Genomic DNA, 144,179 nt, shown 5'->3' with positions numbered 1-144,179 from the left:
CATACCTGCCCCTAACATGGTCTTCCACTGTTTTCTTGAACTGTGATTTACTAGACATGTACCCACTATTCTGAACTGCTAACTGGTGAAACCACTCAGGTATGTTAGATCTATTATCCGTCAACGGCATGTCTGCAAAGTCCTGTCCCGCCTTGATGCATGCACTCCCCACCAGAAGTGACAGCTAAACCATAACACATTTATTTTTAAATGACTTGCAGGCCTCTTCAAAATGTTTGTGTAGTTTGCTCTATACAGTGCTTGCAGGACAGGATTTGACACAGTCAAATACCAGATCAAACTCTCAGTCAACTTCCAGATCTCTCACAGATTAATTGAGATAATTCAGAGACTCAATCTAATGGGATCTCCTAAAAGAAGTTTGATGTTCTATATAAGGGCAAGTTCACTTCCAGTTTTGCATTGGTTTTTTGTAGGGTGTGAGGAAAGTAATAAACAGGAAAGGGCATTTTGAGGATGTTTCCAGTGATTTGAACAGAATTTTTAAGGGTTTTATAGAGATTTGGGAGTTAGGTGTGGTTTTGTCTAATTATTTCATCCCTGGTTTGTTTGTGTTGTTGGGCTGGTGTGTGTTCAGTGTGTTGTTACCTTGTTGTTATTTCCCCATATCATAAAAAAAGAAAACACAATTTCCCATTCCACTTGTGCCTTTTACCTTTTGATTCATCTGATTAAAACTTAAACAAGCCAAAAATCCTTCCCAGTTTCTAGTTCTGTGCTTCAGTCCCCCAGAAAACACACCAAAGAAAAGGATGTATCCATGATCATTTACCCCTGCAAATATGCTGTTGTTGCCACCTCGTCTGACCACTTGATATTCTCTACGTAGTATTGCTTTGCTGTGTGGTGTTGTTTGTCTTGTTGACCGGAGTTGACTTGTTCTCTGGGCTTTCTCCTGGGTTCTGATGGGTGATTTCACGGTTTTAGTGACTAAAGGTGTGTTTGATTTCTCCCTGTTGTGTTAGTTTGGGGTTGACACATGGCTTGCCTGCAACACTGGGAGGGGAATATATTGGGAGGAATGGAGGAGGAAGAGCTACATTTCACTTCCCAGGAGGACATGGGGGTATTTATCCTATCCATGTGAGCAATGAGGTGGGGTGAATCTCATGATTTTTGTCTCAATAACTTTTGTTGACCAACTCAGGCAACACGCCTTGCCAGTTCTCTAATTTAGCAGGCAAGCCTGAGGCATGGAGAGGCCTCAGGAGAAGAAAGGGGTAATGAGGTAGGGCTAGTGCCATTGGTGTTGTCCTCAATACGTACAGTTACAATGTAGGCAGCACCTTAGGTGGAGGTTCCTGTGGAGACCTTGTAGGTGGGTCTTGTAGAGGACAGCCCTGTGTAGGCAAGAGAGCCAGGACTTTATTATGGATGCCCCCACTGAACCATGCCCAGTTTAGAGGCAGGAGTACATGTTGATAATGTAGGGGGTGGCCGCATCAAACAAGGTGGAGGAAGAGTATGTCATGTGTCCTGTCTGGGTTGGAGCCACTGAAGAGGAAGTGGGCTCCATGCAGCAGGTTGAGGATGCCAGGGATGATTCATCTCAAGGAATCTGCAGCAGAAGCACCATTTTATGGGGATGCTACATTAGGTGGTGGCCTTACATGAGGTGAAGGTGGGGATGAGAAGGTGGTGAAGGAAGAGCCTTGCCTTGTCTCAGCTGTAGCAAAGGTAGAAAGCCAGGTACATCAATAGAATCAAGAGGAGGCAAACTATACCTACATAAACAGCAAAAATGGTCTTGGGCGATAGGGTGTTTCGCCCTGTTACTGGGGAGCGATTGGGAGTCATCAGGGGCAGTTATTTGTTGTCTTTCTCGTGGTATATGACTGTGAGGTGAGGGTGAAGCAGATCATAAATGAAAGGGAAAGGGCCATGTCCTGGGAATGAAAGTCTTGATGAACCACATACACTGGTTGAAAAATAGATTTGCCAAGACAATGTGTCCCCTACCTACGCAAACCCACCAGTGACTTTTCTGCCACAATCACCCCTCTATGATGATTGTGATCAGGGAGAGGGTATAATTCAGTGTCAGGGTGTAGAATGGCAGAAGCATCACTTATGCTGTGCCATAAAACTTGCACTTTTTCAGCCTGCTCAATTAGTGCCAGTGGCACAGCAACTGAAGACAGAGGCAAGCCCCTGCTGCCAGAACCACCCCACTAAATCGTTGGGCGTGTGCCACACTAGATGTGCCTACATTTGTCCTGCCCTCTTTAGACCATGTAATAAGTCAAACAGGAACCTACTTTTTGCTTTGCATGATAATTGTAAGTTGGAGAACTGGACTACACTGTGGTGCGAGACAGCATGTAGAGGCACGTGCAGCATGGCCATAATTCTGTATATCTCTCTGCAGGGAGAAGGAATAAAATGATTTTGGCATAAAGAGTGGCCTCTCATGGAGGATGCCAGCATGTGAGAGTAATGGCTGATGTGGCAGAGCTGCACCCTTGAAAGAGCACAAGAACTCCAATAGGTAACTCTGCTCGAGGCAAGGGCGTGCAAACAATATTGATCGGCTTTAACCTGCGAGACACCCAAGATGTTCAGTAGGCTGCTTTGCTCTGTGAGAGAGCCTGACATATTTAGTTTGGCAGATCCACCTTCTGAAAAAATCCCAAAACTATTATTGGGAAACTGAACCCTGTCAGAGATTCTGAGAATTTTAGTTGGCATCTGTGCCATGTGATAAATCATGATCATTATAGTGGGTTACAGTGCCCTAGGAGAGAATCTGCAACATTATTGGGTGGCTTTGGTCTGGGAAAGAGCCCATAATGTTTAGTGGTCTGCTGCGCCCTGTGAGAAGCCTGACAAATTTAGAGAGCAGCTGCACCATGGAGTAGATCCCAAGAACATGTTCTGCAACACTGTAATACTTGACACAGTCCTTATAGTGCCTCCGTTGCATAGGTATCCTCAATATTGGAAGGACAATACAAACCCATAGTGGCCAAGGTTCATGGTAAAAAGTAATGTGTCAATTCTCAAACGGGTCACTGAGCATACTAGCTGACTAGACATATCTCTTGATCAACCAAGGAATGTGACTATGCGAGCAGCTGCTTCCAAAAACGGAGTGACATGAGCAAGGTGCAAGAAGATGCAGGAACACAGACTCTAAAATGGAAAACCAGACAGACCTCTGCATGGAAGCTACTACTGGGTGACGGGCATTAGTCACACACCATTTACATCAAACCAGACAAAAAAGGTGAGGCAAAAGGATACCATAGCTCACAAAGGCCCCGGGAGTAATTTCAGTTGTTGACGAACTACAAAGGACAGCAGCAGATGAAATGTCAAACTTTGCCACCATGTTACAATTCGCCTTCGTCACTGGTCCAAGGCCTTACAGGCCTCTGCAGTGGTAGTGTGCTGCATGAGGGGCAGACTACACAAATCTTACTTTCTGCTGCTGTTGGGTGTCCTGACCCACGTTTAAGCTATCCTGCTACAACATTTGGTGCTGTGGGCTTAGGAAATTCAAGATGGCGGAAAACCCACATGTGCGCCGAAATCCAGGAAAGCTGCGCAGTTTGTGCGCCCACCAAAATGGTTGCCTCACTTGCCACCCACCAGTGCGAGAATGAAAGGCCGGGTTGCCATGAGGGAAAGGGGTTGCCAAAGGAAAAACAGTAGCGCCGGTTAGCTTCAAAGCGCTTTAAAACCACCATTGGACTACCCGCACAGTAGTCTGAAACCATTGGGAATGGCAATGCTGATTGCCAAATGCAACCTAGAAGTGTGGGGAATTCATTTCTTAAATCCCAAAAATGGGTGCAGTACCAGTACTCACCACTATCCAAAAGCCGGCGTTTTAAAACCCACTGTGTGTTTTTCTGAAGGCAAGTCAAAATGCCTATTTTCAAACATCGCAATATGTGCAAAATATTTACTGAACACCAGCAGACATTTGGCAGAATGGAGTTTTGTGTGCCTACAAAATCTGGGAAATGAAGAGCCCAAAAACAATGCTTATAACAAAAATGCTATGGAGTCAGCAGCTTAAGCCTAACTGAAACTGGATTTAAAACCACCAAAATCGAAAATGTTAAATTAAATGAGTGACCTATGTTTGGTGTCACATGCCTTTGTAACTGTTGAAATGTCATAGTTTTGCACTTAGAATCAGCATTCTAGCTGCATGTGTAAAATTACAAGTTATTTTAAAAGCAACAAAAAGTTAGCTGAAGGTCTGGCTTAAGGAACTTGATTCTGCCTGGCAACTACCCCATCAGCAGTGAAACTTGAGTCACCACGGTGTTCCCAGGCCAACCTTCCTTTTGCTGCCCCCACTAAGGATATGCCATCTATCTGATAATTGAATTTCCTGTGCTCTGCCAGAGAGTGAACAAAGCCCTCTCCACTCAGGCAAAGGTTTTTTATTACAGACGTCGTAAAAAGTGGCTTCCTCCTGGAGAAGCTGGGAGGAGCACTGCCTGTGAGAAGCAAGCTGGCTTGGCAGAAACTGGAAAGACTGGTTTCTGTACCATGTGACCTGAAAAGACACACCCCTGCAGCAAGGATATGGTTTTATAAAAAGGGGGATAATTCATAGTGCGGACATGTGAAAATTTTATAAATGATACCATAATTCTTGTGATTTTTCTGCCCACAGTTTAAGACGTGGTAGGAACCGGTGGTATGTTCAGGGGGGTTTTAGCGGAAAAGTGGATATTACTCTAAATGTGTGCATGTTAAAAATCTGAAACTTCATCAGTTAATGTCCCTACCCCCTGCACACATGTATGTAAAGTTGGGTCCATGTCGGAAATTGAAAAAGCAGTTAAAAAGTCAATTATGTACACTCTTTGAATGCAAGCTCCGAGAATGAGCAGATTTGGACATAGACATGGCTAAATTCAGCCACACCATGTATATGTAATTTTAAACAAATGTGTACCTGTGCAAATATGTTTTTAGGTCAGATATAGATTGTGTGTAAAGTTGACAGGGGTGGGTTCTCTGTATCATAAACAGACCTCATCATGATGACACTTCATTTCATTCCCCCAATCAAGTAAGGGATGAAAGCTGGACCAATGACGATTGAGAGGGGCGAGTCTAGTGATGTAACACACACACCCATTCTCAAGAAACAGATAAAAGCAGAGAGTCAGGACACATAGACAGATTCAATTTCATCTGCCGCTGGAAGCCCTGCCGGAAAAATCCATACTTACCTCCATCAAACTCCAGAAAGCCAAACTAGAGACTTCAATCTATCCAGAGCAGAGAGACCCAAAGAACCGGTGCCTAGCAGAGACCAGACCCCTGTGAGCAGTTCCAGAGGCCAGGCGCTGTGAGCAGAACCCGGAAAGACCTGACCAGACTGAAGTCCGTGACCAAGTCGCTTTCCTGTTCAAAATCTCTTGTGAGTACTTAGCAAAACTCAGAACACATCTCTTAGTTTAAATTCATCTAATTCAATCTATTTAACCTAAGTAGAACTGCCTCCTAGCTGTCACCTGTCATTTCTAGTAAAATTTGTCACTTGTCAAAGTGTGCGTTTAAAATTGGCAAAACCAAAAACGACCTTTACTAAATCGCGCATATCTCCGCGACCGTTTGAGCTAGAGACTTGCAGTAACTTTCCTCTGATAGCTTAGAATCGTGGCTTTCCTAGGAACCTAGAACCGCATTCCTACCTCTTATAGTTTTACCGCAATCGCGGAACACGCATCCGCGAATTTTACCGCGATTTGCAATTTCTTCACATGTAAAAACTGATGCTGCTTGCCTTCCATTTGCCAGAAATTCGTTTAACCTGTTAACTATCCCTGCATCATTGCTAGTGTGAGCCTGGACTAATATTAACTAGATACCACTTACCCTGAACCTCTGAAAAGGGAATTAAAAGCATTTCCAGCATATTTCTCATCCATTGCTAGCACATATCAAAGCATTTGGGCCTGTGTTTTCAAAACTCCTATCTGTTTTCTGTTGTCTAAGCTTGCTGGATTGAACTGATTACATTGATTGCATTTCTGAGAACTGTGTGTGTTTCCTCCCATTTCCTTGCATTGCATAAAGAGGGGGGAGTGAATAGCCAGAGAAAAGTGATTACATTGTTTGGTTGAAATCATATTGAGTATTTTCTGTACTGCATTCATTGAATATTGCATCCATCTGAGCTTACATAAATCATCCTCTACCACATTATACTTTTGTTCCTAATTACCAGTGTGCTACCTTATCCATTTCATCTCAACTCCTTAGTAATTATAAAGAAGTGTGCTAGTGCCAGATTCTCCGTTGTTGATCTTTATCATATCAGATTAAGTGTGCTATTCAATTATTAATTTATTAAAGAGTGTGATATATATTTTAATTTATCAAATAAACCTTTTAAACTTGCAAAACAGAATTACTTCTTGGCTCAGTGGGGTCAGGGGGATTCCAAGAGAGGGGTGTTATACAAGGGTAGTCATCCAGAACGCATGAACTGGACCTAAAGATATATCAATAAGGGTTTTCATTCAGTATTATAGACTAGGCGTTGACTTAGCTGTAGTGTTGAATTGAATCCTCTTACAAAGTGGGGGCTCGAGCCGAGACGTTGGGTTAGATTTACCATTTGTGCAGATTAATACAGTGTGCTAACTGACGGGATACATACATCCAGTCGGATCACCACGCTGCATTACGCTGTGAAGCATTCCTCAAAAGGGACACTCCAAGAAAAGTTCTGTTCTGCAAAAATAAAATACAAACTTCTGTAAGTCAGGACAGAGACCAATCTCTAGAATGACGACCTTAGTAGACATGAAAATAGCCAGAGAGCACCTCTTGCATAAGCTATTTGTGAGAGGTGAATGGACCGAACAGGGCCAGGATGTGTGGTTGCAGGCCATCACACAACAGGTCACTGAAACAGGGTCAGATATATATAGAGATCAGGGTCCCTTACATGTGGCCCTGAGTGAACTATATATGGCTCCTAAAGCCAAAGAGGAACACAATAAGATTGCCAGGATAGCAGCATACCTGTACCTATACGTTGGAGACATGCAGGATAGATGTGCGGAAAGCCAAAATCTGGCAAATAGGCAACAGATGGCATTACAGAAGGCCCAATCTGATCTGGACTCTTCTGAGCAGAGGCTGCAGAGGAGCCAGGAGTCAGAAAATGACAGCAGACGGTACATCACTAAAATAAAGGAGGATATGGATGTGCTGCAAAAGGAAAAGTCAGAACAGGATACCAGATTTCTGGCCCTACAGAAGGAGCACCAAGACAGTTTGGACTCCTTACTGCAGAGCCAGAAAAAGCTGGAGCAACAATTAGACTTTAACAGGGCATGCACGGAGCAGGTAGCCACCCTGCAAAGTCATCTAGATAGAGTGAAGGTAGAGAGCAACAAGCTGATCTTGAAAGACCTGGATACCCAGGCAGAGTTTGATGAGGAGCGCCAAAAAGCTGGTGCCCTTCAACGGCAAAGGGACGACCTGGCGGCACAAATGCAGGCTCTTAGTCAGGAAAGAGACGCCTTAGGCCAGGAAGTCTGCCATTTAAAAAGGAAAATGGAAGAAAATCACCTGGCCCACCAGGGGCTGGGTGACCTCCAAAAAGAAAACCAGAACTTGGTAGAGCACACCAGAAGGGTGGAGGATGCTCTAGCAAGAAAGGAGCAGGCCAATAGGGACACAGCTCAGGAGGTAACCCTCCTGCAGCAAAGACTGGCCCAGTTCTCCAGGACCAACCAGGAAGCACAGAGGGAAAATGAGGCCCTCTGTCAACACAATGATAGGCTCCAACAGCAGGTAGCGGTGCAGGAGAAACTGATAGAGTCGAGTAAGGCCTTAACAGAGGAACTGAAAGCACAAATGCAGGCTCTTGCATTGCAACAGGGAGCAGGGGCGGATAGAGATGAGGTCCGCTGGGAAAGAGAGACTCCTGACCATAACCGCAGGAGCCCTAACACCAGGGGCCTTCATCTTCCCCAGTCCCTGGACTCTACCACCCCCGTGTCCCCTGGCGCACATGAGCACAGGGCCACAGGGATGGCAGATTACTATCCAGCTAAGAGTATGGGGCTCATAGGCCAGTACCATCCAGGAATGGAGGGGTGGGCATCCGGGTATGGGCACCCAAGTACAATACAGTTCAGTGGGGAACCCCAGGAGAGTAGGCCCATTAAGGGCATCCTGAAAACCTCTGCCCAGTTAGGTCAGTGGAGGGGGTACCCATCAAATCCTGACAGCAAGGAGGAATCTGAAGACTCCTCTGAACTGCGCAGGACACAGGAGACCAGGTCCCCACATTCTGCCAGCCATTCCCAGGCTCGCAGAATCCGGGAAAACCTGGAAGAACAGACGGGAACCTCTGGGAGCAGTGCCTCTGAGTCCGACGAAGAATGGACAAGGGTTACCCGAACCAAAAAGGCCAATAAGGCAAAAAGGGCCTTGCTCAAGGACCCCTTAAAGCAGATTAAGGCGATCAGGAGCGTCATCACGCCTTACCATAAGAACGCTAAGTATTCTGTTTGGGAGCACTTAGAGTTGTTTGAACAAATGATGGAGACTTTCCATTTGAAGGACAGCCAAAGCTGCATTCAATATGTAAAGTGGACCTTCTCCCCGGAATACTCCAGTTTCTTTGCGGGGCTGGAGGACCAAAATCATTTAAGATGGTCCACCTATAAGGCGGCCATCCTGAAACATTTTTCTGTTCACAGAAATCCTCAAGAGGCTCGCAAGGCAGCCTACAATTTGCAATGTGGGGAGGATCAGGCCCCACAAGAATTTGTGCAGGAGTTAAAGCGGGCTTTTGCACAGACCACAAGAAGGGTGCGCACGGATAGCCGTGAATTTATAAACACGTTTTTCCATGCCTTGCCCAAATATATCATGACCCAGCTCGTGAGGGATTTTCACGAGAAAAGATCTTTAGACTGGGTCATTGAACAGGCTACCCGCATCTATGAGGTGCAGAAGCCCATAGAAAATAAAAGCAATGCCCAGAAAAACCCCAAAGCCAACAGCACCCCTGCTGCTGCCAAGGTGGCAGAGGTAAAGGTCACCCCCGTTTTGGATTTGGAGATGGGGGGGCCTAAAAACCTACCTGCACCTAATAATGCTAGGCCCAGAAGGTCCTCGGGCCAGTCGCAGACAGGGAGCCAGGGAGGCAGCCCCACAAATGGGGTCCCTCGCTCTCCTGACTATGTAAGTCCTCGCTACAAAGGTAATCGACCCATCCTGGGTTATGTGTGGACTCCTCCAGCCCAAGGGGGGGGATCCAGACAAGCACCTAACCCAGGGAACTTCCCTCCAAACTTCCCACAGGAGGGCAGAAATTTACCAAACCCTGGGCAGAACTTTTTCCCCAGATATCCACCCGACTTCCAACCCCAAAATCATCCATCCTTCTTTCCTCAATTCCCTGAGTCCAGACCACTGAATCCGGGAGAGGGGAGGCCAAGGGTGGAGGGGTACCAAAATCTTCCCAACCAGGGGTACTACCAGAGGAGGGACAGCTACCCTTCCCGGGATCAGCCCAGGGGAGAAAACAGGGCCCCGTATCAGCCTGAGCGGGTTTCCCAGTTAGAGCGCCAGGTTCAAAACATGGCGCGGGATATGGGTCATATACTGAGGGCACAGCAGAACCCTCAGATCAGCATGCCGGCGCAGAACGCACCCAACTCTGGACCTGGTGCTCCAGAACAATGACGGGGGCAGCACCCCGATAAATCACCGGTTCCCAGGGAGGAGGCACAAAGGGAAGGGGGGTGTAAAGCCTTGGAGGAAGCTTCCTTCCTCACTTGTAAACAGCCCCTGGAAACCCAGGAACCGGAAACAAAATCTCTTGCCCCTGAAAGTCTGCCTCCTAAGGAGCAGAGGGGGGGTAGGAGAAACAAAAGACCCAAACAGACTCAGTTTGAGGAGGAGGTACAGATCTTCCAATTTGAGGGAGAGGGATCCTCAGAGGATCCTGGGAAAAGGATCTTCTCCTTCAGAGAGGGGGGAACTCCTCCCAAAGAAAAATGGGTCCCTAGGGATGCAAATCCAGACTGGGGAGATGTGGAGACTGAGCTACCGCCGCCCACCATCTCATCCCAGAACCAACAGCAAGAAAATCCCCTGGTTCAAACCCATACTGGGGACTGCCTCCAAAAAGGGGGGGGCGGCCCAGAACTGGAGCCAGGGGAACCCACAATGGCTCTGATCTCCAGTTGCAAATTTTTTCTTTCAGATTCCCAAGACTCTCCACAGAATTCTGCCCAAATCTCCTCGCTAGCGATGTCCAAAACCAGAAAATTAGCCCACCAGTTATCCAAAAATGTACATTATCTGTGCCCCCTTGAGGAGAAGGAGGGAAGATATTATGCCCCGGTACAAATACAGGGGCAGGGTACAATCTCAGCGCTGGTGGACACTGGATCTCAAGCTACCCTTCTGTCCAGAAGGGCCTTTGACGAACTGAATGCAGGAAGGGGAGAGAATTACCAAATTCCTCTCACCTCTCTTCCTGGACAACTGCAGAACTTTGACGGGAAGGAAATTCCCGTCGAGGGGACGGCAGACTTGGACATTAAGATCGGGCGACATAAGTTGAAACACCCGGTCATAGTGGTGACCCCAGAGGGCACCCCTTGTTTACTAGGGAATGACCTCCTGAGAAGGTTGTCACCCCTAATAGATTGCGTAAACAAGGTCCTCTGGACTCAGACTAGCCGACCCATAAAATTAAAACAGAGTGTCAACCATGTTAGTTTAAACGGCACATGCCACATGGTTGAACAAAAATCTGACCAAGTAGAATTTCACTTCCAGAATAGCCAAATTCCAGACGTGACAGTAATAGCAGTAGGACAAGAGACTGGTGATGGGGGGTCCTCTCTATTTCTGAAAATCAACCTTCCTTCCAGTCTAAAGTGGTATTCCACGCTGGAAGGAAACACTTTGAAATTCTATACCAATCCACAATCTGAAACTCCCACTCCTATAGTCCAGAAAGATGTGAAATCAGCTCAAAGCCTGGCTGATATTCAGCAAATTGGAGAGCAGTTGTTCATCCCTGTTCAGTTAAATGATGGGAAGGACTCTGTTCTCGCTCGAGTGTGTGTGAACAACGGTAAGAGCTTCATCAGCGAAGCCATGTTCCGCCAACTCCCAAAAGATCCAGCCATTCCCACCTTCAAACTGATAGACAAATGGGAAATGGACCTGGAAGTACCTAATTCCAAACATCTCCTGCCAAGCAGGTGTATGCTCAAAATCTCCATTGGCAACAAGAGCATAGTCCATAATTGTTGGGTCGTGCGAGACGTCCCTGCCGCCGTTTACTTAGGCAGTGACATTCTCAATCGCTTTGCCATTAGTTTGGACCTAATAAACTTCAAAGCTTGGTCCCGATTAGCGGATAATCCCATGGGCTTTGATGATCCAGAAAAAGCATTTAGGTCAGCTCAATTGCTACCTTATGCAGTTGAAATTCAGGTTAAAGAGGAAGTCACCATCCCAGAAAGGACCCGACAATTCTCCCTGGAAGTGAAAGTTAAAAGGGGACAAGAGTTGAAAAACCCTGATGCTTACATACATCTAAATGCTTCTCTCCAACAGCAAGGGTTGGGGGTAAACCCGACTCCATTAGTCAACATAGAACATGACCCCATTCTAATAGAGGTGGATAACAGCGACTTAAAGAGTATTACTCTAGCCGCAGGCACCATTATTGGAATGGCGGTTGATGACCGACATTTCTCCATTGATCTTGTAAATGAACTGTTAGGACCCATCCCCAAGGACTGTTTTGACAGTGACAGTGATGACAACGCAACACCAGACAGGATTTTTACCCGGCATGGGGGGAACTTCCTGGTGTACACTTCCTGCCCCTATGGTAAGGAAGATGTGACCTGTGACTTCAGGAGGGATGAGGTGATTTTCCAGGTCCATGAGGGCTGCCTTTCCCACCTGAAGCCTCCGGTCCAAATCAGCACTCTGACCAGGGACTTCTCCACCCAGCTGGAGGAGGCCGCGGAGATAGCCAAACCAGAAGTCTTTCCAGGCTTCAGGCAGATGGTGGAAGAGAGAGTCAACCTAGCTGATGCCTGTGTGACTCTGGAACAAAAGCAAAAGTTGAAACAAGTTTTCTTGGATTTCCAAGATCTCTTTGCGGTAGACTCATATGACTGTGGTCGCACCGACATCCACACCACAACAATCCCCACGGACCCTGGCATGACTCCAGTGTTTGTGAAGCAATATCGCTTGCCTCTCGCATCAATGGAGTCCCTTACTGAAATAATTAAGAACCTTGAGTCCCGGGGAATAATCCGTCCCGTCCACAGCACTTTCAATAATCCGGTGCTGGGAATATTGAAGCCAAACGGCCAGTGGAGACTCTGTGCCGACCTCAGGGAGCTCAACAAACGGGTCCATACTTCCCGATGGCCTCTGCCCTACATTGACCAAGGGCTGGCCCAGATCCAGGGGTCACAGGTATTCACTGCAATAGACCTGACCAATGGATACTGGACCGTGCCTGTCAGTAGGGAGGACCAATACAAGCTGGCTTTTACCTTTGGGGGCCAGCAGTACACCTGGACCCGGACTCCCTTCGGATACCTCAACTCCGGCAATGAATTCAACATTTTTCTACACAAGGCTATGCCCGACTTGGGTGCAAGGGGTAACCTGGCTTATGTAGATGATGTCCTCATCAAAAGTTCCTCTGTGGAGGAACACATAGCGGAGATCCGTTATGTTCTGACGCAGTTGAGGGCCGCCGGAGCAAAACTTTCCTTTCAGAAAGCACAGTGGTGTAGAACCCGTGTTAATTTCTTGGGGCATGAGATTACTCCTCAGGGTCTCTGTCCCCAGGAAAAGAAAGTGGAAGCACTTCAGAAACTGAAAGACCCCACAACTCTGCGGGAACTAAGGAGCCTCCTTGGACTGACTAACTACAGCAGAAAGTTCATTGAGGGCTACGCAGAGATCACCAGACCCCTGATTCATCTCCTGAAGGGGGGGGTCAAGTGGGAATGGGGTCCAGAACAAGCCGAGGCAGTAAAACAACTCAAAAGAAGCCTCTCACAAGCGCCTTGCCTAGCTTACCCTGTCAGAAACAAGGAGTTCTTCCTGGAGACGGGGTTCTCTAATACGTGCTTGACGGCAGTATTATATCAAAAGCATGACAAGGTCAATAAAGTAATCTCCTATGCGAGCAAAACTTTATCCTCTGTGGAGGAAAAATTCAACGATTGTGAGAAGGCACTCCTGGCAACGGTGTGGGCATTGAAGAATTACCGCCCGTTTATCCAGGGGGAACACATCATATTGGAGACTCCACACCAGCCTCTGCAATATCTCCAAAGTGACAGAATCCGGGCCGGAAATGTGAGTAATTCCCGAATTACTTCCTGGATTCTGTCAATGCAAGGCTTTCCTGTGGAGGTCAGATATGGCCAAAACAAGAAGAGTCCCCTCGCGCAAGGTCTGGCTGACTTGCATGATTGTGCCAGAGAAAACTGTCTCGAGGACGAAAGTCTAAAAATAAAGGACAACATGGAGGCATACCTTAATTCCCCCCACAAAGTCTTTGAAGAAGACAAGTGTGAGGGAATGCCCACTGTCTATGTGGATGGATGCTCTTACCATGTTGACAACAACGGGGAGAAAGAACTAGTGGCCGGCGTAGGGAATGCATGGGTGAATGAGTCCCCAGAACCCTCCGCCGGATTCAAAATTGGTCCCCGAAGTAGTCAGGTGGCAGAATTGATGGCTGTGCATCAGGCCATCCTCACTGCTGTCCAACATCAACTCCACGAACTGGTCATAATCACAGATTCGGATTATGTACGGAACGGGTTCGTGGAGCACCTGGTTAATTGGAAAACCAGAGGCATGTTATGTGCTAACAACAAACCCTTGAAACATGGGAAGTTGATCCAAAACATTGATGATCTGGTCACCTCGAATGGGATGACCATCTATTGGAAGAAGATCAAGGGTCATTCCAAAGTAGAGGGACCAGACAAAACTGGAAATGACTTAGCTGATCAGCTGGCCAAAACCGGGGCCATCCAAGGGGATCTAATTGAGATTGAGTCCCTGTTGGGGGAAATCCAGGTCACTGCAATCACTAGGTCCCAGACAAATGCTCACAACGACCTTTCAATTGCACAATGGAGTAAGGAGACCCCTGATGCTGATTTGATTACCGCTCAGAAGGGGGATCCAATAATTGGTAAATTTTACCAGCACCTTGAGGACCCTGAGAACTTTCCCCTGACGGATACCGATTACACTGGGAAAGAGGACCTAAGAGTGTTGATGAAATGTCCAAAAATGTTCAGAATCCAAGACGGTTTGTTGGTAAGGAAATCCAAAGCTGGCCACGATCAGTGGGTGGTTCCTACCTCATTCCGAAGCCTGATGTTAAGTCACGCCCATGATGCGGCCACTGCCGGTCACAGGGGGTTTCACACAACATTGGAAATCTTAAGAGAGGTTGCATACTGGCCACACATGGGGCAGGACCTCGACCAGTACCTGAAGGGTTGCCTTGTGTGTGCACAATTTCAGCCATCATCCCTCACACACCGGGCGCCTTTACAAAAGAGGGGAATGACACTGCCATGGTCAGATTTACAAATCGACTTTGTAGGCCCTGTGATTCGCTCGGCTAGGGGGAATAAGTACATGTTGACGGTGACATGCTTGTTTACCAAGTGGGTGGAATGTCTCCCAGCCCCAAATTGCAAGGCAGAAACTGCAGCTGCCTTGATGATTAACCACATCTTTTCCCGTTTTGGTCTACCTCAAAGGATTGAGTCAGACAGAGGTAGCCACTTCACCAGTGAAGTAATGACAAAGATGTGGGAGATACTGGGGGTCAAGAGAAAGCTGCATATTGCTTATAGACCAGCTTCTTCTGGGGCAGTAGAGAGATATAACCGGACAATTGTGAGCATATTAAAGAAGTTTGTGGCAGATTCTGGGCCAAGTTGGGATATCCGATTACCTCTGGTCCTAATGGCCATCAGATCTACCCCTTCATCTGCAACCAAAATGTCACCATTTGAGTTGATGACTGGACGCAAGATGGTGCTTCCGCAGCATTTGCTCTACAGGACCCAAGAGCAGACACTGATAAATGCCTCCACTACTCATGAGTATGTAGAGAATTTAAGGAAACACCTCCAACATGCTTTTGCTTATGCTCAGCGGAATCTAGAAAGATCGACTGATAGCATGAAGACCCATTATGACCTGAAAACTTCCAGGAAGGAATATCAGGTGGGAGACCGGGTCTATCTATACAACTTCCAAAGGAACCAGGCCAAGCAGCGCAAATTTTTGCCTACATGGAAGGGACCCTTTGAGATCGTCGATAAGATCTCCCCTGTGGCCTACAAGATCCGCATCCCCAAAGGTGGTTCGGCAGAGGGGGAAGACAAGTGGGTCCACATAAACCAGTTGAAATGTTGCCATCCCAGGCACACTCTGCAACAACTGGAGGAATCCTCTGGAATCCTAGCGGGTACTGTATCAGACTAATTCAGTTCCAATCATAAAACCTACCACATCTAGTCTCTAACATACTGTGATTTGTATGAAACTGTCTCTTAGTTATGCTGTTTTTTTTTTCAAAATAAGAATGTAATATTTCGTTACGATGAAATGCATATGCTGCCCCACTATCTCAACAGTGGTGGAAAAAAAAAAAATCGTCTATGAGTAGATATTGCCGCTCTTCCTTTATCATCCTAGGAGAGATGAAACCATGAAGGATGACCAAGAAGGACGATCCGGAGACCGGGAGCAAAGACACAACGGGCCCGGGGTACCGCCCAATCTTCCCATCAGGACCGGCGAGGAGAACCGATCGATCAGTACCGGATGGAGAAGAAGATGCTGAACTGTGCCATCTACAGAAGAGGAAGAAGATTATGCGGACAGACCGGTGCATGGGTCAAAACCCTTGTGCACGCGACTCCCCATCGACTCAAATTCAAAGTGCAGTCGCGTGGGGGGGACTTGTTGGGTGTCCTGACCCACGTTTAAGCTATCCTGCTACAACATTTGGTGCTGTGGGCTTAGGAAATTCAAGATGGCGGAAAACCCACATGTGCGCCGAAATCCAGGAAAGCTGCGCAGTTTGTGCGCCCACCAAAATGGTTGCCTCACTTGCCACCCACCAGTGCGAGAATGAAAGGCCGGGTTGCCATGAGGGAAAGGGGTTGCCAAAGGAAAAACAGTAGCGCCGGTTAGCTTCAAAGCGCTTTAAAACCACCATTGGACTACCCGCACAGTAGTCTGAAACCATTGGGAATGGCAATGCTGATTGCCAAATGCAACCTAGAAGTGTGGGGAATTCATTTCTTAAATCCCAAAAATGGGTGCAGTACCAGTACTCACCACTATCCAAAAGCCGGCGTTTTAAAACCCACTGTGTGTTTTTCTGAAGGCAAGTCAAAATGCCTATTTTCAAACATCGCAATATGTGCAAAATATTTACTGAACACCAGCAGACATTTGGCAGAATGGAGTTTTGTGTGCCTACAAAATCTGGGAAATGAAGAGCCCAAAAACAATGCTTATAACAAAAATGCTATGGAGTCAGCAGCTTAAGCCTAACTGAAACTGGATTTAAAACCACCAAAATCGAAAATGTTAAATTAAATGAGTGACCTATGTTTGGTGTCACATGCCTTTGTAACTGTTGAAATGTCATAGTTTTGCACTTAGAATCAGCATTCTAGCTGCATGTGTAAAATTACAAGTTATTTTAAAAGCAACAAAAAGTTAGCTGAAGGTCTGGCTTAAGGAACTTGATTCTGCCTGGCAACTACCCCATCAGCAGTGAAACTTGAGTCACCACTGTGTTCCCAGGCCAACCTTCCTTTTGCTGCCCCCACTAAGGATATGCCATCTATCTGATAATTGAATTTCCTGTGCTCTGCCAGAGAGTGAACAAAGCCCTCTCCACTCAGGCAAAGGTTTTTTATTACAGACGTCGTAAAAAGTGGCTTCCTCCTGGAGAAGCTGGGAGGAGCACTGCCTGTGAGAAGCAAGCTGGCTTGGCAGAAACTGGAAAGACTGGTTTCTGTACCATGTGACCTGAAAAGACACACCCCTGCAGCAAGGATATGGTTTTATAAAAAGGGGGATAATTCATAGTGCGGACATGTGAAAATTTTATAAATGATACCATAATTCTTGTGATTTTTCTGCCCACAGTTTAAGACGTGGTAGGAACCGGTGGTATGTTCAGGGGGGTTTTAGCGGAAAAGTGGATATTACTCTAAATGTGTACATGTTAAAAATCTGAAACTTCATCAGTTAATGTCCCTACCCCCTGCACACATGTATGTAAAGTTGGGTCCATGTCGGAAATTGAAAAAGCAGTTAAAAAGTCAATTATGTACACTCTTTGAATGCAAGCTCCGAGAATGAGCAGATTTGGACATAGACATGGCTAAATTCAGCCACACCATGTATATGTAATTTTAAACAAATGTGTACCTGTGCAAATATGTTTTTAGGTCAGATATAGATTGTGTGTAAAGTTGACAGGGGTGGGTTCTCTGTATCATAAACAGACCTCATCATGATGACACTTCATTTCATTCCCCCAATCAAGTAAGGGATGAAAGCTGGACCAATGACGATTGAGAGGGGCGAGTCTAGTGATGTAACACACACACCCATTCTCAAGAAACAGATAAAAGCAGAGAGTCAGGACACATAGACAGATTCAATTTCATCTGCCGCTGGAAGCCCTGCCGGAAAAATCCATACTTACCTCCATCAAACTCCAGAAAGCCAAACTAGAGACTTCAATCTATCCAGAGCAGAGAGACCCAAAGAACCGGTGCCTAGCAGAGACCAGACCCCTGTGAGCAGTTCCAGAGGCCAGGCGCTGTGAGCAGAACCCGGAAAGACCTGACCAGACTGAAGTCCGTGACCAAGTCGCTTTCCTGTTCAAAATCTCTTGTGAGTACTTAGCAAAACTCAGAACACATCTCTTAGTTTAAATTCATCTAATTCAATCTATTTAACCTAAGTAGAACTGCCTCCTAGCTGTCACCTGTCATTTCTAGTAAAATTTGTCACTTGTCAAAGTGTGCGTTTAAAATTGGCAAAACCAAAAACGACCTTTACTAAATCGCGCATATCTCCGCGACCGTTTGAGCTAGAGACTTGCAGTAACTTTCCTCTGATAGCTTAGAATCGTGGCTTTCCTAGGAACCTAGAACCGCATTCCTACCTCTTATAGTTTTACCGCAATCGCGGAACACGCATCCGCGAATTTTACCGCGATTTGCAATTTCTTCACATGTAAAAACTGATGCTGCTTGCCTTCCATTTGCCAGAAATTCGTTTAACCTGTTAACTATCCCTGCATCATTGCTAGTGTGAGCCTGGACTAATATTAACTAGATACCACTTACCCTGAACCTCTGAAAAGGGAATTAAAAGCATTTCCAGCATATTTCTCATCCATTGCTAGCACATATCAAAGCATTTGGGCCTGTGTTTTCAAAACTCCTATCTGTTTTCTGTTGTCTAAGCTTGCTGGATTGAACTGATTACATTGATTGCATTTCTGAGAACTGTGTGTGTTTCCTCCCATTTCCTTGCATTGCATAAAGAGGGGGGAGTGAATAGCCAGAGAAAAGTGATTACATTGTTTGGTTGAAATCATATTGAGTATTTTCTGTACTGCATTCATTGAATATTGCATCCATCTGAGCTTACATAAATCATCCTCTACCACATTATACTTTTGTTCCTAATTACCAGTGTGCTACCTTATCCATTTCATCTCAACTCCTTAGTAATTATAAAGAAGTGTGCTAGTGCCAGATTCTCCGTTGTTGATCTTTATCATATCAGATTAAGTGTGCTATTCAATTATTAATTTATTAAAGAGTGTGATATATATTTTAATTTATCAAATAAACCTTTTAAACTTGCAAAACAGAATTACTTCTTGGCTCAGTGGGGTCAGGGGGATTCCAAGAGAGGGGTGTTATACAAGGGTAGTCATCCAGAACGCATGAACTGGACCTAAAGATATATCAATAAGGGTTTTCATTCAGTATTATAGACTAGGCGTTGACTTAGCTGTAGTGTTGAATTGAATCCTCTTACACTGCAAGATCTTGGCACTGAATCGGATTGGGTTTCCAAATGTCAGCACTTTGTTTCACTTCACTCGCTTCGCTGGGCAAGATGATTTAGGCTCTCAGTGATGGATGTGTCAGCATAAATAGTGTGTGTACGTCGCCTTCTGCCCTCCACCATTGCACTTCACTATGCAAAGAGATTAAACACTGCCTGCTATGAGCGCATGCCAGACAGCGTTTACTTTTAATTTCACACGCTGCCTGCCATACAAGCATGCTAGCCTTCCAGGCAATATCTACAATTACAATTACATGTCAGGTAGCATTTCACTTTATTTGTGAATGCTGTTTGCTGTGTGTGCATGGTAAGCAATGTTCACAGGTATTAATTGCAATTGTACACTCTGCCTGCCCTGCCAGCATGGCAGGCAATGTGTAAATGGATCTGTTTGGATCTGGTGCAAAAAACAGAAGACCCCACATGGATCTCCAGCATTTGACCCAGCATAAAAACCCATGTCGGCGCAAAAGCTAGTTCATTTGTATGGCAGAGCTGAAGGAAGGTGGTGGAAAGGCAAGTTGTGGTCCGCCCCGCCTCTCCGCCATACAAATGTTTGAAAATGTTGCGTTGCATGAATTCAAGTTGTTAAAGCTTTACTCAAGGCTTTTAAGCCTTCCAGTCATGTTCACCATAATGGAGCATGAGCTCCATTATAATAAGTTTCTAGGGAGTGGGCCACAAGATGATATAGCTACAGTGGTAGCTACTAAAAGACTTCCATTAATTGATCAATCTTTATAACACGCTTAATACCAGAGACAGTCTCTAAGAACAGGACCACAATTCCAATCTGTGTTTTTCTGCATTGTCTTACTTCTAAGACAAACGCATTGCCCCTGAGCTATAGGACCAGCCCATTACTGTTTCATCCGCAACTGGTGCAGGGCCATGGCAACACCATATTTTAACTACATTGTGTTGACCTCCCCGTTAGCTAAACATTCACACTGTCGGACACAATACATATCTTCTCTCCCACATTGACCTGCATCCGTCACTCGATGTCAAAATCAATTTTTAATATTGACTATTCACTTGTAAACTCAGATAAAACGTTTTATAAACACATTTCAATTGAACAAATACAAAATTCCTTGACTTGAGAGAAAAATCGCATGCCATCTTCAACCTCCAAATAATATGTCTGGCTCTGGAAAACAAAGTTCAATAGTCCATTTTGCTCATTTCGTTTTGATGGGAAGTCAGGGTGGAAATAGAGCTTCTTGCACTGCACCTGTACTTCCTCACAATAACAGAGTCATTGCTTGTCTGTGTGGGCATACTGCTGGCCTTGGCAATAATATTCTTCAAAGTTTGTTAGGGAGTTAGGGATATTAACAATTTGCACCACTACGAAAAACAAGGTACCCCTCCTGGTACAATCTTAAAGGGGTCCTTTGATGAAATCCCAGACATAAACCAGGAAACGTGTCCACTCAGGGAGAAAAAAGGAGCCATCAGGACATTGAAATCAGACAGAGCTACAGGCATTATATTATATGTCATCAAAGAAAAAAAGGCATACGTCTGTCATAGGGATGGCTGAGACACCAAAACATGCCAAGGCCATATTCAAATAGGATATTCCAGAATATCCAAAATAAAATGATTAGGATGTTCTTCTTCATTTATCTGAGATTCTCCCCCTTTAAGAGTGTCCCACAAGGCCCTCCCTTGTTCGTGGGGCTGTTGCAGCCCTCTTGAATGTCTCTCCCAGTCCTTATAGTTCTGGGTTTTTTGTCAAACATTTCCAATTCTCTAAGAGTTGCAGGCTTTAGGGTTTCCAAAATATTTCTTCAGATGACTGTCTGGTTGAAGTCCTTCTCTGTGCAATACCCAAGACTCTACTTGGATGCTTATTCTTGCCAGTAGTGGGGACAGTGGAAGTAGCCAGCAGGGAGAGTGCTAAATAGGCATCGCTTGATGTCTGCCCTTTCAAGGTGCCTCCTGATTCTTTCTATGCTCAATGCTCTTATCTAAACATTACCTCCCTGGCACACTCTTGTTTCTCATCCCAAGATCTGGACCTTTCTAATGCTGACCTGGTCTGCATGAAACGTCCTTTCCTGTCTGACTAGTGAACTCTCCACATTCTCTTTAGTGCCACCTCCATAAACTGATCTTTACACAACCTGCTCTTCTACATTGCCTTGACTTTCTGATGTTGCCCTGTCCTTCTATTCTCTTGATATCACAATCTGGCCTTTGACACCATCAACGACTGATGTTACAACCTCTAAACCACTTTTTCTTCTTGGCAAAAATCTCATCCAGGCTATCAACTAACTCTTGACATTACCACTTCCACTGTCTCTATATCACCCTTGCCATGCTGATGTTTCCACAACCACCTCCTTGGTATCATTTTCGTTGTGTGATTTTATCACCTCTAATGTATTACCTCTTGCCCCTGATGGTAAACCTCTACTTCTACCTTTGGTTTTACTGTCTCCTCCAGACAGCCACCCTCTCCTCCTGATGTTGCCAACCTACTCCTGCAGCTTTGTCTTTTCACATTCTCCTTCAAACTCTTATTTTTACCACCTCCTCCAACCTCCAAGTCTCTTCAGATTCCACATTCTCCAACACTCTCCAATCTCCGCACACCACCAGACTTTAGCCTCCTACTCCTCCAATCAATCCTGGATAATTTGTATCCCTTTGTTTTATAGTGCACTTCACAGTTTTGGTTTTGAGTGATTGTCTGCTCCTGTGACTGGCAATTGAGACAGATTTGGATTGGTTGCTACACCTAAATGTGGCTTCACTTTGAGCCCATGAGGCCAGGACAACCCTTTATTTGTCCTGTATATTGTCTTGGAGTTTAATTCTCCCTCTCTGCCACTATCAAGGTCTCCCTGTACAGGTGTCAGGTCTACTGCTGCTGTTGTGTGTGGATGTATAGGAATAGACCGGCCAGATGGGCACACCTCTTCACTCAACATGACTTTTTCTTCACATATATAGCTGGGTCTACTAACATCCTGGCAAATGCCCTCGATAGGAAAAGCATTGACATTGACACCGACACTGATAACCAATCATCACAGACGGAATACAAGAAATGTGTCTTTAATATGTTTTGTGCATTTATTTTGTCTTACTAAAGCACTTAAACCCTAGCACTGAACAACATTATAGTGGTACAATAAACAATGATGATTAAGAAACTAGAACAATATTTAAATACATTAGGCAAGAGAGGAAAGAAGGCAAGACTTTAGATGAGGTCAAAATAGAGGGAGAAGAGCGAATAGAGAGAGGGAGCGGGTTCCATTATTTTGGGATGAGAAGTGAGAAGGAATGAATGTCAGACTGCTCAGGGGGCTTTAGGCATAGCAAGCAAGAAGAGCGATCGGGAGCAAAGGGGGCAAAGTGGGGAGTAGAATGAGATGAGTGAAGAAAAATAGGGTGGAGCAACACCATAGAAACATTTATAGACCAGGAAAAGAAAATACAAAAGGAGACAGGATTTGAAGGAAAGCCAGGATAAGGAATGAAGAGCAGAAGAAATGGATGAGTGAGAAGGAACAGAGAAGAAAACACACATTGATAATTTGTAGATAGAAGAAAGAAGAGCTAGCTGGTAATCAGGAAGACCACTAAGCAGGGACAATAGTAGAAAATGTGTGAAAAGACAAAAGCAGACATACAAAGTTAGTGGCAGAAAGAAAGAGCAGGGGTCTAATTTCACCGAAATCAACAGCTGTGAGAATAATTAATGTATGGGAGGAAAAGGGGAGAGAGGAGTCAAAGATTACTCCAAGATTACGAGGGGTATCTGAAAGGGTGGTAAAAGGGTGAAGGAGACAGAGAGGATATGAGCAGCGGAAGAGTTGGAAGATGATTGCAAGAAAAGAACTACAGTTTTGTGAGGTGTTCAGATAAAGGCAGCAAGAGTGCATCCACTGTTGGACTTCAAGAAGACAGGCAGATAGAGAGGCGTGAATATTATCCAATACGTTTGAAAAGGACAGAAAGGTTTGTGAATTTTCCCAGTAGCAGTGGAATGAGAATCCCCATTCGGCTATGAGAGGAGCTGTATAGAGTGTGAAGAGGAGGAGGACAAGAGGCGAGCTTTGGGGAACACCAAATTGCAGAAGAAATGGAGAAAAACAAGTGCCAACCTGGGAAACAGAGAAAACGTGATCAGAGAGATAAGAGGAGAACCAATGAAAAATGGTGCTAGGGAAACCCATAGCAAAGAGTATAGTAAGAATTGAGTGGTTATCTAGAGTGTATAAAGCAGCAGATAGGTTAAAAAAAAACTAAAAGATGAATGCTTTAGATGGTGAGCACTATAGAGTTGGAGACACAGAATAGTGCACCGAAGGTTGAGTGCATTGAAAGCCAGATTGGTGGAAAGGAAAGTGTTGGTTAAGGTTATCAAAGAACTCAGACTAGACCACAAGTTGGAGGGCCATTTATAGAAAAAGTAGAATGAAATGGGGAGATAATTAGAGGCAAGAGATGAGTTGTGAAAATGTGTTTTATAATAAAGATGATAGTTGAACGTTTGAAAGAAGAGGAAATACAGCAGAAGAGGGGGGGGTAAAAGCACAGTGAACGGACGAGGAAATACAAATATTTTAAGTACTAGAGAAGAGGGTCATCAGGAGAAAAAGTAGGGTGAAGTTAAGAAAGGCAGAGGTATCAGAATCAGAAAGAAGAAGGAAGGATGATAATGTCTATGTTTGGTAGGGAAGTGCAGGGCTTGCAAGAACGGGGGAAGGACGAAGGGAAAAAAGAGAGGAACTTAGTTTAAGAACTTTGATAGCAAAGGTGGTAGAGGAGAGAGGGGAAAGCCCGAGTAGAGAAGAAATGGTTCCCAAACTTAAAGTGTGGAGAAGGATGCGGGAAGTAGGGTCGGATACGGTCAGAGAATTAAGGTTTTTTGGTGACTATCTTCTTACAACAAGTATTCCAAGAGACGTATTTTTTTAAAGGATTCAATGAAACATGGACAGTGTCAAAATGGGGCCTGGCTGTCCAAGAAGGACAGTTATTTAATGGGAAACTACTATTTGTAACTTCCACATCACTTTGAGAATTAGTACTACAATTAAATCATCACAAGTCTGTCAGAACACACCTTTTGGCTACCCAGAAATGATTTTAAAAAATATGCTTATAGAAGGAGTGAAGATTTAGATTTCATGTTGAGTGAACATGTGTGGCTTTCATTTACAAATCTATCTAGACATATTGTTGCATTGAAGAGTGCACCTGGATGTGTTGGTACTTTCCATATTTTGCAGAGGACAAACCCAGTGGCCTATACATAAGCTATAGTTGCTGGATGAAGGGTCCATCCTGTATTTCATTTGTCCTTTTTCTCTGGGAAACAAGCTGGGTATTTTCAATTGCAATGCAAATACCATCCACACTATGTGATGGTTGATCGCTCACCAGAGAATACAGACACTGCAAAATGTGACTCAAAATTATCCCATGGCATTGCTCCAAAGTGTTACTTCTCTTGTGATCAAATGTGGGAGCCAGCTCACAACATCCATACTCCCAAGCTCTCACCACAGAGCCAAAGTTAACCAGGTTGTCCTGGCCTGGGGAAGGGGCATGCTCTCATGCTTCTACCAAAATGGTTGTTTCTTTGGCATAGTGGAATTACTATACAAGTATTCGGAACCAGTGTCTGGTGGTCTAAATTATTTTCAAGATGGTGGTCTCTATTCAGACCTACCGATATGACTGGCATTGTTTCGGTTACCCACAGAATAAAGGCATTCTTTAAAAAACAGAAGATTGCTGCAGATCACATCACAGCAGTTCAGATAAGGTTGCCAATGGTAGGATGTTGTTCACTTTGGTGGTCTGGCATCTCCTTGTTCCTTGTTCTCTGATTTTTCCCATTTCATTTCATACTGTCCTTCGGTCTATTGCCCTCTCTGCCTTGCTGTTGTTGTTGTCTTTTTCTGAGCTGTTTATAATCTGCCTAGAACTCTTTAATTCTGCCAATAAGCCCTCTATTCCTCGGATAAACCAGAGGCTTCCCTTCATTATATTGGACTTGTAGACTCTGCCAGGAACCTCTATTTACTATCCATCCTTGCAATGACCTATTTCACACTCTATGAAGCTTCTCACCTATCTTGTTAGCTTGAAAAACACCTGATGGAATGGGGACGTGAAGTGTTTCCCTTCAAGCAGAATCCTCTGTTAGCAGTCAACTAGTTACCCCATGGGTGAGCTCAATGGGCAGCAGGCTGGCTTTGAGAAGGGAAAGGCCTTACCACTTCATTGCTTGTGGATGCAAATCCATAACAGTAAGGCATGTTGCTGACAATCTGTAGCCTATGTTTCACATCTTGGTGTATAGCAGGAACAGTACTGGCACCTCTGTTGCTTATTTAACATGTGAAATCATAAGCATCTGAACTGACCTTAGCCACAAATGTTATGTCTCATATGGGCAGTTGGTATATAACTGTCAATGTTCTTCTTTTTGATCACATCCCTATGGCATTTCAAACATTAATGAATACATGTTATGTGTACATGAGAATGTGGCAATTGGTGGGCAATCATACCAAATCGTTTGTGGTGTCATTGGAGAACTTTAAAATGAAAGCAAGTTGAGAAATGACCATCCGGAAGGAGGTGTTGGAATGAGTCAAAAAGTTCCAATATTTGGAAGTAACAACCAGACATTCTTCCAAATGGATACAGCATATAGATGCCCAGACAAATAGTTTTTTTCACAAACAAATGGGGTGATTGTGCATTATAATTATGGAGCAGGAGAGCTGACACGATTTGATAAGAGATGCCACTTGTTGTTAAGGCTACAACCCGTTCAGTTCCATATTTTGCTGAGGAGGTACATGGTTATCCCCTTGCTGCAACCCTTCAAAGTAAAGGGAATATCCTTTGAGGCAGATACTTAATGTACCTCAGAAAGCCCCAGCATATCCCAAACATTTGACAGTGGGACAGAAATATATGGAAGGTGAAATCAGGATTGCTGCTCTTTTGCTGTGGCAAGGGTGTGGGCTAACTCCGCAATAGTCTTGAACAGAATGATTAACTTTGGTGCATTATAATGTGACCTCATACACAAATCTCCTCAGTTAACATATATCAAACACAAATTGGTCACTCGTGAATTTACTTGACTCTTGCATCACTTGTGGGATTCGCCAATAATTGTTCCTCCCCTGATGCTCTTCGATTTTTTCATGACTCCCTTCTCCATCAAAACCAATAGTTCCTCTTTTAGTTTGGTATTTATACAGATGACACAACCCCCTCTTGAAATTGAAAGGACGTGACAGTGATCACCAGCGTTTGGTAAGCTATTGGTTATTCACGGGTCATGGCGATCAACCGGCTTTTATTCAGCACATCTAAATCTTGCTTTTCAGTTTACTAGACAAAGCATTATTGCTCTTCAAATATATGCGTGGTATCGGTCAGATCTAACACCTGGGTGCTGCCTACGATGCAAAAGCGGGTGACCAGACTCACCAGTTCTGCAGTACACCACCTCCACTTCAATGTAGGTATTAATAAAGGAATGTGATTATGAATCCGTGATGGCACTTAACCTTGCAATGGAACATTGACACTTTACGAGCAACTTTCTAATTAATGCAGAAATACAATTATGAATGTGTCATTGCACATAAAATGGGAATTTGCACTTTAAGAGAACACATATGAATTTTAGGATGTGTTGTTTTCATTTTGAGTAGGTAACCCCATAGCAACCACTGAGAAAGAGTTGGCAGCAAGATAAAAATGCAGGCGCTGCCTCACTCTGGCCCTAATTCACAGAAGCGTTTCAAAATGGCAAAACCCCTTTAGAAAACGTTCTCGTAATGTGGCCCTCTGTGTCTTATTGAGTAATTTAAAATAAAATAGGATAATCATTACGAGAAAGAAGATGTTCTTTTGTGCAATTAAAACCTTCTTCGTGGAGTGTGGTCCTGCTGAGTGCAACTCGAAATATTTTCCCTGTGTCAGCGGTTTTAGTGCAAACATTGTGTACACTTCGACCAAGACATGAACAGGCAAGAGCTGTACGGTCAGTGAGTGAAGAGGCAGACTTTCTACAAGTTGTGCACTGGAGTTGGTGTGTGGGGGAGTGGTGGGGATGTGGCTGGCCCTCAGAACATCCGTGCTGTCCTGTACTTGCAATTTTAACTAAAAAGCTCGTGGCTAGGGTGGCATTCACCCCATCCCCTTAAATTAGATCACCATGGACGATATAGTGTTCCAGAGCAGTTATTGTAGGGCTCATGACATGTACATAGTACTCAAACCCGACATCCTAGCTGGGTGATGATAACCTAAAATTGAATTCCATTGGCAGTGTTTTGCACCACAACAATTTGAAAACCACCAATATATATTTGGAGGTGTGATGGGGTAATTTTGACTCCCGGAGAACAATATTTGCACATAGCAGTGCATTTTAATGTATTTGGACGATCACCTCCTCCTCTGCCAACTTAGCGTCTTCATGCATCCATGGTTGTAATATAAAGATTGAATACAGGTATGAAGAACCAAAAAACATTGCAACATCAAACATGTGTTTAACACTAGGCTTGTCAGCATTGACTAGTGCAGTCTGAAACAACAGGTTCTTCTGCCTTCCTTATTCTCGCCTCTCCTTGAAATTATATACAATTCCTAGGTCCTATATTGCTGCTAATGTTGTTTGTTGGAGTGTATATCTGTTTGGTTATTACTCAGATCAATCCCCATAATGACAGCTGCCAGAGCCATTAGGAAGAGTAGTATCTGTTCTTTAGCTGAATTACCCGATATTTACTATTTTAAATCAGGATACAATATGACTCTTACTGGTGGTTTGGTGCAACAGTATTCATTGTATTTATTTTATATAGACCGGTGTTCTCCATTGTGTATACCTTTGGTGTTTGAGCAACACAGGAGATCTCTGTATTGATGGGAATAAGATTATGCACTAGTCACTTTAGAGTGGATATGCTTACATTGATCATGCATTAGCTAGCTCTAGCTTAGAGTAGGCGTTCATTACATACTCAGCCTTGCTCGAGGTATATTTGAACCATTATGATCATGTGTTGTCTGCAAGAATATGGTTAGGCTCCTGACAGTTTTTATTATATGCATTTTGCAATGATTTTTAACTACTCATCAGAATGTCTCGAGCACAGACAGTTCCATAACGTGAACTGCTGGGTTTGTGTTCTTATTACAATGCACTTGCCACGTTATCTTGTATTACTTTGCACTAGTCATTTTGTCTTGAATGACAATGTTTACAATCTGTACTATCCAAGCACCTTATGACTATTTGCCATTCATGGTATTATATATGTGGTTGATATGAATTGGTAACCAATGGTGCTTTGCATTGCACGGTTCACTTTTTCAATTTTGCTTCTTTCAACATATATGTACTTCAAGCACTGTGGCATATTTCATTTATTCAGGCTGATTTTCGGCTGCTTTGTGGCTCATTTGCCATGCACTTAGCAGTCATATTTTAACCTGAATCTATAAGTGGCATAGATTTTTTTTATGCAGGGTAATATTCTTGATAACTGCAAATGCTATCGCAGATTGGTTGTGATAATAAGCAGTTTTTTAACTGCATATTCAAAGCTTACCAGATGCCCATTAGATGAGCACGAATCATACATGGCTTTCTATGCTAGGAGAAACAGGATATGATGGCCGAAATGGTTGCATAGTTGTGAAAGGTATCGGTGCTTGAAGTCCTATGGGACCCAATCATGTGATCAGGCTAGCATGATTTCAAGCTTTTAAACTGTTTTGCTACATTTTAGACACACTCATTGTGTGATCAAGCGCTGTGTGAGGCACGAAACGCGTTGCTTTGGTGTTTCCTTTTGCTTCCTGTAGCCTGAATGCAAATGTCATGTCTTAAATAAAATTACACAGCATTTTCATATTTTTTACATGTGCTGGGACTGCCTTATATGTCTTGCTGTGGAGTGCTGCCTCTGTGCCTTTGTGTGCACGTCTATGTTTAAATCAACTAGATTTACATATGTATATTGAGAAGGAATAGCCAACAAAGGCACATGGCTACTGCAGATTCCCTTTAAAGACAATACAAATGAAATGATCTTATTTTTCAATCGGTGATAATAGTGTTGGATTGTGTCCTTGTTATACTAAACAAAAGATGTCGTATTCCTCTAAATATTCCTCTAATATGCTCTTATTTGAAATTGCCTCCTAAATCCCGGTGAAGGCATCTAGTTATTTTGATCTCTGCCCTTCATTGCTCTTTTCTATGGTACCTTTATAGTTCCCTTGGAGCTCAGCCCCCATTTATATTTGATAAAAACAAATAATCAGAGGAGAAACTTGACAACGTATAAAACATGTTTATTTTTTATTATACAACACATGTCCTCATATAAAATTAAAACGTACAAATATTACATTTATTCTGATCAAAATACATTGAAAGCTTCCTGATATTGACAAAGGTACAAAAATATATGCATTATTTCTGCATTGTGCACACGCATTTTTAACTCATAGGTGTTACAAATGTGCATGTGCGCATAAAGCGATCCCTGTGCTGAACCATGTAAATTGGTGTTCATTTTTGGCACACTGGTGTCCCAACAACATAGGTAAAAGTTAAGAAGGCACACAGAGGTAATACGATCATTTACAGTGTATCTTACATGTAGACATTTGATAGTAGCACTCATTTGAATGCACACGTGAGAGTGACCTTGAGCACCCATTCTATTTTAGCAAGTCAAACAACGACTTATATTTACAAATAATTGTGTGATTTTGGTTTCTGTTTTATCAGTTCAAGGAACACGATTGACCACACATGTGTTCTCTCCCTTAGACAAGGGAGGGCTGCACCTAGTTACAGCACTAAAGCAATAGCACAAACAAAGGCTTGTGTGATGTATTGTAAGTCCAAATATTTCCTAGTTTGTTATTTTCCTGTTATACATCACTAGACACACAAACAACTGGTATGTATCGAAGGTATGGTGCTGCTTATAGTTCATAAGAGTACCATACCTAGAAGAGTTGCTGTAGAAGCTTGTTAACTTTCAGAGAAGTGCCCACGAAAGTTCTGAGAGGAAATTCCCAAAATTGTAAGATATCATATTGGATGTTCTTGCTGTCCAACATGATAACATCAGCTCTCTCTGAACACTGAGAAAGGCCCTTTTCTATGTGTCTATGTTCTCTTTAAACACATTTGCATATGTGATCTTACTCAGTTAGACATTCACCAAATACAATATAGCAATCATTACCACTGACCTTTCTTCAGGAGGTGCAACATTGTGTAAATTTTCCAGCAATATCAAAATAGCAAACTCCTCCTTACTACTCAACTACAGTGCAGTATCATTAATGATACTCGCGGGTGGCATGAGCCATATATGTATCCTTATAGCACAGATGTCTTTACAGTGCTATGACAGGATCATCTAAGAAGTGTCAAGATGTTATCAAGAAATATATGCTGTGTTGTCATATCCTGAGATGGTTGGTATTTCTAGGCCTTGCTTGGGTTTCTTGGGATCTTGATCCAGACGATGTTGATATCGCTCCCCGTAATGCTGTTCAAGTGCCGGTCCCCACGTAGGATGAGGCCTGCAAATACTCATGAAGCGCTGTAGAAAAATAAATGCATTTATGTTGGATAAGAATATAGTGTTTTGTCTTTCTTTTATACACACACTTGTGGTGCTGATTACGGCATTGACAGCTGATTTGGGTGATCAGTAAATGAGTCAGCAGGCACAATTATTTGCCAGCCCAACTATATAAATAAAGTTAGATTCATGTTGCGGTTGCCGCCATATTCACTCCATGGAAATGGTAATTTACCGCCAGTCATTTATATCGAAACCTGTCTTGGGAACAGTTTATTTTAAGATTCCAAACTCATCACACAAGTTTGGACAACTCACTTCTGTTGTCGGATTCACATTTTGCTTACATTGTGCCAAGTTGGTCAAGTAGTGATTCCTCCATGTCTGATGCAGATTATATTGCTAATTACTGGAAGTGATATTGTCTGCTAACCTGCACATATTCTATGTATTTATGGGAAACTCATTTGAGGGAAACTCAAACAACTATAATTTTGGATGTATGTAGTTCTGTCTAACCTTTGAAACTTTTCAGAACTCGTTCCTAAATGTTTGGCCTTTACACATAATTGCGGCCATGAAAGGGTCCTACAACATTCATCCCAGTGCTGCTGGGGTTTGATAACTCAATGCCAAAGTTTAAGTATGAAAACCTTATGAGTGAGTTCTCAGCCCAAAAATGTGTTCTTTTCCATAAGTAGCGCAGGTGGTTACGCTTGCACTAGAAATGTAAAAATAAAAATGTTGTTTGGCGCTGGAGGATGCTGCAAAAAGCTACATTTCTGTTGGAGAGGAAATAACACAACAGGTGTTGGGAGATAAAAAGTGGCCCATGACGTTAATCTGAGTAAGGATGGGACAAGACTATCCAGGTGTTAATGTTGACCAAACACCCACATATGCTGGCCAAGTAAATTAATGTGTGGGTAATGTATACAGTAATGTATTCATTACCTAATAGATAGTTACACTTTGAAACGTGTTAATAATTCCGAATTTATGCATCTGAATATTGTATCTTTTTCCAGGTATAAGTGATTTGTGAACTAGCAAAAAATCTCTGACCTAGCCCAAACAGATACCTATTACTTAAAGAACACTAAGGGGCTTGCTTTTGATTAACCATAATTAGGTAGCGGTTACCTGTTCTGTTTACAATTCTGAGTTAACAGATCCTTTCCATGCAATTTCCTCATATATACAGTGGAGTGAAAACTGGGAGTGTAAAATGGTGGCGTAATCGCTTCATACTACCGTTTTGCAATCCGCCCTGCAAAATGAGTAAACATGGCAGGCAGAATTTCCAATGGATTCCTATGGAATCCACCTGCTTTTTGCTGATGTGAAAAGCAGGGGATTCTTTGCTCCCCAGAGGGAATACATGCTGGCACAAATGCTGGAGTATTTGTATGGTGGAGAGAAAGTGAAAGGCAGAATCATAATTTATGATCTTTGCTTCCTCTACGCCATATAAATGGGTGAAAATGAGCCGTGAAGTAAATTTAATGTGTGAAAGTCTTACGCAAGACTATTACACATAAGATTTATGGCTTAACATAAACATTTGATATAGTGTGCATACTCAATTTTACATGAAATGTTGTCGGAGGACTTACCTCTGCTAACGTTCCTTTGGCTTTGATCATTTTCACCACTGCAAGTATAGGAATCCAAATGAGGCAGAACAGGATCATACACCAGCCAATGGCCACAGCCCAGGCTGGATACTCAATGCTACCATGCATAGGTGTTTTGAATGTCACGAGGGACCAGATTAATATTGCCTATTAGAAAAAAGGAACAACAAAAGAAACATAATTTCAGGATTTTTCGTCACACCCAAAAGAAATAACTTTGTTAAAAAGGCAGGTGTCTCTTTCCATATAATATATGCCTCTATAACAAGAATCCCTTTCAACCTACCCCTCTCTCAAGCTTATTTAGCCGCCAACCCATAGAGGAAATGTATGTTGTTTGGCTATTGGGTGGCAATTAAATATCACCTACAAGCTGAAACTGTTACTGCTGTTAGATGTCATGGGAATAGGGAGACACAGCATGTGAGTATTGTTTATTTATTTGCCCACCCATTGACTGCCAATGCCTGCCTTTTCATGAAACAAAAACCTCCTGGGATCTCGTTGAGGTCCTGTGAGGAACCAGGAATGAAACACAGACACAGAGAATTATGATTTTGACCATAAACAGTTATTAAAATAAAAGGGGGGGGTGGAAAATGCTTCTCTGTCCCTGCTCCAAGAGGTCTTCCCCTACCAGAAAAAAAAGATAAGGGTCTATCCATGTCAGAATGTCCAAAGCAAAACGTCCTGTGTCCAAAGTATTATTCTGGCCCTCACATTCTAACAAAATTAGTTTTAAGTTGAAAAAGAGAAAATGTCTTTGGCCTTTAGTAGTGTACAAAAGGAAATGCGTAACTACAACACAAATGTTCCAAAAGGATAGAGTTCCTTGTTCCACAGGGTGATTCCCTTTCCCTGGATTTCGCTTCACTCTGTTTTTATTCAAAAATATCAGTTCCTTTTAGTTTCTCTTGATCAACAACACAACTGATATATAAAATAACTTGACTGTTAGTTTGCATAAAGTTCTTTGCTCCAGTGGGTGGTTCCCTTCACCTGGATTTCTCCTCATGCTTTTCACTCTGTTGTATATGCAAGAATATAAGTTCCTTAAGTTTCTCTTGATCAAAAACACAATTGGTATAAAACATAACTTGGCTGTTAGTCTGTATAGAGTTAGGATACCTGACATGCTCTGCTGCCAGGTTGTCTCTCCTCTTCAATATGTTTCCAATGCCTTTTGGTAGTTCTGATGTATCCTTATCAATAATTTCTTGCATACTGTATATTATACACTTTTCAATTTGATGATGCCTGGTGTCCTTTCATGCCAGGGCTTTTTAACATGTATATTCTTGCAACTTGTATCTGCCTGGTGTACTCTCCTGCCCGAACATTTCTTATATCAACATGCTTTCAACTTGCATCTGTCTGGTATACTCTCCTGCCAGGATTCTGCACACACTTCCACTCTTTCTCATATAGATTTGTGCACCTTTAATCTGCCCGGTATACTCTCCTGCCAGGACTTCTCTTATACATTTACTGCAGACACTCACAAACTTGACAGTCTCTTATTCTCATTCTACTTTGCCTCTTCAGGAAATGTTCACTTATTCTATCCCTCTCATATACCTCAATCACATTGTCAGTGCTGCCAATATACCCCAGTGTCCCCTCTTCCCTCAGGTGGACTCACCAGCTCTTGCTGGCATATGTTGATTCTCTTGTGGCAAGCTGGCGGCAGTCTCTCAGGGTGTTTCTCCCTCTCACCTTGTCTGCTTCTCTACTTATATGTCTAATGTGGCTTCTGCGCTTCCCTCAGGGTTTCAGTGGCTTGGAGGCTGCCTTCAAGTACTTGTGAATATCCAGGAGCCTTCTGCTTGCTTCTGGCATTCTCGCAGCATACTCCCTCTTGCAGTCGACTACATTTTTCCTTGTCGGCAAGTCAGTTGGTTCCACGGACACCGCTCCAGACCTGTGGTTCCTCAGTCAGCACACAGTGAAGCAGCATTATCCAGCCAGCATCTGTCTGTCAGTTGGTCTGCCAGATTAAATCTTGTGGCATCAGACTTGTTCCTGAAACAACTAGAGTGCAGCATGCGCTCCTGGCTTCCAGTAATCTTCATTACTCTGCTCATCTTCTTAGTCACAGTATGTTCGTTTTTAGGGCAATGGTAGTCTGTTTCTGATATCTTGCATGCAAAGTCTGAAACCATGTGATCAGAAGTCATGAAAGGTAAGTCCTATTTTAAGGATATGTACACAGAGTCTGGAAAGGTGTTTACAGGTGTCTTGAAAGGCAGGTCTGATTTGAAGGACTTGCATACAGATCCTGTGAAAGTGTTTCCAGTACTTTTCCAAGGTGGGTGAGGGGAGGTATGACAATATGCCATTAAGGCATGGGGTATGGTGGAGTATCCTCAAAAGAAAATGAGGGATACCATGTCTCATTGATGATGTCAGGACAACCTCCTGAGGGTTGCCTCCCCCCATGTGTTCCTCCCTCACATAGCCATCCTCAGGTCCAAGATCAGATAGCGGCTGCCGTTCCCTGGTCACGATAAAGCCAACAGTTGTGGCTTCTGTATAGGTATTAGTTAGGCATTTGCGAGGCACTGCTATCATATGCCTGAGTAATGATACAATTTCCAACCTGTTGCTCTCTTATGGTCAGGTAGTACATTATGGCAGTGACTGGCAAATGCTTAATCTATCTCCATAGTAGATCCAACCCTTTTAGCTTTGTCAACGTATATTTTAATTAGTGTCCAATTGTATCTGTACCACATGCTGCTAACATGCAAGTCACTTTTTTCTGTTGAATTAGCTAACAAATGTATTCCCATCTTTTTTCTAACAATGAAAATCTTTTCATGATAAATCATGTCATAATAAGTTAGAAGTCATTAAAAGGATAATACATCCGGCCATTCTGGCAGATTCAGGAGAGATTATGGAGACAGAAACCAAATAAACAACAAATGACCACGTTTACCTTTGAAAAGGAGCATAGAGTCTCATACAGACACAAGAGTGGATGTACACTGCATAAAATAGTTATTGTTGAGATAAACATGTTGTGTGTCATGATAGTTACTGTGTATGTGTGATTCATTCCCATAAACACACAATGAAGTGGCATGTAAAAGTATTACAACTTAAAAAATTCAAGTGAAAAGTAATTTTCTACAAAGTGCTCAAAACATCATAACATTTTGGTTGGGAATAGCTGCAACTTAATTGCTAACGAAATGTAGCACCAGGGCATATACTTTCCAACTTGTTGCCAATGCTGTAAAATTGACTGACAAATGCAACTGTTGCTTAATAGACCTTACTTGATACCTGAGCATCTTTTGAAACCATCAACCACAAAGCCCTGTTAAACATCATGTCAATCCTAAGGACTACACGACACAGCACAGCATTGCTTATCCTGCATCACAAACGATAGCCAAATTGTCTAGATGGGCATTTGCAGATACCATCGCAAGTATCGCAAGCACCTGTTGTCCTGCTGATCATCTTCAATTTGTACATTGAGATACTCAGAAGACTTTTCACCAACCATGGAATCAAGAGAGCGGGCCGAAAAATGAGTTTCAACTCTTCTTTGGAAACTGAATGACAATTCATCTGGACACAGAAATCAAGGAGGCTAGGAAGTGTCTAGCGATTCTGAGAATCATTCCAGGTGTACACCCTAAACACTGCAAGCCTGCACCAAGATGCTGCAGAGATCTCTGACTGGCAGCAAGATGTTCCATATCTTAAACCCACCTGTTGAAGGCTACACCCAAAAAGTTAACTTTTATTAGGTCGATTTGAACAGACTTTGCCTATTTCGGGAAATTATAACCTATTGAAAACCCTTCAAGCCGATCCTCCAACAGACCCCCGGGCAATACCTTATCCCAACGTGGTGGGATTTTCTTTTCCTCCGTGTTTTCACCCCTGAAGCCCACTTTTGCTCAAACACCCTCCTCCCTTGCAGCACAAACATTGATCCCTCCACACACACACAGACACACACATACACATGTATACATGCACACACACACCCAAACACACATACACTTATCTGCTCTCTGCTCCACAACTTCCTGCTTCCGGGCCTGTTAGCCCCTGAACACACTTGCGTGCGGCATGAGGTAGCTCTCAGAGGTCTTGGTCTACGTTATGCAGTCTTTTTTCCCCGCAATTAATAGTTCATATGCAAAGGTTTAGGTACCAGCTAAGTTATTTGTCTTAATCTCACCCGTTGAAGGCCACCTCCAAAAAAGTATGCATTTGTTAGGGGGAATATTGAACAGTTATTAGCTTACTAAATGGGAAATATGTGAAGCCTTTTGCTTTACATTTAAGCTTTTTTGTATTACTATCTGTGAGCGTGAACACATGTACTTTAGAAGAGGCATCTGTGGAAGCAGCTTTTATAATAAGTCACCACATTTGAGTAAATTTGCATCCAAATCAATGCATTTAGTGGCATTTCTCAAATTTGACTCGAGAATGCGCAAACACCATTTACACAGAACAGATTTTGCAGACAATGTGTGGGCAAACTGGTTCCAGAATGACATATGAAGGCAAAATTCCATGTAGGCATGTCAGATATAAACAATATACGCAGATAACAACTCACCAGCAATAGACATGGGGATATGAAGAACCAGCATATTCTCCACCACAGCCAGAAGATCCAGTGCTTTTTTCCAATCATCATTTCTATGTCTCCAATGAATCGATTTCCTCCTGCCATAGTGGGAAATGTTTCAAAGGTTATATGGTATCCTTTTCTGTGCGGCCTCTTTTACATTAGTGCCCATGCATCACTGCTCCACTGTTAGGTCTTTTGGTTACAGTCACAAATTGGAGAGGCATTCTGCGTAAGTATATAATGTACGGGCATTCATTTAGATCTCAGCATATATATTGAAATCAGCATTTCTTGACAATGTTAAAGAATGGCATTACAAGAAATTTCTTGGAATTCACAAGAAGAAAATCAAATATATGGGTTATCATTAAACATGTGCATCTGACTCGAGTTATTTATACAAACCATGATTCTTTTCCCCAATTACCAACATGAATTAGATGTATGAGGCATCATAGCATATGTAAATACATAATCACAGCATTAGAAACCTATGTTTGCTTACCATAAATCCAACAAACTCCAATGAGTTCCAGCACTGCAGCAATTAGGATGCCCCATCCAGCACAGAAATGATCAATCAAGTCAACCCAGAAAATCCCCGCCTGCAAGAAAAGAATAACGCACACGTTATGCTAATTTGCCCAAAAGAAACTCTGCAACATTATTATATTCTGAAAGTAGCCATCCTTTGTGATCATTTTCATGATGCTGTTTCTCTGATGCCACAAAATAGACAGAAGTTATAATTGGTTGTCATACCAGACATGTAGAACGGGATATCAGGTTAAGATACCCAACAAGACAGAATCAATTTTACTAAGTAGGAAACTCAGGAAAGCACAATGGTGGAATTTGTTTTGTGTTATATAGTTATGTTACCCCAGCCACCATTGAAAGAAGGGGATCACCCAGTTTATGTTACTGTGATAGAGGAGTATATCAGGGATCGAATAATGATGGGCACTTGCAAGACTGTGGGCCTCATTCCGAGGTTGGTGGTAGTCATGGCGCTATTTGCGCCATGACTGCCACCAATTACGGGCCCGGCACCGGTCTAGTTCAATGGCGACTTACCGGTGTAGTCCGACCTTTGCAGGACTGGTAAGTCCCCATTGAAAATGCCACTCCTCATTCCCATTTGAGGCCCCATAGGGCTCAATGGGAATGGGGAGGGCGCAAATAACGGGCTCGCGTACGTCAAGCCCGTTATTTGCGCTCTGGTCCCTTAACAGGTCCCGTCCAGAACGCCAGGTCAGACCAGGCGTTAAAGGAGGGACCCACTAAGGGACCTTGTAGTAGGGTGGTAAGGGATTACCGGCACCGGTCTCCTTACCGGTGCCCGGTATCCCTTACTGCCCAGTTTGGAATGAGGGCCTATGATTAGAGAAAAACTATGGATAAAGATCTGTCCTAGGAAAATGCTTTGGAGTTAGCAAGAGCGGTGGAAGCTTGGGCGAAAAGTGTCCAAGAAGTGGCGCACAATGATGCACAGTTCAGAGTGGAGGCAGTACGGGCTGTGTACCCAAGTAAAATGACAGCAACAACAAGTTTCCCAGGAATAAGAGTGATAGCTACAATGCTCCAGGAGGAAGGATGAAGCCCAAATGTAGAAAGAATGGGTGGAGTAAACACATGACGGAGCAAAAAAAGTGCCTGGCTTTTTGAGTGGAGTGCAGGCTTTGTGGGACAAGAGGGCATTTCTCTAGGCAGTGCAGATCAAATGACAATAGGAAAAGAGCCATATCTTATAGGACAAGTGTCAACATGGTAGAAGATCATTAGAACTACATAGTGCCGGTGATGGAAGAGTGAGTGTTGCTACAAATTCAAGGGGAAAAGAAAATTGGACCATGGGACATTATGAAGGTGAACGGTGTAGATATGGAGATGATGGTAGATTCTGGTTAACTGTGCACCATGATATCCCCAGAACTATATGAGGATAGTTTAAAATAAATCTGTGAACTCTCTTATTCCAGCTGATATACATCCTAGTGACTATGAACAAGTCCCCATCACAGTACTGGGTTATGAGTCTGCATATATACAGTACAAGGACAGGGAAATAAGGGCAAGCTTTATGTCGCATACAGAGGTGCCAGTGTTCTAGGTTGAGATAAACAGGCAGTGTTGGATATACAGATATGCCCAGGGAGGGAGGTACCCATGTTTTTGTGGAAGGCTGTGCGCACATGTTGGCGGAAAGTCTCAAAGCTGTATATCCTGATGATCTAGGGAAGATAAGGGGATTTGCCCACAGGATAATACTTCAGAATCAGATCTGTGCCTAAAACACACAAAGTGAGGAATGTTACGGTATTATTAAGTTAAGGACTCCAAACTTTATTCGACAGACTGGTGGTTAATGGGGTGATAATAGCGATTGAAGCATCGGAATGGTTGTCGCCCATTGTTATTGCAAGGAAACAATATGGGGATTAAGATTGTGCGTGGACCTCTGTAATTTATTATAAATGCCAGTATTTGGGTGGACAGGCACCCACTTCTGAACATTAATAAACGTCTGACCACTATGGGACAAGCATCATTGGTGTCAACCTTTGATCTCTCTTCAGCATATCATCAGATTGAACTGCATGAGTCATCTGGTCATCTACAATTATTGGTTATGCCTTTCAGGGCATACATGGTTTGAGGGATGCCTTGTGGGCTGACTTCTGCAGTGTCAGTTTTTCAATAACTTATGAAAGCTGTAATGGAGGTATGGTATCACAAGTATGAGACTGACACAAAAGGGACAATTTGTAAAACCTTTATTCAATTTTCGAGGTTTGGAAAAGCTCCAACTGTGCCATATAGCTAGGATGGGAGTTGTCTCTACCATAAAATAATCATATAAACTGTCCTAGTTGAGTCCGTCAAATGAAAATTGCCTATACTAACAAAACCTAATTCCTGCCCTACCTCTTGTACAAACAGAGTGTGTAAAGTAGAATATGTATGCAAAGGAAAATCACTATTAGAATATAAAGAATAAGTGTGGCTGAGTTAGCTCTCCTCCCCACGTTAGACATCATAGATTAAGGCAGTCCCCGTAAACAGGATGACACTCTGGCTCAGGTTCTCAAAACAAAGGCAGTTCAAAACGTGGATCGAGGCCTACCTGCCATTCCATGTTAAAGTCTCTCTTTCAAGCTTTCAAAACACAGTTCAACAAAAAGTTTATGCCGGCCTCCCTCAGTCAGGCTCGGAACTTTCAAAACAAAATGTTCACGCAGGTGTCCCTCAGTCGGGTCAGCCCTTCCCCAAGCTAATTTGCATCTTTTAGTGGCTCCCTTCCCTTAAAGTTTATCACAGGGCTGCCTTCCTTTGTGTCTCATCCACACATGTGCAGCTTTCAATTTTAAGATATATTGTTGCAATTTCAATCTTTCCTCAACATCCAGCGTCTCTCTTGTCACTTGCCAACTCACCGGCTGTGTGCATTTCTTTCTTGTCTTTGCAGTTCTTAATTCACGAGTCGAGGCTTAATTGACTTCCCAACTCTGCGGTTTACACGGGAGGGTTGCTGACATTCTTGAAACAGAATGCAGTCTGTGATTTGGCCTTCTCCATGTGTCGTTTAAGGACTTCTGGAGGCAACGACCACCTGCAGGGAACACCTGGGGTTCTCTACGCTTTACTCTCATCCCTCGGTCCATTGCTCTGCTACAGTTGGTTTGCCTTTCCCCCGGAAGTTCTGCTTTTGGTCGTGTTCCACCTTGCTCAGAGTGTGTCCCTATGTTCCGCCTTTTATCTGTGTGAGGAGAGCTAATTGGTATCAGATATATGCACTTAAAGTCAAGTGCCTAACTTTGCCTAACCCAATTAGTGGGGCAAGTTCAATGTGATTTGTAAGGGTTAGCCTCTTCACTCTCAGTCGCCCTCTTCCTTGGCCCAGTGTTTGTGTGAAAAAGGGAGGGAGTTGGGACATTGAAGAATCCTATAAAATAGGATGGTCAGATGTATGGGAAAGGGGGGAATAGCATGCCTCACCATTGGTCACCTCATCCCCACTCACCGAAGACCCTGCACCCAGGTGATCCTCCCGCACTGGTCCACCCTCAGGGTCTGGATCCGAAGGCAATGGCCGTACCCTGGCCACCTGAGAGAGAGATCCCTGGGGACTAGTAGGTGAGACACTCTTTGGTTTCTCATAAAGCATTGTTTGGCAAATTTGGAGGAACAACTTATTTTCTGGATGACAATTTGGTGTCGGGGAAGACCGCATTGGAACATGATCAGAGAGTGCATTGGGTATTGAGACTGTTACAGGAAAAGGGTTTGATGGTGAAGATGTGTAAATGCCAAATGAAAGTGTAGAGTGTTACTTATTTGGACATACTATTGATACTAATGGGATCAACCAAAGGAAGGTTTGGTGTGTGTCATGAGGAAAACACCTGCCCCGAAAGCGAAGGAACAGTTAAAGTGATTCTTGGGAATGTCAGAGTTTTATGTGAAATTAATTCCAGGGAACATGGAAAAAATTACTCACATGAAGAAATTACCAAAGAAGAATGTGGTTTTTGTGTGGTCGCAGGATTGTCGATGGGAATTTGATATGGTGAGGAAAATGTTGATGAGGCTTTGTCTTTGGGAACTTTTGATGTGCGAGCGAAGACAGTATTTACAGTGGATGCCAGTGAGGTAGGTGTTGGGGCTGTGTTGGCCCAAAGGAAGGAAGGCCTTTAGCCTTTAGCCTATAGCTTTTGTGTAAAGGTTTTTGAGGGATTCCCGAGACGAGATCACAAACAGCATGTTCATATTTTAACAACTTGTGGTTTAGGTTCAGTGTCACCCAGGAACGTCAGGTGGATGGTGGATTTGCAAAACTACAATTCTGTGGTAGAGTATGTTCCTGGTCAAAGAAACTCTGTGGCTGTTTGTTTGTGTAGGTTGCCAGTGCAGGATGAAAAAACACAATGTGAAGGGGATAGGGCACAAGTAGCATTTGTGATAAGTAGTGGACAAGAACGAATGTTGGGAAGAGAGTGAAAAGATTCGAGAGCTGGATGTGGTTTGCAAGGGTTTAAAGGAAAGTTGGAGTGAGGTTGGAAAGCAAGAAATACATGTTGGTTTATGACACATTTGCAGAGGGTCCTTGGGGAGTGAGCAGAGGGAACAGGTTGCTACCTCTGGTAGCAGTGCAGAGTAGGTTGGTTGCCCTCGCCCATGAGTGGCATTTAGGAAGGACTCTCACCAAGAAGAGACTTAGAGAGTCATATTGTTGGCCGGCTTTGGACACCGCTGTAGAACTTATGGTGAGGGGTTCTGGGATGTGCGTTGTGGGTGATAAGAGTCAGGTAGTGAAATCTCAATCCGTGTATCCTGTGGCAGTGATGGATAGAGTTTTGTCTATGGTAGCTTTAGATATCATGGGACCATTTGAGGTGTTGGGGAAGACACCAGATACATTTTGGTGTTAGTAGACTATACCTCAAGGTGGCTTGAAGTTATACCAGTACAATTGGCAAACACTAGGAAGGGTATAGAGTTTTTGCCAGTGCTTTTTGACATGGAGGGTGTGCCAGGGAGCATTGTCATGGACAATGGTGTGCAATTTGTTTTGCAAGAAACGTTTTATTTTTTTAGAGAAAGGGAGACATAAAACCATAGGACTGCATTGTATGACCCCAGTGCTAATGGTTTGGTTGAGTGTGTCGACAGGTTAATCAAGGAAGTAATACAATTGGTATTGGCTAATAATTTGTATTGGAGGTTAGTGTTGGATGATGCTGTCAGGGCACATAGGGATGAACCCAATAGTCTCAAAGGGTGTGAGCCTTTTGAACTGATGAGGTGCAGGAAGTCTGGGAGCAAATTGATGCCTGTGTGGTTAGGTATTAGTGTGCAATCTAAAATGGATTTGGAAATGATTGTGAGAAAGACAATTGAAAGACAAGAGATGTTGGCTGCGAAACACAATAGGATGTGTGAGGAGGAGTGACAGGTCCAGGTAGGAGATGTAGTAAGAGTGAAGAGTCGCCATTTTGTGAAGAAGGGTTTTGTCAGTATTGCTGGCACCTTTGAAAGTGATGGAAGTGGGTCAGGCCTATGTCATACTCAGTGATGGTACCGTGTGGAGCAAGAGGAGAAGTGCTGGTCAGGATTCCTCTGGTGCATGGTGGGTTAACAATGCGCCGGGTGGTGCAGAGAGGTGCGTGAACAAGGTTTTGAAAAGAGAGCATGGTGAGGGTGTGGGTGGAGAGGTGTACGGCGGGCATATGCCTGATGAAAGGAGGGCTGAGGATGGTGGAGAGAGGCAAATGCATGCTGAGGAGGAGGATGTGGGGCACAATGCAGGAAACAGAACTCCAGGTGGTTTGGAGTGGTGTTGTGTTGCCACTGGAAGGGGTGACAGTGCCGGGGTGGGAGAAACAAGATGTTCGAACAGAGTTAAAATGTTACCTAAGAAATGTAGTGATTATGTTTGTGGATAATAGCATTGTCAGTTAAGCTTGTTTTGCTTATTTTATTTCATTTTGTTTCTGATTGTGGGGAAAATGGGGGTGAAGGGGTAGGTGTGTTATAGTGGGTGGGTTTAGTGTTGTTCCATATAGTTCTGGTGCCACAGCATGGTGTTTACTTTCTTGTTGCTGTCAAGGTTCAAAAGAACCTTTACAGTGTTGACAAATGACTGTGTGGTAATTCCTGGAGAAGATAACTCTGGGGTGCCACAGATTAAACTGTTGTTCCTCTTCACAGCTTGGTGTCTTTATTAAACACGGCACTCACCACAAATAGCTAGTAACCCTAACTAATTGAATTATTCTCTGTAGTTGTTTTCCTGCCACAACTGGCAGATTCTGGACCAATTTTAAGTCAACCCTGCCCCTTCAGAGAGACAAAAATGCCAAAAGCAGCCAGAGGTTTGGATACACACATTAACTGTCCTAAAAGATCAAACAATGTTTCCAGGCGTGGCCCTTTCAGCCACACATTCAATGTGTCCAGTACTTCCTGCTTACTACACCTCTGTTAAAAGCACACACAACTAAATCAATACTCAACCACAATATTCATCTGAATGTACCACACGGCAGGTTCGACAGAGATTTGAAAGCCCATTAAGCACCCCCCAAGGGGAAATGATAAGCCCAGTTAACTTCCCCTCAAAAAGGGAGTTTATTTATAGTTAAGATATGTGAGTGCACTTTTATCTGATCATGTAAGAAAGGGCTTCTATATATTAATTTTGGGGAGCCATATGACGTTTCCACACCACATTTTAGTTTTGTTTGATCAATAACACTTGCATGAATAAACATCATTTGCTGTCTCTTTAAGTGCTGCCAAAGAACACCACATCTGCTTTATATCACTGAGTTTTAGGATCTAAAATCATGCATAGGCTTGCAATTAGTATTCAATATTTCCACTTGAATAACTACTGCATATAACTACTTGAATCATTCTCTTTAATGGTGTTGCTGGAGAGTGTGGGGCAATCTTAAATCAAGTGTGCCTATTTAGAGGGACTGTACAGGCAGAAAAAGCAGAACTGTCTAACTAGAACCAGCAAGGTCCCCATACATGCAGTCACACATTTAGTTTGCTACACCTCCATTATTAGCACAAACAACTAAAGAAAAACAGGGCTACCATAACAATCTCAAGACATCACATGACAAGTTCTACAAAGGGTCGGATGCCCTGTCAATCCTCCCCCAAAAAGGGAGATTGTAAGGCTACAGGGCAAGGTCTTCAAGATGACGTATATTGTAAGCACTACAATCCCACCCATAAAGATTAAGCCAAAAATGATACAGCAATAAGCCAATACTGTCAGACAATTTTGTTCAAGTAAACAGGGGAAAAGCATAGTAGAAGTCTACTGAAATACAACTCGTCATCAGGCTAGTTTCACCAAATGCATTATCTCAACTTTCAGCGAACATAACATCCAAGTCTAAGCAACCAGTCATAAAAATGGCCATCAGCGATGAAAATAACTTGAATTCTAACAGACCTTTCTGCTGCATCCAAGCATGGACACAGCAATTATCAAACCCAAAGCATTGAGGCCGCTGGCCCCAAAACAGGAGAGAAGAAGACCAGCAAAAAGGTCATAATCACAATACCTAATATCCCAAAGATCAGCCACTGGAGTCTCTGTGATATAAAAACATTGGTGTCATGAAAACATAGCCTTGTGAAGTTATTTAGCCATACTTCAGCTAATCTGTACAACGGATTCTAAACCAACGTATTGTGGAAAGGGACATCTTCTACAGACACCGTGGAAGTGCTGGCACCTGGGTAAGGAACACACTCAAGTTTATCACATGGTATTAAAGTAGTTCCTGTAGATGACAAGCTCCTTGCCAACCTGTGAAAGCAACATGTACACAAAATGTTGGCCGGGAGGTTAGCTCAGGGGCAACGTGTTTGTCAAAGAAGTAAGAAAATGGAGAGCAAATAAGGTTCGGATCACGGTCCCGGGCTTAGAGACTGGTCTCTGATTTACATTATAAAAATGATTTCCCAGCTGAGTTCTCGCCCACAGGTTCTGGAATCCTCTTCCACCCTTTTTATTTATCTATTGTGTATCTCCATAGCAATGACTCCCAAAGAGGGCAAAGGCCTATCCTTTGACCTCCTTATCATCTCTTCTGTGTGCACAAACCTCCAAACGTATTCTTTATTCTTTATTTTACAATGTTATATTTGCTATCTGATTTAATATCCATACTTTGATCTTTATGATTCGCCTTCCTCTCTGTGCTACCGTTTGGTTGCATTTACTATATGATTTATTTATTACTGTTGTATCTAAACCTCAAAAAGGCTGAACTGTGAAATTAAAAGATGAACTTGGAAAACTAAAATGGGTAAATCAATTTTCAAAGATTATATTTTCAATGCTTAAGAAAATATGGAAGTTACTCTAGTTATCACAAACTTACTTGCTTTAGGCAAGCTGCGGCCATACTTGTCAACCACTAAAAAAAGAGGAGCACCATCCACAACTTTAAGAATAGTTTATGGCAAAGACAATCTGAGGTTGACACTACTGGCGTAACAGGGGCCCCCCGCCCCCACGCGACCACATGCTCTGGAAGGGGGCCCCACATGGAGTAAAAAAAAAGGTTTTTTTAACATTTTTTTTTTACATTTTCTTTTTGAATTTACTCTGCATTTCTAAAGAAATGATTTCTGTAACAGATATAATTTCTTTATGAAGGCAGAGTGAATACAAAAAGTCCGGTGGCTTCCCCCACCCCATGACATGAAGACCCTAGGCTGGAGGCCTCCATGTCATGGGGTGGTGGAAGCCCGATGACTTCAAAAATAAATAGTTTATTTTTGAAGTCACTCTGCCTTCCTAAAGAAATTATTTCCGTTATTGTTCAGTCCTTAACGGAAATAATTTCTTTATGAAGTCAAAGTGACTTCAAAAAGAAACAATGGGCCTCATTATGAGCATGGCGGTAGCCGTGCCTGTATGGCAGGCACGGCTACCGCCATGCTCGCTACCGGCACCGCCTCCCGCGATTGGGCAATAACGGGCCCATTATGAGATGAAGGGGCCGGTAATTGCTCATTCACGGGTGGCGGTATTGCCAGGCTCCTGATCACCATTCTGCCCCATAGGGCAGAATGGGGGTGGGGAGCATGGTTGTGCCGGCACCTTTGATAACAGTGCCGGCGCAATTACGAGTTATGCTCGCTGGTGCCGCACAGCCCGGCAGGTGAGACCTGGCTGGCTGTCAGGAACCTGCGAGCAGAACTCGTAATGCTAAGGGACGGTATGAACGGTGCCGGTGCCTTACCACCACTGTTCATACCGTCACCGCCAGGGTCCTAATGAGGCTCAATGTATTTTTGTAGTATTATGGCTCCCCTCAACCCATGACGTGTGTGTGTGTGTATGTGAGTGTATGGTGAAAGAGTGCACACAAATGTATGGGTGGCTGGGTATGCGTGTGTGCGTGTACAGTGAAGGGATGCACACTTAAATGTATGGGTGGTTGCCTGGGTGTGCCTTTATGGTGAAAGTGTCCACACTTAAATGTATAGGTGACTGTATGTGTGAGGGTATATATGGTAATTGGTGTGTGTAATTGTGTTCAGGGGCGCAACAAAACCTACATTTTGGGGAGCTAACCCTTCAAATGTTGGGAGAGGCGCTAACTTCACATGTGGTGGGGGAGGAGCAAACCTATTTGTGTGGGGGCATCCAACGCATTTTAATGAGACTTTTCTAGTGCAGCCTCAATGATACAAGCAGTTAACGCTCTCCTTTAAGTCTGAAAGCACCCACGCATGGATGACTGGTCTCCTGTTCCCTCTCTACACTTCCAAACACTCCCCTGGCATGCAAGTACTAAACCTACATCACAATTTCAATTGCCTAAAAAATTTGGCATTTGAATGCAGGTACTGAGAGTGAAATGCTGTACGTTAGTAATTGCTGGGGCGGGCCCTTGTTAACAGTGAAACCCACGTGCTGTTTAACATCTGTGTCCTTTTCTGTCCGGCAACTGCTCTGTAGGTCAGCAAGGTGAAGTCAACATAGCCCACAATTTCAGAGGGAGTGGGGGAGTGCTGAAGCTCAGTTAGCCCAATGGTGTTGCACCACTACTTGTGTTTAATGCCTTGATTACGTATTGCTAATTTGGATTAGTCCTAGCCCTATTTTTACTCATCCCATTACTTTTGTATGAGGCAGTACTTGTGTATGAGTCACTATGCCTCATACACAAGTACTGGGATGAGGTAGAGGTACATGAAGGTAATGCCTGACTTAGCTACCTGCAATCTTCATTACTCCTAGTCCCACTCTTCCTCGTCCCAGTGCTTACCTATGAGGCAAGGAGCCTCATACGTAAGCACTGGTTCAAGGAAGAGGGACCTGGAGGTAATTCTGGGCCAATGAGCTGATTTTGGAGGTTGGGATAGGGGATGGGAGGGAGAGGGGATGTGTGGGGGCAGGATTGTGCAATAAATCATAATGGTCGACCATGTCCATGCTAAGCAGGCATCATATGTGGTATTAGTGGCTAGAGAGGCATTGTGGTTCAGCCAGTCTAGTCATTCCTCAGTTTGGTATGACTTTTTTTAACTGGCCATTTCTGATAAAGCAGTCCTGCTAAGTGTAATTACCTGGCTAGACTGGCATTTGGGTTCTACCAGTCTAGGCATTTCTTACTGCGGCATTGTATATTTTTCTGGGCATCTGTGATAAAAATATGATATGATATGTCATATGTAACGTGCCTGTACACAAGTGTTTTTAGGCACGACAAGACAAGGGAAGGAAAACACAGGGAGGACAAGACAAATGATCTTACTATGCCTTGTGTCATTCAGATCGTGCAAGCGCGAGAATGAGAATTGCAAGGGGAAAGGGAGGGGGGAAGGGCAAGGGAGAGGGGAGGGGACAACAGAGCAGCAATGTTCTGAGTAAGTGCAGCCAGGGCAGCGCGGCTCTGGGTAGTGCAAGGAGAACAAGGGGCTGTAGGGTTACAGTTACAGCCCCTAGGTGTGTGGTAGGCCCAGAGGCAGTGCAAGGGTGATTGATCAAGAAAGAGCCTGGACTCAGTGAGACTGAGGGTAGCCAAGCAACCAGTTGGTACAGCAGACAGGTAGGTCAGCAGGGGAGGGAGAGAGAGAAAGCAGAGGAGAAGAGGAACGTGTTGAGCTGCTTCTGGAACTTCAGGTGGTCCGGCCCAAGTTTGGGAGGGGCAGGGAGGCTATTCCAGAGGGAAGCACCTGCAGAGGAGAGAGATCTACCCCCCACTCTCTGCCTGGAGAAGCATCTAACCCTTAGGGCTTGAGAAGGAAGGTATTTTGGAAGACAGCATTGGATGTAGTGCGGATCCCAGCCCCAGAAAGCCTTGTGGACAATGCAAACGGTCTTGAACTTGATCCTTGCAGCCACCGGGAGCCAGTAGAGACACTTCATGGCTGGAGAGATACGGTCCTTGGGCTTGCGGCCAAGGATAAGTCTCACAGTACTGTTCTGGATTAGTTGCAGAGGGCGGACAGTAAAGGAAGGCAGATTGAAAAAGTGGCTGTTGCAGTAGTCCAGCCTAGAGAGAACCAGGGCTCTGGAGACAGTGAGCTTCTGGGGGAAAGTGAGAAAGGGAACAGTCCCTTTGAGGAGGTGCAGCTGGTAGTGGGCCTTCTCTGTGACATCTGAGATGTGAGGAAAGAAAGAGAGAGTAGATTTGAAGATGACAACAGGAATGTGCGAGAGAGGAGAGAAGGCTGAGGGGAGCCTGAAGGAAAGTTAAGTGTCATCCGCATAACACTGAAAGTTAGAGGAGAAAGTAGAGATCAGGTGGGCCAAAGGGGCCAAGTAGAGGTTGAAAAACCAGGGTGAGAGGATAGAGCCCAGGGGAGCGCCACAGGTAGAGAGAGGTGGCAAAGAGAAAGGGACCAAATTGGACCTGGGAGGGGCGGTCGGAGAGGAAGGAGGTCAGCCACTCCAGGGCTTGATCCATGATGCCCAGGTTCTCACAGAGTCGATTGATTAGGATGGCGTGGTTAACCATGTCGAAAGCAGAGAAAAGTTCAAGGAGGATGAGGACAGAAGGAATGCTGGAATCATGGTTAGAGATCAGATCTTCACAGATGTTCAGGAGAGCAGTTTCTATGCCTGTGGCAGCTTTTAAGCCAGACTGATGGTCATGGAGACAACCAACAGATTCAGTGTGGAGAGTAAGCTAGGAGATGGATAGCTTTTCCAAGAGTTTGGGAGAGGGGAAAGTTCCAGTGGGAAAAGAATGATTACAGAAATCAGACAGGGCTAGAGCAAGGGTGTCAATATGGTCCTTGATGGTTCTAGAGGAGCGGGCGAGTACCTGTTTGGACAACACTTCCATAAATGGGACTTGTCTAGAAAGCTTGTCCGGTTTTAGAGAGAAAGAGGAGAAAAGGGAGAGATGGCCAAAGGGAGGCCAAGAGAGGAAGAGGGAGAGGAAGAGGAGATAGTGGACAGGATTTCCTGAGTTTTAGCGGAGAAGCGAGAGACTTAAGCCATACAGAGGGCCTGTTGAGGGAACAGGAGAGGTAGAGACCGCAACAGGATTGGCCAGTACCTTGCAGATTTTAAAGAGTTTGGCCATGTTGTTGGAGGCCGCAGAGACGCAGGCTTCAATGTGTGCTCTCTTCTTGATGAGTGTTATTGCTTCGACTGGCATTTTGGTGCAACCAGTCTAGGAATGTCTAAATGTGGCCTGGCATGCGTTACTGTAATGTTATTACGTGTCTACAGTGCTCTACATCGTGCAGCCTGTTGGACATGTTTTCATTGTGGCATGCATTTTTAATAACAAAGCATTAATGTTCCTGTGCACTGTTGGTGACTTGCATGCATTGGATTGGTGTTACCCTACAAAACAATAGCAAACACTGTGCCTTTTTAGCCAATTTTTCTCAGAATGTTTGCTGTATATTGCATTAAAACACATTTCTATCTTTCTCCTAGTGCAGTATGCGGCATACCCCTTCAGCAGCACGTTTGTGCGTATTGCACAAGCGTGGTGATCTAGGCCGGCCGAGAGTGTGTCGTGACCCGTGATTTGTTGCCGAGTTGGGGGGGGGCCTCAACATGGCTTGCAGGGGGGGCTCCTGGCAAGACATTCTTTCACACCATCTGTTGGGTCACAGGGAGTTGGGTCTTTAAATCAGGGGCTGTCTGCCTTTCTTGGGGTAGAGAACTTTGGGATTGCCCTGTGTTTGGCACTAGGGCAGCGTGATCCTTTTCTATGTTAGAATCACACAGTCTTGCCGATAAGGGGTGCAGGAACTATTTTAGCAGCTCAAAGTAGAAAAAGGAATATTCTATCTATAATTTGTGTATTGCCCAAACAACCATCCTTGAAATCTGATAGTGTCTTCCACAACCCATCCAGGCTGTGAGCACCTAAGAGACTGGGTGCTGGTTAGTGCTACTGGCAATTGGCGAGAGGTTGGTGAGAATCTGGAAAGAGGTTTCCAAGTGAAAGTGTGAGATGCAGTGCTCTTATTGACATTCATGTTGGGCAAAAAGACAAACTTTTGTATAATTGTTTACTGTTTCTCGGGTCATTCATGACCAAGCCCTCGAAAACCGCTCACTGGAAGTCATTAAGTCGAAGGTAGTTCTGGGACATCTGGCAATGGATGCCATTTGGACAGATGACTACTCAATACTATCCTCTAACCCTGAGATGGAACTGCCTGTCATGAGCATTTTGTATCTCAGGGGACGTTTTGGTTTGTGGTCTATTCCCCCAGATTAAAAACAGTGAAGCCCGAAAAAAGGCCTGCATAGGTACACATACACACATATTTAGGTATTGTTAGACCTGTAATGATGAACTTGATTTAAACATTTAACTCCTAACGGTAAACAATCAAGACTGGACAAGTATTATTTCATCACGAGTGTCGCACAGCAGTAACCACTACTTAGTTGTTCCTCCCTGCCCATATAAAGTAACACTTGTGGTTGGATGAGCAATTCTGAAACCTCAACTCTACCAAATATGAACACAGCAAAATTCTAGCAAAAGAACTGAGTTAGTCAAAAAAGTGTGCATCTGAAAGAATAAAAAAATGGTTCAGACATGCACCAGGTAAAACCAACATGATCTGTAATCATCCCACAATCCCCTCTTCATAAAATAGCAATCAGTAATATTGTTTATAATATCAGTTTTTGAATTTAGCATGGATCGGAGCCCAAATCATTGGAGTGTAAAGTAGACATTGTGGTCGTTTTTTACCTGGGTGACACAGACAAGGCCAAGGAAAAACAAGAGTAAGCAGACACCGAGGGTAATGGGGATCCGCAGCTTCTTCATTACTTTCGGATAGGCGTCTGAAATGGTTGTTGTTATAGTTTCTGCAGAGAAAGAAGCCAGCGTTGGTCTACATTGGACTCAGAGGACGTGCATTGTACACAGGGAAAACTTGGTGAGTTACTCCGACACTACTCACCTATAGATGCAAACTGCGAGTCAAGACCCAAAGTCAGCAGCATGAAGAAGAATAGGATGGACCACAGGGGTCCCACGGGCAACTGGGACAGGGCTTCAGGATAAGCAATAAATGCCAGGTCAAAGCCTAAAACGTGAACACAGACAAAGCATAGCACTGTGTTAATAATCAAGGCACATTGAGATCCTAGGTAAAAATAGTGGTGCCAGGCCATGAGTTCAGGAACACCAATACCTCCTTTGTATTAAATGAAGAACAAATGGTGATGGTCCAAGGATTACAGCATTACCCCTGCCATCGAATCTTGCCCTCATCTAGCACTCATCTAGCACTCATTTTCAAGAAGGTCTTTTATTACAGGCATTATTTTAGGAAAGACCTCCTTTTAGTGTCAGGCTTACCTGAGTCGACCACTTTGGAAACCGGTTTCCCAGCTTTGAAAGCCATATGCCCCAGGATGGAGAAAATGGCAAATCCGGCGAAGACGCTTGTCAGGCAGTTTGTAACACAAACAAATATGGCGTCTGAGTAGCAGTTATTGTGGAATTTATTGTAAGACGATAGTGCCACCAGACCACCCCAGGCCACAGAAAGGGAAAAGAAGATTTGAGTGGCTGCATCTTTCCAAACCTTGAATAAGAAGAAGAATGCATTAATGTGGGGAAGATATCCTAACTAAAATATATCCAACAACTGCATGAGAATCTTTAATGGGCATGCTTTATGAACAATTGGAAAACGCTAAAAATGAAAGGCCATGCTATAAGAATAAACTGTATTTACAATCATTTACTTAGTCTATTCGGGTATTATGTCTGTTAAAATCCAGTTCAGTGGGCTGCACAACATATTAGCTGTTTCTTCATCAGTAGATCTATATACATGTTTAACTAGCAATTGACCTGGACATCTTTAAACACTAGACATTTAAATGCAAAAAGCTGAAAAGTAACAGTGTTCACGGTTAGATCAAAGCATGGGTAACATCTAACATCAGATACAAGCAATCCTGAAGGAGCTGATGTCTAGCCTGTCTTTGAGTAGAGGACATCTTTAAACACTAGACATTTAAATGCAAAAAGCTGAAAAGTAACAGTGTTCACGGTTAGATCAAAGCATGGGTAACAGCTAACATCAGATACAAGCAATCCTGAAGGAGCTGATGTCTAGCCTATCTTTGAGTAGAGGAGATTTGATAAGAGTCTAGGCTCGAGCAGCAATCAAAGTGCTTCAAACATGTGCAATAGCCAAATCGGAGTGAGCTACTATATCGTTATTAAAAAAAAACGTATCTCTAGTAGAAATAATTACTAGTCAAATTATTAAGTGAGGAAAAGAACCACAATTAAGCAATAAATAATCATTGGCAATGCCAACAGTTTTGACTTTTATATACAAATGGGAGAAAGGTATTTGCCAGGCATTGTTGAATGATACTAACTGGCCATTAATGGTAGCATTCTGAAAATGGTGCACGTACCTGGCATACGATAGCAATGCCTGGCAAATGCCTATCTAATACCTATGATAGCTTTGCTAATCATATGATCGGTTATTTATAATGCGCTTAATACCCAGAGGTTTCTAAGCACGGACCCAGGGATCAAACCTGCTTTGCTCCGTGTCGTCCTGCTTTCAAGGCGAGCGTGTTGCTCCTGAGTTATCCTCCCTGTAAATATTTGTTTTTAACAGGACTTCAGTGAAGGACACACATACTGTTAATAAATAAAGTGGCTAAAGGCAGACCTGGTTAAGGCATTTTTATTGCAGCAATAGCTCGTTTACAGCACCAATTAAAGCACTAGCTCTCAAAAGACTGCTTTGAAAAAACTCTGTCAGGCACTGCAAGGGAAAAGTTTGATTTTAAGGTGTAGCAAGCTTAGCTGAAAGAGATCACAGGAGTGTGTGTTTTTGGCAGGGAGGGGAAGGAAGTGATTGGGAATGACCATAAGGATTAGAATGGCCAGGGGCAGACAATGGGTGGGTAAGTAACTGACCAACACCTACAAGCATTGTGTCCCTTCACTTAAGCCATTCCTCCCCAGCTGTACTCCAATGCATTCGTTTTGGCTTATAGGTGGCGCTACCTTATAGCCAGGACTAAAACTAAACATATTGGGACATGTTTGAACAAAGCATGGAAAGAACCCAAATTCTCAATGACTCCAAAATTAGCACCATGTGGTGGGAAGGGAAATGTGTTGGTGGAAAAGCGTTGACTTTCAGTCAACCTGACACCTTAGATTATGTTCATAGCGGAGAACCTAACACGTCAGAGGTAAAGGAGATGTGGTGGAATAAATACCTTCATACTCAAGTCCCTCTCTCCTTCAGCACTCTCAACCGACCAGTTAATGCTCTTTAAAGGATTGATAACCCGCTTATATGCGACACACATGAGTATCTTGTTCTGATTCCCCTATTCAGTGGCACTGCTCTGAGGCTACAGAGAGTCAGAATTGCATGATGTGCACTCTAGTATGTGTCAGGAGCTGCGGAAAACAGCTCCACAGAAAAACTTGCATGCCATTTCTCGGGAGGATAGCTCAGGGGCAACGTGCTCGCCTTGGAAGCAAGACGACAGGGAGCAACACAGGTTTGGTCCCTGGGCCCACGCTAGGAAACCTCTGGGTATTAAGCGCGTTATAAATAACCTATCATATCATGTCATGCAGCAGACGAGCAAAAAGATTAATTCTAGCCTGAAACTCATAAGACAGTGATGCTAATGCAGTCCACACACTGAAAGACTTCTGGTGTGTCTGGGGGAATCTTCTACTGAAAACCTTTATCCATCGGCCCAAACACCCTATAAAAACTTTCAAGTGAGCTATAAGAAGCAAGCACCCCCATGGACAGGCCCTATACTTGTACATAGAAATCACAATTAAAAAAGAAATAGAGGTCATGTATGTAAGATAAAGGAGACCATGGAAGCTATAATTTCAGAGAATGTGCCAGAAGATTTCCCTTGGCAGGCAGTCACTTCTAGAACAGCTGCTCTGTTCAGTAAGATGTGTTACTGGACAAGGACTATTTAAGACTTTAAATATATAATTAAAGCTGGGGGTAAAGTCATGTAACTCATATAAAGACAAATGCCGAGAGGAGCTCTTGTTATAATTACTCTTTTTCTTTGAACCCCGACTTGTCCTCCAATTATAAAGCTAAAACCCAACACTGCCCTGTACTTCATTATTGATCAGATGCATTCAGATGCATTCCTCCAGTACCTTTGGTACACAGATTCATATTTCTATAGTTTTGATTTGAAAGCTATTACTACATAAAGAATCTTTCAATATTTGGGGAAATATGATGTGCACAGATGTTAGGTGTTGTACCCTTAAATGTGTTATTGTTTTTTACCACACAAAATGTATTCGGAAACATTAAGAACATTTACATTTTACAAATTCACAAAGCATGCTGGGAGCAGAATGTAAAGATTGACGTGCTCCCTGAATTCTGCATCATTGTGTACTGCATGCAAGACCTGTATTTGCTAAGCAGACCTGTCAGCAGTAGATAGGGCAAGATGTTAGCACAAGAGAGTCACCATCTGCCTCTCCCTGGGGTGTGTGCACATATGGAAAGGCCCTGAGCAACTGCATTGGTAGATGGTGGGGATCAGCCCTACACTTGTGGGTGAGAATTTGTAGCGGTTGCCCTTAAATGTCCTGTCATTTGCAATTTGTTTTTTTTGGAATTGTAACCTAATGGTGTCATTGTCCATCCGTTTGAAGCAGAGTATAACATAATGCAAATCATTACATCACAAAGACTTGAATTTCTATTAATATGTTTACATGCACTGCATGGTATGAATTATTTATTTTTTTAAATAAATAGTTGCGCACAATTAACTGTTTTACCTCTATCTTCTACTATGGTGACCTCTGAGAGAGCTGCATAGGTGTTGCTAAAACCCTCATATTTCACATATGCGTGAAATCAGGCATCCCATGAAGGTACACATGGAACATTTCATCATAATATTTTCTTTAACACTAATTTGACAACAAAGGCTCTTGACCAATGGTCTAATCGCAATACGAAGGAGCAGAGCTGGTTATGAGGGATGGCCGGTAAGTCTATCACAACCCGATCATATTTGAGAACACCCCGATCTGACCCAAATCAATATGAACGATTTGCTTTGCTCTGAAAAATCTAAATCTGAAATGTATCCTGGGATTCCAAGCATTCACATTGTCCTTTCTGATGTAAATGGCACGTTCTTTCTCGGGTGGAATGATTGCATAGGTTGCCTATGTCTCATTTGGCATAATGCATCATTTGAATTGCTGGTTCATCCACACTGTGCTGCCCTGTTATCTCTTCCCCTCTAGCTTTACATCTTCTTCTCACCCTTTGAGCAGACTGAAACCACATTCCAAGCCAGGGTTGGCACTGAAACATTCTAGGTTGGAGTGGACCCCCCAATGTGCATTCAACACTCTCAGCTGGAAAGGCAGCAATGTAAGACTTCCATTTAGCTTCTAATATTGGGGATAGTAAGATGTACGTATTTCGAAATGGGTTTCTGTTGATTTTCAGTGACCATGTCTTATACACTGCACATTGTATGATCTGCCTTTCCTTTTTACAGCAGTTCTTAAAAGCAATTCAAATACTTGGGAATTAGTCATTATTGTAATTGTGCCTATTATTTACGGATTCAAAACTATGTGCAGCGTGTATTCGTGCTGTTTGTTCATATGCATGCATGTTTACTGTTTCTAAATCAAGCATCCAAATGTCATAACCTTATGAGCAAAAATAGAACTTCTCAGACCACGGCTTTAAGATAACAGAGGACTCACGTCTGCGGTCTTCAGCTTGGAAAAGTCTGACTGTTCCCCAATATAATATTGGATGCCTTCATAAGCGCCTTCTAGGGTCACGCCTCTTATCAGTAGGATCAGCAGCACAACGTATGGAAATATTGCTGTGAAATACACAACCTATCAGCAGAAAGACACAAAAAAAAGAGTTAATTTCACAATGAAAAACATTTTTGCTGTTTCGAAAATGTAATTATCATGCCTTCCAAAAGAAATTACCATATACACTAGAAATGTTTCAAACTAACTTGAGCTATTTCTTCACTTTTCCAAGTGTTCAGTACTTCCACAGTCAGTAACTTTGCCATGTGAATGCCTTCTAGGTTGGAAATATCCTATTCAAATGAGGATACAAGTGTAATATTGTTATTAAGTTGGCTCAGGGACGACAATTAGGGGTCGCACCTGCGACTCCTGCAGTCTTCCTTGCTACCCATGTGGTCTCCCTTGCTACTCCTAAAAGAAAATCAACAAAAAAATACGTACTTATCATTTTTCTTTTTTTTTAATTAGATTGAGGCTCCTGGGCTGTGCCAGCAGCATGTGGCTCTTTGTTCCTGGAGTGGCTGGTGTTTCGATAGCTATAGCCATTAAGATAGCTCAGTGGGTTGAGCTCTAACTGCTGCAATGTGTGTGTGATCTGCATGTTGCAGGTTCCACTCCCGGCAAGGTCAACTCATCCTTTCATCTGCTGAGGTTGATAAATGAGTACCAACACAGGTTGGGTAATATTGTATGTATATTTGTTCTATATGAAGCGCTTAAGCGTAAGTGCTATATAATAACATATCATTATCATTTGTCCTTGGACGTCTGCTTGCATTCACAGTCATTTGGTATATGAGCCTATATGCACTGATATTAATGATACATATGGTGATCCATTCTTGTATCAATGTATATCACTTTACAGTGATATTGTGACCATATTTTTTGTAGTGTAATTAGAAACAATGATATTTGATGCCACTTGATGTTTGGTCAAGGGGTGAAAGGTCGTGTTCCATCGCTTCCGTGATGTTACTTTAGGGTGTGAGCAAATGACATCACTTCGTGTGATGTCATCAAAGGTCAAGGGTCGTGTGATGTCACTTTCGCTACCCCTGGCATTTTGGTGAAATGACGTCCCTGAGTTGGCTGCTTGTTGATTGTTCGTCTGGTTTGAGAGTTGGATTTAATTGAATTAGTTGCCATGTGCCATGTTAGCAGAATGTAATATAAGAGGGCTGATCCGGAGAAAACCGGAAGTAACTTAGACAATATAAGCTCAGACGAAACAGGAAGATGACTGCCTGCAGCTGGTGGAAAAGCTAGTGTAAAAAGATATCACATCTCCATGAGCCACTTTCCCAGCTGAGAATTCCCACCCTCTTTCATCCACGACAGAGATGAACAGGGCGCAACCTCTGGCCTGACACGTCCCACCAATATCTCTGAGGCACTTGCCTGAATTAAAGTCTGCCTCTTGGAGGCAGTGCTCTTGCATCTGTCTGACCCCAACACAGTCCTCCTAGCTTGCCAACGTGAGCAGCTATGTCACTGTGAGCTGTGCCGCACTCACTCAGCCTCCCGTAGACCAAGGGGCCTCATTACGACCCAGGCGGTAAGTTACCGCCTGGGCCGTGACTTTACCACCATGGCGTAAACTACGTTTACGCCATGGTGGTTGGTGGACTTACCGCCCCATTCCGACCTTGGCGGGGCGGTAAATCCCCAATCCCCATTTACCCTTCCCCATTCCCATTTTTGCCCCATAGGGCATAATGGGAGTGGGGAAGGCGTTAATTACGCCACCGTAAATTACGGTGGCGTAATTAACTCCATGGTCCCTTAGCGCCATGGATTTTAACACCTGCTAAAAGCAGGTGTTAAATCCGCCATGGCGCTAAGGGACCTCGTACTCAGGCGGTAAGGGTCGGCGCTGTTTACGCTGCCGTAAACCCCTTACCGCCTGGGTCGTAATGAGGCCCCTTGTCTTTATGCCTGACTCTTCCCGAGGCCCATCTGCCTTTCAGAAACTCAGGCTTGACCTAGAATTGACTCCATCGCAGCGTACCTCATAGAAGAGTCAGAAGCCCAGTGCATGCCTAACTGTGCGTAACCCTGGCATCCTTCCCGGTGCATCGGGATACCCGGGGACTGATCACGTGCAAGATGTTCAGCCAGTCTTTCAGATACACTAAAAGGACATTTAACGACTGCCACCCAAATCCCGACAGCCTTCACAGGCAGATGTTGTTCTACAGCCCCATCAACATCGAACAGGTGTTAGTGTAAGGGGTGAGCGCGTCAGCCAGAACATCATTCATTTCCAGTTGCACAGAGTGCACATAAAACCAACTATGGACCATCCACACCAGCCCTGCGCGGTGTACATCTGACATGTGAGAATATACGCCCTGTGCAAACTAGCTTTAGAAGCAGTATCCTGACAGTTGACTGACGTCCCCAGCTGTACCTGCTTCTTAGAGGGAGGTTCCCTGAACGTGACTGAGAGTATTCCCGCTTTGTTGGCATTCAGAGACATCCCTAATATGGCATCATTTCTGACCCAGCTACACCATCCTCTGAGAAGCACAAGTGTGATCTGTGGTAACTAAACTGCGCTTGCAGAGGATTGGCCAACATGTACTAACTGCCTCTGACTCTAGGTTACGGACCTGCCATAGGTTAGCATGCTGTGCAGAGGAATACAAGGGCAGTTTGCCATGTGGCAAACTCTGCCTCAGAGCTATGTTACTTTCAAAAGCACTGACCTGACCTGGGACTGACTGACACCAGCCCTTCGCAATTAGCATACCGTGAATATATGGGAATGACATCATGGCCGTGAAGTATGGAATTTTACAAACTGACAGCCTTATAACTTCAATATAGGCAATTAGATACACTCAGACACATTCACCAAGCATTAACACTGCTGCGAATGGCAGCTGCTCAATTTCTGCCTGATTTACAACACTGAAAAGGCTGATGTCTGAGGCGTCACACTGAACAGAAATATACCACCGACATCATTGGTGGCAGGGTGGCGTAACCTGCGTACACACCCACTGTGCACGGTGGCTGCCACTGCAGGAGTGACACACACACATACATTTTCCGCCATTCGATCCTAACACAGTAATAACAGAAACATGGGCAAATCCTCCACAGAAAGCAGTTTAACTTTTTAAAAGATATTTTTTCACAGGTAAAAGCAAAAAAACCTAAGCAGTGGAAGAATGCTTTTCTGGAGTTCAGTAGATGATTATAAATCATTCGCCCATCACGCACCATGAAGGCATTTTTGACCATACTATGAATTGTATAATCATACATTGTTTTTAAATATACATATACAAATATATCCACGTACTGTACCTTTCCAGAAGACTTTATTCCTTTAAACAATGATGCTCCAACTATTATCCAGGACAGCAGCAGGCAAAGGGCCAAATGCCAGACAACGGTCCCCGTCTCGTCCATGCTGCTGGAACGCCGAAGCGCCTCCCGCCTGAAAATAAAAAAAGACTTTAATGAGTACAGTTTCCTGTGCAATGCCGGTGTAGCGAAATATATCTGCCCCCTCAAGGACACTTCCCCAAGCGATTTCTTTTAAGAATTAATTCACATAGCATGAAATGAAAGAAATACACAAAGTTTCTCAAATAGACAGTGTACTATGTGTATTTCAGCTTTCTAAAAATAATGTATGGCATGGTGACTGAGGAAAGTGGGACTGACCAGGTGTCCTGAAGGGTTTCACATGACACTTCTTGTGTTGCAAACAAACCCACAAATCAAGGCATGTGTATGGACAAATGGATGAATAAACTACTTGAATGGTAGACAGATAAGATTCTGATTCAAAAATCAAGGTTATACCAGGAGGAACATGTGCCTGCCGCAAATTGCACTCATGCTGGTATGGAGAATCTCAAAGAATCCCCTGTGTTAGTGCAGTCAGTGCTAGCCAATGGGCCGGCTCTCGCCGGATCCGAGATATGGAATCAGATCTCTAGCCGGATCTCGGGATCCGACTTGCCTCTGCCTCAACCCCAGCAAAGATCCCACACAACGCCCTGTGTGGGATTTTTCCATGCACAACAGTCCGGGTGGTGGGGGCGCATCGAAAAACGGTTTCTCAATGTCCCTTGGTTCAGTGAACCGAGGGACAGGGAGAAAGGTTTTGCCACACACAATACAAGAACAGCAGGGGGCTCAGTTGCTGTGAGTGTTCATGTCAATTGAGCCCACTGCTGTTCTTGTATTTTGTGTGGCCCAGCGTGCCACTCTTGCCCCATAGCAAATAAAGGGTGCATTGCCTCCAGCTCACTGTCATGCACAATTAAGTATTGGCACGATACTTAAGTTTGCATGACATGAACAGTATGCATAGCACCTGCTATTTGCTGCAGGGAGAAGGCGTGGGAGGGGGGCAGAACTCATGGCGCTATCTCCAGCCCTGTTTACAATAGGTGCAGGAATTTCATGAGCTATCATAGCACAGTTGCAGCGTGTGCGTTGCAGGTTAACACAGACCCCTGCAGCAGGAGCATGACATCCTTGACTCCACTGCAGGAGTTCTACTGTGATTGATACCAATCCCAGTGCTGAGTTCCCAGTGTTGGCGCTACCCACAACACCACACAAAATTGGCATCAAAGCACTGGTCTAATATTTGGATATTTTGTTTTCGAGGGAATATTGCACTATAGATTGTTGGGTTTAAAGAACACCTTTTATATTTTGCCAGTGTAGCTACTGGAAAGAAAGCAGCATGAATGAAATTGCAACATTTTTAAACTATTATTTTGAATATTTGCTTTGAGCAGAGTTCACCTGCCAGCTCCATGCCCTCTGAGCTCCACCTCCTCAGAACCCCGACCCCACACTCTGCCCCCACCCCGGCCCTTGTGGGATCCCCCTTCACATGTTTTCCATTTCCACACTGATTACAGTGAACCCCAAAGAATCATATTGGCTGCTATGCTGTGCCAGGATCAACAATGTTTTCTCGAGGAAATTTGTTCGAAGCCCATTTGCTCGAATTTGTTTTTGTTTAACATATTTAATAGCAACACAATGTGGCAAAGGCCCCCCGCAATTCTCCACACATCCCCCATCTTACAAAATACCTAAACCTAACCCCCATCTGTATTTGCGGCAAACTGTATTGAAAACAGATGAACAAATGGACATTGAACAATTGGGCTTGCGAGGAAATGGGACAGTTGCGTGAGTCATGTGCTCAATGAACAGTTTGTGGTTGTTTTAAATTGTGCGTGAAAAGGACCAGTTATTTGTGAAGAAGAGGCATTTTTCCCCTGCACATACTTGCTCTTTGTAAAGGTAAATGTGAAAAAAGAAAACGATGCAACTACTTGTAAACCTAGTGTCAAGCAGTGGAGAACATTAAACGCGTTTAGTAGATACTGTTAAAGAGAGTGGAATTACTCCATGCAGATTTCTCCCATTTCCACATATGACTTATGCCAAGTTGAAACCTGGGTAAATGTTTGATTTACCACTTTTTGTGTTTTTGCTATTTGGTGGGATTGTATTTGGTATTTAATTACACACAAAACACATACTCATAGGATATCTTTGTGCTAGCTCTGTTGTCGTGCAGTAACATGTGTTGTTATTGGGCTAGCATCAATGTGTCTAAGCAGTCTTCTGAAAGATAAGGGCTTAATTGCATAATATTGCAATAGACATATTGTTTATTAATTAAGTGGCTGAAGAGCTGCATAATTGTGATAAAAACTGTTTTAGGCAATTATGCAGCTCTTCAGCCACTTAATTTATAAACAATATGTCTATCCCCACATCAGATGCTTGCCCTGCATTTGTGTTTAAAGAACATTAATTGAAAAAGCCACTGCCATCATACGTCTAGGTACTGCCAACAGTTGCCAACTCTTTTCTTCCTATTGCCAGGGAGTACCATTATGACAGTGCTTGGCAAATGCCTGACCCATTCCTACACACAATCCAATACTGTTGTCCTTGCCAATGCCTGGTATGAGTTCCTATTCCCTACATAGGCTTCAATGGGCAACCCTACTTGTAATGGTCTGTCAATGGTCTGTCAATGGGCATGACACTGTCCTCTACCAGTTTGCTTATGCAAATTAGGAGTCATTTGCAGTTATCCAAGTCACACCAATCTAAGTGGGTGCGCTCAAATTGCACACACATGGCACAATTGTTAGACACACAGAAATACACACACAGTGGACCAGTAGTGTTCACATTTGCTAAAGCAAAAAAAAGAGGTAATTGCTGGATGGTTTTGAATTAATTTTAAACTCTGGCATTGCTCAGGGCAACCCTCCAGACCATTGTTCTTCACCTGCCAACCCATTACAAAAGGGGAAAGATCAGGCTTGGTCCCACACCAAAAGGGGTAGTCCAGCCCAAACTGCTTGGTCACATCCCTTCTGCACGAGACCACTGGCATCCCAAACATGTTTCAGCCTTGTTGGGTCTCATCAGTGAGAAGTAGCTTGGGTCTCTAGTCCCAGCAGGCACGGGATCCATGTCTGGCTTCCATAAAACCTTTAAGAATGAGTAGACTTTTGCAGTACACACACTGACCTTTTATTTTTGTCACAAATGCAATTCTTTGTGGACCAGGCCTTGAGGCATAAAAAGAGCTCTGGCCAATATGTGTGCGAAAGAATGTCATGTAAGGCAGTCCTTGAATCCGACAAGCTTGATTCTCATCTACCCATGAGGACAGAGCCAAAAACTAATGGGAGTTTTGTAAATCGGGTATCTGTGTCCTGAATCACAAACGCGTTTGTTCACTTCTGTGTGCCATTTGCACATTCAAGAGAACACACTTCACCATTCTGTGGTTTGTTTGATTTACCCCACTGTGAGGAATTGTCATCTAGCAAGTTTGTAGAAGCCCTGGCTCTTTTGATTTTCATTTAATATAAAATGGTACAGATAATTCCATCTCAGAAAAGGTGGTCTGCTAACCAGAGCCCCCTTTTCTTTAGCTCCATGGCAAAAGCATAGTGACACATGTGCCCTGCTGCATCAGTCACCTGTCCTCCAGTGGCAAAGAGGAGATTCAAAGTTCACAGGTGCCCTTTTGGCAACTGCTGTGACAGCTAAGTCACTGCAGTGCGGACGTTGCATTTCAATCTGCCCCTCAGTTCCAAATTCACATTATTATGATGAACTATCACTCTGGTGACACAAGTCATACCTGAGCTTCAGTATGGTGGATGCTAGTTCACAAAATGATTAAAGACACATCCGATTTGTAACATACACGTGCAAATACTGTGAGCCCAGGCCAGCCACGGACAGTTTGAATGCATTGTTGCTAGACGTTCTCTCTCTGCTGTAACCAAGAAGACAATAGCTAGAGGGTGCTGCCTCTATTTGATCATTTGTGAGGGTGGGTTACAACTCTCTCTAACCCAGAAAGCTTTCAGCAGGTGCAGCTTGGGGAGCAGGCTTCAGGTGGCACACCCTACACAAAAGACCTTTGCTTTACAACAGGGTGTTGCATATCAAAGTTCCTGTGATGCTATGTGTCTGAGAAGGGGCAGGACTAGTGTAGCCAGAGGAAGCACAGCATAGATGGGAAATGATTCCACCATATTGCTTTTCTGTAGATCTCTCCGTCCTTTCTGTCTCCTACAGTTCCTTTAGCATCAAGCCCATTGGGTATTTTTCAATAAGCCAAGGACCAACGGTCACAAGGACAGGAACTGGGCCCTAAAGCAGGTCTGCTTCCATCCAATCCTTCTGCGGCACTTTTGCCTATGAAAGAGGGGGTGTTCCGCACCTTATTTGCTTCATTCTGGACCTTCAAGAATCTCTAATTTGGACCTCTTTTGGGAGAGAAGTCCATTCCAAAACCCTCCATCAGTAAGGTGAAGATAGAATGTTCCTAGCAGAGGCAAACTCTGCTCCCTACCCACTCTGAGGATGCATTGGGGTGACCTGCTGCAGGAGCAATATCTACATCTATGCCAGCTGCATCGGGGACCCAGGACCTCACTGACATAGAGGGGCTCCTCCAGGTGTTTACCAGCCCCCAGTATTTTGAGAATGAGAGCAAGAACTTGTTTTGTCCCTAGGCCTCTGAATTGGAATTCACAGCATCGTGAACACCAGAACAGCCAGGATCCCTGGTTTGTTTGGCATCAATCCGAATTTCACATCATCTGAACTGTTTATACCACATTCAAACCAATGGGACCCAGTGCTGTCTTTGGAATTTTCTCGCACTTCAAACCACTGTGCTTGAATGTACGCCAAACCTGTCACCCAGGCAACTTGAACCACCAGCTCATCATTGGACCTCAACTCAAATATTGGAAGCATTACATCATGCAGGTACAAACAGGTAGTAATCAACATCTTGAAATGGCTCAACCTCAAACCGATGACTTGTTGAACTGCACATCGGACTATCAGGATCACATCTTCGAACCCTTACCTAGGTTCAAACCGCTGCTGTGTCACGTATCCATCTTAACCAGCGATCGCCAAATGTCTTGAATTTCAAACAAACTCTTGTTAGCCCTCTGAAATGCATCCCTCAGACTCCACCTTTGAACTAATTTAGAGAAGAATATGTACACGTCACTTATGGAGCCAACCCCACACCTCCGTCATATTGGAAGAACAGCAAGAAAGCACAGTGCATGACACCTGGTATTATCCCAATGCAGCATTAAAGATATGAAAGACATTATGCGCTAAAACAACCGTATCGAATCTACCCTCAAACTGATGTGGTAGAAGGAAATCTGCAGACACCAATGGACATAGAAGAACTATAAGTAAAGTCTGACAGGTGTAAAGTGACTTCATGAAGTGAAACGACGAGGACGCATTGACACGATATACAAATACTCCTAGAATGAAGATGTGACTGAAGTAATAAAGTAACCGAATATGCAAATGTGAAGAAATCATATACACTGAGAAGATAAGTAAGAAGAGATGCAGTAGATGTATATACATGCAAACGCAAGCTAGATGAGACATATAGAAGCTTGCTAAATGTAGAAAATATAACGCGGGTAAAGCAGCCATGTTGAGAAGATGGATGTCGGTTTTTAAAGCCCCAAGGAGAGACATCAAGGTTGCAGAGCTGACAAGCACTGAAATACAAATGTATGCAAGAACAAAGAATATTTGTTTGGCTCAGCATCAAAAATGCCAAAGGAAGAAGGAATTGCAAAGCACAAAAGGAGTCAAAGAGGATAAGCCATCTACGCAGGATATATTTCTCTTGGATTAAGTAAAGGAGTAAACATTTGTGAATGCCAAGTATTGGACAATCAAAGATGCAGAAAGCATATGCAAGATGGAGCAACCAAGTCTCCAAAGGCCAAGGAGAGTAATGGCCCCCAGTATAATTGAATCAAGTAGCACTGAATAGGAGGATAAGATGGACAAAATCGTGTTCTCCTCACACGTGGTGCGATACCAGAAAACAAGGCCTATTCATAACGCTCCAGATGAAGATAGCAATGCACCTTCACTCCTTTAAAGTTCAGATGAAGAGAACAGTCAGTAAGGTCAACTACAAAGAAGAGGCCTTTTATTAGGGCCTAACTCATGACAGATGGTAGGCTGATTGGCCAAGTGGGCAGTTGTCTGACATTGTTCCACACACCTGGGTTTCGTTTTGCTTACGTGCTGCTAACGAGCCGAAGGTCCAAGGTTGGAATAGAGTGCCAACCAATAAGATTGGCCTATCGGATGATGGACTATACATTGTTGCAGAAGCCAATCTGCTGTTCCTATTCTATTTGAATCTGTAGTATACTTAGTTAGAGATAGTTTGAGGCTCATCCAAGTAGCAGCCAATACTGTTACTAACACCTAAATAAACTATAGGTATATATGTTCCCTTAACCTATCCTTCCACCGGATAGGTTTTTACTATTTGCCACATAGGATGACATCATATTTGGCGTACATTGAGGTACAAAGCCTTTGTACATCTAAAATGTATTTGAGAGTGTGTGAGCTGCGATTTGTTATGCTTGCCAGAAATCCCTACTTTATTGAATTGATCATAGTCTGTCCGGTATATTGGGGCTGAAATCAGTTATTGTGGTAATCCCTTCTAGCACTTGATACGCTCCAGGTGCTACTGCACACTACTCTGAGCAGCCGACTCGATGCTCACTCACCTCTTGGACATACACAGCTTGGTGCATCCAAACCTGTTTTGACCTGCTTGAACAGTGATAATAAGCCTGTTTTGGTGCCATTGATCGCCAAGAAACGAATATGGTACTGCTGGAAGGACCTAGCCCCTCTGGTCCACTTGTTGGTACCATAGAGACTGGTTCACCCCTTTGCTCCTTTTTCAAAAAAGATACATCCTTTCTGAACTCTGTGTTGCATTTCATGCCTGTTTTTTCTTCCTGCTAAGCATTTTGAGTACTCCATCTTCCTTTTACAGGGCTCAGCTACTATAGTATTTTTTACTAAAGAGATTGGTTGGGAATGCTTTTTATTTTGGAACTGGTGTACTATTGCTGTTTGGATTGCTACTGTATCACATTGCTGTTTGGATTGCTACTGTATCACATTCACACCACTTCTAAGATTATAGGCTTCACTCAGACAACATAGGTGGTATATCTCTCAGTTGTGCCTGATTTACCTTTCTAATTGGGATCACTGTTGATTTGTAGAATTGGTGGGGCTGAGTAGGCGGTTTAGCCGCTATTTGTTCTTGTTTTCCTGGAAAGCAGAAGTAATTTCGTCACACCAACCTACAGAATTTGCATGAAGGAGAACACTAGACTAGTGGCCTGGATGTTTTAAACTGCATGCCACTTCATGGAGCCAGCACGTGCAGCTATTTCCCATGTGCTGCGTGTGCACTCCCACAGGCAAAATCCACAGTGCTGACAGGGGTCTTGCATTTCCAAGCCCAACATGGAAACACTCATGCAAAGAAGGAGTGTTTTAATTATTTTGCCATTTAAATCTATAGTTCATTGGTGGAAATATGAGAACTAAATTTGCAGGAATAAATTGTTTGAGGACCCTCACTATAATTGGGCTGCAGCAACCCACGTGGGTAGGGTGCTGCCTTTGGCGTCCCACCCACTTGAGAACATGTTCCTTAACTTCCACACTTAAGTGTAAAAGATTCCTCCTGACACTGATATATGCATGAAGGGGTTAGCTAGATGACTCTTCAGTGGCGGCTAGTGAAATTTGTATTTGCAGGGTGTAAATATTTGCCGTAAATATGCATGAATAACCAGGCATAGGGACGGAGCCCAAACCAACCACAGGTGGTTCAGAAGAGTTCTCCTACCGAGAAGCTTTTGTTCAATAGTGGGTTAAAATGGTAAATTTTACAGCACATATTCTGTGGGAAAATGGGGTAAAAAACTAATTGCAGTTGGTTTTGTATGGTAACACATGAAATACATCTAATAGATGCAAACCACAAATATTTTCATGCTGACTGTGCCCAAACATTTCCATGCTGGATGCACTTACACCTGACCGTATTCCCATATAAGAACATGCTGATGTTTTATTTGTGCATAATGGCAGTAATGATATCATTAAATAACGTGTCCATGCTAGTTCTGCCAGTATATGCCTGTACTTGCACATAAGAAAATACTCATGGTAGCTTTGCCATTAAAAACGGCATGCCACAATAAGAAAATATTTCTACACACAATATCACTTATGTTTGCTTTATCATAAATGCCCAGTAAAAAATGTCATGTCACAGTAAAAAATGGCTGGACTGGCTACACCAAAATGCCAGTCTAGCCACGTGATAACACTTATCATGCTTGCTTTATTATAAATGGCCAGTAAGAATTGGCATGCCAGAGGCAGAAAACATAACTAGACTGGCTGGAGCAATGATTTCCAACATGCAAACATGTTGAACAGGGCTCTGATTTGGTGGGGCGGGGTGAGAGGGAAAATGTTTTCAAGCAATCACACACGCACCCCGACAACCTACATTATTTTATTCATGCTCCCAGGCATACACTCATTCATCACACACATGCTGCTTTGTACACATTCATATTATTTTTCTTGCCTTCAGGCATCCCCGTCCAAGTCCTGTGCCGGCCAGCTCCACACAGCATGAACAGGAACCAAGAAGTGGAGAGTGCTATCGTGTTCCTGCACATGTGTCCAGGATATGAAGCATTCCTTGGAAGACGCTGCAAAAGCTCTGTATGTGCAAGGAGGCACAGGTGCACCCCTCCCACATTCAGAGCAACAGAACCCCAGCCTACATCCACAATGGGCCATGCAAGAATGGGGAAGAAAAACACACCAGACTTGCATGGCTCGTTGGGCAGGCACACAGGGGTATGAAAAGGAAACCACTTTGACAGTTTAAGAAGCCAGCCAAGGAACGCTCAGGGTTTTTACTGGGGTGGCTTGGAGGTGGCTCGTCCAAAATGGATGGGTCGACGGCCCATCAACTACTATGGACGAACCGTCCCTGCGCCTCTTGCATTACAATTCAGGTTGTGAATATGGGATTTGTTTATAGGAAAATGGACACAAAATGTGTGGTCCCCTTTGCTCCTCGAATTCTCCAACACACAGCATGAATGGGACCCTGTTTATGTAAACAGTATTATGTTCCATATACACCTGTGTGATGGCTAGGGTTTACCTCAAAGGCCATGCATGACACATCCAGTGAATATTCTGTCTAGTTTTGCCATTCTCGGTTTCAAAATGCGCATAGTTCAATTACCCCAGATAAAATGGGATTGCAACTCTGTCATGTATAACACGTTGTACATTGACATATATTTTGGAACTCAATAATGCATATTTAGATGGCAGTTCACTATTGAGTACACTAATTGCATATGTCCTTCATTGCTACTTAAATAAGACGAGCATCTGCGTGTTCTTTGCATTGGCAGCACATTTTATACTCGATGATAGCGTGCTCAAAGTCTCCTGTTGGCTCTGAGCCCTCGGGGACGGTAGATGAGGGTCAGAAGAACCAACCTGTTCAGGGTGCAGCCCGATTTTCAAAGGCAAGACTTTCTATCAAATGAACCATTGAATGTTTCACCCCCACCCTGCCGAATTGCAAATGCACTGGGCTATGCTTCTTGATGATTGCAGCTGGCATGGTGCGTGGTGTGGAAAGGATACTTACTCCCAGTAGAGTTTGCTTGGAAGCTGCACGTCGAGTTCCCTTGTGCTGTTCGCTAAGCACGTCTGATTGCTATCCGCCACCCAGGTTAAATTCACTGTGATTATATCTTCCCCGAAAGTCACATTGCAAAAACCTGTGCAAATACAAATAGCCTAATATTAAAATCTAATATGTCAAAACGCTTTTCAGTTGTTCATTTCAAGAAGGGATCACATGTGCTTTAATCAGTGATACCTTTGATTGGACTGACACATTAAGTACAAAAGTGCATATACTTTGAAGGCACCAAATGTTTAAAGACATGATTTGTGTGTTTTAAAAAAAAATACATTGGCCCTCATTACGACCCTGGCGGAGTGGGTTTACGCCAGCGTTATTCGCGGCGGACCCGTCCGCCCTACTACGAGTTCCCGTAGCGCCATGGAACGTTTTCCGCCTGGTTTTTCCGGGCGGAGAAATCCATGGCGCTACGGGACCTTGATGTTAATTACGCCACCGTATTTTGCGGTGGCGCAATTAACGCCTTCCCCACTCCCATTATACCCTATGGGGCAAAAATGGGAATGGGGAAGGGTAAAATGGGGAATGGGGATCTACCGCCCCGCCAAGGTCGGCATGGGGCGGAAAATCCGCCAAGCTCCATGGCGCTATCGGCAGCTTTCCGCCGTGCTCCGCGGTGCTTTTAGCACCGCGATTTCCGCCAGGGTCGTAATGAGGGCCATTGTGTTTATGCTCGTGGGTGGAATTATGGTGTGTTTGCACATTAGCATTGCACGTATTGGGTTGCTCATTCGCAAAGTACCATAACCCCCCTCTTATTATGTTACCCAAATAAAATGTATCCCAACTCACAATATACATAACATATACAAAATGTGGAAATGTATGTCTGCAAAGGAAGGGCTGTTCTGCAACAGCGGCTGAACCGGCGCCGCAACACATTCTTAACCGGAGGATGCGAGGATACTAACTAACTAACTATCTGTGATGCTTAGATGAGAGATTAGACATTACCAGCATGCTTCAATCTATGTGAATGCTGCTTTCAGAAACATCAACCACGCTGCTTCCTCAGTGTAGGGATAGAGGGTTGCAGCACACCAGGGATCAAATGTGTGGGGGCAGGAAGATCAGGGGCCCAGGCAACTGGGATTTGGGGGGACGGGTTGGCCAGCAGCACGCCCGACGCACATTTCTTCCTTGGGGTTGTAATTATTTACTATGATATGTGTAGTAGTGTCATGCTTCTCGCCTCACATTCCTCAATGCTCTCCTATGAGGACACTGTAAGCACTGGAGAAAGTACCCAGGAGGGGTCATACAGAATATATCAGTTCAGCTGGCCAGCTATCAACTGAATGATGTAGTCCACTTCGGAGTTCTACGTGATGTCAGATGCAACTGAAGGCCTGTTCTGCAACACCTGCAGAACCGCAGCCGCAACACATTCTTAACCAGAGGATGCGACGATACTATCTGTGATGCTTAGATGAGAGATTAGACATTACCAGCATGCTTCAATGTATGCGAATGCTGCTTTCAGAAACATCAACCACACTGCTTCCTCAGTGTAGGGCTAGAGGGTTGCAGCACACCAGGGATCAAATGGGTGGTGGCAGGAACATCAGGAGCCCAAGCCAACGGGATTTGGGGGGGGTGGGGCAGCAGCACGCCCGACGCCCATTTCTTCCTTGGGGTTGTAACTATTTACTATGATATGTGTAGTAGTGTCATGTTTTATCGCCTCACATTCCTCAATGTACTCCTATGAGGACACTGTAAGCACTGGAGAAAGTACCCAGGAGGGGTCATACACAATGGGCCTCATTACAACTCAGGCGTTAAGGGTTAACGCCGTCGTTAACCCTTAACGCCTGATTCCAATTTTAACGGCTGCTTTTAGCAGCCTTTAAAATCCATGGCGCTAAACCGCCTTGGTGCTAATTACGGCACCGTAATTTACGGTGCCGTAATTAGCGCCTTCCCCACTCCCATTATGCCCTATGGGGCAAAAATGGGAATGGGGAAGGGGAAATGGGAAATGGGGATTTACCGCCCCACTCACCTTGGAATGGGGCGGTAAATCCGCCATCCACCATGGTGTAAACTTAGTTTACACCATGGTGGTAAAGTTGGTGTACTTACCGCCTGGGTCGTAATGACCCCCAATATATCAGTTCAGCTGGCCAGCTATCAACTGAATGATCTAGTCCACCTCGGAGTTCTAAATGACGTCATATGCAACTTGAGCGCCCGTTTTCTGATGTCACTCAGAGCCTGTCCCTCGATTAAAAATATTCAAATACACAATAGAAACAATTTCTCTAAAATGCCTTAGTCACTCCATTTATCAAGGTTCTTTAGAAAGAAATCGAACTTGAACTTGAGAGTAAAAGTATTAAATAATTTCAAAAAGATGATATAAATACCTTTTGGTGTCTTACTGCAGATTGTGTCATTCAACCCATCCCACCTGGAGCAGTCCGCCCACGGAAGCACACTCGTGAATGAGGCGAACATGTAATAAAGACTGTAGGCAATGATAACATTATAATAAATAGTCACTAATGTTGAAATAAGGACCATGGTCACTCCCACTCCTAGAAAGTAAGAAACACATTGGAAGAAGAACAAAGTGATATTAAGACAAATGACAAAACACACCAGATGTCATACTTTTCACACATGACATTATTTTGTGGTTCAAAAACGAAACAGAATAATCTTCATGAATGATCCTAATTCACATGTGCCATGGAAGTCAAAAACAATTCAAGGTCATTTTATGCAAGATCGTCCTTAGCATTAATTAATTGCAACACCAGGACCATAGCGTCTTAGTCTTTTGTACGAGAGATATTTTAACTCATTCATATAATATAGTACTACTTTTTCATTTAAAACTTCGCTCATGATGATTCCTATTGCTAAGCATTTAATGATAGATTGATTAATTGTTATTATTTATATATTTGTTTATAGTTTTAAAAGAACGTTTACAAAATATTTATCAATATAGTGATTGATTAATGTGTACATCAGAGAAATTGGCCATACAATATGTGCACAAATAAAAAATATATGGACAATTCGTAAATGCTCTATGAACAATGAAAAACCTAAAATGACATTTAAAAGTACATAACCGAATGTATAGGAGTAATATCTGTACAGTCCCTTCGTGCTTAGCTGACAGGCATGCAAGACTAAATACTCAGCACCAGACTAGAACGTCGTAACTTGTTAAAGACCTGTAAACATGTTTGTCAAAATGAGCACACTCCATTATCTTGTACTGGCTTGAGTTCTACTGGTACGGTTTTAGTAACGTCACTTGAGAAGAATAAACAATGGGCCTGCTTCACACAAATGTTTTTTTTTTAAAAGGAAAGTTCCATTGAAAGCATGTTTGTAAATGGGGCCCAATAAATATCACATGTTCCCATTCACAAGAATAGAAAAACATATAAAGACTGTTGGTAATTAGGGACTATTTTGTATGAGGTCGGACTTTATAATCCCGACAGTCACTGCGTACTTAGAAACTGTAGATAACGGCACAGTTGCACCAATACAGTGGCGGAATTGTAAGGCAAGCGAGTCCTTCGTGGCTCTTTAGAGTCATCGTCAATCAAGCTATTAGCAGGACCCAGACATTGACATTGATAAGCGTTTCATTAGCTAGATTACAGGATGGTCATTTCACTGTTTGCTCTGCACTCTACTTGCTGAGATCATTATTAAGAGGTCATGGCTGAGTTTATAAGGAGGTTCATTAAATCTAGGTAATGGTCACACTATCCTCTATCTTTTCTGGCAGATAGTGGATTAGTTATAGAGAAGAATTATATGTTCTTTATTAAAAGATAAACATGCCATAACGCCTACTTTACTTTTAAGATAGATACAGTGTCATTAGTAAAGTGTGACGGATTTTCGCATGAAATAGTGATGGCCAAAGGGCCTGATTTACAAAAGAGGCCTACAATGGCATAATCCCATTGAAAACCGCTTTCTAAATCATGGCTAATGGCTTTAAGCAACTTTCCTATATGTTTTACACAGTGCAGGCCAGAACACGATTCTTGGTGCAGAACATCCCTCCTAATCCTTTGACTGCAGCTGCGTCTGTAGCTTGAGCCAAATCAGTAAAGGTTTAAGACTCAACTCAGCAGCTGTTGGTATCCAGCCCAATGCCACGTATAATAACTAGTCGGGGGTTGAAGGCGGTAGGAGAGGCGTAGCCAGGACTGTCTAACAAGTGGGGCCTGAAGCTGATGTAGTTGGGCCCACTGCAGTGACATGCATGCCCACGCAGCATTGGCGAGTGGGCAATTATAGATTGTGAGTGGACCTTGACAGCTCAGGCCCTACTCTACTGGTCGGTAACACTTTAGCATTAAAACATGTAGAGCTCCTCCATTGTGTCCCTACTCTGCAGCCCCACCCCGACTCACTGGCACCGGTCTAGCACTTGCATACTTTTAGCAGTGCTACAATGACTTTATTACCATACAGGCTTCCGAATCAAACTGTAAGGCTGGCGTTATGTACTAAGAGTGCCTAGAACTCCTTATGTGTGGTACGGAAGCCTCCCTGTTCAAATCCGATGCTCGAATAGTCGATTGTTGGGACTTCCTCTGAGATTCCCCTTTCAGCTCAATTCTCAGGCTACTTGATGTCACGCTACTTCTCTTTGATGGTTTATCTCTTGGCTCACATGGCCTTGTTACATCTTTCCAACTGTTTTTCAAACCCGAGGTTTTCTTTTTAAATCAGCACAGCATCATATGCATACAACAGTACACATGCGCAGAAGAGCTTTCACTTTTAAATCTACCAACTTCATGGCCATGCCATTGCTATAAAGACAGAAGAGAACAGGGGCTAAAATGCAACCCTGTCTTGCCTCTTTCTCAGTGGGGATGTCGCTGTATTTGAACCTTTTAAACCCTACTTCACCGAGGCAAGAGTATTCAAATATAATGTTTTAATAGTTTGAAGCAGAGGGCTCGGTACCGTCTTGCAGGGCAGTGCAAGCCACAACTGTTTCGCGATACTGCGTTAAAGGCATTTCTTTAAATCAACATCTATCTCCCCATTGCCGCTTATTTATCAATAATGCAATACTAGTCTATCATCCAACTCATAAGTGCTTAACGAATTGCACTTCAAAGGATGGCTGCGATGGCCCTAGTGGGATTCGAACCTGTGACTACACGCTGCAAACAAGGCTTTAAGGTAACTGCATAACTTGCTGATGCAGCTCATAAGGGCGCTCGCATTCACCTCCGTCCTTATCACACCCATATGCATGACAGCTCTGCGGTATTACAGCTGAAAGGTTGGACATAATTAAGAGGGTAGTACATGCTGTTATTATGTCACAGCTGTGGGCAGCATCATCGTCTGCTTGTCTGCTTGCCGAGCTCACACCTTTATAGGGCGAGGGCGGTGGCAACAGTTTCTAGTGGGTGCAGTGCAATAACAACCGGATCATTAACAGCTTTCTTTGGATTGCTTTTTTAATATCCAAGCAGAACAACATGCACGGACACAAAAACAAGAGCTTTGTGCCTGGGGGATTTTTGCGTCTCAGAAGTATTATGTTATGATGAATCATTAAAACACTTCCTCATACATTAGCCAGGATTGGGAAAGGTGTCAACGTCAGAGGCCAAGGGGCAGCGGTGGGTGCACTTTTGTCTGATATGGGCTCTGCGCCATGGCTTTCGTAACACCATAGTAGCGCAAAGAAATATACAGGTCAGCCTGTCAGGCAGTGTGGAAAGATACTGGAAATCCTTCCTTCCTCAACGCAGAATCCATCCAGATTCTTCTTTTAATACTATAGAAAGGGTGGCTCACCAAGACACCACCAGTTAAGACAACATCACCTCAGCAGGCGAAACTGACAATACCAAGGGACACAACCAGTCAAATCAACACCACAGCAGCCAGTGTAACTGACAGTACCATGGGACACCACCAGTCAAGTCAACCCCACCCCATCAGGCGAAATTGACAGTACCAAGGGACACCACCAATCAAGCCAACCCAAACCCGCCAGGTGAAATTGACAATACCAAGGTATCCAAGAAGACGTTCACTAATATTATACAGTCCTAAATAGACAGGGAACCACACAAACAGGATATTCTGCCAGAGCTTCCATGTGTGTTTTTATTAGTATGGTGTCCAATGGTATCATTATTATTGACCACTTGAGTGATTACACTATTAGCGTATTACTGCTGAATTATTATTGAGTGGATACACTATTGGTGTATAACTGTCATAATCAAATATTCAAAATACAGGTAATGTTAAACTCACTACCTACAGTAGTTTACAAGTACATTGATACGGACACAGGTACTGACGTAACTATGGGAGTAATTCATGGAATATTTGCGGCGAAAAAAACGGGATTTGTGCGCCATTCTGCCCGCAAATCCCCATTTGTTAAACAGGGATTTGTGGGCAGAATGGCGCACAAATCCCATTTTTTTCCGGCGCAAATAATCCATGAATTACCCCCTATCTCTTCCGAGGCACCTAAAACCACTTACACTCAAAGAAGGAGACTGACAAAGTGGTTCGTTTTTCACTATGCAAGTACCCAAAATAAAGCAACACACTATGAACTATGTACATGGACAATGTTCTGAAACCAGAACTACGAGTGGCAAACGACAGATACCAAATATCTTAAATAAGTTAACAAAAGAACAATCAGAAAAGGGTGGTTGAACCCAGACGCAGTCTCACTGCCAGCATGCACCGTGTGTGCTGTGTTACTGTACTGGATGCTCCTTCTTGTACGCCCCCAACACCACCACACATTGTAGGTTGCATTGCATGCCACAATGCTTCCACTACATTCGATGTTTGAGCCCAAGACTTTCAAGTGGACAAGTGAGGAAGAGAAGTAATTGTTCTTGTTTCGTAAGCAACCTGCCCTTCCACAGGGCCACAACACATGGGTGGGCTGAGCCTACCAGAAATGGGCTCCACCAAAGGTAAGTGCCTTAGCAAAGCTGGGACGCGTACTGTGAAGCAGGTTGCGCTGTTATCTGCAGGGTCAGCACACCATACGGTTGAATATCCCCCTTTTGCACTTGCACGTAAAAAACAAAGGTGAATAATATTTTTTTAAAACATTTACTGTCATGAAAAGATGGACAAGCATCACTTCATGAAAGTAAACCCAAACAATGATGGGCTCCATGGAAACATGGAAAGGGCACTCAGAGAGGATACAATGTTCTCACTCCATGGCAGCCCTTCTTGATAGGAGAGGAGTAAAGTGTGAGGGAGGGAACCAGTGCCTGGCAGGTGAAGCAGCCAAATGGGGGATGATTTTTTTTTTTTTTTTACTTTGGGATGGTGGAATGATGTGCTTGAGCAGAAGGAAAGTGGGGCTGGAGCAGAAGCTGCGTCATTCAAGCAGTGACGAGAGAATTCTGGCTTGTTGTCCTGAGTACAGCCCAACATCACTCGCACCTGGTTGATTACGCCCTTACTCCGGAGTGCTAATTCATCACCTACGCTCATGTGCTGTATATAGCATTGAAAGAAGCTGAATCCTTGCTTAGAATGAAAAGAGTTTTTCCGTGGAATGATCTACTATATCTAATACATATAAAGCTCACATACGGAGATTCTGAAATAAAAGGTTTAATGAGCGGTGATAAGTACTGCAAGCCCTATAACATCGTAGGTTACTTTTAAGTAAGTGGATACAGCGGTAGATCACTGTGGCTGGGCTTATCAGCATGATATAGGGTCAGGTGGAACCCAGTAAGTTAGATGCTAGCCTCAGGCCTGTGGGCAGCATGCAGTTTGCAGGTTCGAATCCTGCTAAAGAGGAATCCTGCCTCCATTGCTTAATAAGTTGAATATCGTGAAACTGTATCATGATAACATCCATTATAGTTATCATAGTGCTTAGGAGCTGGTGGAATCCAGCATAAAACGCTTAATAAAACTAGCTTGTTTTAAAAATCCATAACATTAATCTGTTTGAAACCCAAGTCCATTCCACAAGGTTCTGTGCGGAAACAATGAGTGGGAAAGTTTGACAAAATATATCTAGCTCTATTCAAGGCATATTCTATTACACTTAAACCATGTTCTGGTTATTAACTATTTCATCCAACACCGATATGACATTTAACTCTGTATTAAAATTCTCAGGTTACACTTGCTGACACTGCTGAAAACCTATGTTAACTTTCTGAAAGCTGCATTCCGAGATCTCACTATATCATTTGGTCTTTATATTAGTATAGTAAATGCAGTGAGGTGCTTTAGTGCTGACATTTTACACTGTAATCCTGAATTACGAATCTTGGAATTTTTCCAATGTTACAGTCTAGGTGACATGGGAATCATATCCCAGAAAGGTATTATGTATGTATAAGCACGGACCCAGGTTTCGAACCTGTGCTTCTCTGCATTGTGTTGCATCCAAGTTGAGCGCATTGCCACTGAGTTATACTACGCATGCAGTAGTACTTCATGTTGGTTTAATCACTAATTGATTGCCTATACTATCAGTTGAGCATCCATGATTTTTTGTATTTGTATTTATTACATTTTATATAGCGCTTTAATCCAAAGCGCTTACATGAAACAACAAGAATACATAGGAAGCAGTACATTACATATCATGAGCCAAGAAACCAAGAACAATATCTAGAACAATTTGCAGAGTTCATTGGGGAACAACCACGGTAAGAAAGTGAGTAAAAAGGTGGTAGAGAATGGTGGGGGGCGGGTTGGAGAACAACGTGAGTGGGTTATGGAATATGAGAAGTAGTAAAGGAAGGTCAGGAGGGGGCTAGGAGTAGGTGGGATTTTAGGGAGGAGCGAAAAGATGACTAAGATATCAATCTTAGTTATCTTGAATATGGTTTTGACTACAAATTGCATAATGGATACCTTCATTAAGTTTGTATAATGTTATACTAGCTTGTGGCACATTTGCTATTTAGAGTTGCAAATTAACAGTTGTAAACCATTAAGCAATTGTACAAAACAATTAAAACTCTTCAATTACATAGAAACATCTTTGCATGTCACATCCTTTCCCTCACCTAAGAGACTAAAAATATGTCAAGATCAGGCAACAATGTCTAATTATCTGAACACAATGTTAATTGTAACAATCTGCAACTATCTGTATTGTTGTTCAAATACACTTAAAATAAAAGAAATGTAATTTCAATTACCAACTTGATTATCCGGTTTTTTGTGATTCAAGAAGCAAAGATATATTACTTTAAAACTCATCAAATGAAAATGAATTATACTAACCTTCAAAAGCTGGCAGTATTTTCCAAACTGAAACAGGTCCTGAACTGGTAAACTGTCCCAAGGAGCATTCCAAGAAAAATAAAGGAAGTCCAGCAAGGGCCAACATGATTGCATATGGAATGAGAAATGCACCTATAACATAAAATGTAATTAAATTGAGAAATGTAGCCACACAAGCATTGATGTTGTATCAGACTTTACTGCATGCAGTTTCTCTCTCCTAGATTATATTTGTAAAATGGGTCAGGTACCTATAGCATGCCTGAGGTATAGCACCGCATAATCCACAAGTGCAGAATTGCCCAGCTGCTTTTACTACACACAAAAACACATTCTGGGGCCTCATCACAGATACTTTGCATTCGTGTGAGTGAAACATTCATCTGTGTTATTTCTCAAAAACTCTTGGCTGTAGCGGTTTGGTCTAACATGGCGACATTAGCCTTGTTGAGATTAAGCGTTTTTCAAAAAGGATTCATTAAGTGCAACTGGTCACGTCTCACCGGATTCCGGGTTTAGCCAAGAATAACCCCCCTGAGCATAAGTATAAAGTATGAATAATCCGGAAAGAGACTGCGCCCCACTGTTCAAAGAGATTATTTTATTTTCCAAAAGTGCCCTCAAGTGATGACACGTTTTTCGGTCTTCCTGAGACCTTTTTCAAATCAGGGCTCTTGCACAAATACAGTGTTTGATTGCGTGTTTCTCAGAATCTCGAGGGGGCCTAGGGGAAACGCGTCCCTACGACGGCATTGCAGAAACTTTGAACTGATGCATGTTTAATACCACAAAGGCAAACATTGTCATAGTTTATACAATTTATTGTTTCAATACATTTTTGCATTAGGGCAATAATTGCCCTACTCGTAGTCATTTACCCTGGTGCATAAATGTAAAGAAATAATAAAGCAATATTACTCAAAATTGCCACCAGTGCATGTGCAATTAGTATTAGGTCAAAAATTGCTTTAGTGAAAAAAACATATTCTTGGTATGGTATGGTAATGTTTATTTGTAAAGCGTCTATGCACAAGGCAGTGTTTCAAAGTGCTCTCAAGGGATGGAACAAGGGGGAAAAAAGAAAGTAATTTAGAGCACTTGAATTGCTGAATGATACAAGTCTGCACACGCAGATTAAGTTCATATAATACAATTAACAGTGTAGATAACAGCATATAGGCCTGACAACGATTTTGACATTTTACCAGGTGCTTTGAGGTGCCACCATGCAAGGATGGGAGAGAGGGAAGATAGACGATCCTCAAGGCATGATACGTTCAGATTGTGCGAATGCACTGACAGTACAGGAGAGGGGAGGGTGTTTGGGGGGGAATCCAAGTACGCTTAGTTAGTCTGAAACTGGGTAAGTGCTGAGACAATGCCATTCTCATTGGTCCTTGACCAAGTGCAGTAGTAATGAGGCAAGTGCAGGCCTGGAGGCAAGCGCAAGAGGACTGGTGGGAGTGCCAGAGACCGGAAAGACTTAGAGCTACACCCAGCGGCCAATCGGCAAACTATGTGGAAAAGGATGGATAGCGGGATAGAGCAGAGAGAGGTTAACAGGGTAGAGGGAGAGAGAAGGAGAAGAGGAAAGCCTTAAGAAGTTTCCAGAATTTAAGGAGTTCAGGCTCAAGATGGAGGATGGCAGGCAGGCTATTACAGAGGGAGGCCCCTGCTGAGGATAAAGATCTCCCTCCAAATCTCTGCTTTAAGAACTAGCTCACTAGCAGAAGGTTGGAGGCAGATGAGTGCAGGGCTCAGGAGGGACAATATGTAGGTAGGCATTGTTTCAGATAGGTAGGTCCCAGGACCCAGAAAGCCTTGTGGACAATGCAGAAGGTCTTGAACTTGCTCCTTGCAGCCACAGGGAACCAGTGGAGGTATTTCATTGGCAGAGAGATGGGGTCCTTGGGTTTGAGGCCAAGGATAGGTCTTGTGGTTCTGTTCTGGATGAGTTGCCGGCGGCGCAAAGCAGAGGCAGGGAGGTTGAGAAAGAGGCTGGTGCAGTAGTCCAGCCTAGAGAGAACCAAGGCTCTGGAGACAGTGAGCTACTGGGGGAAGGTAAGAAAAGGAATAGTACCCCCGAGGAGGTGCAGCTGGTAGCTGGAATTTTTTAGAATTGTCTGAAATGTGAGTGAAGAAGGATAGAGTGGAGTCGAAGATGACCCCAAGGTTTTTTGCCTCGCAGGTGGCTGCGGGCGCAGGGCCAAGGGAGGCCGGCCAGAGTGAGAATGGGAAAGCTGGAGACGGAGTGTGAATGCAAACAATCTCAGTCTTAGCGACGTTGAGGCAGAGGTTGTTTGCAGCACACCATGACTAAATTGCGGACAGACAGTCAGTTATGAGAGAGGTAGGGGAAGTGGCTGAGGGTAGACTGAAGTAGAGTTGTGTGTCATCCACATAAGACTCGAAGTTAGAGATGGAAGTGGCAATCACACGTGCCAGGGCAGTCATGTAGACATTGAAGAGCCAGGGGCATAGGTTAGAACCCTGAGGAACGCTGCAGTTTGAAAGAGTGATACTAGAGAGAAAGTACCCACATTTCACCTAGGATGGGTGGTCATAAAGGAAGGACACTAACCAAGCCAGAGCCTGATCTGTGATTTCCAGGGTGTCACTGAGATGTGCGATCAGGATGTTGTGGTGAAAGGCAGAGGAAAGGTCAAGAAGAATGAGGACAGAGAGAGCGTTACTGTCAAGATGTGTGAGCAGGTCTTCACAGGTGTTCAGAAGAGCAGTTTCCATGCCTTTTGAATGATCTAAAGCCAGACTGGTGAATCAGCATATTCAGTATGGAGGGTGAGCTGAGAGATAGCCAGCTTCTTCAGGAGTTTGCCCAGGAAAGGGGTGATAGAGATGGGGCGGTAGTTTGCAAGAACGGCAGGCTCGGCAGAGAGTTTCTTCAGCAGAGGGTGCACAATGGAGTGCTTAAGAGAAGCAGGGAAAACTCCAGTGGCAAAAGAGAGATTGCAGAGATCAGCCAAGGCTGGAGAAAGAGAGAGTCAATGTTGTCCTTAATGGTTTTGGAAGGACAGGGGTCCATCTGTTCGGATGAGGCCTTCATAGACCAGACTTGTCTTGCGAATTCATCAGGTGTGATGGGAGTGAGAGAAGAGAGGAGAAGCATTGGGGGGCCAAGGGAGGTACCAAAGGTGTTGGTGTATGAAGTGGTGTGGAAGTAAGAGAGGAAAGGATGTCTTGGGTTTTTGCAGTGAAGTTTGCAGCCAGGGCAGAGCAAAGGTCCAGGGTGAGTGTGACAGAAGATAAGGCTTCGGGAGGATTGGCCAGTTCCTTACGGACTCTGAAAAGCTCGGCTGTGTTGCTTGATGCTACAGAGATGCAGGCTTGAATAAAGACTCTTTTCCTGGTGTGGATGCAGAGTCAATATTGCCTTTGAAGGAGGCAGCAGACCAGTTTGACAGAGGGTCCACCGGACACATTCAATTTCTGCTCACACGTCCTACACATGCATTTAAAGGTAGCCAGATCAGAGTCGTACCAAGAGTTGCACTTTTTGGAAGGCTTCAGTCAGACCCTCATGACAGGGGCAAGAGTATGAAGGGTGTTAGAGATAAAGAAATTGAAGTTAGCTAGGGCTGTGTCAGGGTGGGAGTGAGCCACAGGAGTAGGAGGCGGAAAGTAGGTGAAGGCAGCCACTGTCACTCTTTTCATGGGTCTGGTGACATTGAAATTGAGTGGCCACGCCAGGAGTGCCGATGCAAGAGGAGAGCTTCAAGTGTGAAGAGAGAAGAGAGTGGTCAGTGCAAGTCAGAGAGGTAGTGAGAGGGATAGAGAGAGGGATGTCAGTAGAGATGATAACATCCAAAGTGTGGCCTGCTTTGTGCGTGGGGCCAGTAGGTAAGATAGAGAGGGAGAGAGAATCGCATAGGTTGCTCAAAGGTCCTGAGGAGTCAGCAGAGTCCAAATGGATGTTGAGGTCACCCAGCAGGAGGAGTTGAGAGGAGGAGGAGGAGGAGAGTAAAGATTAGGCCAGGTCAGGTCAGCCAATTCCGAGAGGATGCGAGTGGACTGCCCTGGTGGCCTATAGAAGCTTGCCTTGAGGAGAGATGATTTACGAGAGAGGGAGAGCCTGCAAACTAGGCATTCCAAGGAGGAGTGGGCCTGAGTGGGGAATGATAGATGCAGGTATCCATTCCGGGAAGATCAACGCCACTCCTCATCCTGAACACTTGGGCCTGGGCACAGAGAGGATTTTGAAGCCTTCAAGCAGTAGTGTGTCAAATCTTGTGACAGAGCTGTCCTTGAACCATGTGTCTGTGATGGCAAAGACATCAAGATCCATGCGTTCAAGCAGGTTGCAGATGTCAGACAAGTGTTTGACAGAAGAGCTAGAGTTAATCGTGGCAATATGGAGCAGCTTGAATTGAAGCAGGAGACAAGGTAATATACCCAGTCATACAGCCGCTCTCTAGTATCCCAATCCGGGTGGAAGTTTCTTAGAAAATAGCTGAAAGTTAAGTTTGTAATGATTTGTAAAAAAAGGTAAGGCTCACAGTTGCTGTTGTTTTTCAACAATGATTTTTATCTGCCAAAACCATAGTTTTCATGTAAAAAGAGTAGTCACTAATACTGTTTTAGTGAGGAAGAGTTATCCACTGTTAACTCACTGATCAGACTAAGTTATGCCAATACATTTCGAAAAAGGTTTTCCTTCATCAAGGCCAGTCTAATCATAATTCATACAAATTTTAGATATAAACAAACAGTGCAAAATCACATACATAGTTAAAACAAACATCAGGAAAAAAACTAAAATGTAAACGAAAAATTGCACATACCAACAAGTTGTGTTTGTAGAACCAGAGAGGTAGAGGAAAAAAGGAAACCAGAAAAAATCAGTCGTTGTATTAAGCAATTTGTTAGTGTAGCCAGAGATCAAGGAGATAGCCAAATACCTGGGACAGGTAAGTCCAACCTAGTAAACTATATTGAAGCTGTCAAGGTCACAACGAACTGCCCAACCGAATTCAGCGAAGGGTGTATCACTGAAGAGCGGTATCTGGAAGCAGGGAGTTCTATTAGTATTAGTAAACAAACATCCATGGTTTATAAGCGAAGCTAATAGCAAAAAGGGCTTGGAAAAAGCTAACAAAAGGCTCACCATCAGAAGAGAGGGAGCGGAGCAGTTCTCTCGTGGTCTGCCGATCGCAGACTGATTTTGCCGCATCGGAGCGTTGCTAGGCAGCGTTCCTAAATACGGCACGTGATCGCGGTGCGCCCAGAAGAGCGCGCGCTGAGTATTAAGGCTGCAACCAAGCCAATGGGCTTGAACAAGGCAAAAGTAAACATTTGTAGGACCTCCCAGGTTAATACGAGAGAAAGTAGTGCAAAGAAAATTGAAAATTAAAAAATTAAAAAATAAAAAAATCAATAGAAAGGAAAGAAATACTCCAATCAAAAACGTACTGCACATTGGCCAAAGGAATTAGATAAATAAATCCAAACAAAGACTATAATGGAGGGTGACATTCAGGATATTAATAGAAGGATATTGCAAATCGGAATTTCACCAATAGGGTCAGAATTAACACCTGGCTATTCACAACAATTTCTGGTATTAAACCTTGCTGCCAATGGTGTTGTCAAAAAAGACGGCACCTTGGGTCCTGGACAGAAGTCCAGGAAATGCAGCATTCAAATTCAGATCAGAAGTGAATTGTATACTGTTTATCAGTGTGCATGTTTAGTACTATCAGGTGATGGTACCAAAAACAAGGTTAACATTCTTAATAACATCCATATTAAATAAGCCCTGGTTCCACTGTGCTTGAATGTACTTCAACACATATCAGTCAAAACAGAAAGAGTGACATGAGATTACAGAAAACAGTGATAATTAATCTCCTTGTTTAGTCCATTAGGTACTAAACTGCCAAGTTTGTCTATCCAAAAGGTCTCTCTGCGATTAAGGCGTTGACTAAAATCTTCGTGTGGACTGTTCTTTGTTAGTACCTCCAGAATCACAAATCTTATTTGTGTCACACCATGTCCATTTGCAGCCCAATGGCGTGCCACAGCTGAGTTAGTGTTCGCATTTCGGATGCAGGATCGATGTTCACTCCACCTCGTTTTAGCTTTTCTTGTTGACTGTCCGACATAAAATTTACTGCCTGGACATTTAATGCCATAAATAATGTTGGTATTGTCGCAGGTACCAAAAGTCTTAAGCAGAATCTTTTGCCCTGTTCTAGGATGAACGATGGTGTTACCTTTAATAACAAAGTTACAGTAAACACAATGGAGGCAAGGGAATGTACCCGTGCGTTGAGTTGTTGGCCCTTTCGGTGGTGGTTTAGTTTGGACCAGTTCATCTCTCAAGTTCCTACACCGTTGATATTCCGCTGGGACGCGGTACATAGATGACATCTTCGGAATCTGGAAGGGCACCACAGAATCTTTTGAGATCTTCTTTGAATACCTTAATAGCATTGACCAAAGGATCCAGTTCACTAAAGAGATCTCGCATGATACCATCACTTTCCTAGATGTCCAAGTCAGGAAACAAGCAACTTGCTACAGCACTTCACTGTTTCGGAAGACGACGGATCGCAATAATCTTCTGCATCGACTCAGCTTTCACCAGCCCAGCTTGCTCAGAAACCTGCCATTCAGCCAATTACTTCGGGTCAAGAAGATAGTGAGTGACCCCGAGGACTGTATAACACAACAGATGGAGATGAAAGAGAAATTTCTGGCATGGGCTATAAGCAAAACGAACTAGAGATGGCATCTGACAGAGCTAATGCCCTGTCACGAGAGACCCTATTATCAACACAGAACTCCAGAAGCAAAAGAGAATTGAAGTCACCAGTATACGTATCCAAATTGTCTATTCAAAGCAATAAAATTAAGAAAACTATCAAGAGGCATTGGGGGATCTTTAAAAATGACACCAGAGTACAAACTTTGTTCAGCGAAGTACCAGTGTTTGCATATCAACGGAGTAGGAACTTGAGAGATGAACTGGTCCAAACTAAACCACCACCGAAAGGGCCAACAACTCAACGCACGGGTACATTCCCTTGCCTCCATTGTGTTAACTGTAACTTTGTTATTAAAGGTAACACTGTCAATGATCACAGAACAGGGCAAATGATTCTGCATAAGACTTTTGGTACCTGCGACAGTACCAACATTATTTATGGCATTAAATATCCATGCGGTAAATTTTATGTCGGACAGTCGACAAGAACAGCTTAAACGAGGTGGAGTGAACATCGATCCTGCATCCGAAATGCGAACACTAACTCAGCTGTGGCACGCCATTGGGCTGCAAATGGACATGATGTGACACAAATAAGATTTGTGATTCTGGAGGTACTAACAAAGAATAGTCTACATGAAGATTTGAGTCAACGCCTTAATCGCAGAGAGACTTTTTGGATAGACAAACTTGGGAGTTTAGTACCTAATGGACTAAATGAGGAGATTAATTATCACTGTTTTCTGTAATCTCATGTCACTCCTTCTGTTTTGATTGATATGTGTTGAAGTACATTCAAGCACAGTGGAATCAGGGCTTATTTAATATGGATGTTATTAAGAATGTTAACCTTGTTTTTGGTACCATCACCTGATAGTACTAAACATGCACACTGATAAACAGTATACAATTCACTTCTGATCTGAATTTGAATGCTGCATTTCCTGGACTTCTGTCCAGGACCCAAGGTGCCGTCTTTTTTGACAACACCATTGGCAGCAAGGTTTAATACCAGAAATTGTTGTGAATAGCCAGGTGTTTATTCTGACCCTATTGGTGAAATTCCGATTTGCAATATCCTTCTATTCATATCCTGATTGTCACCCTCCATTATATTCTTTGTTTGGATTTATTTATTTAATTCCTTTGGCCAATGAGCAGTACGGTTTTTGATTTGAGTATTTCTTTCCTTTCAATTGATTTTTTTATTTTTTTATTTTTTTATTTTTTAATTTTCAATTTTCTTTGCACTACTTTCTCTCATATTAACCTGGGAGGTCCAACAAATGTTTACTTTTGCCTTGTTCAAGCACATTGGCTTGGTTGAGCCTTAATACTCAGCGCGCGCTCTTCTGGGCGCACCGCGATCACGTGCCGTATTTAGGAATGCTGTCTAGCAACGCTCCGAAAGGGCAAAGTCAGTCTGCGATCGGCAGACCACGAGAGAACTGCTTTGCTCCCTCTCTCCTGACAGTGAGCCTTTTGTTAGCTTTTTCCAAGCCCTTTTTGCTATTAGCTTCGCTTATAAAACCACGGATGTTTGTTTACTAATACTAATAGAACTCCCTGCTTCCAGATACCGCTCTTCAGTGATACACCCTTCACTGAATTCGGTCGGGCAGTTCGTTGTGACCTTGACAGCTTCAATATAGTTTACCACTTTGGACTTACCTGTCCCAGGTATTTGGCTATCTCCTTGATCTATGGCTACACTAACACATTTCTTAATACAACGACTGATTGTTTCTGGTTTCCTTTTTTCCTCTATCTCTCTGCTTCTACAAATACAACTTGTTGGTATGTGCAATTTTTTGTTTACATTTTTGTATTTTTCCTGATGTTTGTTCTAACTATGTATGTGATTTTGCACTGTTTGTTTATATCTAAAATTTGTATGAATTATGATTAGACTGGCCCTGATGAAGGAAAACCTTTTCCGAAATGCATTGGCATAACTTAGTCTGATCAATGAGTTAACAGTGGCGAACTCTTCCTCACTAAGACATTATTAGTGACTACTTTTACAAGAAAACTATGGTTTTGGCAGATAAAAATCATTGTTGAAAAACAACAGCAACTTTGAGCCTTACTTTTTTTACAAATCATTACAAACTTAACTTTCAGCTATTTTCTAAGAAACCTCTATCCGGATTGGGATACTAGAGAGCAGCTATATGACTGGGTATATTACCTTGTCTCCTACTTCAATTGTTCTTTTGGCTTGGGTGTCTCCAAACCTTTTACAGCCTGCTCCTTCACAAAGAATTATTTTGAAAAGACTTGCTTCTAATATTAATTTTGCACACCAATAACAAGTGGATTGATATCTCAGTGGTGCCCACTCATTTTGCTTCCTAATATGGAGCAGCGTGCCATCTTTGAAGGTCTTCCATGGAGGGGCACAGGGGATGGGGGTCCCTCACCTCTTGAGGGTGGCAAGAGGGCCAGTGGGATAGTGGAAGATGGCAGAGGGGCCAAGGCTGACAATGGAGCTGGAACAGTGAGGCAGGGCAAGGGTTCCTGTGCAGAGGAGGAAGAAGGCACAGCGGTTAAGTGAGCCTGTGAAGAGGAGTAGGAAGGCACAGCAGGCAAGGGATCCTGTCCAGCAGGAGAGGTAAGGTTTTAGAGGTGAGGTAGGAGCCTGTCCAACAGAAGAAGGTTGGGTTGGGGGCCCTGAACCATGATGGTTCCATTCAGAAAGACATTAATGATGACCCTGGAAATGGTGAAGAGGTCAAGGAGGACCTCCCAGTGGGTGCCACCATTAATGGGAGAAAAGGCGATAGGAGAGGGAAAGGCAACCATGTGCCGGGTCCATAGATTGGGTGAGGTAACGACATAGAGCATATCTGTGAGAGTCTCTCTGGTGGAAACCGTGTCATAGGTGTTTGCAATAGGAAGGCCTGGGTTGGAGCCCAGTATGTCCTTAAGTTTCTTCCAGCCAGATTTAGTAATAGAAGAGGGGTAGGAAATAGAGAAGCAGTTAGAGAAAATAGGAGAGATAGATAGCGACATAGCTAGCTGCAATGCTGAGGAGGACACTTACCAAGCTGATGTACTGAGGCACATGGGAGGGTGAGGGGTGCAGGGAAAAAACACAGGGGGAGGGGTACAAGGAGGTACGAGAGGGAGGGGGCACTGAGGACAAGGTAGGGCATGCAAGACTTAGTGCCGGATGTACTCAACAGCCACCAATGTTTGTAAAAAGGTAGTAAGAGTTGAGCGCCTAGCAAGAAGCGATTGTAAGAATGCAACAACAGTACACCATCAAATTTTAGCTAAGGCAGAAAGAAACCCAGTGCAGTATGTGGACACCACTCAAGTTTGAGATATTGTTAAGCAGAAAGACCACAGTGCAGCAAGTAAGCTAAAAGACACAGTTCTGAGCCTATCCACTTTGCACAGTAAGCCAATGGGAAAAGGGGTACTGTCAAACAGTAGGAAAGAGGCACACCTAAAAGTGATTTTCAGGCAAGCAGGCACTTTCAAAGCAGGGAGGAGGCACAGCTAAAAACGATTTTCAGGCAAACAGGCACTTTCAGAGCAGGTTGGATGCACAGCTAAAAGCGATTTTCATGTGAAGAAACGCTTAGCGATGGCACAATCAAGAGGGCTGTTCAGTGAAAAAGAACATTGCAGAGCATTTTACTGGCAGGGCAAACCAATTACTGTAGGCTCAGGCTGGAGTAAGGAAAGGCACAGTGGGATGGCGGAAAGGCACAGTGGGATGGCAAAACGTGTCAGCCATGATGTAGAGATACCCACAATGCAGCAATAGTGCGCTCATGTGGTTTTTGGGCTGAATGCAATTTCTGGGCTGCAGTCTTCCAAAGACTTTTTGCATAAGGGCAAAGGAATACAACTAGGGACAACATTGTTCTGGTGCAAAAATGCCTTCAAAGAATGTATGCTTCATTCACAAAGTGTTTTTCAGTGGATGCATCCTGTTGAAACATGTATTTTAATTCAGCCCCTATGTTTTAAGCGCTAGGACAATTTTCGCCCTTGCCCTGGTGACAAAATGTTCATAATACCGCAAATATTCTTTCAATGCATTTTTTCACCAGGGCAATGTTTCTCTGGTAGTGCAGAATCTGTGCTGCGTTTCTCAGCTAGTTTTTGCTCCAATGCCAACTGGCACCAATGCAAGCTTTCTGCAATATGGCCTTATATGTTTTGTGATCCAAGACATTTTTTGCCACAGTGCTTTTTGGACTTGCACCAATGCAGTTTCTATTTTATTGCACATAATCTTACATTCTTGCTCTGGTACAATGTTTGCCCTAGTGCCAACAACATATTCATCATTGTCACACTTCATTTTTCTCATGCCATGAATGCAAAAGCCATACAATTCATGCTATATATATATATATCAATTATAATTGCAGCAAGCATAAACTTTACAAAACTCATCATCAAAACTCGACTACACACATGTCGGGTCTGATTTCACATACATGTTTTGCAATGGGATTTTCTCATTGAAAAATGCTTTTGTAAATCAGGCCCATTATTCCCAATGATTTTGCTTCACCAGGGCAGAGTTTTATACAGAGGGATACAGAATTGTATTAACACAGACACCGAGTTTTCCTATTGCCTACATACAATAAGAGAATGGGCACGATTCACACATTGTTTTCCCATGGGCTACATTCATTAAAAACACTTTGTGAATTATACCCAACATGTTTTGCAATGTACTGCAGGAGTTCTATTTTTTCTTTCAATTTAACTGCATAGCCACCCATCCATCAAGGAATTCACAGCCAGCCAGTAATGGTAACTTCAAATAGCTGAGGACTGGAACAGATCCTGAATAAAGACCTGACCGAGCCATTGGGCCTCATGTAAAATGGTTATCTGTTACATTAAGCAGCCCATTACAATTATTTCCTTCCTTCACAGGATATTTGTCTAAGCAGATGTTTTCTTTGTTGATATCAAGACCCCAACAATGCATGTAATGGGCATCACTGGAAAGAAAGAATGGGTTTTTAAGAAGACAGCTAATGAATTGCATTATCTGCTCTAATTATTGAAGCATTTGTTCTACTTAAAAAAACAAGACTAGAGTTGAACTGAGAAAAACCGCCCGATCACATACATACAAGAGAGCTATATTAAATTGTATGAGTTATTTAATTACTCTTTTATCCATGCTGCTACAAAAGCATAAAGGGTGTCTCTAAATTAGGGAATTTCTTGGAACTCTGAATGTACAGGTCTTATTAATGGCACAGGTCAATTCCGGATATTATAAGAGAAAGACAAATGTAAGCGTCATTTGATCATAATACCTGAGAGGATGTGCACACAACTAAGTGCATCCCATATCAATTGTTAAAATATATTGGGCCAATCAAAACCAATAGTAGGATTGTTGTGGGTGAAGAACACCTCTGGCAAGCTCTGGCCAGTCCAAAAGAATGACCGTGGCAAATGACGCTGCATGGGAGGAGTTTGCTGGATAGTTTAACCAAACACAAACAAAGTAGCAAATGAAGAGAGCCTGCCCCACAGATAAAAAAAAAAGTGGATCAGAGTTCCAACCTATGGAAATTCTCCTTAAGAAAGCCATTTCAGGAGACAGCGGATCACAGAAGCTCTTTTCAAGACAGAAGCAGATTGCTTGAGAGGCATTTGGGAGCCGGTGGGCAGGCTGAAAGGACGAGCTTGCCTGGTGATGCCAATACCAGTTCTGAGGCAAACCAGAAGTTCAACACAATAACCCCAGAGCATACGGATAAATATCCCAAGATTTAATCATAACCCAACATTTTAAAATTCTTGGGGGAACCTAGTTTCAGAAAAGGTCACTAAGGGGTCACTGGGCCTGTAATGAAACGTTGTTGAAGTACATTTGGCAATGTATTATTCTAGAATCCAAAATCACACAGAGCACATTTATCTGTGATGGTAATGAATTATTAGTAATGAATTCCCTTGGTTTCACAGAAGCGAATTATATTTGACTTAGTGAGCACACAGAACAAAATGCCACACATATTTTCAGGGATTAACTTCTTTACCTGTGAAAATCCATAATTAACATAAAAAATGACAACTCCAGAACAGAGTTGTTTCTAGTCCTCAAAGTGGAATGGGAAGGAGGTTAGTTTCTCCCCTTCATTCCAGAGAAGATAATGCCAATTTACATAATCTATGGCTATTTATTTTAAAGAACCTTGAACATACATAGAACGGTTTTGTCTTGTATAGATTATTAATCTCAATGTATATTCATTATATTAACAAACATATATTGCTGATCCCTCTCCTATTTCTGTTTCATAATCTCATGCTGGTTGTACCATTCAATGTAAGTCATTTTGTTCTCCAAAATAAAAGCTTTTACATTCCTGGTAGATATATGCAGATATTTCAATAGATAAACCTGGGTCACTAATACCAGTGTCCATGGTACTTATGTTAAAACTGTTTTTTTAAGGTTATAGCATGTTTGCAATACAAAGTGTTCTTTTTTATTAAACATACATGGTATTCATTAAGCTAAATATCAGCAATGGATCACTTTGTCATTAGACACCAAAGGTTGCTGGTATAAATCAATAAGTGTACAATGGCATTATATTTCCATATTATTGAAATGTTTAATCTGCATTATCTGCTGTTTAAAAAAGAGAAAGTAGTATGTAGTTCCAAGTATTACAGCTATTAAAAGATCCTACGTTTGTCTATAATATCCATTTACAGTTGATTGTGTTTTTAAGTCTGGATGTTAGCGTGATTACAAAAAATAAGTTGGATATTGTAGTTTGATATAAAGACAAGCAAGACATTATCAGGTAGATTGTGTTGCTTTTCACCAACACTGAAAGGTATGGGACCACCTTTCATTTCTTTCTTTCTTTGAAACAAAACGGAACATTAAGATTAAAAAAAGCCTGTTTCTTATCACAGATTTTGAGGTGGTAGTTTTGTGGTGGTGGTTATTAGATCATCGATGTATTATTCCATAAATCAAGGGCACAAAATGTAGTTATATTCCATACATAGAGGGCATTACGCGTGCGTGCGTGCGTGCGTGCGTGCGTGCGTATGTGTGTGTGTGTGTGTCTTCAACTTAGACCATGCCAGCTAGACACTATGGAAGGCTGTGAACTGCTCCTCATTAAACTTACAATGGACTCCAAAACTACAACTAATATTCTTATCATTTATAGAGCGCCTAACAATGTTAACCACCCGGAATATGACATCCCAATTCTCATTACGCCCTTCCTCAAGCCCAACACCAAATTCATTATTCTAGGTGACATCAACCTAGGATTTAATGACATACAAGACCATAAAGGCAGTGCCCTCCACTCTTCTCTTACTGATATGAATTTCACTCAATTAGTGACCTCAACCACACATGCAAAGGGCAGAACACTAGATTGGATACTGATATTAAATGTCTGCCTATCAGTGGACTCCATCACGGCAATTAATTGGTCTGACCACTACTTAATCTGCTTTAAACTAACGACACACGATAAACTCAACCCCCCTTCTATCACACTCTGTCCCATTGAAATAAGAAATACCCGTAATTTTACAGCAGACAGCCTCACCCCTGTCCTGTTGGAGGCCCTCTCAACCCAGACCCCCTCCAACACCAACCCCAGCTGCCTTGCTGACAATTATCACAACTGTCTCAAAACCACTATTGACGCTTTAGCCCCACTCACAAACAAAACACTGCGGTCGGCCAAATGTTCCAACTTCTGGTTCAACAAGGAGCTAGTGGCTCTTCGCACAACAAAAGATCTCTGGAACACATTCATAAAAAATCCCTTTCCTCCGACTCGGTCAAATCTTTCCCCAAGCAAACAAGTGCTACAGCTATTATAGCGCACGAAGCAAACACCCTGAACACCCATATAAATAATGCATCCTCTAACTCCAAATAACTTTTCACCATTCTCAGAGAATTGGAACACCCTGTCCCATTTACTACCCCTATTCATTCTAGCAAAGCCTGGTGTACCCCTATACAGAATGCACTTGCCTCAAAAATAGATATGCTTAAAGACAAAATCTTAGCCAAGAAAGAATTACTAGCCAGCAAAAGCTCACCTCACCCATTTCTGGACACAGACTATTAACGCGTGTTCACAGGTCAGCCAAGACCAGGTTCTGGACACCATAGCCAGGTTAAAACCACCCAATTGCAAAGGAGATTGCTTCCCCGCCCATCCAGTTAAACGTTGCACACTCACGCTAACTCCTATCATTACCAAATTTGTCAATGCTTCCTTTTGCACTAATGTTGTCCCTGTTAGTATTAAATAGCGTGGGTTACCCCACTCCTCAAAAAAACATCACTGGACCCCACTGTATCCACAAATCACCACCCCATAGACACAGTTTCTTTTTTGTTGAAAATAATCAATAAAATTGCCTACTCTCAAATAAAAAAACATCTTGAAGAGAACCACCTCTTAGGAGCCAGACAATCTGGCTCCCGGCTTCGTCATAGTACCGAAACAGCATTATTGGACCTCAAAATCCAGATGGACTCCAAAAGAGACTCTGTTAATCTTTGTATCCTGCTCCTATTAGACCCGTCAGCCGCATTTGATTTGGTGACCCATGACAAATTATGCAGTACCTTCTCATAAAACTTCAAATTCTCACATAAATCTACCCTTTGGGTCAAATCCTTCCTTTCAGAATGTACCTCAAGAGTATCCATTGGAAAGGAAGCTGCAGACCCCATACCAGTCCCCCTAGGGGTACCGCAAGACTCATGCCTCTCGCCCACCCTCTGAAATGCTTACACTAAGCTGTTATTTGCAGCCCTTGATGCTGTGGGTATCATCTACACTAACTTCGCAGATGACACCCAGATTCTCATCCCTATCACTGGTAACCCATAAGCAAGACACAACCACTGTAAACAAGATGTATGCCATAATCCAAAACGGATGGCTACCAATAGCCTGTGTCTCAACAATGAAAACTTAGAGATTCTCATTGTGGGTTCCCCCGCCGATATCACATCCCTCCACTCTGATTATTCATCCATCACCATTGACGGAACACCCATCCCAGTCCTCAAGCAGGTCAAAATGCTGGGCGTCCATTTAGATACTAACCTAACAATGACCAAACATGTCAATGCTCTCTTATCAACCACTTCTTAAACTTCCAAACTTCTCGCCTTTAGCCGTCAATTTCTGACCCTGCAAAATTGTATCACTCTTGCCCATGCTCTCATTTTGTCGAAATTAGATTACTGCAACGTATTACTGCTAGGCTGCTCAAACACAAATCTGGCCAAACTCCAACTGTTGGCTTAAAAGAATATAACCACATCTCCAATACCAGGATAGACGTTCACTGGCTTCCCATTAAAGCCAGAATTATCTTCAAAACACTCTGTATCACCCACAAATTCCTCGCTAAGATGGATCCCACCTACCTTAACAATGCCATTACCCATAAAAAGGCCGCAAGAACATTGAGATCCAACAATAGCACCCTACTCTTTGTCCCACGTTTCAAATTCACGATGGCAGGGGGGAGCGGCTTTCCAGTAATAGCACCCAAATACTGGAATTCCCTCCCTTCGTATACTAGAAATGAGCCATCCCACCAATGGTTTAAGAAGATGTTAAAAACCTGGCTTTTTGACAAATACTAAATCAGTGGCAGGCACTCTTGACTGACTATCTATACAACCCCTGGTTATGCACAATCTATCCCCATTCACCTCTCTCTCCTACCTGTAATTGCATTTGTGGTTTATACTTTCACAGGTAACAAATCTGTACGAATTGTAAGTATATTCCTCAGTGTAATCAGAGAATCAAGCCTGTAACCAACGCCATGCTTTTTTAAAATGTGCAACCCTAAAACATCTCTATAAAATGTAACTATATTTCTCACTGTATCCAGAGATTCAAGCCTTCTGTAACCTACGCCGTAATACCCCCGAGTTTGGGCGTATAACAAATGCAATAAATAAATAAATAAAGTGGTGACACATTCGTTCAAAGATATTATTGATGAATGCACAATCAGACAATCCTCATTACAAATCAGGTGGTCCGGAAATAACAGTGGCGGTAAACCCGCCGCCACTGTTGTTTCCGGACCGCCTGATCCCGACTCCTGCAGGCGGGAGGTGATGTTCCCGCCAGGTTTGACCTGGCGGGTTTAACACTGCCCGCCTGCAGGCGGACGAGGAAACACCGGCAGCATTACGAGATGCTGCCGGTGTTTCCATGATCCCCATTCCCATTGAGTCCCATAGGACTCAATGGGAATGGGGATTAACACCATTCCGCCGCCGTGATTCCCGGAAAACCGGGGTTGTAATGCCCCGGTAATTCCGGGAATCACAGAGGCGGAATGGTAATAGGAGTCCGGCGGTAACCAGCGGTTTTACCGCCTCGGTAACCGCCGGACTCGTAATGAGGCCCAATGTCATGAAGCTAGGATTGGGAAGAATTTCCAATAACCATTGAAGGGTATCTGTAAAAATGCTTTTTGGTGACTGGTCCTTGAAAGTCAGTTGACAGTCTAAAATGTCAATTCGAAACATATATTTTGACGATTGGTCCTGGTAAGGACTGCACTACAGTGCAGTGCTTTATATATATTCTGTCTATCACTTTTACTTTGTGGCAGTGGATGGAATGTGAGGAATAGTTATCTGGCAAGGGTTTAGAAGTCCTGTCTTTTTTAGTTTGTATTAAATAATAAACTGATGTGGATAATTGCATCTCAGTATTGGTCTGCTAACCAGTACCTCTTACCTTAAATTCCATACCAAACACATAGTGGGCACCTTTATCTTTCTGCATCAGTATCCTAATCTGAAACCCTTGCTCTCAGAGACAAAGTGCAGTCTCATAGATCACATGTGCCTTATTTGACAGCTGCTGTGACAGCCAAGTCACGGCAGTACAGCTGTTAGATTTAAGTTTAAATCTCTGTTCAAAATCATAATTAAATAACCACCTGGTGGAAAGATAATCTGAAAATATGGGCATTATCTAATTTGGGATTTTCGTTGGTAGCTCACATAAGTATTAATGCCACCTCTGATTCAACATATGCCAGGGTTATCCCTGTGAACTCAGGCAGCTATATGGGGTGGGGGATAGGTGGATTCAGGGCATTTGCCTCTCTGCATTCCAGTGAATGAGACAAAAGGCAGGATACAAGCCGCTATTGGCTCTCAGGGGGAAAAGGGAACACCCCTATGACAGACCTGGAATCTATGAGCTGGAGAATTTAAAGAGCCAAGTCCATAAAAAAGGCCTGCCTCACACTAGGGGACTGCATACCAGAAATCCTTTGAAGCTGCACTAGATCGATGGAGGTAGGACAGGCCAGGAGCCCAAGTTGGTTTGGGGAAGGATTCCCCATCCTACTTTGCTGTGGCATTTTCTCTCTCTCCTTCCAGACCTTTTCACTTCCTGTGGAACAAGGCACTCTAGGTATAACATCAATAGGCAAGGAGCACTTCTCACAAGGACAGGGTTTGGAGCCCCTAAAGCAGGCTTGCTTTCTTCCAATCCCATGTGGCATATTGACTATTAAATAAGGGGTTTCCCAGCCCTTTGATTCACTTTTGGACCACGCAGAACTTAAGGAAGAATTCATTTGGACCTCTTTGGGAGTGTTGATCTTGCCAAAGCCTTTGAGTTGAAGGAGTGCTCCAAGACAGAGACATGCTCTGCTCCCTGCTCACTTCCAGGGCACAGTGATGGTAACTCTTACTGTGGACCAGGGCTGACCACTCTACTTGAAAACCTTGAGCCCCTTCAATTGTTCTCACTGCATTATAAATGGCATAGCAGATAGGACCCCTGATTTCATTGCATCAAACTGATTGAACCGTATTCAAAACATGGTCACTGCTCCAAAACCAAAGGGACCCACTGGTGCCACTCTTGGAAATCACTGGAATCTCGAACCACTGTTTTGCATCAGTTGAACCGGCTCACTCTGCATCCCACCAAGCAAAGCACATCACCTGCTTGCTTTAAATAACCAGCTCACTGCTATTGACGATATTGAACCACTTCCACTTCGAACATCGCATTGGAACATCCAGATAACAACTTCGAACCACTGGACCTCAATTTGAACCACTGGAGCATCAAATCACTAGTACCACAGAAACAGTTGTTACAATTCTAAACTTTGAAGCGGCCCTGGTAAGCCTTAAACACTGCATCTGAATAGTATTCAGTGGCTGCTTCAAACTGACTCAACCCATATGAACCTGGATGGGCCTGCATCTACAGTACCTCAAATCCTAGTTCGGTATAGGCAAACAACCTAACGTTGGAATCAGATTCTTTCAAGTGACCCTGCCCTCCTGGCCATGTAATATATAATGTAATATATATATATATATATATATATGTGTGTATATATATATATATATATATATATATATATATATATATATATATATATATATATATATATATATTATATAGGTAGTGGCTGTGTAGTTATGGTTAAATTGCTAATCCCATAGGAAGAGCACTTTTTGGGCGGCTTATAACTTCACTCCTCCTGGACGAATCCTCACCAAACTTTGCAAAAATAAGTATATGGCCCACTCTACATTTATTTGCAAAGTTTGGTGAGGTTTGGTACAGGGGGGCAAAGTTATAGGAGGGGCCCAAAATTTCTTTAGAATGAATGGGGAAAAAACTTTACTCGGATTTTCACCAAATTTGCAGCAGGAGCAGTGGCTTGGCCCCCAAAGCGTGCTTTTGTAATTTTGATGAACATTTGGCCAGTAGTTTTTTTTTAAAACGACTAAAAAGTAGGTCACAAAAAATGTGTGATATCTAGGTCCGCTCCGCGGACACACTTCCCTGTTTGCTCCGTGGACAGGACACTGATTGGCTAATCGACTTGCGTCATGTCCGCGGACATGGGACGTGTTCGCTGATTCGTTGGGGTGAAACGTGAGGTGCGTCGGATTGTTTCGATGCGCCCGCCATCTTGGATCCGTGTTTGGTGTTTGCAGACATTGCGGTAAAAACAAATTAAAAAACACAACATTGCACTTTGTCAAACCTATCAAATAATGTCTGGGGAGGTGAGGGGTGATGAGGATGGGATGGGATATGGCTGCAAGAAGCAAAAGATGGGTGTTTTTTTGTCGCGAAAGTCACACGGTACATTTGAAGGTGTTTCACAATATGTGCCTAAAGTATAGGTGAAAGAGATTGCATTTTCGCATTCATGGGATGGAGATGTATAATTATGGAATTGTGGACTTGTAAACATAGATTGTTGCTTCTGCAGTCTGCAACCCCAACCATACCTTGTGGTATTACAGAGTAATACTACATTCCGAATGCCCGTTGCTTTATATTGTTTATATTGGTTGCCCAATATTTATTAATAGTAAATAGAAGCAATTTCAGGTTATTTTACAATCTTAGTTAAAACGCTTGATGTTTATAAATTGATGTGTTGGTGGTACACCCAGAGCACGGCAAATAAAGGGCTATTCATGTCTGTGTTAAAATGTAATTAAAATAATAATGGAGTCAGACTGGCGCCCCCTAGAGCCTGGCACCTCAGGCAGCCAACTGCAGTGCCCTATGCACGCGGATCAGAATAACAGTTCTCATGGATGCGGTGAGGCAAGTTGTTGCAAAGTAAGAATGTATTTTGATTCTGAGTGAAGGTCACCAGCTTTGAATTTTTGATTGCGAGCTAAAGAAGCCCATGCATCGGACACACAGTATAAGGTTCAATTGTTTTTTGACCTTGAGAGAAAGGGACCATTCAGAAAGGAATTGAATGAATTGAGGTTTGTAATAATGAAGATATGATAAGGTTATGCATTCCAAAAGTAGGCTAAGGAACATGTAAATTCAGTTTATGAAGAATCGTTGGTGCGAACGCAGCGTGCGTTATGGTCTGAGTTACGGCCATAGAATGGAAATGGTGAATATAATGTAAATTTGATTTTCGACGATTGTATAACCGAACAAGCATTAAGTTATTATTATATGAACATTGTTTCTGGGTTACATTGTATTTGTTTGTTCTGTGGCATATTGCTATGAAATGCAAGTACAACCTTTGTGTGTAGTAGTCTTTCTAATGGCATTGAGGTGCATGTAGACCACCACTTGCTTCCCCCAGGTTCAACGCTAATATTTCATTAAAATGTCGTATATGACCATCTCGAATTGTGTACCACTTCCCATGTTGTTTTCTCTCTGTTGAGATTGTTTCATGTCTGTGCTTATCGTTAGTTTAAACTCTATGCTGAATTAATAAGTCAATAGCTAAATTGTATTAAAGATTGGCTAGTGAGACATATTTCTGTTATGTTTTTGAAACAGGTACATTCTGCCATTCTGCGATTTTCATAGATTCCAGATGCCAACTGACGGTTTTTTTAACCGGCAGCTAAACATAGTTGTGAACTCCTGGATCACAGTGACTCTTTTTTGGGACGATCGCCAAGGGCCGATATGCCCTTATGCTGTACTAGTGATTAGGAGCAACATAACATCCTTTACGGTGGTCTAGCCCCAAGTTGATGCAGAAATGTAAAGGCTTATAAATGAGGTGTCATTACACTTCTTTTGGCAAACTGATAATAGATCTACATATAAATGTTTTTGCCAAGTTTGGTGGGATTCTGTCAAGCGGGAGCAAAATTAGAGGGGGGGTCCCAAAATAATGTAAGGGCTCATAAATGTGGTGCCATTTGAGAAATGTAAACAAAGGTTTGCAAAAAGAGTATAGATCTAGATATAAATGTTTTTGTAAAGTCTGAATGGATTTTGTGAAGTGGGGGTTGCTTATATGACGATTGTATGTGCATTTATTTTACACTTTTGAAAAAATAAAACGTGGGTGGATTTCCAGCAAACTTGCATACGGCGCATTGGTAAGGATCTACAAGCATGGTTTTACAAATGTGGCAGTGTTTTATAGCTTTAGTGACTGAGGGGTAGCCTGTGGCCATGTGCAGTGGCCAGAATGTCTGGGTCATGGAATAAGGTCATGATCCGGACAATCTGGCTACTGGCCATGACCAAAAGGGACAAAAAATAGCATTAACTTGGCCATGTCCACCTGGGACTGGTTTTGTGGTAATGTTATTTGAAATTAGGATAGATTTGAAAGGGAAGAAATATGTGCTTGTGGTAATACGGTCATAAGGTTTTCAACAACAACGCGCACCTGTTTGACACCCCCGCGGAGGCTATTGAATGGATGGACGGGAAGCAGCTTCCAGACTACGATGCGAGAGACCGCAAATCACGGCAATCAGCAAACTGAGAGATTACTCGGAACCTAAATGAACATGCACACACGGGGAGGAGCTATAAGAAAAAACTAAACATGCATCAAGGAACAGCAAGTTAGATCCTAAGAGGAGCTACACCAAACAAGGACAGCATCTACAAGACAACAGCCTAAGCAACGTCTTCTGCCCCCGGAAGGTATTAGGTTATATCGTAAACCCGCCCGTAGGGCACCAAGAGACCACCAAGAGGTCAAATGGAGCGGAAACGGGATAGTCAGAACGGGGGGAACCCCGCTGAACATGTTATGTTACAGGGAAGTTTAAAGTTTGACAAACTATGCAGGCGATTCCTGTGGCAAAGTGGGTGACATAGAGTGGCACTGGAGGTGTTGCAAAGACCCTACAACAGAGGAGGCCTACAAATCCCCAACTTCGAATTATATTACCTAGTGGGTCAACTGAAGCATGTAATTCAGTTGGCGGACAAAACCACAACAGACTCCCGCCTCTTGCAACCAGCCATCCCTCACATGCTACTCAGAGACCTATTCTGGGCCCCAGACAGAGTAAATAAACACTAACCATACCTAATGAAGCTTGGAATCCAGATCTGGAAAAGAGCCTGCAAAGTTATAGAGGCAACCGACCCATACTCACCTCAAATACCGATTGCTGCTATCATGGCGGACAGACCGGGGGGCCTAAAAGAGATAAGAAACACTTGAGAAACCTGTAGGGTTGCCACACTTGGCGACCTTGCAAATGATCGGGGCGCTCTAGCATTCATTGAGCTAGATGAGACCACGGGACTACCAGTGGGGCAGTTTCTACTCCACGGAGCGGTCACTAGGAAGCTCGCAAACAAATGGCCTGAGATAGAGAACCTCGAAACTGGACATGATACAATTGAGAACATGTTAAACGCTGCTGAAGGTGGACACGAAACATCAAGACTCTACAAATCATTGTTAGACAGTGTAACAAAGCAGGACCTCAAGGGCAAGGCCAAATGGGAGCAGGAGTGGGGCTAGCAATTCGAGGTCAAGGAATGCGAAACGATAACTCATTACCATAAAAAGTGTCCAGGAATGCCCAGCTGCAGCTCATACAGTTTTATATCACTAACAGGGCGTACCTTACACCTGAAGTTATCGCCAAATTTAAAGGAGCGAGAACAACAGATTGCCCCAAATGCAATGAACCCAGTGTGGGGATGACCCACATGTTTGGGAATGCCAGACCATACAATCCTTCTGGACGCAGGTCGCAGCGAAGGATGCTGCGGCTGACCTCACCTTGGATGTACAGTCACCTGAATCGTGCATACTGGGCAGATACAGAAAAAGCAAAAAAAACAAACAGGGTAAAAGACCTGATGTAAATCTTAGCCAAAAGACGCATTGCTATGGGGTGAAAATCTCCCAGAGCCCCCAGCGCAGCGTTGTGGTGGGAGGACTTACGCAAATGGACAGCAGCAGAAACGGGTGCATGGGAAAACGCACAAAGAGAACAGAGACTGGACATCAGTGAGGACCTATAACAATGGGTGGTGCTTACGGTGTCGCTATTTCATCAAACAGAACCTGCTTCTGCCTCTGATGGTACCGGCAGCCCTTAGGGCCTCCCGGAATGGGATAACTTGTTTAGGAACTGAGGTCTTGGGAAAGTTGGGAGTGGTGGGGGGGGGCGCATAGATCCTTAAATGATGCAATAATGATGATAACTGTTGTGTTGTTACATAACCAATCAAAACATTAATATATATATATATATATATATATATATATATATATATATATATATATATATTACATGGCCTGCGGCAGTGGCCATGTAGTTATGGTTCAGTTGCTAAACCCATAGGCAGAGCACTTTTTGGGCGGCTTATAACTTTGCTCCCAGTGGACAAATCCTGACCAGACTTTGCAAACCTCTAATCGACCCATGAGATCAGCCAACGCCTTCACCCTTGAGATTCCTAGGGGCAAACTGAACACAGCCGGCGGCTCCAGCTTCCAAGTTACGTCTGCCCAATCCTGGAACAAACTCCCACTTGAGCTCAGAACCGACCAACCCTACCCTTCATTCAGGTGAAAACTTCTAGCATGGCTATGGACCAATGATGCCTAAACCCAGCGCCAGAGGTGTCTCCCATACCCAGCCAGTGCACCATACCTCCCGCCAACTGCATATATGCCATCCTACCTCCAGCAGATACTCTACCTACTTCTCTCAGCAACCTGATCACCTACTGTAACAAGTGAACTGATGACTATGCCTGTATTATAACTTGTATGTAATCCTGTTTTGTATATAAATACTGTGTATGTAAATTGTGTATATTTATAACACTGTGTAACTAAACTGATAAGTATCCTTGTAATGCTTGTGCCCAACTACCTTCGGGTCTCGGCTGCGCCATATCAAATAAGCAAACATATGGCCCTCTCTGAATTTCTTTGCAAAGTTTGGTGAGATTTCATCCAGAGGGGGCAATGTTATAGGGGGGTCTCAAATTTTCATAGACATAATGGGAAACAACTTTGCTCACGGCTACAGCCCAAACCGCTGGACGGATTTTCACCAAATTTGTGACAGGAGCGGCGGCTTGGTCCCAAAAGCGTGCTTTTGTTAATTTTGTGTAAATCCCTCCAGTAGTTTTTTTTAAACGACCAAAATGTAAGTAAAAATAATTATTGATATCTGTATCTGCTCCGCGGACACACTTCCTGTTCGCTCCGTGGACAGCACACCTATTGGTTAATCGGCTTGTGTCATGTCCGCGGACACACAACGTGTTCTCTGATTGGCTGGGATGAAGCATGAGGAGCGTCAGATTTTTGGAAACGCCCGCCATCTTGGATTCACGGACAGCAGGCGGTGTCCGCAGACATCACAATAAAAATATACTAAAAAACACAACATTGCACTTGTCAAACTTATCAAATAATCTCTGAGAAGGTGAGGGGTGATGATGATGAGATGGGATATGGCAGCAAGAAGCAAAAAAACAGGTGGTGGATTTCCAGCAAACTTTTGTAAGGAGCATTGGCAAGGAGCTGAAAGCATGGTTTTGCAAATGTGCCCGTGTTTTATTTTTTGACAAGTGTTATAATGTAAGTACAAAAAATAGTGATATATCTTTGGTGACTGAGGTGTAGCCTGTGGCTATGGGCAGTGGCCAGATTGTCCAGGTCATTGAAAAAGGTCATGATCCGGACAATCTTTTCTACTGGCCATGACCAGGAGGACAACACATGGGGTTAAAGTGGCCATATCCACCTGGGACTGGCTTTGTGGTGAAGTTATTCTAAATTGGGATAGATTTGAAAGGGAAGAAAAATGTGCTCTTGGTAATATGGTCATAGGGTACTGTTTTCGCCTTCTACAGGCTTCCATGAAAAGCGAAGAGGGGTACTGAATGGAATCCTGCCTTCCCTTTCCATGGTGGTCATTTTGGAAAAGGGTTTTCCTTCCTACACCTGGATGGCTCAGGCGTCCCGATGCAGGAAGAAAAAATCTTTTTTTTAGCACCCCGGGCTCCTGGCCTTCATCCCCCATTAGAGGGGCTGGAATGGGGGGATAATGGTCCAGAGACCGCATTATCCACCCTTGCTTCGCTTGGGCTGATAACTGGGGCTGCCGGGCCGGTATCCACCGTTCCAGTCCCTTGAACGGAGGATGAACGCCACAATATTCCAAGTTAGCATAACACAAAATCCAAATGGAAATGTTGGAAAATCTTATTGAGTCTATGTACTGTACTGAGAAATATAAAGTAGATGGAGTCTATACGTTTTTTTTTAGTTCTATTTTTTAACTGTGAAAGGTGGTTCCTAAAGGAATATTTCTTTTGTTGTTTTTGGATGTATTTATTCTTTTGGCAGGAGAGCTAAGAATGAAATGTGGGGAGGAAATGAGGGAAGAGACACCAAACACTAATATGGAGGGGCGGGTGGACAGGGGAAAATGTTGCGCGTGTGTTATTTCTAATCTAGGGGGTAGTGTTTCTCATGCTTCTTGATTACAGCTGAGGCCATTTTAAGATAAATAGCAGTTTTGCTAAATGTATGTACTGGGTACTAGATTGTTAATGGATAATGAGTAGGAATAGGTGTTGGAGCTGTTCAAGGGAAATGTTGAAGTTAAAAGTTCCTAGATCAGTAGAAAATGCAGTTCCGAACTGTCTGCGAACCAGCGTATGTTCATCTGCCACTGTCTGGAAGGTCCGCAATGAAGTCAGATGTTCGTAGATGTCCATGGATGTAAAACTAATTGAAATAGTTGCAAAAAGTGTATAGAGGTGTTAAAATGATTCTAGAAGGTGGGAAATGGCAGAGTTTGAAAGGTTTGTATTAGTGCAAATTAACCAAAACGTCCCTTTTAACAAAGTTTTGTCATTGAAAAAAAAAATAAATAAAAAAAAAAAATATATATATATATATATATATATATATATATATATATATATATATATATATATATGCTTCAGTTTGCTTCTACCGTGTTGTCCAAGGGTTGAATAGAATGTTGATGTTAATCCCAAAGACCACAATGAGTTGATAAGGCTAACCAAGTCATGTATTTCGTATATTTGAGAGCTTTTGTGGAAAATTGCCTTCGTCTTACAAGACAGTTCTACTTTATATATAGCTTAACCAACCCAAGAAAGCTATTTCTCAAGAAAGCAAACAACTGCATAGCTGGTTTCAACCTTATTAGGAATCAAAAATGTAGTATAGGCTGACAGTCCTGTGGTTGGAGTGTTAGGGTATGGTTAACAAACACTAGCTAAATCATAGGGGGTTTAAAAAGGCTTGTAAAAACCCCTTACAAGTGAAATGTGAAAGTGCAATATACCATTTGAGCTAAGTCACATATGCCACAATGCCACCTAATAAACATTTCCAGAGGTATACCACCAGTTCAGAGTCACATCAGCCAGGCACATGGGTATGCAAATTAACTCAAATGCAATCGTTTGCTCCAGAAAATTGCCTTTGCTACTTTATACATAGTTTAATGAACCCACAACAGACAGTTCTCAGGGCTGCAGACAACCGCATACCTGGGTTCACCTTTATTAGGGTTTGTCAGTATAGCATAGTCTGACAGTTTTGTGGTTGAAGCCTTGGGCAATGTTAACAAAACACCACCTAAATAATGGCGGGTATATAAAGGCTTGAAAAAAGTCCTTCCACCTATAATGTGTATCTTGGGTTGATAACGAATGCACATAGGCATGCCTTTTTAGTCATCCTCAAACCTATGAGTATTTATTTTGACATAGTTTATAGTAGGATAGGAATAACACTGCAGCTACTGTGAACTAGGTTTGGATGGTGTCACAAAGGGTTACGGTTCCACCCACAACCATTTCTCTTTCTCTGTCTACAGTCATTTCTTTCTTCCCCATTCTCACATAGTTTTTTCTTTCTTTCTTCTTCTTGATTTTGAATGTTTTCTGATTATGCACAGGTGAGTTGATGGGATTGTGTATGTAAAAAATAGTAGTTCTGAAACCTGCAAATATTCTATTTTATGACACAATTCATAATCGTATTTGAGTCTTTGTGTTGGTGAACTGTGCCAATGACTGATGGAAATAATATGTTTTATGTTTGTGAGGGCTGGGGATTGGCTGCACTGGCACAATGCCATTCATCAGGCATGTTAAGAAGGACGGTATGGCAAAGACACAGAAAGAGATATGATGCATTCATAAAGAGGGTGGCACCATGTATTTCAAACACTGGTCTGCAATTATATGTATCCAATGACTTAAAAAGCTCATAGAGTCTGATATGCTGTATGATGTGTACTCATAATAATTATAGCATAGACATATTTATAACGAGGCCCACTAGGCCCAGGACTAGGGGTGCAGATTGCTAGAGGAGATGCATTGTATTGCAGTTTATATTCAGCTCCATGGTTGTCATGTTTTAAATATAAAGCAAATTGTGTTTCTCCGAGTCTGGCTCATCCACAACACAGAGAAGCATTTTGAGCTATTAGCAGTCATTTCACTCTCACAACTAAAGCCTTTGATGGGCAAACTTGTATTTACGCTTGCTATGTATTTTATTTATTTATATTTACATTTATAGAGCGTGCTAAGCCGTTGGGCTTGAAGGCGCTAAAGCGTTATTGTTAGGGTTACTTTTGTTTATAAAATAAATAAGGAAACGCCTACCAAACCTAGATTGGCTTAGGTATGTAGTGATTCTGTTATATAACTCAAATGGATATATATGACAGAGTAAATCTCTTTGGTAATTCTCATCTTCCCAAAATGCTCTTTAATATGCAAAACAGCAAACACCTCATTGGTTTTATTGGTGCCACTTCACATTATCTTTGGAGTTCTTTCTAATCAAAACACACATACACTGTGATATGCAATCACTTTTATATTCAAATACACAACATGCATTTTTTAAACCATTGCAAAAATTAGGGCTTTCCTTCAGAAAAGTAAAGGTTAAAAATGATTCATCATTTTACAATATTAAACCAATGCTGATGCTTAAGTCAAGCACAGAGTTCCCACAGGTGGCAGTAAAATGATTTCAGAAGCAAGCACTAATCCCCCCCAAGCCCAACATTTCAGAGGCTTGTGAGGCCAAAAAGGTGCAAGCATGAAATGGATGATAGAGAAATTAAAATGGCGAAGTGTAAATCTGAAGTGCATCAAGAAACTCTTGAAAGGATACCCAAAGACATAGAAGGGTGAGAATAAAAAATGTGTGCGAAAGGTACACACCGTTTCATAGCTGTAAAGGTGCCTGTAAAGATATCAATTCAGCCATCTTTATAGAAGCTGCTCAGTGCTAAGCAGGCAAATGCCATCCCTGCTAGGTTTACCATGTGTCTTTGATGACATTCTGCTACACGCTCAGTACTACCAGAAGAATCAACTGCAACGTATGTCACACAATGCATAACTGTGATGTTTATAAGTAATGTTTACATTAATTATATTTTAAATGCAAGGTAGGACTTTTGAAGTGAAACATTACTTTAAACGACAGTAGGACATCTATATCTATAACCACACATCTCAAAATGTTTGTATTTATTTTATAATCCGACCAACTCTACAGAGTTTACAAACATTCTAAATTACCTTAAATGCAAGCTGTCAAGACCCATAACCTAAATCACACCCAGAAAGGAAATATTGTGCTGGAACGCCCAATCCATTGCTCAGTTTTACTCTTGGGGTATTGTTTTTTTTGAACAATTGCGCAAACAACAATGATGTTAACAGTATGTACCACTTCATTTGTTATAAAAGTTTACTACACTGTGCAGCTATGGGGAATGCTGTTGCTTCCCAGACATAAATGTTCAGGATTGCCTCTTATCCATGACTCCACCGTGAGAATGCACAGCCCAAGATTCCAAGAACCTTCTCCAACTGTCTTTAATGAGGTGTCTACGCCCAGGCAGAGTTTAAAAACTTCACTTGTGATTTGGCAAATTTTATTAATAGTGTTCCAGCCCAAGGGATTGGAGGCACATTGGCGGCAGCAAGTAACTTAATATGTTACCATTTTGCCCACTGCTAACACCAGGGCTGAACCAGGAGAAGGGGTTGAGTTCATTTTATTCAAAATGTGAATAAGATGTGCCTGTACCACTTGCATATATTTCATATGTAAACTTTACCATTTGACAAGACCAGATTTAGTTATGTTGCATTAATATTACACACTAGTCAAGGTGCTTCTCATAGAGTGACTTGCAGGCAATTTGTGAGAGAAACCAGGTATTACCATTGACACCAAAATGCCTCTTTCCAACCTTCTCTAACGCGTGTCCAGTTGGCAGACAGCTTATGTTCTTATTGCTTCCTCTAAAAAATTGTTTCGGACCGAACTGAATGTAGACAATTAGCCATAACAGTTACCTCTAGCGCACTCAACTGTAGAACACACTGCCTTCTCCAAATCTTGGGCAGCAGAGATCTGAAAACACTCTTTAAACTAACACAACATAGAAAATGACAGGCCTGATTAATAGAGAGGAACCAATAACTTTCTAATCCCTGCAACCTTAAAAACATCCTTATAAGTGTTATGGAACCAACATGGGAGCTAAGGAGTGTAATTTGGACACTGCAGACAGAGTTTGTTGAAGGACCAGAATCTGGAGAAGATGTGGAGTCTTGCAGAGGTGGAGTAAAGTTGGCAGGGGGCATGCACTTATTTGGGCCTAGGGTAGAAGAACCCTAAATCCGCCATAAGTAAATACACTATTCTTCAAGTGCATGTCAGCGACGCATAAATGACCATGAGCGTCTTTGTCTTGTTTACCGTACATGTGGCTATTTCTATTTGGGGCTTAAGGTATAGTGTTTCTAAATAGTAATGTGACCATGATCTTTGAAACTTGGGTTCACATAAATGCATCCCCTTCTGACCACTCCAAAAGCTTAAGGGGTTTGGTACATGCAATGTCTGAGTCAGTTATAAAGGATAGCCAATTTAAGAACTACTTCAAGTCAGTTTTGTCAACAGCATCTTTTAAGTAGTACACAAACTTAGCAAAGGCATTGTTTGCTGAGAACACGAATGTGTGCTTTTACATGGTGTACGCTGCTCGATGTCCGGTATTTAAGCTGTAATAACCTGGATGCTGTGAAAACTGTGAACAGAATGTGCAGGGAAGTATGCCAGAGTAAATATTGTACCAGTAACCTAGCAGGGTTACTATGCAATGCTAAAAAGACTTTACAAGTTATTGTTTCTGTTCGGTATTGTAGTCCCAAACTTCTGGTTGAGGGTTCCACTTCGCAGGTTCTATTTTGTGCTGATTTTTAGTGAATTGTTCTTAAATTTGTGCACACTTTATTGTTTTTTTCTTTTTTAGGGAGTTTGACTATGACACCTCTTGATCATTCGTTTGGACCATAAGAAACTGTTATAAAATGAAATCAATACTATTTTATCTGTGTCTTTTACTAAGTTACCAATCTCTTGTGTTCCATTTAGCAAGTGTTCTCTTTTTTATATGTGATTCCATCAGACAAATAAAAGTATTGTCTCATGCCCACTTGAACCAAAGCAGTTTCTATAGTGTGTCTAGTGTGACATGTGATACAAATGCAGTCATTTGCGTTTATTCCTAGTGACATGGCCTAATCCTGTATTTTTAAAAAGAACAATCAAAGTCATGTGTGAACTGGCATCTCCGTGGAAATCATTGGGTGAGGCTATGAAAGAGGCCGGAAAGAATTGGCTGATGGCCTGTTAGAGGACTGGCCCCGTCAAGCAACCAAATATTGCAATCCTGTCTGCCTTGCAAGATCTCCAAAATTACTATGTGTGCAAAATAAAATTCAAATATGTTTTAAAATTGAAGGGGGATTTATTTTATTTCATTTAACTCTGCAGTGGGTCAAAGTCTCCTGCCCTAAAGTGACTATACTTCTTTGTTCTCAGAAACTATAGTACTCCCACAGGCTTGCATAGTGGCCAATCTCAGTACGTATGATAGAGTGCTATATTGAGACTGTCAGTCCAACCATATATGGTGTTAGTAACCTGCTCCACGGGCTACACCAGGGGGGAGTAAGGGGTAACAGACGGCACCCAGAGTTAAAGGCCCAAACAAAGGGAGGGCTTCAAAAAGGGCACTGGGATGTCACTCCCTGATATAGTGCGGGTTGCCAATCTGGTCACCCGGGGTGCTGATAATAGTGACTTTTCTATGAATGAAAGGGATGCCTCGAAGTGTCCGAATTATTCAAAGAAAAGACTGTGTCGAGATGGCCTCCATGAGATGGAAGACGGGGCCCCAAGCAGAACCCCTCTTCCATTTTCATGGTGGCAAGAAGAAGGAAGTCGGAGCAGCAGCAGTGGGCTGCCGCCGCCACACCCATCATGTAAGTGGGGGTGGGAGGGATGGGGAAGATTATGTTATGGGAAGGGAGGGTGGGGAGAAGATGCCCGGCATGGAAAGATGGCGGGACAGGGGAAGCAACTGCAGGATTTTCAGAACATGGGTTTGGATCATGGGATTCAGCACGTGATCCAAGCAACCTGATTGGCTGCACGCCTCCCTCACCCCAGGTGCTAATAGAGCAGACTGATGACAACCTGGCTGGCCCCATACACATATCATAAAGAGTTTGACAGAAGAGATATGTGACTATGATAGGTGGTGTTTTTCAACAGAGAGCAAAACAGATGCCCTGTGAAGAAAAAAGAGAGCAATGATAGGTCAACAATAAAACTCCCAGAGAGGACATTAAACAGAGGAGCTTGCCCACTGTCCCATATTGTCTGGTATTTTTTCATGTTTTCATAATTCATTCTTTAAAAAAAAAAAGATAGGGTGACAGTTTGGATTGCAATTGCTTTGCATATTCAGTTTCTTCAGTGTGTGGCCGCTGATGTGATTGTTGTGACTTTTGCTATGGGAAACTATATTGAGGGGAGACTGGTATGGTGGTCACTGACTACTCATGTGGTAGCCTTCTTAGAGGTGCAAAGGCTTAAGGACCCCAGTGCACTTTTTTTACTGGCAAGAGTGTCATGGTGCACTGGGAATCAGTGAGTGATCCATGCAGATGTTGTGCATACTATGGGACCACCCCTGATTGAGAACGATGCCAAGTAATGGTCAAAGAAGTTGTTGGCACAAACACACAGTACTGTACCAGAGGAAACTATACATTGTTTTAGAAGTAGAAGACAACTATTGCGTACCTCCTCCATTTTGGAACGTCAGGTATGGGAATCTCCAGACATTGCCCAATCCAACAGCATAGCCAACCATAGAGAGGAGATATTCAGATTTGTTTGACCAGTTGCCACGCTCTGTGTTCTCATCATTGCTGCCCACATGAGAATCCTTAAAAATAGAAGAACAGTATCATTGCAAAGGATACAGCGTTTACTTCCATCAAATTATTTGCTTAGTTTATACGAGTGGCAACTTTTGCATTAATCAAAAATATCAAAGTTAGTACGATTATATACATTATTTGCAATATATATCTGAACAGCAGGGAACAATAAATGACTGAAGGTATATTTTGAACTTCTGTTAAGTAAAAATCATGAAATAGGGGAGTAGGAGATATTCTATAAAGCATGGTGGGTCATTTTCCAGGGGAAAAGGATTTGTAAAAGTGCCGTAAAATATAGTTTCCCCACTTGTATCCATCCGCTTCATTTTCCTGCATTTATACGTTGGAGGGCCGGCATAACGTGTACACCTCCATTTCCCAGTATGCCATATAAATGCGGGTGCATTAATGCCAGGATGGATTTTCATGCTAGCGTAAATTCAATGGATTCCACCTGGTAAAATCAAGTGGATACCCTAGGAATCCAGTGTAAATGCTACGTGAAAAGCGTATTTTGCAGGTGGCATTTAAACTGTTCGACTAATGTGTTGAAAAAGTGAGGAGTATAGGCTTGTTGCTGAATTTTTCGCCATGTAGTGGAAAGGATGAGCATGTGCACAGAAGGGACATTTTGTCCAAAAGTGCAAACGGAAGCAGTCCCCTGTGGTACAATTAACATGGGGAGGACCATGCTCTACATGGTAACAGAAGACCACGGCTGTCATTTTACAAGGGTGGAGTACAAAAATAAGGCAAACAAGAAAGCTGTTTACACCTTACATGTACACTCCAGAGGATTTTCAAAGCATTTGTAGCAGTAGGGGTACTTAACAGATTTGGCATTTCCGCCATGCATTTCTCCTCCTCTTTCAAATCATTCCTAGCATTCTGCCTACTTGATATTGTCACGCAGGCATGAAATGAATGAACTGTTGTGGAATCCGCCTGCATTTAGCACTGTGCTTTAAGTAAGCAGATTCCATACAAATCCATTGTAAATGCTGTCTGCATAGCCTAATTTGCTGGCAGAATTTAAATTGAAAAGGTAAAGACAATTTTGTCAGTTCTTACTCTTTCATTGTCCACTCTGTTTTGTAAAAGTAGACAATTGCATGCAGGATACCCAACAGCACGCAACCACTAACATTAGTGGTCCTGTGCATTGAGTTACCACTTGTAACAGAATGAGAACCAAAATGTTTTTTGATGGAAGGTGCCAAGGAAGGAGCGGGTGTTGCAAGGCTTCACTCATTTAAGGGGCCACCATTAATCCAACATTATTCATGTACACGCCTTGTAGTATTGATGCTTAATGGTGGCATTTGCAATGGATGCATATTGGCTGGATTGATCGCAAAACTGCATACTAAGATAAAGGTTTTCATGATCTAATCAAGGCCACTTCTATAGTATAGAATGTACATTCAGAGTGTACACTCATTCACTAAGGGCAATCTCATGCTCCAGTAGGGATATTCCCATGGAAATTAGGACATTCCATTTGTCCTTTCTATTGACAGAAAAGGCCCCAAAGATTCTCACAGATGGCACACAGTGTAGGCGCAAAACAGGAGTGTGCCTACATGTTTTATTTATTAAGTGCTGTGAATACATTCAATCAGCCAGTGAGAGAGGGTGTGAGGCCCCCAGCAGAGGGTTTGGAGTCAAACACTGAACCCAGCTTTGTGAAGGTGCCATCTGATACTACTAAAGACGAGGAACCACAAGAGCACTGTGAGAGAGTGGTGGTTTGCACTCTGAAAAATCAGGTGCATATGTTTGATGCAATCCATTTAAGGCCGGATGAATAACAACAGACTTTCAAGCGCTATTCCAAAGATTCAGCTTTGCTCATAAATGTATCAGGTATAATGACTGAACAGGCAAATGTACGCAGTACATCTGCTTCGACTTTGCAATCTTGGGCTAAGAGCCAGCTATATTGCCCAGAGATAAGATTATGCAGTAGAATCAGGAGAAGAAGAAATAAAGGTTTTCGGATAACATTATCCATTATCAAATGATAAGACAACCACATACATTAAAAACCATCAATACAAACCATTCATTAAAATGCTTGACATCACTCAATTTAAAATAATCACTAAAAGATCTGGCGATGTTATATTACAACATTCCTTCTTTCTATAAAATTATTCCGGATAAAAACTTCTTCATGAAATACAAATTTCACTTCATTCTTATACATAAAAAGGTCATATCCTCCACTCATGTCCCTATATTATTCATAATATAGTGGGGCTTGAGCACTACTTCCTTAAATTGGTTAAAAAACTGCAGGCCTTAAAAAAGGTATTAAATCTTCCATGCAATCCAGACTGCACGGGCAGGACTTCACCAGGCCCTAGCAAGGTGCCCTTGCTCTTAGTGGTAACATGCTTAATCGAGCCATCAACAAATGTCTGCGGCACTCAGGTGAATTAAGCTTTACTATCATAAGGACAGACCTATGACACTTGGGGGCAGGCATATAGTATTTTAACAAGGACATCTTAATCATTATTTTGTGACTGGCAGGCAGTTTCAACACAGCAGCTCTTCTTTTAAGATATAGCTTGTGCTGCGAATTTGAAAGGGAACCCAGGACTGCTGCATATCCCAGCTTGCAGCGTTTCATTAGACTAATCCCTTGGTTATACCATGTGTTGCGATCTTCACTTGAATGGTGACATGTGTCCCTCAGTACAGTAGCAAGGTTTGCATTATTGGGATTAGTAAATTGTGGCTTCAGAATAAAGTCTAAAAACCGCTGCTGCCCCAACATGGTGATGTTACCATGCCCCAGTTCATGTCATAACCCATCTCCAGGAGCACTGGGCGGCAAGCCCAGATGCCTGCTTTAACCTGAAATTTGATAACTTTCCAAGCGTCCGCCTGATGACGCACCTCAGACTACTGTGACATAATAGACTGCCATATTAAATTTAGATTTCAACACCTGGAGGCATTTATCTACACGTTTCCCACCAAATTGTTGGTGCAACGAGAAAAGCCGTCTTAAATCCTTGGTTGCCTGATTCGCCGTAAACATGACATCACCATGTACTGTGTTTTGAAAAAAGCAGGCCCTAATTCCTAAATTTGTTTACAACTTCTATTGTCGAATTGGCCATTTAAAATGCTTCTTGGCACTACCAAATGCTAGAATTTTTGGTTTGGACAAATTCAACTTAAAACCATATGCCTGAAAGTAGTTACTTGCGTACTCGAGTTTCTCCCCTAGATGTCACATCCATAAGGACTGTGTTATCGGCCTACAAAAGCATGCTGAATTTAACTCCATCAAATAAAGGGAGGATCAAACCTTCTGTGGCCCTGTGGGGGAAACCTTGCTTAACTCCCTATAAGCAGAAAATGCTTGTGAATACCTATGATTCTTATCACACCTGTCCGCTGCCGAAGTATCTGCACAAAGAGATTTCATTAATTGCAACAGCCCAAAGGGGAGCCCAATTCTGTTAAGCTTATCCCATAAGAGCGTGCAGCAAATGGAATCAAACGCCTTAGTGAGATCCAAAAAAGGCAGTAAAGAGGCAGTTCTTCATCCTTTTTGTGTGTATATCCACTAGCGAGTTCAGGATAAAACACTGGCTGATGGTGGAGAAACCTTTGCGGAATCCAGCCTGTGCATCCGGGATACCTGAGTTCTCTGACACCCATTCCTCCAGTCGAGCCGTTGTAAAGCCTGCAAAGATCTTATTGGAGACATCAATTAGGGAGATTGTCCGATTACAATGGGGGTCAGTCAAGTCTTCGTTATTGAACAGAGGGACTACAAGAATTTATTTCCAACACGATGAGAGTATACAAGCATCTACTAATGAATGACCCTACCCCACAAAACACAGACACACACCATTCAATCGAGTCACCATTTATTTCAGGGATTAGCCAATAAGGGCCTGCAGCCGTACACTTTTTTTAGAGTTTTTCAATTGGACCCTGATTTCTGCCTGTGAGAATATCATCTCTTCTCCAGCCTCGATTTCATCGATAGATCTTAAAGATGCAGTGGGTAATACCTCAGCAACTGGGTCAAAAAACATTTTTTTAAAATGAGAGGTCGTACATTCCAGGGTGACTAATTCTGCATCTCCCTCAATAACTTCCTCGAACCCCTTAGCCACTAGCCTCCAGAATGCAGTAGATGTTTCCAAACTGCCATATGGTGAGTGCCAAAATAAATGTGATTCCCAAGTAAGGTTCGATAAGAATACAGTCTTTACTAAAGCACACACACAACCATTAAAATCACTAAAAATCCATCCCTCCAATGGAAAATACGCAGGTTGAATATATCTAGAGATATGCAAGCAGAATAATTGGGAATTGTGCTCCAGGAAGAAAATAGGCAAATGGCTTAGAAAGGGAAAAACAAAGTGAAAGTTTTTGATATGGTATGGTATGGAGGTGGGGACCTAACCAATCATTAGGGCCAAAGGGGAGGTCAGGGGACCAGGATGACTAGAATATATGGTAATGGCACGTATCCCACTAGCTCTCTACTTTACCCTTATTTTCAAGTCTCAAAAGTGCTGAACTAGTGTTTTGTAAGCCTTGCAATGGTTTGAGCTCCAGTTCAAAGTTCCTGAACTGGCTCAGCAGTAATTGATTATTGTAAAATGTGTCAACAAACAAATCTTCAATAGCTCTGCAGCATTCAGCTAATACAGTGATGTGTTTTAGTTAGGGATGCTCAACGGTCTTCATGGGCGAACCCCAACAGCGAAGCAGAAAGTGTGTTACAGTTGTTTCAAAGTTCATGAGTGGCTCACAGAAGCTCCATCAAAATGGTGATGGCTTCAGACCAGGTAGGTTCATCTGGCTAGTCTGGGTGGATCGATGTGTGAAACAAAAACAGTGCTACCGGTCCTTAGAAGATCTTGCATCATGATTTAGTTCTGGTGAAGTTAAATAGCTTGAAAGGGACTCAATTGCCTTTTCTTGGTGTAGTGAGCACCAACAGCTGCCACTGGTTATGCATCTGGCCTTTGATGTGATGGGACGTCTCTCCAGAGAACTGCACAGATCTGAACGTTTCTTCTGCTTATTCCCCCCGGGTGTGCTCTTCCTTTGGTCCTCAGCTGCAGGTAAGTTCTTAGTTCACCCGGCTGTTGTTGCTCTTGTTTCCTCAACACAGTAAAGCAATGGTCTTTGTTCCTATTCTGATCAATTGCCTTTATCACTACAAAAGAGACAATTAAACTGTCAGCAGCACCAGCAAATAACTGACCGAGTGGCAAGTTCCCACCACATGTGAAGCTCACTTATTGAAGGGGCCTCCTGCAAAGCTACAGTGGGGACAGCTCCCTATTGCATTGTACACACACCTTATGAGCAATTCTCAGGGGGTTGTCTTCCCAGTGAAGTAGCTACACCGCTGAACTCAGTGTGCTGGATGTTTACAAGATGAAAGAAATTATCTTTCATGCGCCAGAGCACCCAGAATGCCTTAAATAGTCCCATGTTCTGCCTGAACACAGAACTGTCCACTGGGAACAAGTCACTTTCCTTGCACAGATAACTCCCTACTGAGCAGGCTTCAAAGGTCTGTCACAGCCCTGGTTTGGGAAGCTCTCCCTAACATAATGGTCAAGTAGGAAACTGTCACTTCGGACCACACAAGGCCTTCCTGGGAAGGGTTGGACAGAGCAGCTATCATGTCTTTGGATGAAAGCGCTATATAAACAAATAAATACAAATACAAATACAATGTCTGAAGAGGGAATCTTTAGCAGCAAATATGACTTTCATCTTCCGAACCAATTAGTGCAACGATAGATTATTACGTGTATTTCTTTTAAAATAAATATTGCTATAAATTTGTTACAAATCATATCACAACAGTTTTCTTTGCCACATTTTGTTTTCTCTTGTTCTCGTGCTAGGACACAGGTACCAAGTAAGACTCATACTTTGGAAATAGCAATGAGTTGTAACGAGAGGCAAATGAAACCCTGTTGCTGACAGACATCTTGGAGCCAATGCAGCTTTTCCTTGTACATATTTTAGTTTCCCTGATCTTCATGTTTTAGTACTGACATGGCTAGAGGTGCCCAGGACAGCTCTGTTATACAGTACTAGCTGCCCAGTGGAAAGCAACCCCTTGAAGAAGATAACACGAGAGAGCTTCTACACACGTGCCCATCTGCACATTTGCGGATGCATGCCACTCTTGTATATCAAAGTGCACCTTTTTCCTTGGAGCTACTGCTGTGTCTTTGGACTCTGCACAGCAGAAGTAAACATGCACTTGCTGCATGGATGTCAGTGATTAAAGGACTCACTCACTGAACTAAAAGTCACATCATTTGCAACATTTTAGCCACAGAGAATATGGCGACAGGAGGCCTTTTTGGCAGAGCACACTTTCTGGTAGGAAAGCATCTTACAAAATGGAGAATAAAAACTCAGTAGAGTCCAACTTTACATATTGTAAAATGTGCATATTAGAGACGTATTTACACATCCCCACAAAGAGCGCATGGTATCTAATGACTGTCTTTGGCTAGTGTGTCGGAGGCACAGTGGATGTACCCTGGTCTTGGTACACACTATAACTACCTACGTATTATTTAATATAGTCCATGGTTTAATAGGACACTTCAAGGGATGGGATTGATGAGGGGGATCCGGACACAACACAAAACTAGGGATGATCGTATTATTCAAGACTAGGTTTTTCCATCTCAGGAATCGAAGGGGGAGAGAGACATGTTGATCTTCCCACTCCTTGTTTACAAGGCCCTTCAAATACCTTGCGGTTGTCATGTTTTCCAAGATTCTATGAATTGCTTTCTTGAACATCAACACTTCAATCTGAATAACAGAACTGTTAGTGTGCTAGCTATTACAAAAGCTAAATGGCACATCCTATCAATGTAGACTCAGGTCTTGGGAGAATAGCTCAGCAGCAACGTGCTCAACTTGGAAGTAAGACGACACGGAGCCACAGTGGTTTGATCCTTGGGTCCGCGCTTAGAAACCTCTGGGTATTAAGCACATTATAAATAACCTATCATATATCATATCGTGTGCATTATGAAATCAACATGGTATCAATATGCGTCTGATGAATACCTTACAGGCAGTCTGTAATGGCTGATAAACTCATGCAAGTCCAAGTTAATGTCATGAGCAAATGGGGGCAAGGGGGTATTACCAAGGGCCATATTGCCATAACCAGCTGGTACGGTTCACCCACAATTGTTTTATCTCCATTTGCACTCCTGCACCCTGAGAAAAAAATTGCTTTTGTTTGGAGATAAATACTTAGTGTAGGATGCTGAAACCAGTGGGGTCAGTTTGTCAGCTGCTTCAGGCATGGTGAAATACATCAAAGTAAGGGAAGAGGAGATATTATGTCATATCTTCGTGGGAAATAGACTTTTAGTCAGACCACCATAAAAGCATCATATGAAGCACGCACTCCATTGACAATGACTAAAAGCACTAAACCACATCTAGCCGGTCAGATAGCACAGCAAGTAGAATGCCTGCTTTGACATCCATGCAGACCCTGCCAACACTGGTTTGAATCCTGGCAGGACCAACTCAACCTTTCATCCTTCCGAGGTCGATAAATGAGCACCCTACACTGTGAGTAATAATAAGCTACACTCAGATGGCTGAGGGTTCATAGTGCTATATAAATGTGTATTATTATTATTAGAAGCCAGATGGGTGAAAGACCATCGATCTCTAGTTCCATGGGCACCTTGGAGGAGACTTTTATTGCCAGCTAATGATTAATAGTGGATCTCTACATTTAGTGAAAGGTGCAGTGTTTCTCTGGAAAATCGATGCACCTTCTCCACCTGTGCCTCTGGTATAGAACACTCATCAGAAGAAAACAAATCCAATCATGAGGGCCCATTAATGCGCCCCAGTGTGTGGTATAGAGAAGCCTCAATGTTCTTATTAATGACCCAAGATAAATGCAAAATGTAGAGATAAGCCGATTTATAAAGCTAGCCATCGAAATGCACAGAATTTGGAAAATATGAGTAGAACGCAGCCAGGACATCCTAACAGGTGAATTTGTTGGAGCTCCCGTTCCCCCTCTGGGCATTGCCTTGCTGCTGGATGCAGGCAGATAACAGATGTATATTGTTACATAAATGAATGATGCCCATTTTTGGCAACCCCAGAACAGGGTCGGACTGGGGAATCACATTTTCTCGGGCACCAATGAAATAGTGGCCCACAGTTGCAAATGGCAATTCATTCCTTTTGTGATAGACTATTTGAGTAGTACCCAAGGGGGAGGTTTTTGATAAAATGTGATGCAAATTGTACATTTTAAAGAATATTTATTTAGTGACACTGGTCAAACTACTAGCCGCATGGTCAGATAACTTATCAAACTGCCCCACATGGGGCAAAAACGTAGCCAGTTTGATGAAAAACACTGGCCCATACTAGCATTTTGCATTTTTGGTTTGGGCATTTCCCAATAATAATAATAATAATAATAATAATAATAATAATAATAATAATAATAATAATGATAAATAAATAAATTTAGCATTTATATAGAGCTACGAACCCTCAGGTATCTGAGCGCTGCTTATTATTACCCACAGTGTGTGGTGCTATTGCCTTATAGACCAGTCTGAGCCTGCCCCAGAAGGGTTGCGCAGCTGCTAGGATTCTAACTTGTGACCATATGGCCAGACAGACATCTCTGCAAAGCATGCATTAGTCTACAGAACAACAAACGAAGCAACTACCCAGTAGCAAAAGCATATATGGTCTGAGTATTTAGGATGTCAAGAAGTGGTTGCTAAAGTTGATCGAGTGATGAAAGGGCCTGCTTAGATAGGTTCTCTGCGACATGTGTCTTGGCATCAGGAGGGAACTAGATGAATGCATGTAAGGCGCTTGGAGTTCTAAATAAGATTGCATCCATCGTGGCACCAGATAGTATAGGTTTAGTGGCATCTGTTTTTTTTAATTTTATTTTTTAATGCAGAATGTTTAAAACAAGTGAGGCATCAGGTTTTCTTTTTTTGTGTTTTTTTACACAGATTGAGAAATTCCCATTGAAAAACGCTTTGTAAATCATGCCCAGTGTGTAGTGTAAATTCATTGTTTTTCATTGAGATTGGGTGATCTTTTAAATACAGTAATACATGTCCAAGTCATGTGTTGCACAGCAACTGATCGAATATTCTAGAAGATAGTAAGTTGAAAATGTGTGTATTGGCTTCAGTGGTTGCCATGCAATATCTGGACTTATTGTTCACCCTAGCGGTAATCAGGTATGTCCTAGCAGTAAGGTCACATCAGCGATTTTAGAGCAGTTTGTTAAGTAACTCCTAATGCATGCATAGCCTGATGTATTTAAAATGCACCTCTTGTGTGGGTTGCTGTCTGAAATTATTGGTTGATAACGAGTACTAGCAAGCACACCTTGAAGATTAAGAGAAGGGGCAGGTCCAGTCCAGGAACTTCAAATGATTTAGATTTCATTCCTCTGAGACAAAGATGTGTTTGGTGACTTTTAGCCAGGGGTAGACTGGTCAAAAGGGAACTCTGGAGATTTCCCGGTAGGCCTCTGCGCCCTGGTCCTCTTTTGTGCGGTGTGCTATGTTATTTCGAAATGTTCTCAAAGGAAAAGGGCTGGTCGTGCTAAAAATGTGTAATATGTGGGCAACTTTGAGCATTATTTCCAGGGCCCCTTTTGGTTCCCAGCCCATCCCTGCTTGTAGCTTATTGTTTGGTGCTGTATGGCGCTTACAGAACATCACTAAAGAATACTTTAAAAAGGACATTCATTTAATAGAAATGTGTATCAAGTAGCAGGGATTGAAGTGTGTGGTAATGGACTGGGGGCCAAAAGGGGCCATGGAAATAATGTTAAAAGTGGCCCCCTATATTACACATTTTCAGCAACCCCAACTATTTTCCTTTGAGAACATTTGGAAATAAAATAAGTTACCACACAAAGAGGCTCAGGGCGCAGAGGCCGCCCGGGAAAACGCCAGAGTTTCCTATAGGCCAGTTCACCAATGGTCAAATGCAGTAAAACTTTAAAAGGGGATCATAATAGTCACATCTGAAATGCAGTTAATATGTGTCCTATTTTGATAATGTTATTATCCACTGTCTATATGTATGAAGTTTAGCAGTATGCGCTGCGATGAGAACAGGCCAATCATCTTACTGCCCTGCATCCAATCACAGGCCTGCAGCTAAATTATCCCAGCAGGGTGGGTTTCTCGTATTATCTCAGTTATCTTAAGGCAGTAGTACTGTCAGACACCACCAGTCGCAAGGGCCTGGGGGGCGGGGGGGAGCTGAGGCTGCTCGTGACGCTCATCTCTGGACCTCGCCCAATCAGAGACAGACCTGAATTGTGCTAGTCCTGATTAATTGAGGCCTCTGTGAGCACTTCATCGAACCCTCGAACCAAAGACGCAGGCTGGGCAGGCCACTCCTCCATTCACATTGGAAACTGTCAAAATGGCGTTAACATCGAATCTCTCATGGCTGCACTGTTCTGCAGCAAAACCGTGCCCGGGAAATCCAAGTGTTAATCTAATCGCGTGGCAGGCCATTTAAATTAGTATTAACTCAGGTGCAGACGAGTAATCTAATTGTGTGTTTCCTAGAACGTTCATGCGTCGTGGGTTCTTTGTTCCGTGCCTTGCAAAAATGAAAACCCACCGTTTGGCATAGAATGATTACAACTCCGTCGGATACTCATAACATGAAATTAGTTACATCTGAAGGCAAGGCCGACAGAGCACGCCTGGGACAGTCATGCTGGCCAATTGTAATGTGGCTATTACTAAATAGCACCCGCAGACATGGTGTTGAATGCGGTTTAGGGCAGAGTGTGTGCACTGTGCTGCTTAATGGAACATACGTGAGTGTTCTGGGGTGTGCGACAGAAGAAAAGCTCTACGTGCCGTCTCCAAAAGTTCAGAGAGTAGCAAGGAACATCTTGCCTGCCATTAAGCCTGGCTGGCTCCCAGCTAGGGGTGCAGCCCGGGACTGTCCTGATTATGGAGGTGAACTTGCCAGGAACCCACCTTCTTTCTCCTGCTGAGGAACAATGGCAGCCTTAACCGCCGCGTGAGCCCTGCCCGCGGGGTCCCTCCGAGCGCACACGCTGGGCCAGTGCCAGGAGCTGTCTCTGTCTCCCAGAAGCAGCAGGTGGAACGCCCGGGCAGGTAGGCAGAGGGGTGAAGGCAGGGCACGAGCTCTTCTTTCAACGCCGCGCTTTCATCAGAAAATAGCATGCGTCCATTCAACATGATGGCATTTTGTACCGTCTGGACCTTAAAAAAAAACGCCTGGATTTGACAAGCGCTGCTGCCTGCCCAATACACAGGGTCGTGCAGGAAGTAAACCCACGAAGCGCACCTGCCACATCCACATAATAGTATCTTGCCTAAAAAGAAAAAATGTACAAAGCTTTTTTCTTTTTTTTATATACGTAGCGGTTCACTCACCAAGTCCTTACTATCTTTGCGGCCCCAGCACTTGAGAAATGCAGGCACTGAGATGCCCATTGCCTTCGGCCTCCCAGAAGAACGCGCACGCGATGAAACAGGTGCTACTCCTCGGTCCTGCCGCTGCCTCTCATTCAAACTCCCAAAGCTCTTGGCATCAGAGTGTGTACTTGGCCAGGAATGCAAATCCAAGTGGCCGTGCCCCGGCCCGTCGCTCTTTTAAAGGCACCCAACCACCTCCCATGACTAAGTCAATTACAGGAAACGTGCATTACTACAGGGAAGGGATGGGATTTGCTAACTCCCATCCACGACTCCTGAAAGTGCATCATTGTTTTCCGTGACAGTGCGATAACCAAGTGCTGCCATGCGGAGTTTCCACCCCCAGGGGTGGGAGGGATGGGATTAGCTCACCGTGTTCTTTGAACACCCAGCCCATTATTGCGTCGGGCTTAGGTGTTGAAATAATGCCTTAGATGCTTGCAGTCATATCTCTGATTTCGTTGGGCTAAGGTTACGTTTACACATTTTAAGACCTCACTATATGTTTTCGCCTTTTCTCCGGTGCCATCTTAATACACATCGCCCTTGATGAGATGTAAACACAGAGCACCGAGCGGATGTTTTTCATGTCAGGGCAGGAGTTAGGCCCCTTTTAAACTAGATCTTGGGGATTTGCTCGTGTTCTAGTGAGCTTGCACTCAAGAACATTTGACATGTGTTCTTTGTGTTGTTTACAAATGTAATCAGATCTTGCAAATAGTTTGGCTAAATTCTAAGTGGCACGAGCAACGTTAGAATCTGTGCCACTTTTGTCCTGGTGGGTGTACAATAATATCCTGAAATATAAAAAATGTTTTTTTTTTCTTAGGTGGGGATTTGGGAAAGGGACATAATAGGTTAATTCCTGCCATTTCAAAATGGATGTCGGCTCTGATTCCATTACAGGCTGCCAGACTAATTCCACTCTGATCCATTACCTCAGGCCCAGTTGAAGGTGTGTGGGGGCTCATTTCAACATGATAGTTTGGGGCTCCATCTTGCCTAGAGCCAAAAGCACTCTTAGGCACATATGGGGTGCATCATTTATAATGTAGAGGAAGAAAAACGGCCAGGGCTTATTAGGTGCTGATTATCATCAGGCGGCCAGCAGGGAGCTGAAACACTAAATGCCTGCTGAAAAACTATAAATCCTTTTGTCAGAAAGTGGCTGATGTGGAGGAACAGTGTCAAACGGCTAAAAGGTGATAATACTTCTGTACACTTTGAGGGAAGGGAGGGCTAGAGTGCCTCCTGCAAATGCAGCTTGTAAGGTGAATGCTGCAAAATGCACATTTAAAACCAGAGAATGAAAGTAATATAGGAAGGAATATATTGCCGTGTTATAGCACTACACACTGACAGCATGGGGCCTGCTGCAAAAGGTCCCCTGAAGCTCAAGGCCCTTTTCAACAGAAAATGTTGAAAGGACCTGACACCATCCCTGCATTACGTAATTGTCCCTCTTCCTCGTACTAGTTACTGCCTCATGAGGCCTCCTGCCTCAGGAACAGGACACCCTGTCTGTGAAAGCAGTCCAAAAAAAACAACAACTCTGAAGGCCAGGTAGCCACACCCTCTCTGTGAGTGGTATATACTGCTGGTCGAGCCCCTAGCACACCCTGTTTTTTCCCCTGCCCTTGAGGATAGGGACTCCTCTGTGATTTGATCTGGAAGAGCTGTGCATGGGAGCCCAGCTGGCCCCACATTGCGCGGGTCTCGCTCATTGATGAGGGAACCAAGCAACCTACTTTTCACCAGTGTAGCAAGGTCCCTTTTGCCGGAGGAGCTGAGTGTGCAAGGCTTGTCACAGGCCGGCCTGCGCATGGTTTCCGCAATTGCTGGCTTCCTTATCAGGGGTGGGACATGCCAACCAGGAGGTAGGGCCCTGTGACCCGCTGTGGGCCGGCTGTCCAATGGAGACCTCCTCCACCCATGGCACAGTGCCACTGCAGCCTGCGTCACATGGATGAGGGGCAGGTCTCTCCGTCAGTTGACCTGCAGAACAGTGAGGGACTGACTGACTGTATTCAAGTTCCACCTGAAGCAATGCAGTGCTCCTCCTCATATTGGCCTGTGTATGCTCAGCCTTCAGTTTATGACGTTGAGTGTAGCTGAATGTATGTGTGGTGTTGTTCACCAGGAGAAATAGGAGTGCCCTGAGAATGCAGTGTGCCAGGAGAAGGAACTCATGATCCCTCTCTAGGAGAAGGGAGAAAGGTAGAGGTCTGACGAGATCCAGGAGTATATCTCCTTCATACAGAAGACACTGTTCTGCCCCTGCTCTCCTCCTCCCTCAGGATGGTGCTTAGGGATCATCCTGGTCCTGTGGCACCTGCTCCACCTTCTGTGTCCATCACTTTGTCAGCCGATGAATTGAAAGACCTTATTATTGAGATGGTTAATCATGTCAATGATGCCCGGCTACCTCCTTCTTGCCCTTCCTCACAAGTCCCATTCCCTGGTCTTGAATAGCCATTGTGAGCTGCAAGGGTTCATACGATATATATAACAAGCCTGAGTGGGATATGTGTAGGAAGTTTTCCAGAAAGGAAGTTGTAGAGGAGCTCATGGCCCATCTTTTGATGAACCTGGACAATAAATTGTACGGCTCCTCAAGTGGGAGAGGCCATACAGGATGCTTACAGCTGTTACTTTGCAACCCCCTTCCGCAAGGCTGCCGTTCCTACAGAGAATGCAGAACCTTATTGTCAGGTATTCGAGGGAGCCTGAGAAGGCAGCCATACCACAGGGGTGGTCTAGACTTTATCCCTTCAATGGGATTGGTACTGAATTTCCAGATACGTTTAAAGTTGATTATCTACTTCCCAGTTTTGTGAGACATATTTGGTGGCCACTGAGGGCACCAAACCAGCCCCAAAAGGTTTGGAAGTGTCTGAAGAGAGCCTACAGGGCCTCTGATTGTGCCCTCAGAGCAAACCCTTGTCTGGGTTACACCACCCACACACTTAAGGATTTTCACCTGCTGGTCTGACTCTTGGAGGAAGGTGCAGATTGTGCTCATGTGCTGGAGATCCTGGAGAAGAAAGTAATGTTCTGTTCAGACATTTCTCATGACCTCTTCAGATCCATCATGCTCCAGATCGTATCAGAGGTTACTGCTAGAAGACAATTGTGGGACCGTATTTGGAAGGGGCAGGCCTTGCAATGAGCCATCTTACTTTTCCTGCCTCTTCTTGGACAGCTCCTGTTTGGGGTAACTTGTTAAACAGGCCCCGGATGGGAATATGTTCTCTTCTTCGATGAAGCCCAAATCTTCTGCTCCCGTTGAGGAGGCTACAGGTACCAGACGTGGGGGACCTTTCAGACAAACTGGGGTGCATAGAGAGGTCACTTTCAGAGCAGGCGTACCTTTGAACCTGTCCCCTTAGCCCAGGATCACAATGAAGAAGTTTCCTCTGCAGGAGTGTTTCCTGGATGTACTGGACAAGGGAGCTGTGATTCCAGTCCAGCACAAGTATATGAAATTGGTGGGGCTTTTTCAGTTTTGTTTCTTGTTCAGAAGCCGTTGCAGGCCTGAAGACCAATAATGGACCCCAAGAGGATGGGTGGTTTCATCAAGAACATTCCGTTCCAGATGGAAACGCTTCAGGCTATTATTCCCCTCGTAGCCCCAGTTAAGATTCTAGCATCAGTAGATCTAGAGGATACCTATTTCCATGAGATGATCCAGACTGGGCACTAGAGGTTCATTGGCTTTGCTGTGGAGGGTCTGCAGCTCACATTGCAGATTCTCCCATTTGGTTAAGTTGTGCACCCATAGCGTTTACTCAAGTCCTGTCCTCTTTCATTGGTCTCCTACACCAGAGGGGAATGGCACTCCATGCATGCCTGGATGATTGTTTAATACATGCTCCGTCCCTGGCCCTCATTGCCATGTATACTAAGTTGGTATTTTCCAACCTGTTGCACTTCAGGTGGCTTCTGAACTCCAAGAAGTTGTACCTACTTCCAACACAGAAACTAGAGTTTGTGGGGGGCCTGTTTGACATTGTGAAGGGATTGGTTTCCCTTCCCATGGTCACGGCATCAAATCTCCAGGTTACACTTTCAGCTCACATGAGGTTCCTGCAGCTAAATTTTCCCCACAGGGTGGGTTTCTCATATTATCTCAGTTACTGACCATTCAGGGTTATCAGTGGCTGACCATTCAGGGTTATCTAGTGGCAAATGGTTTGCCATCCCCTTGGCGAACCACCATCTGTGTCTTTTGCAGGTTCCTTCCCAGGATTACAGCATTTAGATGTCAATGTCTACAGAGCTGGGCAGTCAGATGGAATGGTAACTGTCTGATTGTAATCTCCATGCAGGGGGTCCAGCTTGCACCCTCCCTTGCCGGTCATTGTCTCAACAGATATCAGCCACAGAGGCTGGGAGGCCAGCCTCGACTAGCTGCCCTCCAAAGGTAGCTAGTCATCGATGGACAGTTCAAGATCCTCTAACTGGAGGGAACCTTTGGCAGTCTGGGAAGCTTTCCAGGCCATGGACATTTGTCTGCAGGGGAAGGCTGTTTTAGTATGCATAGACAACCAAGTTAAAATGTCTTACACATCAACAGAAAGGAAGGAAGGCATCCTTTGTCCATGCAAAAAGTTCCTTGCTGGATAGTGGCCTGGGAAGAGCGTAACCTTCTCTCACTGAGAGAATCCTAAATTCAGGGGATCCTGAACACAACAGGGGATGCCCTGAGCCACCGTTTTCCCTCCCCAGTTGAGAACTCCCTATCAGTCCAAACGTTCCAGTTGGTGTGTTCTCGCTTGGGATTGCCATCTGTGTACCTCTTTACTTCACAATCGGAAACTCCCCTTCCACTGCTATCCTCTGACCTGGGATACAGTAGCCATGGGAGTGGGTGCTATGCCAGCAAGTTGGCCTTCATTCCCTTCTCTCTCCTCCAGAAGCTCCTGGTGTGCACAAGGGGAGAAAACTATGGATCATTCTTATTGTGCACTGGCTTGCTGAGGAATGCATGGGTTCCTCTCCTTGTTCAGCCGTCTGTTGCCTGCTTTACCCTTGTGATGCTGGAAATGCATTGGAGGGGCAGGGCCTCCATATCCTTGTCCTGTATGCCCTTATCATGTGTGTTCTGTGTTGTTTTCTGCACAGGAGTCCAGTTGGGACTTCTTCAAGTGCAGCTCTTCCTCTTTTTGGTTGTGGTGAACAGAGACCTTTGGGATACCCTTATGGCACCCATGGGTGGGGGGTGCAGGCCTGTAGCCCTAGTTTTTCATTTGGGCACCTGTGTGTTGCTCACAGAGCAAGGTATGGGCTGGTGGCTGCTCCATGCTGAATTTGACAGGTGCTCTGAGTATTCTCCATTTTGGAATACCCAGGCCCTGCCATAGGAATCAGTGGATTCCTGATAGAAGGCAAGATGGCCCCTGTGGCCTCTTGGTTTCAATTGCCTGTTACCTTGTTTTCCCAAAGTCTTGGAAAGCCCTGACTCTGTCCCTTCCCCTGACTGGCTGTTGGGTGGAAGAACCATATATGGTATTGTGGGGAAGTCTAGGCCAGACTGGCTGGAGCCTTCCCAGTGACTGTATGTTATTGGTACACCCTTGGGGTGGGACCTGTGTGAACAGAGTTTGTGACCAATATGCATTCTACGTTATAGGTGTCTGGTTTCTGTGTGTGTGACACAATAAATGAGACAGCCCTGCCTGAAACGGACATGAAGGCAATGTGGTGTGCTGAAAGGCTGGGTGCTTGCCCCAATCCACATTCCTTGTTATGGGTGCTTGGGTGGAAGTGAGTGACCTGAATGCATGTGAACCTGATTGGCTGCCTGCCTGCATGAATGCCCTTCTGTGTGATTGACTAACTGAGCCTGGCTCAGCCAGAGTGAATGAGGCACAGATGTGTATGTCTGCAGACCTCTCACCTATTTGTTCAGCAGCTGAAGTCGAAACTTGAAGCTCACCCTTAAAACCCAGATGGAAGAAGAAGAATTGCTGCTGCATTTCCTTTGACAAAATCTAAAATCTTTCAAGTCTGTCGAGGACTGATCTGAGAGTGGTCCTGGCTAGGAGACCTCTCCCTGAGTTACAAGGGTCCTTTGTGCAAAAGCGGATCTTCACCGAGGCACCCTAGAAACCAGTCCCGAAAGGCTGTCAAACGGAGAAGGGGTCCGACAAGACTTTTGAAGTAAAGTGCTAGGACATCAAGGCCATCGAAGTCCATTGCCGTCTCCGGGGTTCGGAGGATTACACAAAGTGGTTTGGGTGGTAGTACCCCCAGTATTAGCATTGTGTGTGCTAGAGTTGTGAGTGTGGTTGAGTGTACCACAATGTTTTCTAGTGGTAGCGCCTCCAGTGTTAGCATTGAGTAGGCTAGAAGTGAGTGTGAGTGTGGGTGATTGTTCCACAAAGTGGTCTGGGTGGTAGCACCTCTAGTATTAGCATGTAGTATGCTAGAGTTGTTAGTGTGGTTCAGAGTGCCACAAGGATTTCTGCTGGTAGCGCCGCCAGTGTTAGCATGTAGTATGCAAGAGTTGTTAATGTGGTTTAGAGTACTACAAGAATTTACAAAGTAGCACACTCTCTCTGAAAGTTGCAATGTTGTTGTGAGGATGTATGTTGTGTATGCGTATGAAAGGGAGATGTGTTGTAATGTACAATTGTGTGTGTGTGTGTGTGTAAGGGAAGGAGATATGTTGTAAAGTGCTTGCCTGTGAATGCATGAGCTGAGAGAATGTTGGAGTGCTAATGTGGAATGATGTCCTGTGAGTGTGTGTCAAGGTTCTAGCCAGTGTCAGTTGAAGCTGAGCTAGCGTGGGTTATGGGACTCAGTGATGTTCCTCAAGTGTTCCTACTGTAACCAGTTATGTAACTGAGAATAAAGCTTAAGTATTGAACCAGTTAAAGAGAACAGAGCTACCTTTCTAGAATGATATAATATGATAAGTAATTTATAATGTGCATATTCACAAGTACATATGGCCTCTGATTTTCCTCCCTAAGGTTCTGTCTGATTTTCACCTCCATGAGGGTCTGGTCCTTCCCAACTTGGGCTCGGGTTCACCCCACAGTTCTTCCCACTCATTCCCTGGATATACTGTACTGTGGATGGTAAGGATGTATCTGGACAGAAGGACAGAGTATAGGAAAGGGGACAATGTCTTTGTGTCCTTTGGCCCTGGTTATACAGGGAAGAAACATTGAACTGCTACCCTGAGCTGGTGGATCCAGAGCACCATTGGGCTGGCCGACCACGGGTTAAAACTACCCACCGACAGGACATTAGGACATTACATGAGGGCTATGGCTGATTCTTGGCAGTTGTCAAGGGGGTCCTATAGATGACATCTGTAGGACAGCCGCATGCTCCTCACCTGACATGTTCATCACACACTAGAAGTTGTATGTGGTTCCCCATCCCTCCTTTGGATCTGCTGTTCGGTCTTGCATGAATGATTCATTTTCAGTAATAAAGAAAATAATGTTGCACTGCTTTTCTTGCTTTGTTATTGTTCAATATTCAATACACTGCTTTTGAGCTCTCATGAAGTAAGGACTGGGACCAGGAAGATGGCAAAGAGGTAATTCCCTGAGTACTTTCTGGTAATCCCATTACATTGAGATGTTTGCTTCATCGTCACAGTTCGGCAACCCAACCTCCCTACCCTGCTTGTACATTGAGAGGACTACTGCCTGGATTCAGAGAATGTTTTAGGGGCTCGCCAGCAATATACTCCACTCCCAAAGGTGGCATGGCTAGCTGACCCCCAGAATAGTTTTTGTTTGGATCGTAATTAATGGGTTTTCTGTCTCTGAGGCGGGATTTGTTGCTGGTAAGGTCTGGGATGAGGAAAAGAAGGACTAGAAGAAGACGAGTGTAGTGGGATTACTGGTGGGTAAGCAGGGCATCACCCAAATTGGTGGAGGCTGATCTGGGAGTCACCACATGCAGGCAGGAAATCTACTCATTGTGTATAACCTGAACATTCCAATAGGACTTCTGAGTAGCCCCCCCCTTCATCAACCTTTAAGTCTACTAGCACCTTTAAACGAGTCACAAAGAATAATACACACACAGAAGCTTTATGCCTGTTAGCACCATCCGAAAAACCGATCCTTAGGGAGCAGTTGAGAGTTTATGACACAGCTATCTACAATATTTGCTCTATCACATACTGTGCTTTGTCTTGGGCTCTCCCATTGTCGCAGTGTAGTCCTCTAACAGATCTTGAGAACATATCCAAGTATCAATGCCACAAACCAAATAGAGCCATAGCATCACTCCAGGCGCTGGTACTTCCTGCCCAGACTCATCAACACCACATTCTTAGTACCTGGTTGTTCCTTATAATCACCCTCTCTTTTGCTTTTTTTAAAAGCACACATATCACCAAGACACCACAAACATCAAAGGTGAGCTATACATGACCACTTAACATTATATTACGTTACCAATAATTTAGGTGATAACACTTATAACAGCACGTCGACAAGGGATGCATCTGCTATGAACACTAGCTAAAAAAAGTGGTATCATTAATATTGTTAAACTTGAAATAATGGAATAGAATTGGATGGAATGTTTTTTGTGAATAATGTTTTTAAAACACTGAGTGGGCACTTTAAGGAGGACAGTTGAACAATCATGTTGGAGTTGTAACATGCAAATACTTCTGCTGTGCTATTCAAGGTGCTGTAGACTGGACCTTGAAGGTATATCAAGAAGGGTAAAAGTGGGTGCATTTGCCGACTGTTAATGTCTTTTTCATGCAATTGTTCACAAATTGTTTTAAAGTTAGAGGAACAAATGATGATACATTGTATTAAACGAAAAACACATATTAAAACACCTGTAACACTAAATGCCCATGAGATGTTTTTGTAGGGTTTACTTGCATTTATTGACAACAAGTTAACGTTTGGGGTGTATATTAACTTGATGCAAATTTTGTATTGTCTTAACCTTACTCCGAACTTGCATTATCTCACCTTTTCTTTAACCAACTTGATGAAATGTATGTTTACTTAAACCAGTTGAGTCTATTGACCTTTATTTTATGTGGCACCTCTCTACACCTTCTATTTTTGCCCCCAGGAGACCCCACTGGCAGTAAACTAAGCCTGACACAGATCTCTAGCACAGGCAGTATGCAGAGCATGTGCATCTTGGAAAACTGAAATGGTGGCCATCCTTGCCACTCCTGCTCTACACATGTTGGTGCAGCACACATGCTTTGTCTTGGCACAGCAAAACCGGAAAAAATCAACTATGCCACAGGGATCAGTCTTTACATGTTTCACCCCATGGAATGGTACTGCATTTGTGGCCGGGGTCTACTTACATGCTGTGGTCCCCTAGGGAGCCAAACTCAAATGCAAACCCTCACTCAATTTCCAGGCAAAGACATTGGGCCTCATTATAACTTTGCCGGTCTGGAAACAATGGTGCAGGTAAGCTTACCGACGCTGTTGTTTCCGGACCGGCAAATTACAAGTCTGCCTGCCGGAGCCGCTGTGCCCGACAGGTCTGACCCTGCCGGGCACAGTGGCCACGATAGGCAGACTGTCACAGAAACACCGGCACCATTAGCAACGGTGCCGGTGCTTCCGTGGTCCCCATTCCCATAGAGTCTCAGAGGACTCTATGGGAATGGGGACAACAAATTTGCCGGCGCCTGACTTCTCGGTAAATTATTCCATGTCTGGCAGCAACCCGCTCGTAGCACCGACAGGGTCACAGCCGGACTCGGAATGGGGCCCATTGTGCCCAGAAATACCTCAACACGTGAGCCTGCTGAAAGAGTTGCAGTTGCAACTAAATGGAAACAACTGCGGTAAAATTTCAGAATGTATGTGCGTTATTTCTAAGTAGTTACAGGGCTATCTGGCTCTTCGATGGGCCTTAAGGAAAAGGGACGACATGAGACAAAGGAAGACGTGATCAATATGATTGCCGCTAAAATCTTGAACTTGTGGGTAAGCGAGCGGACCTGGGGATCAGCGGGGGAGGAGGGGGGGAACCTGAGGATTATGTTATGTACATTTAAATGACTGTTTACTTTAAGTATGGTGAACTATTTTTGGTTGATAACTGTACAACAGAAACAACCTAAAGTGTAAAAAAAACAACCATTGTATTGTATGAAAATACAAAGCATTTGCAGAGATTATTCAAAATGTAAAAAGGAACTTCACTTTTGTGTTTTTATGCAGCGTGACTTCGGGGTTTAACTCTGTCAGAAACGGTTCGAATTCTCCTGAATAACTGAGGGGAATTGTTGTCCTAGTTCAGAATGTATGTGCGTTATTTCTAAGTAGTTACAGGGCTATCTGGCTCTTCGATGGGCCTTAAGGAAAAGGGAAGACATGAGACAAAGGAAGACGTGATCAATATGATTGCCGCTAAAGTCTTGAACTTGTGGGTAAGCGAGCGGACCTGGGGATCAGCGGGGGAGGTGGGGGGGAACCTGAGGATTATGTTATGTACATTTAAATGACTGTTTACTTTAAGTATGGTGAACTATTTTTGGTTGATAACTGTACAACAAAAACAACCTAAAGTGTAAAAAAAAACAACCATTGTATTGTATGAAAATACAAAGCATTTGCAGAGATTCTTCAAAATGTAAAAAGGAACTTCACTTTTGTGTTTTTATGGAGCGTGACTTCGGGGTTTAACTCTGTCAGAAACGGTTCGAATTCTCCTGAATAACTGAGGGGAATTGTTGTCCTGCTCTTGTTGAGTTAGCACACGCGTTAGCTCATCCAATGGTGAATATAAACACATGCATTTGCACACTGCCAGTGACCTGGCATGTCACACTGCATTCATGCTTCCGTATGCACAAATGGGGCTAATCAGCTGTACCATGACATTGCTTTTTAGAATATGTTATCCATTCAATAGCATCAGTGTTAGCCATTTATAACAACAGGCCATGATTAACTACAAGCCGTTGTGTCAGACATAAGTTACTCACAAACCCCTCCCTGCTTGCTACCAGATTAACTGTGCCTTGCAGAACTCAGTATTGTTTTAAGGCCATTGAAGACGCCCGGGACGCCTTGCGGAATAATCTGATACAGCTGCCAGAATTAGTCAGGGGGATTAACAGGCATGCCTGCTATTTCAGAAATCCCCAAATGGGGTGACCTTTAAAGAAGAACCCATTGAACTCGTATGTAGATACACAACTGATGGTGAGTTGCTAGAGTAAAGAGAGATTGGCCGACTACCTCAAGCTTTCTACCCTTGACTATGAAAGCTACCCCTGCCAGGCACTAAACCCTGCTGACCCTGGGAGAGGATTTAGCATCCACTCATTGACCAGTGTGTCACCCATAAAAATGAAAAGCACCCCCGAGGAAGCGTGATATTTAAGGGTTCAGATCTCGGAGCTCCTGGAAAGAGAATCACTGTCCTCACTGTGCATTGCTGTGCAAAGCAGCCCCACCACGCACAACGGCTCTATGCACCCAAGCATGGTAGAAGGCCACTCAAGTGATTGGCCAGAAGCCTCCACAATCATAGCAGTCGACGAGCAACAAGAAAAAGACATGAGACAACAATGGGACAACCGCCATTGACATAACCCCACCCACCTACAGAGAAGGGCCAGTGAACCAGAGGAAACCTCCCGTCGTGCCACGCTTGGTGAATCTGAACTGTTTATTGTTAGCTTTCTTGGAACACTCGACGTCAGAGGAACAAAAGAATGGAACAACACTGTCAGGCATTCAAACGGATTCTTAAATGATTATTAAAGACGGGACATAATATGTATTTGTAAACAATGCCAGCTTGACAATATTACTGTTTGCTCACTGCAAGAGGACGTGGCTAAATTAGTTTCATGGAAGTAGTCTCGATATCTTATGCTGTTAATACAGAGGAAAAGACTCTGACGTCATGAAGTTCTGACTCTGGCACCCAAAGGACAGGAGCCACACAAGCCCCAGGTTTGTGCAAACTTGGGGATATGCGTGTGAGGCTCTCAAAGGAGGCTGCAGCAAGTAGTCTCAGCCTGCTAGTATCCAAGGTTGCAGAAGTCCGAAAGACTGCAGCAGTAGCAGATCTTTCAGAGGGCTGGGTGGGAGGCTAATAAGGCTTGTGTAGCTCATGGCCTCACGGGGCCCAGCTATTAGGGGCTACATGCTTGTCTTATAAGGGACCCTAGAATTTAAGATGCAGATAGCACGGTAATAAAAGTACGTTATTAAATGTGTAGTGTTTTATTTATTTATGTGTGTGTGTTCAATGTGTTTGGTTTTAGATAACCCATCCAGCCCACGATAGGTCTTGATGGAATGTAAAAAAGAAAGAAAAGAAAAGAAAAATGGAACAGAACTCACTGTCCAGGAAAGGGCAGTGGATGATAGAATCGTGAGTTGATTTAAAAAAAAATTAAAGAAAAGTGACAGTTGAAGGTGTCAGTTAAAAAAGAGCAAGGAAGCAGAGAGAAAAAGGAAAAATACTTACCTGGGAGCGACGCTGCCTCAAGGAGGGCCTACATCTATCGGCAGCAGCAGCAGCAGGCGGCATGTGGGGCAGCCCCCCAGAGTGTGAGCCAGGGGGCCGAGCTGCTCTGCCAGCGCCGTGGTGGGTGTCATGGGAGGTGAACAGCAGGGAAGTCCCCTCTACTCAGGAGAGCAGAGAGGTGAAGTAAAGACTTGGGCTGGTTTGCCATCCAGCCTGGGTGAAGAGAAGGAGGGAGGGTAAGAATGCCACTGGCTGCCTCGCAGAGCAGCCCAGGTGAAGGCCAGTGGCTCGCTCCCGGCATCTCATGATGTATCGCTGAGGGGGCGGGACATAAAGCCCCAACAGCCTGCATGTGTGCAGCGATTAAAAGTGGTGGCCAACCCTGTGCTAACGGGGCCACCCCAAAGATTTCAAAGCAGGCTGCAGATGCAGCAGCGAGTGCAGGTGAACCACCCAGGCAACAGGGTCCACCCGGCATTGTGGTGATCGTGGGTGGCCCCCACACCACCAAAAGCCCTCCAGAAGAATACAATAGAGCTGCAGGGAGCAGCTGTGAAGCAGGCAGACACCCCCAAGTGTGCAGGGGGGCCACCCAAGGACATTACAAGGACTGCAGGCTGTGGAGTGATCATAGGTGGTGCCAAAGAACAGGAGTTAGGCCATGCTCCAGGAAGAAATAAAATGAGTGTATCCAGGCCACTTGTAGAAAGAACAACAGTGGGGTCATATCCAGCGATGACAGGGGTCGAGCACCCAGCCAGCCCAGAAACACCACTACCAGAGATAGCGCAAAACACACTGTGAGAAGGGTTACTGACTGCAGCATTCACTCCATTGTGAAATAGTGTTATACATTGTATGTGAATCTATATGTGTACGTTTTATTTACATGTATATATTTCATTAATAAATGTTAAGTAGGATGTTAAGTAGATAAAAGTAGAATGGGGTTATATAGGTGGGAAATATTATGCAGGTTTAAAAGTTAAGTAGGGGTAGGACCTTCATTGTATGTAAGGCTATTAGATTGGAAAATGAGTTAGAGGGGAGGTAGAGTGGTGTGAGGCAGTGGGATAGTGGGGCAGCCTACCTGAGGCCACCTAGAGATATGGGAACACCCATAGAGGCCATCCTCTGGCCTCACCTTCCATGTGGATGGTACCTGAGTTTAGCTAAGGAGTCTGTTGCGTCACACTCACCCAATGGGTTCCAGAGACCCCTCCAAGGAAGGGTGAGCTGGCGTAGCAGGGCCCCATTTAGTTGGTGCTCATGCCAGGGGAATCCTAGGGAATTAAAAAAGGGGAAAGTATTAGAGGTGAAGTGGTTTTATAAACAAAGAGTGGTCCCCATTGAGATGCCTTTACACTTCACTCTGGTGTCTGTGTCCGTTGGTCATCTAAGAACTCAGAGTATACCTCATCTCCTGTAAAAATCAATTTTATTTGGCAGGTGCAGCACCCCTCATTACCCAGCAGGCCTGGTAGATGGGGGTGATGGTATCTAAGGGACTGTCCCTGACTTAGGCTAGGAATGGCTTCTCTCTGGCTTTGGTTAGTGCCAGAAACAGGGGCTCCACTCAGCTCAGCAATGACCTTTCCCTGCAGTACCCAACACCTAAATTCTATTTGGAAGCTATATAGGGTCTCTTAAATTCTCCCTCTGGTAAATCATAAACATAAGATGTCCAAGTATTTGGAGGAAAGGGCAACATTATCGCCTATCTCTGCAACTGAGGCATCAGCCAACTTGGCTGCATTACCAAGCTAACTCTGATAGCGTGGCCCCAAACCCTGTGCATTCTCACCAGTATTGCCCAAAGCCAAACGACTGAGACGGCACACATTGAAAGGTATGTCACATATGTATTTTTTCCCATGGGAAACATACATTGTTTTTTGATGAGACACACAGTGTTGTACAATGCTTTCAGAAGACAGAAAGAGGTGTTCTGTACAACCTAACAGGTGACGGCCCAGGCCAGAATGTTTTAGGGGCATTCCTAGGTTTCCAAAAACATTGGCCCAAATCCAAAGTGGTTGCTCTGTGCGGTACCAGAAGAGAACAAGTTAATGTCAGTGAACATGGAACCAGATAGTCTCTACACACGTGACAGGACTCCCTAGTCCTTATTCCGAAAATAAAATGCACGCTACATGGAATTAGAGGCATAGGCATGGTAGAGCCGGAACTGGCAAGGGCCACCCAAAATCTGTAAATGCCCACTCAGCAGCGCTGTGTGGGCATTTACAGATGTAAGAGCCTGAGAAATGACACATGTCTTGACCAGTGTGGGCAATACACTAAGATTAAACCAAAGTACCTAACCTGCTAAATGTATCCTGTTTAATCCCATACCATATTGAAAATCTGCTAGCATTCGAAACTGACCCTACCCAGAAACAATGGGCCTCATTACGATCTCGGCGGTAACCGTTGTGATGCTGGAAATGCATCGGAGGGACAGGGCCTCCGTATCCTTGTCCTTTACTGCTTTTCATCATGTGTTCTGTCGTGTTTTCCACGCATGAGTTCATGTGGGACTCCTGGCGGTGCAGCTCTCTTTCTTTTGGTTTGGTGAACGGACCTGTGGGATACCCTTATGGTACCCATGGGTGGGGATACAACCCTGTGCCCCTAGTGTATGTTTTTGGGCACCTGTGGGTGGCCCACAGAGCAGGGTATGGGCTGGTGGCAGCTCCATGCTGAATTTGACAGGTGCGCAGAGTATCCTCCATTTTGGGATACCCCGGCCCTGCCATTGGGATCAGTTGATTCCTGATGGAAAACAAGATGGCCCCGGTGGCCTCTTGCTTTCTATTACCCATTACCTTGTTTTCCCAAAGTCCTGGGAAGCCCTGACTTGGTCCCTTCCCCCTGACTGGCTGTTGGGTGGAAGTGCCATACATTGTGTTGTTGTGAATGCCCGGCCAGACTAGCTGGAGCCTTCCTGGTGATGTATGTTGTGGGTACCTCCTGTGGGTGGGACCTGGGAGAATAGAGTGTGTGACGAATATGCATTCTGTGTTGTGGGTGTCTAGTATCTGGTGGTTGACACAATGACTGAGACAACCCTGCCCGAAACTGGTATGAATGCAGCTTGGAATGTTGAATGGCTCGGTACTTGTCCCAATACACATAACTTGTTGTGAGTGTCTGGAGAGAAGTGAATGGCCTGAATACCTTGTGTGCCTGATTGGCTGCCTGCCTGCATGAATGCCCGTAGTCATGATTGGATGCTTGAGTGTGACCCAGCGAATGAATGGGAGATCAACAGTATATCTGGGGACCTCTCACTGCTAGGAATCATGTTCAGAAGCTGAAGTCCACTACGACGAGTAACTGGATTAACTGACGCTTGACCTTGAAGCCCTGCTGGACGAGAAGAATTGCTGTTGCTCTCCTTCACAATCTGAAAGCTGCTGTGCCACCAAGGACTGACCCAGAGAGGACCTGGTAAGGTGCCCTCTTCCCGAGCTACGAGGGACCATCGTGCACAGCTGATCTTTGCCAACGCTCCCTGGTAGACAGACCTTCGACAGGCTGCCGACCCGATACAGGGACTGCTGCGGAACTCCAAAGAGAAGCACCCGGACTGTTGTCCGCCACTATCGACGACTGCCGTCGTCAAACCGGAGCCGCCATGCTCCCGTTTGCCTAAGAACTTCTATTGATCATCGGACGCTCTCATCTGCAGCGGCATCCGCTTGTCTCCCGCTGGAGAAGGCCCGACTGTCGACGCGCCGAGGAGCATCCACCAGTGGGTTTCCCGCCACCTACAGACCGCAGAGACGCTGACTACTCGACGCCCTTGCTGGGCCAGAGTTCTTCATCATCTCTTTGCGGTCCAGAACGATCGTCACCGAGGTGCCCCGCACACCTCTTCCTTGCAGGACGCCGACGCTCTGTCATCGACGAGCACCGCTAGGAACAAAGCTGTCACTTCCCTGCCGTAGTTCACCCTGTTCACCGTCGGACGTTCGACGACCCGTGACTCCCGCCTTAAAGGGAGGTCACTCAAGAAGGGCCGTCGATTCCCCGACACCGAACGCCAAGTTCCCCGACACCTCTCGACGATCAGTGGCTTCCGCCTGAAAGGGAGGCATTCAAGAAGGATTGGTCGGTGCATCGTCGGAGAACTCTACTCCACCAGGTACATTGGCGGGGTAAAACCTTATTAGGAAGAAGTGAGACTATTGAACATATGGACTGGGCTTGTGCGATATATCTTATTTTACAGGTTACCCAGGTGGGGGGATCTCCACACAGAACTGTGCCTAGTGGTAGGGGTCAGTATTCTGCTTATTGTTTCAACCATCTTACGTTCCTGCCTATCTCTATTGCTGGTTTACTCGTTATTGATCTGTGTGACATTTTAACTGTACAGTTGATGCACTTTACTGAGATTCGATAACATTAGTGGTACCACTTTAGAATTGTATATATTTATCATTGTTGATTTCCGAGGACAAAGTGCGTTATTATGATCGTGTACGTACCTTTGAATATTAATTATATAAAGACTGTGTTTTCAGTAATACAGTGTGTGGACATTCCTTTGTGGGGGTTCGGGGACTACACTGTACTTAACAACTAGCCCGCATCACCTCCTGAGAAGCTAGGCCTTGATTGCTTGTCCATTGCCACCTTATAGAGAATCTTGGCTGGGGTCCGCTGTGCCTCTCCTCTACCATATAGAGAGCGGAAGTACAGACACCCGCTACCAGTCCTTTACAACCGTGCCGCTATTGGCGGCATGGCTGAAGCCGAAATCGCGTCCGGGTCAGGTTTCCCAGAATGAGGAATTACCGGGCCATTCCTCCTTCTAGGAACCCAGGCCCAGACCTTCCCCATTCCCATTTCAGCCCCCATAGGGCTGATTGGGAATGGGAGAGGGAGTAAACAACGGGCCGATTACGAGCGGCCCATTGTTTGCTCCCTCCTCCCCTCACGGGACCCGCTCTGCACGTCCGGTGAAACCAGACGTGCAGCGGGTCCCGTGAGGGGACCTCGTAATCAGGCGGTACGGGGTTGACGGCGCTGGCACCTTTACCGGCGCCGTTAACCTGTACTGCAGGGGTTTTAATGAGGTCCAATATGTGCTTCCACTGTAGGAAGATGCCAAAAGCAACATTCTGCTGTGACAGGGATCCAAACGAACAGATCAGTGCAGGAGCCCAGAGGGCATAGCTACTAAACAATCCCCTAACAAGGGGTGAACCGTACCTCCCCGCTTCTAAAAACTGACAAGACAATCCACCCCAGAATCCGCATCCAAACAATCTCACTGAAACCCAGAGTTTGTGTGGCATCCGGTCCAAAATATTGGGTTTTATTCAGGGGGCAGAGCCCCAAACATCATGACCTTAAATATAAGAACCATCTCTTCCATAGGATCCACAGACCCCCAGTAATCCCACTCAAATACCAATGGCCAACATACCGAGCTGGAACAAATGGCAAAGACCTATAGAATATTTTGTTAGGCACATAGTAATCAAAGGAGAACCGAAGGATGGCATCTGGAGGCCTAATTAATGGCATTTCTATGGGCAACCTTCCAGGCCACTGTTTTCAGCCTCCAATGGCAGGCTTCCTCCCTCCGAAAAGTGGCAGTCCAGCCCGAGCTGCCAGGTCACCCACCTTCTGCATGAGTGTGCACAGATCGCTTACATTGTCATTTTTGTTTTGTTTAATATTAATTACCGGCCGTGGCCTTCTAAGCTTTAAATGACAATTGTTATTGTCTTCTGTAGCACCGTGTGGCGGGATTTAAAGCAAAATGTGGGTGAAACGCACACCTCTGCAGAGGGTGGATGAGTCTAGTTGGAGAGAAGCGGGGTGTGTGGTGACGGGTGGCTGCTGATGTGCAGTGCATTGCAGTATTTGCAACTCGAATTGCATTGCCGTGCAACGGGTGCGGGTAGGCAACCCTGGCCCACTTGCACAGTATCTCACTCCATCTTTCAGTGATTAAAGCCATCGAGATATCTTTAGAGAGAGAGAGACCTGGGGTTGCTGCGTTGTCTTTATCTTTTGAAAAAGTTGACACCGGGACTAGCTTGTTAAAGAAACAAACATGTCAGGCCAAGCAAATATAACCCGACTGTTTGCGCAGAGCGATGGCATCAATGTTACCCGAGTCTCCTGTGAAACCGGCGGCCCTGCTGCAAAGCAAAGAAGCCAAACAACGAGCCCAGCGCAAGAATGCACGTGAACAGCACGAAAAGGCTCTGCTATTAAAGCAAACGTTTCAATGAGTACAACCTGAGCTCAATAGCCTACGTTTCTGTTACCAACACTACAATTTATGGACGGGCCAAAGCAAAAGAAATGCATTTTGACTGTTGCCCGATACTACAAAGATTAATGAAAAGAGATACATACATACTGGACCAAAGTGGGCCTTCTTCCTTAAGTTCACATAGAAATGGCTTTCTTTTTTCTTGCTGAGAGGCACAGTCTTGACACATGTTATAGTGGTGGTTTCCAAATAGGGGTGTACTGTATAGTAGATTTAGGGCCTAAATAACAAAACGTTTGCTCGTAGCAAAGTGAAATTCACTGCAAAAGTACACTTTGCTCTGCGCTAGCTGGGCCTAGTTTACAAAAAGTTTAGCGCAGTGCAAAGTGTACTATTTCAGTGCAAAGTTACTTTGCTCCACGCTGAACTTGTTTGAAATAGTTGACCCTTGGAATTCGGAGGAATACCAAATAGTTGGCCAAAGTATTCAGCCCAAGTCAAATATTTATTTATTTACTCATGTTGACATTTGTTAAACGCGATCAGCCCGGGGGCATCTAGGCACTGGTTACAGAAGCATGTTGGTGTTAGATGATTATTTATGTGGCTCATGGTTACGATTTTGCATAGTATGTAGAGTTAAGATCTCCGGGAACATTGGTAATGCTGGTTACAGGAGGGCAAGGTTTACAGGCAGTTTCTAATGCTGCTTAAGGTTACACAAGTTGCCGAGGTTTTGCATAGGATATCCTAGGAAACAGCGGTCGTACAATTAGTCATGCAGGGATACAATACAGCCCGCTGGGGATTTGCTTTGGAAATCTTGGGATACATTGGTCATGCAGTGGTGCAGGACAGCACATAGGGGATCAAGTTCACGAAATATTGTACAGTTGTGCGGTTGTCACTAGTACCCTAAGTTGAAAAGTAATGTTTTTTGTTCTTTCCGGAAGGACCAGAGGGATGGGTCTGCTCTCAGCGCTAGTGGTAAGGCGTTCCAATGTTGAACCTTAATAGCTGCCTTTTGAATACGTAAAGTTGAAGACACAAACAAGAAAACACTTTGAAAATTGAAACAACACTTTTAAATCTGTACAGCCTTTCTTCATGTTATTTCTCTTTTTGTCATCTAAATACCTATTTGGGAAAAGCATGAAAAGAACACATTGGGCCTCGTTACGAGTATGGAGGTAGCCATGCCCTTAATAAGGGCATGGCTGCCTCCATACCGGGTTCCAGTACCATGTTCTGGGAATGAGGAATTACCGGGTCATTCCAACTTTGGAGGTCCTGGTATCCCCATTCCCATTTGAGCCCCATAGGGCTCAAATGGGAATGGGGATGGAGTTAATGGGCCCGTTATTAGCTCCTTGGTCCCCTCGCGGGACCCGGAAAGGACGTCTGATTTTTCCAGACATCTGTTCCGGGTCCTGCTAGGGGACCTTGTAATCAGGCATCCCATAATGAATGGTGCCGCTCCCGTACCGGCACCCTTCATTAGGGGAGCGCAAGCCTCGTAATGAGGCCCATTGACCCCCCAAAAAAAGAACATTCAATAGCAGGGCTGTTTGTCTTTTTTTTTGTTGCATTCATAGATGCATAGATTCAGCTGGGACGAAGTTACCCAGACTAGCCCACATACAGACAATACAAATGACTGGGATGTGTCCACTTATACTTTAAACATGTCATCCTGGTTCTCGCTATCTTTTGCCTTCTTGCTCCAGCAGGTCTGGAATGATTGCATCCATTAGCATCCTGCTGAAGGCTCAAGTGCTACTGAGTACATACCTGTGTGAAGCTAAA

At 43.6% G+C, this 144,179-nt stretch overlaps 1 protein-coding gene across 1 annotated transcript; it reads right to left on the bottom strand.

Annotated features, from left to right (window-relative positions):
* Nucleotides 1–29,530: 29,530 nt before the first annotated feature.
* LOC138481014 (sodium- and chloride-dependent neutral and basic amino acid transporter B(0+)-like) lies at nucleotides 29,531–123,949 on the bottom strand. Its single transcript, XM_069612861.1, has 14 exons — nucleotides 123,638–123,949; nucleotides 112,012–112,156; nucleotides 79,302–79,433; nucleotides 72,410–72,580; nucleotides 69,981–70,113; nucleotides 60,191–60,323; nucleotides 56,807–56,947; nucleotides 52,382–52,610; nucleotides 51,981–52,106; nucleotides 51,767–51,885; nucleotides 37,549–37,648; nucleotides 37,029–37,138; nucleotides 32,417–32,584; nucleotides 29,531–30,818 (listed from the first exon to the last, which is right to left on the bottom strand). The coding sequence occupies exons 1-14, from the start codon at nucleotides 123,695–123,697 to the stop codon at nucleotides 30,654–30,656; spliced, it is 1,932 nt and encodes a 643-aa protein (XP_069468962.1). The 5' UTR covers nucleotides 123,698–123,949; the 3' UTR covers nucleotides 29,531–30,653.
* Between the last annotated feature and the right edge of the window lie 20,230 nt (nucleotides 123,950–144,179).

This window comes from Ambystoma mexicanum, chromosome 5p (assembly GCF_040938575.1).
Source record: "Ambystoma mexicanum isolate Mex_15411 chromosome 5p, UKY_AmexF1_1, whole genome shotgun sequence".
Lineage (NCBI taxonomy): Eukaryota > Metazoa > Chordata > Amphibia > Caudata > Ambystomatidae > Ambystoma > Ambystoma mexicanum.
Note: the sequence above shows the minus strand (reverse complement) of the source record. Positions and strands in the feature narration are given on the sequence as shown.

What these genes read in the sequence shown, in the direction of transcription:
- LOC138481014 (XM_069612861.1), bottom strand. Translation starts at nt 123,697, where the DNA reads ATGGGCATCTCAGTGCCTGCATTTCTCAAGTGCTGGGGCCGCAAAGAT. An exon ending in GACGTTCCAAAATGGAGGAG is followed by an intron (nt 79,434 to 112,011) that starts GTACGCAATAGT and finishes TTTATGTTATAG; the next exon opens with GTGCATTTCTCATTCCATAT. An exon ending in CCAAGCTGAAGACCGCAGAC is followed by an intron (nt 52,611 to 56,806) that starts GTGAGTCCTCTG and finishes TTCTTATTCAAG; the next exon opens with GTTTGGAAAGATGCAGCCAC.